The sequence below is a fragment of the Gymnoscopelus braueri genome (assembly GCF_963280865.1).
Source record: "Gymnoscopelus braueri genome assembly, chromosome: 11".
Classification (NCBI taxonomy): Eukaryota; Metazoa; Chordata; class Actinopteri; order Myctophiformes; family Myctophidae; genus Gymnoscopelus; species Gymnoscopelus braueri.
In genome coordinates this window covers 42803967-42948145 of record NC_137613.1, presented here as the reverse complement: position 1 = coordinate 42948145, position 144179 = coordinate 42803967, and the positions used below count along the sequence as shown (strand labels likewise).

At 40.2% G+C, this 144179-nt stretch overlaps 3 protein-coding genes across 3 annotated transcripts; 1 reads left to right on the top strand and 2 right to left on the bottom strand.

Annotated features, from left to right (window-relative positions):
• Positions 1–56299: 56299 nt before the first annotated feature.
• Positions 56300–61542, bottom strand: LOC308095655 (zinc finger protein 516-like; the record flags this gene model as incomplete). Its single annotated transcript, XM_080442702.1, has 4 exons — positions 60152–61542; positions 57508–58770; positions 57208–57272; positions 56300–56350 (listed from the first exon to the last, which is right to left on the bottom strand). The coding sequence occupies exons 1-4, from the start codon at positions 61503–61505 to the stop codon at positions 56300–56302; spliced, it is 2733 nt and encodes a 910-aa protein (XP_080298828.1). The 5' UTR covers positions 61506–61542.
• A 34071-nt stretch (positions 61543–95613) lies between these two features.
• Positions 95614–96729, top strand: LOC308095654 (relaxin-3 receptor 1-like; the record flags this gene model as incomplete). Its single annotated transcript, XM_080442701.1, has 1 exon — positions 95614–96729. One exon carries the CDS (start codon positions 95614–95616, stop codon positions 96727–96729), a length of 1116 nt encoding a protein of 371 aa, XP_080298827.1.
• Positions 96730–103317: 6588 nt separating this feature from the next.
• Positions 103318–136658, bottom strand: syngap1a (synaptic Ras GTPase activating protein 1a). The gene is made up of 19 exons (XM_080442101.1): positions 136596–136658; positions 135803–135924; positions 132768–132921; positions 128380–128478; positions 127985–128224; positions 126244–126579; positions 124882–125026; positions 123765–123909; positions 122332–122568; positions 120065–120266; positions 117457–117647; positions 116758–116962; positions 115861–116451; positions 113921–114331; positions 113224–113427; positions 111958–112119; positions 111338–111549; positions 108954–109015; positions 103318–103416 (listed from the first exon to the last, which is right to left on the bottom strand). Exons 1-18 carry the CDS (start codon positions 136638–136640, stop codon positions 108964–108966), a joined length of 3753 nt encoding a protein of 1250 aa, XP_080298227.1. The 5' UTR covers positions 136641–136658; the 3' UTR covers positions 103318–103416; positions 108954–108963.
• Between the last annotated feature and the right edge of the window lie 7521 nt (positions 136659–144179).

Below are 144179 nucleotides of genomic sequence, written 5' to 3'. Positions count from 1 at the left end.
CTTTTGGATTACAATACTCATTGGAGACATTTAAAAGAACTTTGCGTTTGCGGGACTAAAGAACTGAGTTTGATCGTTTTCATTTGTATTTTTGAAGTGTACTGATCGTTTACTTTAATTGAATTATTTTTTTTTATTAAGAGTGGGTCAGATAAAGTACTACATTTACTTTCAAAAGCAACAGCTTTGTGTTTTCCTTTTGGTCTGCAATACAGTTTGTTTACAGTAAAGAATTACTGCCGCAGGTACAGGACCTTTATGTCTTAAATATAACTCAGACATACAACTTTATGGTTCTTATATGTGTAACTTATTAAAGAGGTTAAGAAAATGTCCACAATAGATGAGATACATCCACTTCTGCGTCCAGGTGCAGGTGCAGGACAATCAGGAGATCAACATAAATAAACTAACAAGGTCTGTACACTGGTAATGTGCTTCACTTGCTTATTGCCGATTCAACGTTTTGATCAAAAGGATATTCTTCAGGAAACCGTAAGAATTTCCTTTTGATCGGCATACGTGTGTTTGTGAAGGCGCCTGCCGAGGCGCGCTCTTGTGTACAACCAAACCCTTGCGCTTTGCAGATAAGACGAGCTCCAATTGGGGTCGTCTTAAATGCAAGCAAAAAGTCTGTGGGGAAGATAGCTTTGTGCTCTGATTGTGCTACACCACGCCTCATGTTAAGATCAATCACACATCCACGCGTAAAGTCGGTACACGGCACTGAGGTATCTACAAAAGCTTGAGCGCAACACAGTTGTGCGTGGGGAAGACATGACAATGCGCGGCGCAAGACACAATTAGTTTTTCTTGTGCATTGTGCTATTCACGGACAATAGGGCCCTCTCAGAGTGAAATAAACACTCAGGATTTTGCTTTGCGCTCTAGCACTCTTTTGCGGTGCTTTGCATTGTTTCCTATACACGCACACACATGAACATGCAAACACACACGTGTGTGCACACACACACACACACACACACACACACACACACACACACACACACACACACACACACACACTATTAGTTCGCTCCCGGCACTTTATCAATCTCTTGGGGAAGCTTTGGGGATGATGTCAGTTGAAGGGTGTCCAGGACCTGGGTTTGAACTTTAGCAGAGGCAGCCATGTAGAAACTGTACAATTTTACTAAATGGGCCAAGAATGATCCGTACTTTATAAACCTGGGAAATTGGAGAGAGTCGACATGCGGAGCAGACCAGGGAGGGAGAAGACCAGGATCGGCTCACACAGCAAATGAAAGGCAAATGCAAATATTTCAGATGGTATTTCAGTGATGGCCGGAGGTGAACAGTGGCATGTTAGAACTGTTTGACTGCTTGTGGTTTGTACTGAGAAAAATAATGTGTAAACCCTACTGCAAATTGAATATGAAACATGAAGAGTAGAGAAGGGAAATGATGATTCTAAAGGACACTATAAGCACTCACGATCCAGTTAAGTCTTGTGGCTTTACGGAATGTTGCAAAGGCTTCCAACGTTCAATAGTTTGTGCGCGGTATCATACAGTACCTATTTGTACACCCGTGCCAGGCACAGCCGTGTATTGCAATCACGGGCATCTTTACGTTTGTTTGTTTTTCTATCACAGTGATAATGATAACTCAGGCCGTTTTAATCCAGTCATCAAATCAGCCAAAGGTCACAGAGCAAGGGTACGTCTTTAGATAGCATAGCATGGCGCGGGTGTAGCTTCTCTCTTGAGTGCCTTTCTAGTTGTTCTCTGAGCATAACTTGCACAACAAACACCGGCTGCCTCTCTGCTAGCCCTTCATTGTTGTTCTCTTTTGAGCTTATTTGCCTCCTACTTGAATATCACTCAGACACAGGTTATTGTGGTGTGTGTTCAGTCTGATGATCCTGTGCAAATGAAGAGCTTGCGATTGGTGCCCGGTCGTCTGAGTCAAGCTGTTTGCTGGTATCAAGTGATTGTTACACTTGGCCCTAATTAACAAGGTGAATTTCAAAAGCAATAAATGAATATGCAAATCATCACAGTTTGCGTCTAATATTCTGAAGCTGTGATAACAATGTGCCTCTAAGCTCTTCTCTTAACCCTAATTTCCCTGATCCGCCGTGACAAACAAACAGAAAGGATAATCCTGTTACATTTTTAATGGCACAGTTTTGTTTTCTCCAGGCATTTTGTGAGGGGTGTTTGTTTTACTTGGTGGTGTTTTCGTCACTGTCTGACAGAACTTGAAATCAATTTCCAGCCATTTCTCTTTCACCAATACTTAATGTTCCCGTCAAATGTGACTTGTTTTGTCTGCATTGTTGTGATGTCGAAATGTCATTTCAGTAGTCAGATACAAAAATCACTCTTTTAGTTTTGTTCATTTGTCCTTGTTTGTAGAATGTATTCCAAGTATAGCGTAGCATGAATCATGATACAGTATTAGTGTTTTAAGGCTGCAATTTTACATTACTGTGGAAAAATATACAAATACATGACCTAATGTAAAAGTTTCAGCCAAATTGTCACTCAAGATTATTTCTAAGAAATTAGATTTAACTTGTTTTCACTTGTTTAGTTGTATTGTCTGATTTGAATCAAAATAAGTGGCTTGGTTTTCATGATTTGTAAATGTGTGCGTCCAACCTGGATGAGAAATGTAATTTTAAAACTTAAAAGCTAGCAGTTATTTGAAAAGAAGCAAACTAACAAGTGTGTTTAAAGGCATCCTGTTTTAATTCATTTGATGCTCAGGCTGTTTTCCTATACTTGAGAGGCCACTGTGGTTGAATATAGCTTCCTTATTGTTTTTATTGTGCATTTATGTATGTTGCAAGTGTTGCATGTGATTTGTGTTGTTTTTATATGGCTGCTATCTTGGCCAGGTCTCTCTTTTAAAAGAGATGTCTGATCTCAAAAAGACTTCCTAGTCAAATAAAGGTAAAGAAATACAATTTGAAAAAACTCATACCCTGCTGGACAATCAATGTGAGTTGAAAATATTTAACATGAATATCAGGTGAGCTTCAATACGTGCAACGGGTTCTAACTGAGACGCAACCATTTATTTTCGGTCATACACTTTTAGTCTGCTTTTCACCAAAACAGAGTTTGATGACAGTCGATATGAAATCTGACCTAAATGTCTGACTATTTGGAGTACAGTATAATGTTGGCTTTACTAGAAATCTAAGAATATCCTCTTTCCTCCACTGCACATTACTCAAAATGTGTTTCCATTGGAAAGTGATTTATTTTAGTTTTTGGGGGCAATTATTGCTTTATTTAGATAGCAGAGTATATGTATTGAGACAAAGATGAGGGCAGAGAGAGGGTGAAAGACGTGCAACACATGGCTCTGGCTGGAATCGTGTTTCAACCCTATGGCCGCAGCACACCATGCATTCACCCGCTGGTGTGTCTCAATCCAACTGATTTCGGCTCAACGTGTCACAAGTTAACCCATTGACCCATTCAGTACATTCAGTCTTTGGCTATTCAAAAATAGCAGATATACAAACTCATAGCGTGGCACAGAGTGCCGCGCTATGAGCTTGCAGATCTGCTTTTTTTTTTATCGTGAAAATGCGTGCACATCTTTGAATATATCGTTTTTTTAAGCGAACATTTGTAATATTTTGTTCCAGGGACCGTTAAAAATGTTGTTTAAAAAAAATATGTATTCAAAGATTTGCAAATGTGTGTTCAAGATTAAAAAAAAAATGCAGATCTACAAGCTCGTAGCGCGTCACCGCACCATGAGCTTGTAGATCTGCTATTTTTTCAAGTATATATATATATCCATTATAGTCTTAATGGATTAAGACCTGAGGCCCATTCTTCATGTCAAGGACCAACAAAATGTTAAGTGTTTGGCCGCCGACCCACCTATCTCAACATATTTTGTTCCAGGGACCCCCAGAAGCAAAGACTTGAGTTAAAAACTGTTTGCTTTAAAACAAAGATTTGCTCACATTTTCACGATTGTTCTAAAATAGCAGATCTACAAGCTCATGAGCTTGTATTTCGGCTATTTTTGAATGGCCAAAGTATAAAATAATGGTTACAGTGGTTAAAACCCAAAACAACATGCTTTCCCGGTTTTAATGGGTTAAGAAGAAAGTAGGCAACACTCTTAAGTTCTGCTCATGCTGTTGCATGTTTAATAAAAAATGATGCATTCAAATGAAGTACAGAACTTTAAGCACTAAGTTATGCATTGCAGTCAGGTCTACTGTATTTATACTTTAGATAAGTTCAGCTTCACCGCCAACTTTATATGACATGGAATCAACCAACGTCCCACTGTTTGTCTTTGTGTATATACTGTAGTCTTATAAAGCACAGATGATGCATCAGTGAATATCTCTTTCCGAGAGGGAGTCAACTTACAGTCATTCTTGGAAAGATAAACCATCTATATATCAAGGAGCAGTGGTGGGAGGCTTAGAGATTTATATTGTCTGTTGGAACTGAACATTCTCTCCGACCATAAAAGCACTCTGCAGCATTACAATGCTTCTGCTCACCTTGAAGCAGATAGACCGGAGAAGAGTTGCAGTAGTAAGTCATTCCTTTTACCTGCAATCATGGAAAGTGATTTGATTTTGTTTTGTTTTTTGAAAGAGTGTGTGTGTGTGTGTGTGTGTGTGTGTGTGTGTGTGTGTGTTTTTATTACTATACTTGCGAGGACCAAGAATAGTATAATTTGAAGAAATATACATTGTGAGCACCGTTTTCCTGGTCCTCACAAGACAAAGTTAAATATGTAAATACAGTATGTTTACAATTAGAAAAACATTCAGGTCAGGATTAGACATTTAGAGGTTAGGTTTAGGGATTGGAATTAGAGTTAAACATGATTTATACTTAGTTGCGCGCCAGTTTCATGCACCGAAAAATAGCTGATCTATAAGCTTACAACGCGTCGCAGCGCGACACGTTGTGAGCTTGTAGATCTGCTGTTTTTCGGCTTTAGGCTTACGGTTAAAAATGGCAATATTTATTTTTAATGACATTCATAACATGGCTGTCCTAAAGTGTGGATGTCCTCACAAGTATAGTAATACAAACGTGTGTGTGTGTGTGTGTGTGTGTGTGATGGGACCAGCTGGAGAGAAGTAGGCTACTTTCAGTTCCTAACAAAATCCTAAAAAGAATCCAAGAGTGGTCCTGGCTAATGTTGGATAGGCTAATCCTGAACCTTGCCTTTAACACAGTAAACAATAGATCACATTTTTTTAAACCAATCCTTTATGTTTTCCTGACAGATTGGATACCCAAAGGACTATTCTACGTCTCCCTTGAAACCACCGCACCTCTTTCGACAGTCACCTCTCAGCCTGCCAAGTTCGTACAAATGGCCACTCATGTTTGCATTCAATATGGCTAGTCACAGCCGCGTGGAGTTTTGACAGCCTCGTCTGGGGTTCAGCCACCTTGTCTGTGTTGACAGCTACTGCTATTAAGGTCACCGGCTTCCCACTGTGAAACTGACTGGTTAAAAGGATACGTGTGGGGGTGTGTGTGGGTGTGTGGGTGTCGGTTTCCACACCCCAAATGTCCATCTTAAATTCCTTGGATGTAATACTTGGGTGTATGTACAGTACTATGCAGAACTAAAACAGTGATACCAAATTGGAGTGAGGGGACTGGGGAGTAAAAAAAAACATGTTAATGTACAGTAAGTGTGCAATTGGTTGTCAAGGTGAAGGATTGCAGTTTTCACGACTAAGAGCAACACAAAGCCTTCCAATGTAGCCGAGGATGTTTAAATAGGTTGAGTGGTACCATTTTACAGTACATTTTACATTACTGAACCTGACCATATGGCAGCCATTTTGGTAATACAGTAGGCCTACTGGAGTATTGTGAAAAATAACCAAATAACCTTGAATATGGTCAAGGGAGTTTTTAGGTCGCTATTTTCAATAGCGTCCTAACCTCACTCGCTGCATAGTGAAGTGTGTCGATGTTTTTCTTTTTTTTTACAGACACAGTATTCTTTGTGTCTTTGTTTGTATAGAATGTAGACGTTCGGTTTTAGTTACTGTCCCATCGCATCAGGACTACAATGTAAACAAGCCCTCAGAGCTTTTTTGTTATCCTTTTATAGCACCTGTACTTTTTTCCAAACTGTTAATAACATGTTCAATCAAAACCTGGTGCTGTTGGTAGGTGGAGTTATCATCATGGCCAGGTGAATCAAATGAGGAAGTGTGGGGCTGCCTGAATGGACCAATTATCTCACTGCAATCGTGGAGCATCGGTTCAGTTCCAGCAGAGTAGTAGAGCTGCAGCAGAACAGACCAATTGCGATGCAAAGTTAAGACGTTTAACCCTTTAAGACCTGGAAGGCATCTGTGTCGCATCGTTTTTGATTTGAGCTAAAAGAAAAGCATTATTTTACACTTTGGCTATTCAAAAATAGCAGATCTACAAGCTCGTAGCGCGGCACTGAGTGCCGCGCTACGAGCTTGTAGATCTGCTATTTTTGAAAAATCGTGAAAATGTGTGCAAATCTTTGAATATATATATATTCTTTTAAAGCAAACATTAACTCAAATCATTGCTTCTGGGGGTCCCTGGAACAAAATATTTTGAGATGGGGGTCCGCGGCCAAATTCATATCATTTTGAAAAAGTTTGAAAACCACTGATATAGAAACATCAGTCATCAATACGCTTGTTAACCATGCAATATTTTACACAGATGTGTCGCTGCTGCAAGTGGGATGCTGTAAAGATCACTGTGGCATGTTTCCTGAGCGAGGCACTCTAAGTAGAACAACTGGTGACACCATTTCCTCACTAAATCCTGGACTTATAAAAGTCCTGAATGTACTGTATGACTGTCATATTTCCCCCTGCCATGTGTCCTAATCTAGTGAAAAGTAAGGTGTTTTACTTTACTTTTTTTTTTCTCCTCAAAGCGAATAGACACTACCAAGTACTTAACCGAACAATGCAGGAGTTTCATTTTTAAAACGTTCCACCTTCACTGGGAGCTCGTATCGTCAACATGCAATTATTGTGGACAGTTTTTTGAATGCCATTCAATAAAGGTATTTAAGAGGCTGAGCCAAATCCATACGTGCAGTCTCCCTTGAACCCGACTGAAGACACTGAGACCCCTTTAATCTCAGCGGTAATGCACTGACAAGCTCCTCTGACACACCTTTCATTTGAACAGTTCTAACGTCTCTTTCCTGCTCTTGTCGTCCTTCTCTTTTTTTTAGCTTTCTCTCTTTTTTTTTGCTTTCTCCTTCGCCCCTGCTCTATGAAAAGGTACTGGTGGTGTTGTCAAAATGTTCTCAAAAAGGAGCTTGAACTAACTTTAAAAAAAAAATCATCAGTGCAACTTTAACTCTTTAAGACACAGATGCGGAACGCATCTGTGTGTAATTTTTTGATTTCGTTGGGCTATTTTTGAAAAGTTGTGCAAATATTTTTTTCTTTTTTTTGGCGGACATTTGTAACTCAAACCTTTGCTTCTGGGGGTTCCTGGAACTAAATATTTTACAAATGTTCGCTTTAATAAATATATAATCCAAGATTTTGCCACAAATTTTCAAGATAAAAAAAAAATAGCAGATCTACAAGCTCATAGCGCGGCACTCGCGCTATGAGCTTGTATATCTGCTATTTTTGAATAGCCCAAAAAAATCTAAAAATGACACACAGATGCGTTCCCGGTCTTAATGGGTTAATCAGAGCTCGACACGCACAATTTCAGGAGAGAGAGCTGGAGGGAGTTCAGGTGATCCTTTCTATGTCATTGTCAGTGCACCCCCCCTGACTCCATGATATGCCTTCTAATCCACAGAGACAATGCTTCCCTTTACAGTCTTCTAGTCGCAGTGGTTCTAAAACTTTTTCGTGCCAAGGACCCCCAAAATGTATTATATTTGTTCCAGGGACCCCCAGAAGCAAAGATTTGAGTTAAAAATGAACATATTCAAAGATTTGCACACATTTTCAAGATAAAAAAAAAATATGGAAGTGGTTAAAATGATTGTGACGCTATAGTAACTAATTTTACTGGGGACCCCCTGGTACCCCCCCCACGGACCCCTGGGGGTCCCCGGACCCCACTTTGAGAACCAATGTTCTAGTGCTACTGCTGCTATACAGTACTAGAGGTCATTGTCCCTTTTATGCCCATATATGGAGATCGCTGAGGTCATCAGTATATGCCCACTTATGGGCATGCCCCCTTTTGTGCCCATACATGGAGCTGACTGATTTGTTTCGCCCCCTACTGCTCACAGTTCAACCCCCCCACTGACGGGCATCCTACCAGTGGGGGGCTTTTGCACCAGCCGCAGTGGTGCAAAAAGTACTCAATGTTTTCACTTAAGTAAAAGTATCAATACTGCAATGTAGAAATGCTCCGTTACAAGTAAAAGTCCGGTAATCAAAATTGACTTGAGCAAAAGTCCAAAAGTATTGGTGTCAAAATATACTTAAAGTACAAAAGTAAAAGTACTTATTATGCTGAATGGCCCATTTCAAATGTATAGAATGGCTAAAAATCGTTTGAAAATAGCAGATCTTCAAGCTCACAATGCGTCGCGATGCGACGCATTGTGAGCTTGTAGATCGGCTATTTTCAAATGGCCATAATGTATATAGGGCTGAAGTGGGTAATGTATGTTTTGTAATGATAATCAAAATCTAAAAAGTAACTAGTAATTCAAGTTTTCAAATAATTGTAGTGGAGTAAAAGTACAATATTGGCCTTTGAGATGCAGCGGAGTAGAAGTAAAAGTACTGAAAATTTGAATAAAAGTAAAGTAAAAAAATACCTCAAAATTGTACTTAAGTACAGTACTTGAGTTACATAGTTACTTTACACCACTGCCAAGCCCGTAGGAGGTAGGAGTCGCTGGTGCGGCGACAAAGATCGGCCTCCTCGCCCCGCTCCCCTTGTGCGAACACGGCCAAATGATGCTCGTATACGCACGCCCAGCCGAGTCGGAGACACAGCAGAGGAAATCAAAGCCCTGGTCTCTGCCGTGGTGGACTGGAACTTCACCCTTTCACCGCCCGAGCGAGTGCTCAACGTCATTTTGATCCATCCACATAATAACGTTGTCTGAGTTCATTTAACTCTCTTACTAGACTTATTTCTGTCTGCGTGCAGCCACTGCCAGTGATTTTTTTTCAATTATCTTACCTTTTTCAAGTAGTCACAGAATATTTATCTCCAGTATGATCGATCCCCTGATGGTTGTTAATCACAGCGGGTTTCACTGTGCTTCCGTAAAAAAAAAGAAATGTCATCACGACCTCCCCGATCAATTTTATACGCCTTTGAAAATAGCATGTCTCGGCCAAAAATACATGGTAAAAAAAAAAGTACACAGGAGCCGAGATACAGCCTTTTAAAGTAATTAGTTAACCAAGAAGTGAATGGAGCACCAAATCCTCGGATCACGATATCTTGAGTTCGATATCTTTTTTTTTCTTTAAAAAAAAAAAGTCTCCATAAGTCGTTCTTGGCAGCCACGTCATAAGTCATTCTTGGCAGTAAGAGAGTTAATTCTGAGAGTAAAGGATTGGATGTTTAATTAGCACAAATTATTTTGCAGTGCAGTGATGTGGAGGTGCAAGGGTGTAATGTAAATCGTTGCTCATTAACTCAATAAATAGAATCGTTTTGATGCTTCCAAGTCAAAGATTTCACTTGGCGATCACTGCTGAAAAATATAGTAAATACAGGCATATCCTATTGGCCGTTGCTTTGTCTTGCAAACTCTGAAGTTGATAGCAAAGCATCTTTCTTATGCTTGTGCTAAATAGTAAATTAAGTACTATTTACTAGCTGTGCTACATAATGTACCTTTAACAATACTTATGATGATCGTTAATCTCGTTAATCTCGTGTGTCTGATGCTTTTAACACTTGAACTCCAGCATTCCTATTCTGGGTGGAACATTTGCCCAAAAATAGCAGATCTACAAACTCTTCTTGTAGTTGTAGATGGGCTATTTTTGGCGAAGAGATTTGGTGTAGACAGGAGAAAAAGTGGTCCAATACAGTTGCAACTCAGGTTTGTTTCACCGCGACTTTTAAGTGGTTAAATGTAAGACTTTTTATAAGACTGAATACATGGCTCACATTTGTTATAGCGAGTCAGATTGATCCAAACAGCAATGTAGACAGAATAAAGACTTTGAGTTCTCCTTAGGAATAACGTGAGGTGTGTGTGTGGGAAGCTACTGCCAACCTCCCACTGTGCCCACTGCAGGATGCCAACGCTTACCATATGGACAAGAATTCAGACATTAAGCATATGCCACTTGGTGATCAGTTTTATCCCAACCAACTCACAGTGGTATTCAATCCGAGAATGCATCTGTGTCATTTTAGATCTCTTTTGGCTATTCAAAAATAACAGATCTACAAGCTCATAGCACGGCACCGAGTGCCGCGCTATGAGCTTGTAGATCTGCTATTTTTTAAAGCGAACATTTGTAACTCAAATCTTTGCTTCTGGACGTCAACATATATATATTTTTTTACAAATGTTCGCTTAAAAAGTATTATATTCAAAGATTTGCAAAAATGCTCAAGATTTTTTTTAAAATTGCAGATCTACAAGCTCATAGCGCGGCACTCTGTGCCGCGCTATGAGCTTGTATATCTGCTATTTTTGAATCGCCAAATAAATCTAAAATGACAAACAGAGATGCGTTCCCGGCCTTAATGGATTCATATTGTTTGCATTGGGCGTTAACTTCTGCCGTTACAACTGATCAGGTGGTAACTTATAGCCTTGGAGTCAAAATGTTTCGCCTCATGCCTTCTTACTCTGTATAATAACACGATTATTTTTAAACTGCAAAATCCTAGCCTTTAGACGGTAAGCATGCTTATTTACAATGAACAATTTAGGCGTTTAGCAGACGCTCTTCGCCAGAGCGACTTACAATAAGCTAGGTAAACACATACGGTACATCAAATGCAGCGAGACCTGTACTAAAAATAGCAGATCTGCAAGCTTGCATTGCATTGCGTGCATTGCGTTTTGAGCTTGTAGGCCTACATCGGAACACCACTGTGCGACTAAATGTAAATCAGTCTTTATGAATATCTTTATCTTTAACCCTTTAAAGGTCACCCCAAGAAAAAAGCATTGGAAAAATTATTTCTTTGCATTTTTCATTTATTTGGGGCAATAGTAACAACTATCAATTATAATTTCTTTAACAGACCCAACAGTTTTCCAAATATAGGCCTCTACCAAACGGTTGAGATGTCACTTTATGGTAATGGTAAAAGTTTCATGCATATACATTGATTTATATGCATTCACTGAGAAATATGTCTCCCATTATGTTCCCAGTCTCTTCTGCTTGTGAGAGTTGATCAGCATCATCTGTTTGGTCATCTTCTTCATCACACAGATCATCAAAATAGTCAATTTTTTATTTCAGCACCACTAACCTTTACCATTAAATGACAATTCAACCATTTGGTTGAGCATGTTTTTTTAGATAGGAATAAAATCATACTAATACATAAATATAATGAAATAACATTATATGTATTATATTAACAACACTGAATTAGCAAAAGCCCTATTTATCCATAGCAAATAGTACATTTTAATTACTTTAGTTTAGCTTCACTACTTACCATAAAGTGACAAACAACCCGTTTGGTAGAGCATGTTTTCAGAAAATTATTAGACCATTATTAGATTTTTTTTTATTGTATCAAGCTACATAATCAGGTTCAGTAACACCTCTGAGATGATAATATGACAACAAAAAAATCTTACCTCTGAAATTTCAACCAAAAAAATCCCACCTTTCAGGAGTGGATTAATTGATTTTCACTTCCTAAAAAGTGGCTACCTGAGAATCCATGTGACTGGGAAACAGTGACATCTGGTGGACCTTTTTTTGCCATAACATACCTCAACCAAATGGTAGAAAGGGCTCAATCAGGTTGAGTTAAGTTCAGCAATGTTGTCAATGAGAAATAGTGACTTAAAATGTGCTCTACCAATTGGTTGAGCAGACTGTTAAAGGGTTAAACCCTTCGACCCCACTTTATGGCTATAACAAGAATCAGAAAATGAATGAATTGTTTTATATTATACCACCATATCAAACTTGTTCACAATGTCACAGTATTATGCCCTCTACCTACTGTACCACAAAAGATTCCATTCTGTATCCTGAAGACAAATAATGATCACAATGCTAATATAATTTGCCATTTCTTGGAGGCCACAACCACCTGCCCTCTCTCTCTCCGTCTCTCGATCTCTCGATCTCGATCTCTCGCACACACGCGCACACACACACACACACACACACACACACACACACACACACACACACACACACACACACACACACACACTCTCTTAGTCAAAACCATTACTGTATTTCACTTCAAAGTCTCGTGCAATTTCCTGATGACATTCACACTCCTCCGGGGTCAAACGACATCTCACTGCCTTTCATATCAATTATTAAATATTTTAAGCAGCATTCTGCCTCCCACCTCCATCACCCCACCTCACCCCCCCCCCCCACCACCACCACCACCCCCGGAGAACCCACAACGTTATCATTTTTGTCAGAGTCGCTTTCCATCTACATTTGTCATCCTTCGCGCACATTTACGAGTTATCAATAGCTGTGTCAGGATGCAAAATAACTGATGTTCTTCGGGGGCGGCGCTGGATGGGACTATCTGGGATTTTCAATCAATGCATATCCTTTTCCTCTCTCTCTCTCTCTCTCTCTCTCTCCCTCTTTCTGTCTCTCTCTCTCTACCACGCTCTCTGCCACCCCATTACTCCACCATAAATCTAAAAGCATTGTGAGACTGCGTAATGTATTGGGGGGGGGAGGTATTGGATGTTGGGGCGGGTTGAGGTGCAGGTTGGGAGGGTTGGGGCGGTGGGGTTGACGGGGTGTGTGTGTGTGTGTGTGTGGGGGGGGGTGGTGGTGGTCTGGTGACAGAAGCAGTAGTTATATTATCAAACATTATACCTTAGGGCAAACACGGTATCAAGGGCTTTCAGCCGGTGTAGGCCGAGGCGTCTATGGCAAAAAGGAGGAGGCACATCTACAGCGGTGTGTGTGTGTGTGTGCGCGCGCGCGCGGCGAGAAGCGATTGCTTTCTGTCGTCCATAAATCAAGTTCCCCGGCGAAGCTAATCTTTCCTCGCTGGATGGCAGGGTAAATACTTGGGGTATATAGGGATGTAATGCGGGGCTTGATGCACCTGGTTATGGCTGCTTGGCTCTGTGCACCGTATGTACGGCTGAGAGGGCTGACTGCCAGCCAGTTACAAGTTTGTTAATACCTATCTGCCTGCACGGCGATCCTTCTCTATCTTGTTGGGGGGGAGCTGATTTGGGTTGCGTTGGGCAACTGCACAGCTGCAACAGTTATGTGTGACTGTGTGTGTGTGTGTGTGTGTGTGTGTGTGTGTGTGTGTGTGTGTGTGTGTGTGTGTGTGTGTGTGTGTGTGTGTGTGTGTGTGTGTGTGTGTGTGTGTGTGCATGGTTGAAACCCATGTGTGTAAAACCATGGCAATGAATAATAATAGAGCGAGTGAACCCCCTGTCTGTGGATGGCGTGGTGGTTAAGGCCATTGTCATTGAAGCGGTAGTACTACAGTATGAGCTGACATGCACCGTAGCCCTTTGCATGGCCTTATAGGTCTAATCTCAGCAGACACTTCTGTCCTGTACCGTTATATACCTCTCTCCCACCGCTGTTTCTCTCTCAGCTTGTCTGACTCCGTACGAGCGCTGTGCACTGTTCCCCCTTAACCACTTAAACCCTCTATACTTAGGAGCCGAGTTGCAACTGTACTTGGTAGACTCTTTTTTTTCCCCCCACTCAGCAAATCTCTTTGCCGAAAATGTCTCTCTACCGATCATATCTGTTATTATTCTGCGAATGTTCCCCCCAGAATAGGGATGCTGGGACACAAGTGGTTAAACATATCAATAATATATTGTATATTAGTATAATATACTTTTTACTTTTTATATTCTTTTATTTTATTATTATTTGTTCAATTTGGATCTGGAGTCTGTACATTTCTGATTTAGTGTATCTTCTTTTATAATTGGAAATAATGACACAGGAAATGTAACCATATTTCTTTTATATATTTATGAATGTACATTCAAACATGCACATAATAAACATACAACTAAGATACTTTAAAAGTAATGTAATGTCATTTTAATGTATGTTTATTGATCATTATTAAATAATTGGTAATTTTTAAGTGTTAATATCTCCATGCCTAATTAATCGAGGTAAATTTTACCTCGATTACAATTGCAATTCTTAGTCAAGGACAGTCTTATACTTTTAAATGTATTCCACATGTGAAGTACAGGAATTAGCATCACACTGGTGTCCATTTTGAAATGCACCATACAAAATGTGCCTTTACTGTCTTTACTGAATTGTTAAGCAATAAAAATAAAAGATGAAGACAGGAGGAAAAAAAACATCAGAAAAGACAAATACATCTGCAATGTAACTCCTGCAATGTATGCTTTAAAGTTAATTGTAAAACATTAGCTTTAACAGTGTGAAAATGTATTTATCTTTTTCTGAATTTTTAAGCAAGCCATCCAAAATGATTTTATATCCCCATAAAGATTAACTGCAACTTGACATTTTTACTGGCCACCTATACGATTGGTCTCATTTTGTTACTAATACATGTTATGTCTGCATGTGAGACTCTAGTAGATGAATGACGTTTTGCTTTGAATATCTAGGGCAATATGTTAATTCCATATATACCGTATATAAAGAAAATTGGATGTCTCAATGTCATCTAGCGAATGCCAAAAGCTTTTAGATGACCAGGAACAGAATCCCTTTTTAAAACCCATCTGTAGGATGACATATGGGTAATATAGTAATAGTGGGCCATGATGAAGGTATTACCATTTGAGGATTCTCCAGGCTACAGTGCGGGAAGATTGTGAAGAGAAACGAGTCTTCACAGGGGCAATTTAAGTCCAAATAAGACTTAACCCAGTTAGACCGGGAACACATCTCTGTGTCATTTTAAGATTTCTTTGGGCTATTCAAAAATAGCAGATCTACAAGCTCATAGCGCGGCACCGAGTGCCGCGCTATGAGCTTGTAGATCTGCTATTTTTTTTTAATAAATCGTGAAAATGTGTGCAAATCTTTGAACATATACATTTTAAACTCAAATCTTTGCTTCTGGGGGGGGCCCTGGAATAAAATATTTTGAGAAGGGGGTCCGCGGACAAATACATATCGTTTTGGGAGGTCCTTGACATGAAATAAGTTTGAGAACCACTGATATTATAGCAACATACGTTTCCAAAAAACTGTTAAAAAATATATATATTCAAAGATTTGCACACATTTTTCACGATTTTTCAAGAATAGCAGATCTACAAGCTCGTAGCGCGGCATAGCCAACGAAATGACACGCAGATGCGTTCCCGGTCTTAATGGGTTAAGGGAAGCAAAAAAAAAGCCTTTGTGACATCCAGCCTGCTCAGAGTAAATCACCTCTTGCATTGTGCCTGGGGTTTTGCTGGCCTCACCTGACAACTCGCAGGGTTTTTACATTTCCCCGTTAAAGGGGTTTTGCCACTCACGTTTAGGACACCGTCGGATTGTGTTCACGGCTTAAACGACTTTTCGAAATCCCGGCTCGGACACAGTCCATGAAACGTTCAACTTTCTTATTGTAGCCTATACACGCTCACTGTGTGGAGAGGAAAAAAAACACACGCATACACACACACAACTTGAGCTTGCAGTGGCAATTTTGAAGATGTTACGGTATTGTCAGAGATCTGAATTCTGGACAGACATAGCTGCGTTCAATCTCACTACAAATTCATTCATTTTAGGAGAGAGAGAGAGAGAAATAGAAGGGAAATGTGTGTGAGCGTGTGTGTGAGCGTGTGTGTGTGAGCCACTTGTGTGCATTTCGAACAAGGAAGTCATAACTTCATATCCCTGACACCAAGGTCAAGTTTGACACATAGAAGAACCCTAATAGGATCTGTTGACCTTGTGTGAATGCCAGGGCGCATTCACCTTATATTTCAGTAGAGAAAGCACGCTTTGCTTGTATACAGTATGTCGGCATCTGTACGTCTATAAGCCACTGCCCAGGATCCAGCTGACCAGCTGCAACATTGCATTATTCATAAAAACACAAACGCACAAAATGGATTCCACTGGTCCACTCCCCACCAAAGTCAGAAGATTAATGAGTCACTCTTTAGGTTATAATTCAAAGTTCATCCTCACATACATCATATTTTGAAGCACATAGATTATGGGAGAGAGCACATTTATCATACGACAGGGCATACACAAGCTCTCTTTGCTCTCCGAGCACACATGGCGCGTGCGTGTGCGCGCACACACACACACAGACACATACACCTTGCACTTGGTCTGGGGTTACACACGTTTAACCCTTTAAGACCGGGAACGCATCTGTGTCATTTTTTAAGATTGATTTGGCTATTCAAAAATAGCAGATCTACAAGCTCATGAGTGCCGCGCTATGAGCTTGTAGATCTGCTATTTTTTTTTTAATCTTGATAATGTGTGCAAATCTTTGAATATATATGTATTTTTTAAAGCGAACATTTTAACTCAAATATTTGCTTCTAGGGGATTCTACAAATGTCTTCTAAATCCTAACAGTATTTTTTATTTTATTTTACTTATGTTGCTATGTCAGTGGTTCTCAAACTTTTTTCATGTCAAGGACCCCCAAAATGATATTTATTTGTCCGCAGACTCCCCCATCTGAAAATATTTTGTTCCAAGGACCCCCAGAAGCAAAGATTTGAGTAAAAAATGTATATACATTTTTCAAAGATTTGCAATTTTTTTCACGTTTTTTTTCCAAAAATAACAGATCTACGCAGCAGATCTATAGCAGACCTACATAGCTTGTAGATCTGCTATTTTTGAATAGCCCAAAAAATCTTAAAATGACACAGTATGCGTTCCCGGATTGAGTGGGTTAAGCACACACACACACACACACGCACGCACGCACACACACACACACACACACACACACACACACACACACACACACACACACACACACACACACACACACACACACACACACACACACACACACACACACACACACACACACACACACACACACACACACACACACACACACACACACACACACACACACACACACACTGTTTGTCGTATACCACTGAGTCCTAATATACCAGAGGAGTGAACCTCCCTTTTTCGAATCCAGTTATTCTAATGTTATTCTGACTCATCTCCTCTGAAGCATTAAAGTGCCGGATGCACAAACAGATGAGAGATTATAGTCTAAGAATCTGCTCGTTTCTTATATGCCCTGTAAGAGCCAGAGAGATGATAATCATTCATCACCATAATCAAAGCGTGCGACACGCGGCCGCTTTCGCGTGGGTTCCGTGCAGCATGTCCTAATGGCAAATCTGCTACGTTGAAGCGTCTGCAACGCCCCGTATTCATAGAATTACCCACCCTGATGCCACAGTACCAGTCGCACTGCATATAAAGGGTTTCAATTCAAATGCCGTATCCAGGGGGTGTGAAGTAACCAAGTACATTTACTCAAGCGCTGTACTTAAGTACAATTTTGAGGTGCTTTTTTTACTTTACTGGAGTGTTTCCAATTTTCAATACTTTTACTTTTACTCCATGACATCTCTGAGGAAAATATTGTGCTTTTAATCCACTACAATTATTTGAAAACTTTAGTTACTTTGCAGATATAAGATATTATATTATAAAACATACATTAACCACTTCAGCCCTATTTGATACATAGGCTGTTTGAAAATAGCCGATCTACAAGTTCACAACGCGTCGCATCGCAAACATTTTAGTACTTTTACTTTTGGTACTTTACGTATATTTTGATGCCAATACTTTCGTACTTTTACTCAAGTAACATTTTGAACACAGGCCTTTTACTTAAGTAAGACATTTGAGTACTTTTCCCACCACTGGCTGTATCTCGGTTCCAGAAAAAAGATAATTGCCTGCCTACCTGTTGTTTGTTGCTCGAAAATGAAAAGAACGCAGATGATTACATTTTAAAAAGAAGTGTAGTAATGGTCATAAGATAAGCCAATGAATAGTCAGCCAACGGTCATTTATTTTGCCTTTTTTCCCCTTCTTCAAAAGACACAGTTTGGAACTAACTCTTAAGTCTACATCTGCAACGGTTATAAACAACATGACGAACCTCTTTGCATGCCTCTCATCGGACATAAACAAAATGAGAGTAAATCCCAGAACGCAGCTCTTGTACATATAGGATTAGCGGGATAGTGGCTAATGTAATACACAGACTTTGTGAACTTTCTAGCAATGGGAACTGACAGCCGATAGCCACTCCAACATCCCGCTTAACATTAACTCTGCCTGTCAACGTCATAGGCCGTATTATGTCCTAATCTTCACCCCCAATACTTGATGGGAAAGGCTAATTTGAGGGCTGATGGAGTTGGAGAATACAGCCTATAACTCAGAAATAGATGCAGATATAATGTTCTAATCACACACACACGCGCACCAAAAAAAAAGTGACATTTAGAAATGACGCACACACATTTAGAAACAAATTGGTCTCTTTAGAAGTCAAATCAAAATCATGGCGGTTGATGCCAACAGATTGAATTCCGTCTAAATTGGCATGATAATGTCATACATGCCACTTCAAATGAGGTTTAACTCATTAAGACCTGAGGCCGATTCTACGAATGTCTTCTAAATCCTACCAGTTTTCTGAAACACTTACGTTGCTATATATCAATGGTTCTCAATCTTTGTCATGTCAAGGACCCCCAAAATTATATGTATTTGGCCGCGGACCCCCATCTCAAAATATTTAGTTCCAGGGAATCCCAGAAGCAAAGATTTTAGTTACAAATGTTCGCTTAAAAACATATATACTCAAAGATTTGCGCATATTTTCACGATTTTTGAATAGCCAAAAGCATAAAATAATGGATAAAGTGGTTCAAATCTAAAATGACCGATGCTTTCCCGGTCTTAATGGGTTAAACATACATTCATAGTGGAGCTCATTGGCTTATGATAATCCTTCCCATTTGCCACATGTCAGAGGCAAGTGTCATTTAGCATCGCCATCATTGTCCTCTGGATTTCACCATTTGACTGGCTCACACAAGACCTGTCCGTCGCTCAATCGGAGAAAGAGGTTTCGGTTCAGTTTGGACTTTAACTGGCTATTTGATTGAATAATTATGTTGGAAATGTATCGTATTAGCCAACATATTAAATCTGTAGGATGATGTATTGATGCGATGTTTCATGAATGTGGAGCCAGATTGAATAGTGATGAGAAGGCCCATTTCAAAAAGGTTTTAAGGAAAAAAGATCGCTCACATTTAAATTGAGTAGGCTGCATGTTGTGGGAAGGAATATCATTTACAATATCATTTTATGACTGCCAAGGAATCAAAGACACACAACCTTAACTCAGAGTCTTCAGGAAGAATGTATGACTACAGACGGGTTGAAACACTCAACTTTTGAATGCAAAGCGAGGAGCAAAAGAATGAGGTAATGTGAGGCTGTTTGCTTTGCCTATACTCACACAAGTCGCTATAGTAGACAATTTGAGTCACAACACTTTTTTGGTCACAAATATTCACATAATCAGTGTCCTACAAGCTCAAAATACTGTGAGTAAATCAACAGAATTTACAGCTTACAATCTGTAGCGAAATGTTTTATGTGAGGACCGTTTCTGACCATCCCGAGGCCCTAAACCATTGGTTCTCAAAGTGGGGTCCCCCCAGGGGTCCTTGGGGGGGGGGGGGGGGGGTTCCAGGGGCATCACAATAATTTTAACCACCTTAACCTTTTATACTTTGGCTATTCAAAAATAGCAGATCTACAAGCTCATAGCGCGACACCGAGTGCTGCGCTATGAGCTTGTAGATCTGATATTTTTGAAAAATCGTGAACATTTGTGCAAACCTTTTGAATATACATATTTTCAAAGCGAACATTTGCAACTCAAATCTTTGCTTCTGGGGGGTCCCTGGAACAAAATATTTTGAGATGGGGGTCTGCGCCCCAAATACATTCATATTGGGGGTCCTTTGACATGAAAAAGTTTGAGAACCACTGCCCTAAAACTACATGGGGCCCGGCCCAACTGCACCCCCCACCCCCACCCCATACACATTAAATACAATACCCTAAAACACCCTGCCCAATAACACTCCACATGCTCCCCGGCCCCCGACTCATCTCCCTCCTGGCCCCTATAAGCTATGTGGAATAAAAACTCCCCCTGGCAGTCAGGACTGCAGACTCACTCCCGCATTTTCCACCCCAGTCTGATGCTTGATAGATGCTATAGAGCTATATTATGCAGATATATGTTGGTTATACTCGCTCACATGTGTTATGCTATTTAGATTTTTTTACGACATGGCTCCTAGGGGGCGAGCTGTCTTAGAAGAGCGTTCTGTGTGTGTGTGTGTGTGTGTCCGCGGCTAATCTCACAAACCACTGGACCGATCACCGCCAAATTTCCTGTGCACGCAGCGTGCACAGTCCTAATGTCCTACTGGGGGGGGGGGGGGGGGAATATATATATAACTTTGACATATTGTGAATATATTTGTCAACATATTTTTCACATTTGGTCAATTCATTATCTTATCTTCTGGACCATCCCGCTGTCCCTCCATATTTGGCTAAGACTGGCTGAATTTTGACAGCAAACGCTGATTTAGTCTTAGTCTTTTGAATAAGACTTTATTCAAAAGACTAATTATTTAGTCCTATTTTAGTCCTCTTTTAGTCATCTGAAGTTGTTTAGTCTTAGTCTAGTCTTACTCAACTAAATGTAAACCTCTTAGTCTTTTAGTGTTAGTCTTAGTCAGCAAAATGAACACTGATTAATATGATATCATCATCATGACGTCAGAGAGATCCACATCCCCGTCTTGTTTGACCACAGATGATGGGAATGTTATTAAGTTAACATGTTTTTAGACAGATGCTGGGCTTACCTGGTATCCTAGTTACTTTGAAGCACTAAATTATTTTCTTTGCACTCTACTTTCCATGACCATTATGTGTTGGCTAGGCTTCATGTCATTAACTCTGATCTGGCACTTGTAGGACGCAGTTATATAGGCCTACTGCTGTCAAGATTATATACTGTTATGATACGAACTCTGGAGACAGTCCATGTTTCACCATTCTGTCCTATGAACAGCTCGCTACCAGTGTTGCTAGCTATATTATACTAGCTATATATTATATTATTATTAGCATCTAACGCGTCGCAATGCGACTCGTTATAAGCTTGTAGATCTGCTATTTTCAAAAAAATCTAGAAAAATGACATTTGTAATATTTTTGAAACATTTTAAATACACACATCTTTTATGGGAGTCCCTGGCACAAAATCTTTTCAGATGGGGGTCCGTGGACAAATACATATTAAATCTGGGGGTCCTTGCCGTGAAAATGTTTGAGAACCACTGTTTTAAATAACATTAGGAAGCCCAAATAAGCAACTACACTTTGGAAACAAGCCCCAAAAAAAACGCAACCGGCAACTAACCAATATTTACAAGCAACTTTACAGAAAAACAAGCCCAAAGTCGCTTACAATAAGCGGACATAACAACGCTGCTTGCTACCAGACACGGTTCCTCTCCTCCATGCTCCTGTGGAGCATATAGTGGTCAGTTCATGATGTCACGTCACAGTCCACCTCTCCTCCTTCCTTTGATGAGCTAACACAAAGCCCTTTGTGCGGTGTATTAAAGTAATTAACGCACGGCTGAATGGCAAACCACGGAGAGATGAAGCTAAATGAGAGAGAAAAAAAAAGAAAAGACACGATGCGCAATGGTGTTTCAAAGGGAGAGGAATAGCTGGAGTCAGTTAAGGGCCATGCAGGACTGAGGGAGAGGAATAGGTTTCAGGCTCCATCGCCTCCTTCGCAGGTGTCTGTGCCCGGTTGATTTCATCTGTGAACCGCAATCAGCATCCTTAATGAAATAAGTAATTAACATATTATAATTGTGCTATGGTTTGATTTGACAGAAATCATTTTCCATATCTAATACTATGCTAATTTAATCTGTTCCCTCACTCGCCAACATGACCTTTTGTGATTACGTTTTTGTGGCAGGTTTCTACGGTCTTTTTCTGTGTGTGCGCACGAGTGAGTGTGTGTGTGCGTGTGTGTGTGTGTGTGTGTGTGCGTGCGTGCGTGTGTGTGTGTGTGTGTGTGTGTGTGTGTGTGTGTTGCACATGGATTGATTAAGTCACTGTGTGAGCATGCAGATTTCTCCCACCTAGAATGCAACCAGTTGGTAAACTTTGTGGTAAAGATGTTTCATTAAAGGGATAGTTCACCCCCAAAATGACTTCTTTTCTATCGATTAGTCACCCCATGGAGACTTGAACTCATGGATTTTGCTTTAGTTTTTGTCGCATTCCTAAGCCAATCATTTGATGACCGGTAGGAGACACAAATGAGTCTCCTTTGTGTCTCCTACCGGAACCGCTGCCAAAGGGTCTGCTGGTCATCAAATTATTGTCTTAGGAATGCGACAAAAACAAAAACAAAATCCATGAATTCAATGCTTCATGGGGTGTGTAATTGATAGAAAATACGATTGTTTTGGGGTGAACTACTCCTTTAGCTTCATCTTTTTATATGGAAGCATACCCTGGGGTGGTTTGTGGCCTGATGTTCAGATCAGAAAGTCATAACAATGAGTGAGTAGGCCTACATTTCCACAGTCTTTCACATCAAGCTCCCTCAGATCACCACAACTCAGATCACCAGGCCAATCAAGACAACAAACCAGGGATCCATTGGGGATCCACTTAACCCCTATATAGTTCAATGACGCGTTATCCCAAAGCCTATACCACTTGTGCAAGAACGCGCTGTGATTGGCCAGCAGCCACTTTGAGTGGCAGTTGGGGCAAACGCTCGCCCCCAAAACATGATTTACGATTCTGTCCCTATCGGTACGTAACACGAACGGCGCTGAGTAGGCTCAAAGCGAACTTCGCAACGTTCGGCACGGCAACTCGCTCGCTTTAGCTCGCTCGGTGGTGCCTCTCGAGGCTCAAGCTCGCTTGAGTTCGCTTCAATGACAAGGTCCCCCAGAATTCCGTACTTGGTCCCCTCCTTCTTTCTCTAGCCTACACCAAATCGCTTTGTCGAAAATAAGCGATCTACAAGCTCACAATGGCGAACATTTTTGCAGGATGTTTGCCCCAAAATAGGGACGCTAGGGTTCATGCGTTTAAGGCCTATTTTCAAATATTGAGAAGATAGGGCTAATTTACTAGCTCGAGCTTGTAGACCTATTTTAGAAAAATGTCGACATATTCGCCTACACTTTGGCTATTCAAAAATAGCAGATATACAAGCTCGTAGCGCGGCACCGAGTGCCGCGCTACGAGCTTGTAGATCTGCTATTAATGAAAAATCATGAACATGTGTGCAAATCTTTGAATATACATTCTTTTAAAGCGAACATTTTAACTCAAATCTTTGCTTCTGGGGGTCCCTAGAACAACATATTTTGAGATGGGGTCCGCAGCCAAATACATATAATTCTGAGGGTCCTTGACATGAAAAGGTTTGAGCACCACTGATATAGAAACAGAAATATTTAACAGAAAACTGTTGGGATTTAGTAGACATTTTGCAGAATCGGAACCTCAGGCCTCAATGGGTTAAAAGTGCTTATTGCAGGAAATACCTGTAATCCCACCAGGAGGAAGTGTGCAGCGTGAGTGTCATGCTTTCCATTTACAAGTTCCCTGCCCTTCAGATGTCATCAGAATCTGTTTTATTATAGTGAAAGAGGGAGGGGGGGGGACAGAAATACTTATCGTTGCTGTTGGGCAGAAACCTCCTATCTCCATATTCTAACTTTTTGAGTTTCTTCCCCCCTGTACATTATTGCCCTTCTTTGTCACGCTACAACGTCACACAAAAGCATCAAGAGTAGCAGATCCGCAAGCTCGAAGCTTGTTATAAGTTTTGAGCTTGTAGATCTGCTACCTTTGCTATTTTTGAGTCTGAAAAGTAACAGTTTTTGGACATATGAGCTTTTCACCCCGACAGCGACGTTATGAAAGCGGCATGAAAGAAAACCATGAAACCATATGAAATGTAATTGTAGGCCTATGGAGAGTATATTTTCTGCACAGAGCAAATGTTCTCTGTCCCCGACTAATCCTCGGCCAGCTGGGGTCAGCCCATCAAAGGCTCCGGTTTCATCTATACTCTTATACCCTGGTTTCCTCCTAGTCGTAATTGTCCCACAAAAAAACAACAACAACACTGCCTTTAGCTACCAAGAGACTCTAGCTCAGTGGTTCTCAAACTATTTCTTGTCAAGGACCCCCAAAATGACATGTATTTGGCCGCGGACCCCCATCTCGAAATGGCAAAGCAAAGATTTGAGTAACAAATGTTCGCTTTAAATATATATGTTCAAAGATTTGCCAAAAAAGATAAAGATTTTTCAAAAATAGCAGATCTACAAGCTCATAGCGCGGCACTCGGTGCCGCGCTATGAGCTACTTTTGAATAGCCAAAGTATAAAAGGTTAAAGTGGTTAAAATGATGCTATAACCCATTTTGCTGGGGACCCCCTGGAATGCCCCCACGGACCCCTGGGGGTCCCCGGACCCCACTTTGAGAACCAATGCTCTAGCTATCATGATCGCAACACATGATGATCATGAAAGAACTGTATAGCCATCGTGTTTGCGAGATGTATTATGCTTCGATTTCACGAGGAGGGCAAAAATAATAGCTAATATATATATATATATCTTTTTTTAAGGAATAAAGGTCAAGCAGTGCACAGGGGACGCAGGAAGTGGAGAGGAAGTAATCAATGTAGCCGTCTCTCGCATCTGGAAGAACATATAATGAGTGACAGAATGTATGCCGGCTAGTAACGAGACAGCACGTTGCGGAGGTTTCCCCTGTTGTTTTTTTCCTGTGTGTGTGTGTGTGTGTGTGTGTGTGCGCGCGCGTGTGTGTGTGTGTGTGTGCCCCTGCGTGCGTGTGTGTGTGTCCCTGCGTGCGTGTGTGTGTGTGTGTGTGTGTGTGTGTGTGTGTGTGCACGTGCGAGAGACAGCTCCCTTGCCCCAGGTTGCGGTGACAACATTACCATACACTCCTCACCTCCGATACCCATAGTACACGTGTCATCCCCTCCCCTCACCCCCGTCCCCTTGCTGTGGCACAGCCCCCATTTGAGACATGACACCGTTGTTATTCCGGTATGTCACTTTTGGTTTCGGGCGTGAGCTTATTAGTTCATTGAGACTCTATGTTTGGGTATGTGGCGGATGCCAACTTGAATTCAAACCAAACCCTCATTGCCACTCCACTGCGTACCTTTTTCCCTGCAGTTTTCGGTATAATCTTGAATCATCGTCAGTCAGCGGATGGTTAGCGCTTAAGAATGGTAAAGTGTTAAATGAATGAAATGTAATTGCGGTCAGGGTACTATCAACACATAGCATAGTGCAATACGTTGTTAAATATATACAGTTACCTATTTGGTGTGATATCCTCTTTGTGTTTACATTACAGCACGCACAAAACCTTCCTAAACAAATCTGGTCTCGGATATAATATACCTGCAGCTGTGACACACACACACACACACACACACACACACACACACACACACACACACACACACACACACACACACACACACAGAATAATAATAGGAATTGAAAAAAGGTAACACATCCCAAATTTCAAATCGATGGAGAGCCCCTGATGAAGGCTCTTAGCCAAAACGCGTAAGCGTTCGTTTATTGGTGTGTGCCAATAAAAAAAGTGGAAATGTGAGTATTTTTACCTTTCCTATTATTCCTATTTTTTATATGTAAACTTGATTTTGGGTCTAGCACTCCACTGAGAAACCCCATTGTTGATCCGCAACCTCTTTTTCTTATTTGAAAAAAAAAAGAAGTATTTTGCTGAAGAGTTGAGTTGGACGCGTTCTAATGGTATAAAGAAACTGCATGCGTAGAGAGACTGACGTGTTGTTCTAAATAACCGAGACTGCTCATGTCTATCTGGAATTGTGTCTGTTATAGGACCATTTCCATTTCCTTTGTGTTTCCCCCACTGCCAGGACAGTTACTTTCATCTTATCTATCTAACTCTTCTCCTGCCATCCATGCACCACAATTGAGGTTTCTGTGCACAACAATCACCATCTGCTTATTGACACTGGCGAATGCCAGCAGCTCGCCAATCAACTGTACAACATCTGTGTTCTGAGAAGACATTTATCTTCAGAAGATTTGTTTTTCTTTCTTTCTCTCTTTTTCTAAGAAATTACTAAATGTGAGTGAATTCCCTATTGATATCTTTAGAGCGCCTTCACTCTGATGTTGGGGAGGGGGACATGTTTTTGACGATATATTTTGGAGACGAGACATCAGCAATAACTAGATTAATACCAGATATTTCAGACCACACTCCCTCCCCTTGATTCCATGGTATGTCATAGCTCTGGGCAAATGTTTATTCCCGTTGACAGTTATATGTATGAGAGTACATTTACAGATCCATTAAAAAAAAGAAAAAGGAAAACAGCAACTTTTCCCACTAGAATTAAAATTCAAACGAAGGTTCTGTCATCGTATGAACTTCGGTATTGCTTCATATCAAGGTCCTTGTAGCGTTAATGAATAGGTAATTAGGGAATTGTAAGTCCTTATTAACATTATTAAGTGTTATTAAGACTTCATAATAATAGCATCATAGACACATTCATTATAAGATATTTGTAATCATTTCTAAGAAACTTAACAGAATGTTTAAGACCATTAATAAAAGAGTTTCTTATAATCATTTATAATAGCATTACAAAACATATATTGAGTTTAACTAACAAACTAACTAATGCATAATTAACATATATTTTATTATGCATTTATTAGTTGAAAACTGGAAAACTAAGGTTTTTGGATCGAAACTGAGAACAACGCCTTCTCCTATGCTTAATATGCCTTTATTATGCACTTAACAGTTAACACACCTTTAATATAAAGCTTGCCCAACACTGGTAGAGACCATGTACAACGTGTGCTATTCTTTTAGTCTTAATGTCAACGCACATTCAACTCTGTTTTAAGTTAGACAAACAGATAAATTGAGAGTCATTAGGGCACTGCCTTCTGGCGGGGATTTGCGCTCTGCTGAGCGTACCTTTCTAGTTGAGATGCATTATCAAGTTATTGTTTAATGGATTTTCTTTAATCTTTTGTTAGAATATTGCTCAATTATTGCACTACTTTTTGTTGTGATTAATGATGTTTTGTATAATCTTTTCAGAATATATGTTATAATATAATTTACCTAAATGGATACAGTAATTGCACACCATTTTGCCCCCCAAAGGCCTGTTTGAGGCTGTGTTTTATATAGAATGCTCTCTTTGTGGCCACATGTGGCTACCATTTACATGAAAGTGAAAGATATTTTTCAAAGGAGCTGCCTTAAAGTATGTGTTTGGGCTTCACCACTAAAATATTGTATTTATATGTAATTTCTTATTCACATTTTATGAACCTTGACAGCATGTAGTGCTCATTCCAGATGGGAGAGCTACGAAAAGCATAGTTAATTGTTAATAAATTATTTATGGTTGATAAAACATTTATTGACCATAATTAGGTATTGTTCTCCCTTTAGTTCCGGTAAAATGCATAGTTAAGTGTCAATAAGTGCATAATGAATTATGTAGACCTTTAATAAGGCATTGTTCTGACTTTAGAGCTAGTCTTGATTATAGCCAGACATCTGGTGACATCTAAATTCAACTAAAAACTATACCTGGGTGGGAAAATTAAGAAGTGCATTGTTAACTGCTATAAAAAAAAAGATTATAATACATTATTTATTTACCTTAAAGAAGCAACAAAACTCTTTTAGTCAAATCTTACAAATAACATCAAGTGTTTATGAGTGCTTATAGATGTATTACCAGAAGAATAGGTAACCTGAGACTAGATCAAAAACATTACAAGCAGAATGTGAGTATTAGGTCAGGCTGAATTTCATAATGTTGTTCTTATTACAGATAGGTTGTGTTTTTCTCTCCATTAGTTATGATGAGAAACACTGCAAAATCCTGAGTGGGAATTGAATCTCCGAAGGATTTTACAGCACGTACAGAACGCGTCACATTTCATCTACAGTATGTAGGAAAAAGGAAAGCAAAAACATTGATTTCAGAAGCATCCATAATAAATATGACTTCACTGATACAGTGTGTGTGTACGTGCGTGGGTGGGTGTGCGCACGTACTGTTCGTGGGCATTGGTGTACGGTGGAGCAGGGGGAGAGGGAAACCTACAGTTTAGAGCCTAACATGCTCGCTGTATTACTGTATCTCCAACACTCCATCAAACAATGGCCCCGTGGAATGGAGAGGAATGCAGGAGAATCGTCCTCCTACGGGGCCTCCCTTCCTTCCTAAGCAACCTCTCTGTTCCCTCTCTCTCTCTTGTCCTCCCTCCCGCTGCTCCTCTTTTCCCCTGCAGCGTGTGTGAGTGGTATCCATCTGTCAGTTGTCAGTGCCAGGGAGTGATACAGAGAGCTGTCACTTCTCGTCAGCCCGCGTCGGTGAGGCCTTTTGCAGCTGCCGCTGCCTGACTCCAGGCCAGAGAGAGAGGGAGGGAGAGAGAGGTAGAGACGTAGAGGTAGCGCGAGAGAGAGAGAGAGAGAGAGAGAGAGAGAGAGAGAAAGAGAGGTAAAGGGGAGGATATGGGGAGATGGAGAGAAAAGACGAAAAGGCTTTTCAGAGGGGGAGGGCTGTTAATCCAGTAGGGAGAGAGAGGGAGAGAGAGAGAGAGAGAGGATGAAAGAGGAATTTGTGATCATGGGCAGAGGGCAGATCGAAAGGCTACACCACTTCTCCAACCTGGGAACTCATTTCGGTAAAAGAAAGAAAGAAAAGAGGTGGTGCCTCGCTTGCCAACAAGAAGTGATTTTCAAGCTAACGTCGTTAGCGTTCTTGTTGGCAAGCAATGCCATCGCGCCATGGAGTCAGCCGCTAAATTAGGCCTTCAGTTGCACACCACAACTGCATGATGGCTGCGGTTAGGTTTACACTGTGCCTGGTGTGCCACAACTCGTCAAGTGTCACCGTTATGTGTGTGTGTGTGTGTGTGTGTGTGTGTCCTTGCATGTTTGGAAAATCATGCTCGCTGACTAGCATGCTAGTCAGTTACTCAGTCAACTTTCCTAAACACATCAAACTCTCCCGACATAATGATTGTCACCGTTTGCACATCAGCAAGTGAGTTTGCTTTCATTGTTGGGTATTTTAAAACGTAGTAGAGTGACATAAGGTATAGTCTCTATACTGAAGTAGAAATGCTTGAAAGCTGGTTCCTCTTATGTTGATAGCCAGCTGGCTTATCATATCTAGATGCATCAACATTTTTAAATCTTACAATCTGCCCCATTTGCATCTGCTGTCGCAGAAGGGATTCTGGGATCTAAGGAACTGTGTGTATGTGTGTGTGTGTGTGTGTGTGTGTGTGTGTGTGTGTGTGTGTGTGTGTGTGTGTGTGTGTGTGTGTGTGTGTGTGTGTGTGTGTGTGTGTGTGTGTGTGTGTGTGTGTGTGTGTGTGTGTGTGTGTGTGCACCTGTGCTTGAAGAAGATTTCTCAAATCAAATACAGTTTTGAGACAAACAAATAGCGCATACCTTTTAAAAAAGAAAAGTCGGTCTCACTCTCCAACTCTCTTCAAAGCCTAAAAGCACCAAAGCTGAAGACGTCGTCATCCCGAGGCGTCCATCAAAACACAAACAACAAACACAACACTTATGCACCTCTTTAATTTTCTCAAATGCTGTGTTTCTGTTAAAAAAAAGGAGATGTGCTCCTGTGGCAGGTGGAAAACACCGGCAAAATATTTCAAAGCACAAATGCGCGCACACACACGCACGCACGGCGCACGCACACATGCGTGCACACAAGATTTTAGGACAGCAATTGTATAAAAGCAATTTTGTACCTTTTTTGTTTGTTTTTCTTCATCATTAAGACCTGAGGCCGATTCTACAAATGCCTTCTAAATCAGTTAGTTCTCACACTTTCAAGACTTTTCTTAAACTTTCAAAAATAGCAGATATAAGCTTGTATATCGCAAACATCTACAATGACACCTAACCCATTAACCAGAATCTTTTCCTAATTGTGAGCGTAAATCAAAATATATTTAGCCATAACACAACCATTTATCTTGTGAGGACCAGGAAACATATTAATATAACATATACTGTACACATATAATGTGCTTCAAAGACACAAGCTTATTTATTTCACGGAATCAAACAATTAGTAATAGATCATCCTTTGCTGTCATATTATCTATGCATTATTGTATGCATTCCTAATTCCCTACCGTTCTCAGCCCAGCAACCATATTGTAACAAATATGTATAGTACATGTTCATATGGTATATGACACTGTGTTTAATGCATAGATGATATTGTGTGTGTGTGTGTGTGTGTGTGTGTGTGTGTGGTGAGAGAGATTCAAAGAGAAAAGGAGATAGAGAGCACTTGCCCTAAATATAAATCCCTGTGGGAGGGGTTAAGAATCTTTAATTCTCTCTGAGTAGGCATTTTGTCATGTTTTATATCATTCAACTGGTAGAACTTATGTCCTTGACTAAAGACTTAGACTCCCTCTAGATTTCTGCTCTACCCACACAGCTATTGTTTGCCGAGACTGTATCTTGCCCTCCATCTACAGTATACTTTGCATGCTTTTTTTCCCTGGGTAAACTATGTTTACAAACCATCCAAAAGGCCTATTCATTGCTCGTTCAAATGATTATGAAACTTCACGTTCAAGTCAGATTCTCTTCCCTAATGGAACAGAGCCTTGTTTACATAAGCAGTGTACGTGCACAGTCTTTGACTCCTGTAGTATGGCTAATTATTCTTCCTAAACTAGAACAGTTTATTGTGCTGTGAGAGTAGATTTTTTGCAGAGAGCGATACTATAGTGCATCTGCAGGAGAGAAAACGCTTAAGAAAAAGAGAAACCGTTTGCAAAGTGTCACCCATACCCCAACAGGTAGGTGGGTGCAGCCATGCATCAGCCTCCCAACCACGGCTGTCTCCTGTCTCTCTATCACTAACACATTTAAAATGGAGGGTGGAACGAGAGGGGGGTGAGTTTTATTGCTAAGTGGGCCTGGATGCGGTAAAGAGCCAAGAGCTGGTGTTTAACAGGACTATTAACGGCGAGATGGGAGATCGATACAGCAAGGTAGAGAGGAGGTGTGTCTCTGTCACCGTGATGTGTTGTTAGTGCCTGATAGTGGAGAGAGAGAGAGAGAGAGAGAGAGAGAGCTGGCCCCTCTCCAGTTCCTGGTGCCTTGTAATGTACTCTGCTCCACAGCAATTAAACCCAATCCCCTCTTCCTGTGGCGGCGCTGGAGATTCAAAGCCTGTAAATAACCATTTTATGGATTACAGATACACGAAAAAATGCGAGTGTGTGTCGAGATCTGCGAAAGAACGGATGACAATGCTTTAGTGAGCTTGCGAGATTTACTTTGCCACTCTCAACCCCTTCCATATCTTAGCGTGTGAAGTGTATTTTGTGGTTTAACAACTACGGTATGGCTGCGATACGTCAAGTGACCTTTGCTGGTTGCGCCTGGATATGTACATAGTGTAATATAATTGGCATACATGCTATACGGGCCGTAATATAACAGGATACAGAGAAGACAACACTATTTGGTTTATGGTTGGATGTTTTCATTTTGGAACTGTCATTAGATCATGTTTCATCTTCATTAGAATATTATTTGCTACAATTTCCTCCATTTTAGCCCCAACTTATAGTCATCAATTCCCCATGAGTGTTGCATGCTGTCGTCACGCCCGGCTTAATGCACAGGCTTTAGGGGCACCAAGCTCGCGGGGGCACCACACGCCTGGCCAAAATGAATAAAAGACTCGACTATTGCAGGAAACGGCGCAGAAATACTGCCCGGGAGCTGCTGGAATAGTGCTAAATCTGTGCCAAAATGCGTGAGGCAGCACCCCTCACCCGCTGATGAAGCGAAAATTTTCACTAGCAGCATCCCAACCTGAATCTTTCCCTATAGCTTAACTCTAAAAAACTGTTTTTAACGATAAATAAAACAACCATTTTGCTTAGGAGGACCAGGAAAATTGTACTCACAATAATTGTACACACACACACACACACAACACACACACACACACACACACACACACACACACACACACACACACACACACACACACACACACACACGCACACACACATTATACACGTTATTCCACAGAAAGCTGTGCCCATGTGACATGAGTATAATGTGTAATATGTGTAAAAATTCACTGTGGTGTTGTGGAGCAGCAGGGAAGCAGTTCAGGGCACACACCTGTAATTATAAGCAATAAGCAGTCGTGGACGAAGTACTCAACCCCAGTACTTGAGTCAAAGTACAGATACTCCTTATCAAATATTACTCAACTACAAGTGAAAGTTGCTCAGTCAAATTTGTTCTTGAGTTAAAGTACTGGAGTACTTGCTTTTCAAAATACTTCAGTATTACCTTTTTTTTTTTTTACATCAGCACGTTACTGTATTAAAATGTAGACATTTTCCAAAAGAATAAAAAGATTTTCCATACATTTAAAAAATATATAGTCACTCTAAGGGAAAGGCCCACCTTGTGTATTTTTAAAACAAAACTAAAACAATGGTTAAAAAGGTCTCAAACATGTGACCATTGATACTTTATAAATTTGTAGGTATAGTAGTATGCTGTTTTTCCTCTATCTATTTGTCATGTTGTCACTGTTGTGTATTTGTATGTGGGACTACTGATGGAAATTAGCTTCTAGCTAAATCCGGCATATTTACATGCAATCATGTGTATTGAGTGTTCATTAATGTGCACTGTCCCGGATAGAAAGAAAGAAAGAAAGAAAGGACTGATGACTGATATTTTTTCAGGTGTGGCGATGATGACACACTGATTTAAGGTGCCCGTGTTTACACTTTTTGTAAAGGTCTGAGGAAGAGCTTGGGTGGCTCAAAACGTTACTAAATAAATTCTGCAAACAGGGTTTTATACTGTAGTGCAAATTTCTTCACGACAAACATGTTGAACTTTTGATCCAGCAGCACCCAACCTTGTAGGTCTGGGATGTGCGTGTCTTTTGTCTTTTTCTCATCTTAAGTAGTTCATTCATAATGTTCATTTTCACTTCCTAGAAATGCAGTGGAGTCAAAAGTACAATATTTTTTCTTAGAAATTTAGTGGAATGAAATTCATAATGATCAAAAAAATACTATCAGTCACAGTCTGTCAGTCAGTCAGTCAGTCTGTCCTATCTGTCTGTTCTCTATCATGCAGTGAGACTAGACCAGGGCCATGCCATGCAAATATGCCTACTAAACCTGAAAATAAACTAATGACTTTTTTTCTGCCCTTAGTTTTGTTAGCACCCTAAGTCCATTTTAGGCTTTTGCATTCTAAGAAAAAACGTGACTTTTCTGAACATCCACTCCTCCACATCGAACTGTGCTACAATGGGTAAGGTTATAAATGTGGTTTGATTATTCTTTAATTAACAATGTCAGTGTTCAATGTCCTATTTTGAATTCCAGCATGCAAAAACGGTGAAACCGGTGTCCGAGACTAATAATCACAACCACGTCACAATGTGCCCCGGGAACGAAAGTCATCTTCAATCCACCTGGTGCGTAGCTATTTACAATGTTCTTAAATGTTACTCCCGTCCGTGCATCCCCTCGTGTGTGCACGTCAAGCCCTCTTATAATTTCCCAGCACTCAAATAACGTAGTACATCATCTGAAGATCTGCTGTACGTGTCACTGTTAGGGGGGGGCCACAGAGCGCGAAGCATCTCGCTGCATTAATTTCTTCATAGGTAAGGACAGTAGTTCCTACTGTACCACCTAATTCCTGACAGACACAATTGGCTTCTGCATACATTTGCGTCAGGGTTCCCTGCTCCGCGGGTTGAACGGTTGAAGGGGTGAAGCGACGCTCCAGCTAGGGAGTCATTCCGCAGCGTGGCACCGTGGCCTGCAGAGTGACAAACACGATATACACGCAGTCAAATCAGGGGTGTTGAGTTGAGAACGCTAAAGAATGGTGGCTCCACCCCTCTCTGCTTTGCAGCCTGACAACCTGCCACACCCATATCGTCCGTGAATTGGACCTGTGGTGTTTTTTGTGTTAAAGTCTGAAATTAACGCTCTGTATTTTACTGTGTACAAGTGGCAGAGGAAGTCGGTTAATCTTAATGGATCGGTGGTTCTCAACCAGTGGTCCGGGGACCACCAGTGGTCCTCGAGGGGGTTCCAGGTGGTCCCCAGCTAAATGATGGAAAGTTGGTAACCAAATGGACCCTTATAGATCTTTAACTCTTGAGATTGTAAAATGAAACCAAATGGACCCTTACGGGTCCATTTGGTTTCATTTTACTCTCTCAAGAGTTAAATTATTGTTAAACATCTGCATGGACTACAGAAGTCTACACAATTAGAGAATGTAGAAGAATTGTTATTTTGATCAACGTTTGCCTGTTATCTCTCCTATGGTACCACAATCAATAAAGCATGGAGTTGTGGACAAAATCGTATCCAACGATAACAGTTTCTACGTTATGGTCTGAGAGGCAAAATCTCATCAAATGGTGGTCCTTGGCTCAAATGCCGAATAAATGATGGACCTTGATATGAAAAGGGCTGAAAAACCACTGTAATAGATAACCCATATCATCCGTGAATTAGACCTGTGCTTTTAACGCTCTCAAGAGTTGACTTTACACTCTGGGTTTTGTCGTGTGAGCTCGTAGATCGGCCATTTTCAAATAGCTGCTGTAGGCTACTCTATGTAGGTTTAAAGTGCTCATGTGGCCTAGTTGCTTCTTTTGGGCTTGTTTTCATAGACCCGGGTTGCTCATCTCTCTCTCGACGAATCCAGCAACACTGATCCAAGTGTGTCAGTTGCACCGTCCCATGACGCCTTTAGTGGTGGTAACCAACACCCCTGTGGTGGGTAGCTTAAGCAACAGCGAAAGTCGTCCTCCGAGAATACTAATTTTCTGCTCTCCTTATGTCAGTGCTCCAAATTGTGATGACCAGCTGTTCTCATTTCCTGGAATTCCTGTATGATACCAGGTTGGAAGAATGTCAACACATTCTTCCCCAAAAACCACAGTTGGAATCGGTATCTATACTGTAGATCACAACGCTCCAGACTATTTTTTTATTTTTATTTTGGCAGATAAACTGCACTGCCAATCAGACAATGAAGTCGTCTTTTATGTTTTTTTTATTTTTTTTATTTGGAACTAAAATAATCATGTCGGCATCCTTTCAAATGTTTACCTTGCGTCATGTCAGCGATATCAAGAGACACGTAGATCGTAGTGATGGAGCGAATAAACTCTTTTTGTTTTGCTCTTCTCGTACGGTACGACAGCAAACACTCTCAGTTGTAAGTGAAAAAGACGTGTGTGGGGGGGGGGGGGGGGGAGTTGATATGTAAACTTCAAAAACATTACCATAGGCCGGATAAGCATGCCCTCAATCAAAAGCGGGAAGAAAGGAAATGTTTTCACCGACACGATGCGCTGAAGAAACACCTCAAGCATTGCCTGGAGAAACAAGAGGGATCACGTTAAAGCTGAATGATCTTTACCCACTGTAGGGGCTGTGGTGATTGACGTGTACCCTGCAGACTGTTTTCAGCCCTCAATCTAATGTGATATATGTTGTAATACTGGAGAGATTGCCTTTTTAATGACACGTCCAAAGTAGAGACTAAAACTTGTCCTTGCGATGTCCTTCCAGAATGTCCCTCTTCTTTGTGACTACTGCCTCTGTCAACTCTCCCTGGCATACCGGCGTCACTAACCAACATCCCTCTTCATCTCCACTAACAATTTGGTAATGAAATATTGATTTTTAGTTAGATTCATATTGATGCCATTAACTTTTACGTTGATATATCGCTGGGACAGGGGGGCTTAGTCCAGGGTGACACCGCCACAAAAGTGTGTGCCATGGTGTTAATGTGATGGATAACGTCTTTATTTGGTCTCTCCTCTAGCTCACTCGCTCCATCTTGTGTGCCGAACGCAGTTTTATAACAACGGCTGCTGCTGTGCACGTTTTGTACTTCTGGTGAGGTTTCAAACACTTACTGTCAGTATGTGAGAAGTACTCAAATGTTTTACTTGCATAAAGGTATCAATACTACAATGCAGAAATGCACTGTTACAGGTACAAGTCTGGTATTCAGAAATTACTTTACAAAATATTGTCATCAAAATGTACTTAAAGTACCAAAAGAAAAGTATACTCATTATGCAGAAATGGTCCATTTCATGTTTTCAAAATGTATAAAATCATTTGAAAATAGCAGATCGACAAGCTCACAACGCGTCGCATGTGAGCTTGTAGCTCAGCTATTTTCAAATGGCCGAAGTCTATATAGGGCTGAAGTGGTTAATGTAATAATTTGAAATCTACAAAGTAACTAGTAACTAAAGTTGTCCAATAATTGTAGTGGAGTAAAAGTACAATATTTACCTCTGAGATGTAGAGGTAAAAGTATTGAAAATTGGAAATACTCCAGTAAAGTAAAAAAATAAACCTCAAAAGTACAGTACTTGAGTACATGTACTTACAGTAGTTACTTCACACCACTGCTGTAAAGTAAGGTACTGTTTTCTACTCTACCGCTGCTGTAGAGTCTCTATCTTACTGTACACAGTAAAATCCTCAGTGTCAGTTTAACTCCATGTTTTAAACCAAATGGACCCTTATTGTGGGTCCATTTGGTTTCATTTGTACAATGCTGAGTTACAACTGGGTAAGTTAACACTGAGGATTGTATTGTGTACATTGCATCTTTTTATTACTGTGTCAATCAAATTTAAATGCTAAGCATACAAGCACAATATTATTATTATTTAGTCACAAGCTCTTGTTCATACTTTACAATTGGTTAAATATTTATACATACATACAGATTAACCAGTTTAATTTTCACTTCATTTCTTTTTTCAAAAATAGCAAATATGACAAAAATATCTGCAAGCTCACAACGTGTCGCGATGCGACACATTGTGAGCTTGTAGATCAGCTATTTTTGTTACTTTTGTATTACATTGTAGTAAAGCGAAGTAAGGCATTGCTTTACAAAAAAGAAAAAACTGAAATAGTTGAATTGTGGAGATGTATAAGGTTTCTGCCCGGCAGCAACGATTTCTAAAGGTCCTTACACACCGGCGAATATGCGAATATACGCAAAATTCGGACTCGTTCCGAATAATTAAAAGACGCTTTTTCGCTTCGCGAAACTGATGTGGACGCTTGCATTGACTTTATAAGGTTTTTAAAAAAAACATATTTATTCGCATGAAGAATTCGCCCCGGTGTGTAAGGACCTTTAGTTGTGTTTTTCCATTGTGATAAACTAGTTCTCTCTCCTGGGTTTAGCTCAGACATGATTCACTGCTACAGAAGATCATTTGGACTTGTTCCACTAATTGCTGCTGCAAATAATAGTTCATGTTTACCATGTTTCTCCAACTTCAAATTATAACAGTTTAACTTTAATGTTTTGGAGATGATTAGCGTATCAATTTAATCCAAACTTTATTAAGACTATATTACTGTATTTGAGCAATCGGTTGTTGATTGAGACGACAATGCAGAATACATTCTAAATGTTTTCACTCAATTGAAATAATTGCACACACTGCTTATATATGAATGAAAGAACATGTTGATTTTCTTGAAATAATTAGTGTGTGTGTGTGTGTGTGTGTGTGTGTGTGTGTGTGTGCGCGCTATACTGTATATCTCAAATTAACTGCATAGAAAATACAGAGGTCATACATACTACGAAAATAGCAGATCTACCGGTGCGCACCACATCATAACACAACGGGTTGTGAGCTTGTAGATCGGCTATTTTTGGCTAAAAGGTTTGGTGTAGACGTAGAGGGACAAAAGGAGAAAACCCAGGCAATGAAGTAAAGTATAGACTATAGAGGGCCGTGGCACATTCAATCCTATACACTACACCAGGGGTCCTCAACAGGCGGACCCTCTGCGGACCCTGGGAAAATTATAATAAAAAAATAAAAAAAAGAATTCCCCAATAAATTATTTCTAGGCTATTAATCTGCGAATTGACCCTAAAACCTAAATAAAGTAACAAAAAACGGGGGGGAAAGTACCCGAATCCGCCGAAATCCGCGAAAAAACGAAGCGCGCGCGCGGGAGGGGGGGCACATGCACGCGCGCTGCGCGAGTGTGCATGTGCGGACCCTAGCCTTATTCAAAAACGTATTTGTGGACCTTCAAGATTTGTTGTTGAGTACCCCTGCACTATACTATGGTGCTGTCAGGCAGAAACCTTGTATCTCCATATTTATTTTCTTCTTCTTTGTTTCTTTTGTATATTAATACCCCATATTAATACCCTACTTCATCATACTATGGTGTCACACAAAAGTAGCAAAAATAGCCGATCTACAAGCTCACAACACGTCGCATGGCGAGCTTGAAGGTCTGCTATTTTTTTAAGATTTTAAATTAAACCGTTTTAATTCCAGAGTCATTTTCTTTTTAAAATCAATGCATTGCTGTATTGAAATTTTGCCATTTCCCCCAAAAATATCAATAATAAGGAAAATAGCAGATCTGTTATTTTCACTGCATTTGAAACAGAGCTTAAGTGGTTAATTCAGGTACTTTTAACCTTCCTAGAAATGTAGTCAAAAGTATAATATTTGTCTTTGAAATGTAGTGGAGCAAAAGTCACGAGTAGGCCTATTCAAAAACATAAATAACTAAAGTAAAGCACAGCTACTCAATTTTCTTTTTTTTACTTAAGTACTCAAGTAAATGTACTTCGTTTACTGTCCACTCGTACCCCCGCCGGTGTCAGTGTAATGCCCTAACCCACAGAGCTATAACAGACCACATTATGTAGGTGCTTGGAAATCTTCTTATCACCCGCGTCCACCTGTTTCACGACAGCGGTCGGTATTTTCGCCTGCTGTCTAATCATTACTGCCACAGTGGAGGCCTTAGCGGGTACGACTGATACACACTGTAAAAGATGATCATTTCCTCTACATCTGGATTGGTATTCATAAATCGTTAATGTAATCGCCGGTGTCGGGTGGAAACCTCTTACTTTTCAGAAAATGGAAAAGAAAGAAGCATGTGATCCAATGCAGTTAAATTATTTAGTCACAATTAAGCTCGTGTTAACACTTTTCATCGGTTAAATATTTATACAGCTACAGACACACTTAACCACTTTCACTTAAAAAAAAAGGGGGAAAATAGTGTATCTACAAGCTCACAACGAGTCGTGTTGTGTGTAGATCGGCTATTTTTGCTACTTTTAAGTGACACTGTAGTATAGATTATGGCAAAGTATGGCATGTGTCACTTAAATTTTCTTTGGCTATTCAAAAATAGCAGATATACAAGCTCATAGCGCGGCACCGAGTGCCGCGCTATGAGCTTGTAGATCTGCTATTTTTGAAAAATCTTGATTTTAGGATTTAGAAAACATTTTTAAGAATCGCCTCAGGCCTCAATGGGTTAATTTAAGGGGGGCATTAAAGGATGAAATTTGGAGATGCAAGGTTTCTCCCTGACGGCAACGATATGCAGTATCTGTGTTTCAACGTTTCCCTCATGTTGAATTCATCGAGGAAAACAGATTTTAAAGCTACATGTAGGTCACACAAGATATGGGAGAGCATCTGTACACAAGGGAAAGCCTTCCTAAACAAATCTGGTCTCGGATATAATATACCTGCAGCTGTGACACACGCACGCACGCATACACGCACGCATACACACACACACACACACACACGCACACGCACACGCAGACGCAGACGTTCTCTGACGGCTGTCACTCCAATCAGCCACCAGTCCATCACTCCTCTTTGCCTGTAAACGTGCTTGACTTCTCTGTCAAAGAACATATGCCGCCACATTTCTGCTGCTCCAGCCTGGTGACATTATCTAGTCTCAGAAACCATGGGCAGCAGAATGCTCAGCACTGATGGCACAGCATGGACTCTGACTGATGTCTCTCAGGCAGTTGACTGATGTTGTCACTGCACCAGGATGATACGGTAACACAGACTCTGACGGAGGGATAGTGACAAGGCAGCCGGTCGCTCTGATGCCTCGGACATATTGTACAAGGACAAGTGTGTACTGTGTCACATACAGACATTCAGGAATTATTTTATGTAAGGTAAATCCCATTAATCTCATCCCAAAACGGGCATATCACTCAAGCAAACCAGAGGTGTTCGCAAATACTATTCAATCCAGGTTGTAGGATCCTCTTTCTTTCTTTCTTTCTGTATAAATCAAGCAAGCGGACTCAGACATGTAAGCTTTGAGACCCATAGCAATGTCTTTGTGCTGGCAACAGCAGGTGCGAAATGGAGCTGAAAATATTGGAAGGTTCCAAGGTCCTTGAGCTGACAGAGGCCCTCAAAGATGCTATTGTTTATGGTTTTATATAAATATTGGCAGCCTGGCGTGAAACGGTAGAATGTTTTTTTTTTATGGTGTCCAGAATCCCAAGCAGCTCCCCTGTCGGGTGGTAAGAAGAGGCACAATACAAGGTTTGACATTCATAGGTTTGTGGAATAGACAGAAGAAATGTGCCATATTATGCAGCTATTCATTTGGGAGTGATTTAAATAACCAAGGGTCAGACTTGGCATGGAAACGACACTCGGCTTGCTTATTCTTTGCTGTTGTGCACCATCTACTGGTAGTTGTAGGCAACTGCATTAGGTAGCCAGGTAGGTCAAAGAGGTGCAGTTGTGACATGAAATGTCCCGCATTGTTTACTTGAATACCACCAAACATTTAAATGCATAGGAGGGGTGATTACAAAAGTAACAGTATGTGCTGTATTCTTATAAGGTGCAGTTTACTAGACCAGTGATTCTCAAACCCTTTCATTTCAAGGTCCCCCAGTTTACTATGCTGGTGTGACTTTGAAGCTCCTAAATGGATACTTTCTCCTGATTGGATGAAATTGGCAACCTACCTGAAAATGTTCTTGTACTTGCTCTGATGAAGACCAATTGCTAGCTGAAGCATGCTGGCTTTTAACACTTTCTGTAGACATGATTAAAGTATACCTTGATTACGCCCTCTCCTCCGGTATTTGTTTGAGCGCTCGGATCTCTCCTTTTCAACTAGGCCTACCTGAAAATGTGTTTACTTTAAACGGCTGGAGAGACAGGGATACCCCTGTTATGGAACAAACACTTTAGCAATGATTATTATTTTAACTCAAATCTTTGCTTCTGGGGGGTCCCTGGAACACAACATATTTTGAGATGGGGGTCCGTGGACAAATGCATATCATTTTGGGGGTCCTTGACATGAAAAAGTTTGAGAACCACTCATTATAGCAATACACTTTTTTTTTTTTACTCCCACTTCCTATGCCAGGAATGTCAACAGCTTGGTCCAGGCTTTCTTTTTTTTGAGCAACACGCGAAGGAAAATAAAAGCCTGGAGATCGAGGCTACCTTCATAATGCAATGACTTAATTTGTTTTTGTTTACAATGTTGGACAGAAGTAAGTTTAACATGCATACATACTTACAGCTGTTTTTGTCCAAAACATTTGCTATGTTCACAAACTTTCAAGTTTCGTATAAATTAGGTATAAATAGAGCTCAGGTGTGAGACAGACTCCAGGTGTAGGTTTGGTTCAGTTCAGATGGAACTCCAGCTCTCCACACTTGCAAGCAGGTAACTAAACATTATTAACCACCAACATTTAACAGCTTTGTTTAAAATAATTCAGTTTGGGGAACTAGTCTGTGAATTGATGACATTGAAATGGACAAAATGAGGCATATTTTATAACATAGTGAAGCGAAACTCTTTCAAACTACACTGTGTTTCAATGGCTCATAGTGTCATCTAAACCAATGGTTCTTAAACTTTAACATCAACATCAACTCTGACCGTACAACTGGAACCAAATGGACCTGGACCTGTTAGGGTCGGGTCCATATGGTTCCTTTTAGACCAGTGTACCAATCTATCTAGGGTCTATTTGAGACAGAGGTGGCGTTAGTCCGATAATTGCCGGTTTTGACCGATTTCGTTTTTAGGACAAAGACCGGCAAAAATAAATCTCTCCGGACATCCTGACCGGTTGACAATGACATGGCAGTTCATTAATTATCACAGCAAATCAGGCACATTTCAAATCCTCTGCTTTGCAAGCTCGCTCTCGCTCGCTCGCTTCTCTCTCAACAGCATGTGCGTGTTTCTGGGAGTGAGAGAGAGAGAGAGAGTGTGTGTCACACGCTGTTAAGTTACACCTATTTCCTGTTAATAATAACCAGTGTAAAATGTGCTGCATTGGGGGGTAAATGGGAGACACTTTATTGTGAAGGTACAACCGAAAGAAGAGAGTTATTGCTGCTGCGTAGTTGTCGCAATGTATTATAACTCCATGGTCTGCACTGCAGTCAGACAGAGACCGCGGTCCGGTTATATTATATAAAGTTGTGTTTAATAGTCACACACAAGTTGTATCATTACGAGGTAGAATATGTCACAGACACTAGGTTACTACAAGAACACTTGTGAGTAAAGTTGGCAAGTTGCAAGTAATTAGAAGTGTGGGTGGGGCTGACAAGGCTCAATATTCTGATAGTAATCATTGCTACAGAGCGTTTGTTCGATCACAGGGGTCTCTCCAGCTCTTTGGTAAACAGAATGTAGTACATTTTCAGGTAGGTGACACAATTTAAGCCAATCAGGAGAGAGCACTGAAAATGCATTTTCTGTTAAATAAAGAGCTGGAGAGACATGGGAGACTCCTTTTACTGAACAAACACTCTATAGCAATGAGTACTATCACAATATAGTGCTATTTAACACTTATTTTAACCAAAGTAAATCACTTACCCTACCTTAAGTACAACTTTGAGGTTTTTCATTCTTTACTTCAGTATTTCCAATTGTCAGTATTTTAACTTCTACTCCACTACATCTCAGATGCAAATTTTGTACTTTTGCTCCACTACAAATATTTGAAAACTTTAGTAACTTTGTAGATTTGTATTATTATTACAACACACACTAACCACTTCAGCCCTATATACATTTCGGCCATTTGAAAATAACCGATCTACAAGCGTAGATCGGCTATTTTCAAAAGATTTTTAGACATTTTACATATCTGAAAACTTGTGAAATGGGATATTTTGCATGGTGAGTACTTTCTGGGATGGTGAGTGGCGCGCTACGCGCATGTAGATCTGCTATTTTCTTTTTTGAAAAATCGTGACAATTTGTGCAAATCTTTGAATGTATATATACTTTTGACACACAAAGTGCGTATGAGCTTGTAGATCAGGGGCCTGTTCCTCGAAAGGTGAATTAAATAAGCCTGGATTTAAGTCAAATCCAGGCTTGACAAAGTCGGGTCCGTATAGCCTGGTTTATTCGGTTCCTGGAACGCCAAGCCAGGCTGAAAAGGAGCGACTTTGTCGAGCTAGGCCTTGTCAAGCCAGGCTGTGTCGAGCCAGGATAATGAAGCCAGGCTTCACTTATTTCTATAAAAGACCATGAAAGTCGATAGCAGAATCCTTGAACTTGACCAATCATGGAGCCCAAAACCAGAGCGGCGTTCTTCTCTGTGGCTGAACAGCAGCACTGCAGCAGCTCATGGAATCTTACAAGGAAGTAAAATTTATAATAATCAAGAAAGGAAACACGGCCGCAATAAATATAGATCCAGGGAGAAAGCGTGGCAAAGCATTGCCGACAAATTAAATGCACAAGTTGTCCAAAAATATGCAATTAATTTATATACAAATCCATAAATATATAATTCAGTTAGGTTTAAACATAAGGAGTTTAAGTGAATGTTGGAATTATAATTATAAACACTTAGAATAATTTTCTAATTTCTAATTTCTAAAATCGAAGATCTACAGGGGAAAAGCTTGCCTTTTGGCGGCCGGGGGTCCACGGTCCACGGGGGTCAACGGGGGTCCGGAGGTCCATGGGGGTCCGGAGGTCCATGGGGGTCCGGGGGTCCACGGGGGTCCGGAGGTCCATGGGGGTCCGGGGGTCCACGGGGGTCCGGGGGTCCACGGGGGCGGGGGTCCATGGGGGGGCGGGGGACCACGGGGGCGGGGGACCACGGGGGCGGGGGTCCATGGGGGGCCGGGGACCCCCGGCCGCCATAAGACAAAAACATTTCGGGCTTGTAGATCTTAGATTTTCGCATAAGAATTGAATAAGTGTAGAAAAACTCATTGGTTTATGATTGGAGTCATTGGACTAACAGCTATTTCACAAAACTTGAAGAACAAGGCACTGGATTAATAAAGCTTGGCTGTTAGCCTGCTCCTGACCAGGCTAACTTCACAGCTAAATTGCCATGGTAACTAAGCTAGGCTTGCTTCAATTCTCTTTTGAGGAATCGGATAAGGCTAAACTTAGCCAGGGTGAACTGGCTAAACTAATCTTCAAGATAATTCACCTTTTGAGGAACCGACTCAGCTCTAATCCTGGCTAAATTAAGCCAGGATAGGTGGTAAAGCCAGGCTTTAGCTCTAATTCACCTTTTGAGGAACAGGCCCCTGGACCTGTGTTGGGGGGGCACACAAAGTGTGTACTGTATGAGCTTGTAGATGTGCTATTTTTTGGAGAAAAAAAAAGGAAGCGAACATTTTTAACTCCGATCTGTGCTTCTGGGGGTCCGTGGAACAACATATTTTGAGATGGGGGTCCGTGACCAAATACATATACTTTACATGAAAAAAGGTCTTTGAGTAAATTCACAATGAACTTTTTCCCTGCCTAGAAATGTAGTGTTAGTCAAAAGTACAACATTTGTCTTTGAAATGTGTAGTGGAGTACTATAATACTCCACTACACTACACATAAAGTAAAGTACATAATACCGGTACTCCAAAAGTTACTTAAGTACAGTACGTACACCACTGACCTGTGCGGCCAGGGGCCTGTTCCTCAAAAGGTGAATTAAAAAAGCCTGGCCTTAAGCCAAATCCAGGCTTGACAAAGTCGGGTCCGAAAAGCCTCGTTTATTCCGTTCCTCAGACGCCAAGCCAGGCTGAAAAGGAGCAACTTTGTCGAGCTAGGCTATGTCAAGCCAGGCTGTGTCCAGCCAGGATAATGAAGCCAGGCTGAATGGGCGGCGATTCGCCGGCGACGTATTTCTATAAAAGACCATGAACTCGAGCGCAGATTCCTTGAACTTGACCAATCACGGAGTCCAAAACCAGAGCAGCGTTCTTCTCTGTGGCTGAATAGCAGCACTGCAGCAGCTCATGAAATCATACAAGGAAGTAAAATGTATTTAAGCAAGAAAGGAAACGCGACCGCAATAAATAGATCCAGGGAGAAAGCATGGCAAAGTATTGCAAGCACACACAGAGTGTGTGTGTGTGTGTGTGTGTGTGTGTGTGTGTTTGAGACGGACGGGACGAACGGGACGGGGGGGGGTGTACTGCAACGGGGGCCACAACGGGACAGGACGGGACGGGGGGGGGGGGGGGGTGTTTGACCGCGACAGGGGGCCGTGACGGGATGAGCGGGGGGGCCGTGACGGGACGAGACACGCAATAAATAACCCCACATTTGCAAGACCACTTTGGTAGAGGTTTGGGTTGTGTAACTAGTTACCTTGCCATCATGATGTAACTCCAAAGGTGGACAAGAAATACAAAATAATTTCTCCATTGACTAGAAATTGATCATTTAAAATATGCTCCTCATTGACTTACAAAGAGGCTCCTTTAAACCCATAACTAATAATTTATATATATATATATATATATATATATATATATATATATATATATATATATATATATATATATATAAATGATTAGTTACGGGTATATGTGTGTGTGTATGTATGTGTCAGACATTTTTTATAATTTTTTAAAAAAAATGTAATATATTATCAAACATCTAACAACAAGATGAACTATAGTGTTAACTATAACAGAGTGACAATTACATATCACATGAGTCATTGCGAAACAATTATGATTATGATTCATGGTCACACACTATTTCAGTAATTAATTATATCTTATTGTATTTATTTCATTTTATTTGAATGCAGGGTCATTAAAATGAGTCCATATACAAACACATGTTTTGAATTAACTGTGGAAAAACTTAAAGAACAAGGCACTAGATTAAGTAAGCTTGGCTGTTAGCCTGCTCCTGACCAGGCTAACTTCACAGCTAAATTGCCATGGTAACTAAGCTAGGCTTGCTTCAATTCTCTTTTGAGGAATCGGATAAGGCTAAACTTAGCCAGGGTGAACTGGCTAAACTAATCTTCAAGATAATTCACCTTTTGAGGAACCGACTCAGCTCTAATCCTGGCTAAATTAAGCCAGAATAGGTGGAAAAGCCAGGCTTTAGCTCTAATTCACCTTTTGAGGAACAGGCCCCAGGTGGATGTAGCATCCAAACAGGACCACCAGCAGCATGAGGCTCAGCTCCCCTCCAGACCAAACACAACCACCAGCAGCATGAGGCTCAGCTTCCCTCCAGGGATGTGGTTCAGGTAGGCCAGGCTGTCCTCCTTACTGTGCTGCAACGAGTACACCTGGTGGAGAGAACAGGTACTACGCCTTAGATAAGTGGTTCCAAAACCTTATAAAAAAAGATTCAATGGACCCCCCCCCCCCCCCATAACTCTGAGAGGTCACAAACTGTTGCATTTGTACACTCTCAGAGTTACAGAAAATAGCAGATCTACAAGCTCACAACACCTCGCGTTGTGAGCTTGTAGATATGCTATTTTCACATTTTGACAATTTGACCCGATGTTTGACCAGTTTGTATATATAGTTTGGTCACTTTACTGTCATTTGGGCCCCCCCCCCCAGCCAATTGTATAGGGCTTACTCAAGTAAAAGTATGAGAAACAGTGTAAGGATGTTATGGTTTCTGTGGTCAAGACACCGCCAAGATACATTTTAGTCAACCAAATCAACTGTAGATTTATTCGACTATAATCTTATATTTAGTCGACTAAAACTAGACAAAAACTCAAACATTTCAGATGGCTAAAATATGAAATTTTATTGAAAAGACTATGACTAAAACTAAATCAAAATTTGCTGTCAAAATCAACATTGATGTGAATACAGTTTGTACATAACAGATCAACAGAACATGAAGAAAGGATGAATAACGTGTGTTACAGCGGCTTGATAAAGAACCATCACAGCTCTCCTTCAGTGTTTACAGATTGACCTGTAATCAAAGTTTACAATAACACAGTATATGATTGATTGATTTTTCTTTGTTAAAGTGTCATGTTCCAAGGAAGCCCCGCCCATATGGACTTACAGGACACTTTTACATTTCATTTGACATGAACAATGAACCGACATGATAATTCACGAACTAAAACACTCAAGCTCAAGCTTCACAATGTATATATAATACCCACACATTGTATCAATTTGAGGGTCCTTGACATGAAAACGTTTTACAACCACTGCTGTAACACACATGATTAACAGATCTCTGTCTGTGTCTATCAGTCCAAAGCCTAAACTCTGTCTGTATATCTATATATTACACAAGTTGGCAGCATAATATGAACACATTATGCCCAATCATCAAGAACATGCCCTGAAGAAGGCCATTAAAGGCCCGAAACATGTTGGCTTTTAGTGCTCAAAGACGAACTAGCTTTTATATTAAAGCTTTTTAAACTTTGAAGGCTCCCCGCTTTTCTAACCAAAGAGCACCTTCCTACCATCTATCTTACAAAGACTTAAAGAACACTGCAGCCCTCCTCTTGTGCTTTTTTATTAGATTTCTGTCCTTCTCTATTGGTCCAAACTAAGCCTAAACTCTGTCTGTAGATATCAGTCGCCCAATCACGTACGCTAGACATAATGAAATATCTCAAATAAAGTAATGTGGTTAGAATCAACATATCTGCTATATTGTCTATTGTATAAAATGGCCAATTATTTCCCCTGCAGTAGCATTTAAGCCTGCATGTTACACTGAGCAGTTTTACACATCTTTCTGTCAAGTCCCCAACAACTCAAATGAAATAATGCAATAACATCAAACTTACCATAAGGTAGCAAACTGCCTATTAGACTAGTGACAGATTAATGGCCCCAAAAATGTGAGATCCCCTACCGGAGGTAGTAGAACCAAACACAAGGTTGTTTTTCATCATCGCTTACCCATACATGAAATAGATTCTTGTATAAAAATATTTACATGCAAAATCGGTGAAATTGGTGTATATTGTTATACACTCCCAAACTAAACAATGCTAAAATAAATACATAAAGCCAAACTCATGTAGATTCACAATGGACGCTCTGAGAGGTTTAGAAAAATTATCATCCCTCTCTATGTTAGAAAAAAACAAAGTAAATAATGTAAAGGAATTAGGAGTTATTAACACCCACCTACAATAGAATAAAATGTAAAATCAGAATATCTATTTTACACTTAATTTTCCGTCTATTGTAGGTACAGTATGTGTTGAAAGGACTATAGAGCACCGAAGTCTGACGTAATTTACACATCCTTTGTTTGTCTACCTGGTTCGCGGTTTTCCACCCCCATTCTGAATCCCATAGACGTATTTAATATCGCGTCAAATAAGAACTGTGTTCCAAAAATAAACAAATGACCCTGGCGGTTTGACTCTTATGGATATAAACTTTATAAAGCATCAACTGACGGTGAGAAAACGCTAATCTTACTTCCGCCGAATTAGTTAAATTTTTGCCAGAAACAGACTGTATCAAATATAAGTGAATGACTATCATAAACGATACAGAACCTCCTCCCTGACAATATCGCAGAGACAGTTTGTTTATTTTTGGACCACAATTCTTATATGAGACGATTCTATGATGACCTATTATTCTCCATAGCTAAATTACTTTACGAACGAGTGACGTCAGGACTTCGGTGGTCTATATCAGACCTATTTCCAATTTTTTCGAGTATTTAGAGCAGGGCTCTGCAACCAGTGTGCCACATCAACATTACATTAAATTACAAAAAAACATACATTAACCACTTCAGCTCTAAATCCACAAGTTTCCTAGGGCGTTGTGGGCATCACTTCCTGTCGATTTGATCAGGTGCCCTAGGAAACTCAAAATGTGTATACATTAGCCGATCTACAAGCTCACAGTGTCGCAAAGCTAACGCATTGTGAGCTTGTAGATCTGCTATTTTCAAAAGATTTTTTGAAATTTGATATATTTTAAAACATGTGAAATTGGACTTTCTGCATAATTGGTACTTTCTACTTTTTTGTACTTTTACTCAAGAAAATTCCGGACTTTTACTTACTTACAGAGTATACTTCTACATTGCAGTATTGATACTTTTAAGTAAAACATTTGAGTAATTTTTCCACCACTGGCTTCAAGCATGTCCTGTTTTAATCCTCTCGTTGAGTTGATGTGACTAAAACCCCGTACGGTCAGGCTTTATTTCTGTTGCATTAGCATTATTTTAGGGGTGTATAATAACAATACATCAATTTAAACACTTTTGCAGTAAAATATTTAGACATAAGAATCCATTTGATGTATGGAGTCATTGAAAGACCTTAGAGATGTTGTGTGGTTGTAGCTCCTCTCCAGTAAGGGGAGCTGTTTATCACTGCTGGCCAGTGCTGGGGAAAAACCTAACCCTGAAACATGACAGTCATACCATGACAGTCATGGAACCACTTGTTCCTGGTTTGCAAATGTTTTACATTTACAACTGCCACATCTACATAAACGTTCAGATTTCAAATATAAAGTGCTTACCCCCAAGGCACGGATGTTACAAGTTAAAGCGCACCAGTCTAAGTACCCGTATCTTCCGTATTGTTCAATAAAAAGCATTTTAATCCGATCGGCGGCCATTTTCTATTTTCTTTTTTATAACGTATCAGAGTGCAATACACCTTCCAACCGATATGGTCACGTAGTTGAAGGTATCAGAGAACATTCAGAGAAAATGGCCACCAATCGGATTAAAAGGCTTCTTATTGAAGAATACGGAAGATACAGGCACTTAGACCAGGGCGCTTTAACTTGTAACATCCGTGGCCGTAAGTTCAGCACTTTGTATTTGAAATCTGAACGTTTGTAGATGTACAAGTTGTAAATGTACAAACTTCGCAAACCAGGAACAAGTGGTTCCATGACGCTTGTGACAGACGAGCGTCATGTGAACCATGTCTACACTGGCTTCAAGCATGTCCTGTTTAAATCCTCTCATTGTGATTCACAAGATTAGCATTAGTTTAGGGGTGTATAATAACAATAAATCAATTTAAACACTTTTGCAGTAAAATATTTTTGAAATAAGAATCCATTTGATGTATGGAAGACCTTAGAGATGTTGTGTGGTTGTAGTTCCTCTTACAAATGTTAAAAATATCAATGTTTAACCATTTGTACCAAACCAACGTAAACAAAGCTGTGACAATAAAGCATGTTAAGGTAGGGTAAGTGATTTTCTTTGGTTAAAATAAGTGTTAAATAGCTCTATATTCTGATAGTACTACTCTACTGCTATAGAGTGTTTGTTCAGTAAAAGGAGTCTCCTTGTCTCTCCAGCTCTTTATGAAAGGAAAAATGCATTTTCGTTTCAGTTTCATTTCCAATTTGATCCAATCAGGATAGAGAACTCAATCAGGATATAGATTAAACAAGTGAAATTGGAAGTGATGACACTAAGAAATGAGCAGGCAAAATTGGAACTGGAACACTATAAAAATGAAGCTTAAAAATGGGTACTTTCTCCTGATTGGCTGAGATTTTGACACCTACCGGAAAATGTATTTTCTGTTTATTAAAGAGCTGAGAGACGGGGAGACTCAATTTACTGAACAAACACTCTATAGCAATGATTACTATCACAATATAGTGCTTTAAACTTTTAACAAAATACTTTTTGTTTTAACCAAAAAATATCACTTAGGACTACCCTACCTTTAACTGTGACTCACCGCTCAGTGTGTTTACAGATCTGATATCTAAAGGACAACACTGTCAACACTGTCAACACCAGTGTTGGAAAGTAACTAAAGTAATATGTAACTTAAAGTAATATTATTACTTTTTCCCAGTAACTAGTAACGTAACTAATTACTTTCACGTTTTGAGTAATATTATTACCTTTACTTTTTTTCAAAAAGTAATTTATTACTTTTTGAAAGTTTGAAAGAAGTTGTTCAAAGATTGTGTCTCATGATGAGTCATTATCTGTTTGAGCCCAGGTGTTTGAATTTGAATACTTTTTTAGGCAAAAAATACATGAAATACATTTAAAATACTTCCAAAAAAGTCCTTGCGGTCTTGTTTCCATTGAGGTTCTTAGTATTCAATTCATAGTCAAATGGTTTTCATTTAGTCTGTAAGTTATGAATTCATACACAGTAAAAGTCTTAGTGTTAATATAATTGAAATGAGTGTACAAATAGAACCAAATGGACCCGTCATGTGTACAGAACACTTTTCAGAGTTAAATCAACAATGAGGATTTTACAATGTAGGCTGCAGAAAAGAGAAAAAAAACAACTGCTAATGTTGAAAATGCAAAGTCAGACTTTTGGGGAGAAAGGATGCAATTACTGGGGGCGAGAAAAAAAAAAGTAACTAAGTAATAAGTAACTAGTTACTTTTGGCAGGGAGTAATAAGTAAAGTAACTACATTACTTTTTAAACAAGTAATATGTAATAAGTAACATATTACTATGTTGTAGTAACTATTCCAACACTGGTCAACACCTGGTCAACACAGGTCAACACTGACTGTTGACCTGGATGTGATGTCATACACAACACCCTGAACCCACAAACCCAAAAGACAGCGCACGAGCGCCATCTAGTGGACTGGCTGTATTCCATCACATGTGTGAATAAACAAGTTCAGTTTGACACAAAAACTAACACAACACAACACAACACCAAACAGTGATAGGATTGAGGAGTGCAGTTCAGGAAGTGACTTCAACTAGTTGACATTGTTACCGTGGTTACGTAAAAGGTCAGGTGGATGTTATTTGTGTTGCCATAACCCCTCGTTGTTACTGTGTGGAAACACCAGGGAGCTAAACCACTCCCCAGCCCCACTGTACCGAGGTACATCGATGAGTATTGGCTTCGGTGCCTGCCATGGCTGGACAACCCTGTGCGCCTTACTTGCCGAGATGGGAATAGAACCTGTGGCCCGGCAAGCCGTGTGGCTTTCGATGCCAAAGACCACAGAGGTGTCCACCAACTATCCGCTGCCCTACGGCACCTCCACACATTTATACACTTTTCTTCAGTGCTTTTCCTGTAGCGTCATGATCTCTTTAAAGTTCAATCAATCGCTCAACATTTGCACCAACACCAAAAAACATGAATCCAAAATATTAAAAAGTGTGTAAATAAACAAACAAACAAAAAATGTACACAACACTGATCTCAGTCCATGAAGCTATCTGTGAAATCTATGAAAAAGTTTAATCTGCAACACAATTTTATACAATATGTAGTGGGGGTCCCTGCTTCATCTCTCTCTCAGCTAAGAGGTCCTTAGCCTGAAAAACGTTGAAGACCCCTGTATGGTTACTACAGTTCTCTACACAGCCTGTAGAGAAGACCTTGCATAAAGTAAATCGGAAAAGTCCAAAGAGATCATTTTACAATGTTTTCAAATGATGACAAAAGTGCCAGTTAATATGAATATTTCCAAAGTTTTATTTGCATAGCTCTACAGTAGACAACACAGTCAGCGAAAATAGCAATTTAGTTAACAATTTTATTGCTCTGAACTATCACATTCACACAATTACAAAAATCAACCAGAGCACAAGCTCCCTGTTTCACTGTAGTGTAGACTGTACCAATATCCTAACAGGTGACAAGGGTGACCCAGTAATTAGAGAGAATTTCTCATAATTGGGTGGTCACAGGTTTGATACCTGTGTCAATCCCTGATTAATGTTCTTCGTTCCTAGCTAACCTTGCATTAAACCCTTGTGGTAAAATGGGTATATGCATGTAAGTATCGGAAAAGGTCACATTTTATGTACATTTCCTACAATATTCCTAGAAATGTCAAGTGCAGAGTTCCCACTCCTGGAGAAAAAAACAACAATAAAATAAAACTATGTTTTACAATACAAAAACATTGTTTTACACACAAACGGTTGAAAAACAATTGAAATCAATACTTAAATAATAAATAATGGAATTTACTGTATCTCCCATGTGACTTTCTGAATTGAATTGATGGCTTCTCTCTTGTACTCAGCTATAGTATTGTAACTGGTCATTTTCCATTGGGAGGCAAATGCATTAAATGAGTGGTAGTAAAACAGCAACATATTGAACATAAAACATTATATAACACATAAAACATAAAATACATTAAAAAAAATCTATCTACAAAAGGAATTTCAAAATGTTAACTACCTTTACAGTCTTTGCAAATGAAAGAGTTTCCCTGACATATCAGTGGATTGTGAATGTGTGACTGTGTTCTACATGTTCTAACCACTAAGGATAATGATGGAATTGGTATGTTGCTATTACTTTTTAAAAAATCGATGATTCGTGTCACACCATCGCAATAGCATTCCTTTTTTTTTATTATAATAATTGGATGTGCAAGGAGGAGTGCATTAAAATCTAAAAGAAAAACTTTTAAACCCCACATTCATTCTTCATATAGCGGGTTATTATGACACATGCCATGTATAATGTAATAGCCAAGAATGGAAGAAAAACATGTACCTGAACCAATTTGTTTCCACTGCTTTTTCTAGCGTTTTCCTTATCTTTTTTCATCAATTGCTTTTGCCTTTCCTAGTTTCATTAGTGATTATTGACTCCCACATTGGTGAACTTGTATACTTGGTATTTGCAATAATTGATCAATTCAATGGCCAGAATGCCACACTGCCACAGATCTGCTTCTTCCCTGGCAAGACCTCCTCAAACGTTCTAATTTCAAACCCCCATATAACTCTGAGAGTGTACAAATGGAACCAAATGGACCTGTAAGGGTAAAGGTCCATTCCTTGTGTACACCCTTTGGTCCATTTGGAACCCTCTGAAGGAACCCTGAGGGTCCCCGGCCCCAACTTTGAGAACCACTGCAGTAGAGTGTACAGTATTAGTGTGAACTAGCAATGAATGATGTTCAGGTGCACTTCAGTCAAGCAGTGAACTCTTACTGCACTGCAGGTGACCCACAGTGGGACCAATCTTATTAATGGTAATTTTTAACCCATTAAGACCGGGAAAGCATCGTTTGTAGCCACTTTAACCATTATTTTTATACTATGGCTATTCAAAAATAGCAGATCTACAAGCTTAGAACAAGCTTGTAGATTAAAACGTTTGACCACTGATTATAGCAACATAAGTCTTTTTCAGAAAACTGTTTTAGAAGACATTTGTAGAATCCCCAGAAGCAAAGATTTGAGTTACAAATGTTCGCTTAAAAATATATATATATATATATTCAAAGATTTGCATGATTTAAAAAAAAAAATAGCACATCTACAAGCTCATAGCGTGGCACTCGGTGCCACGCTATGAGCTTGCATATCTGCTATTTTTGAATAGCCCAAGTACAGTTTAAGATAATGGTTAAAGTCGTTAAAATCTAAAATGACGTATTGTAAAAATGTCCGTTTATAAATCTTTCAAGTTCTCCATCACCATCTCAAGATCTCCTTGCTTTGTAACTTTTGAGGGCAGAAAGGCAGTGAAACGGCAATCTTAAATAGTTGCAAAAAACAGAGGGGAATATTCCAAATATCATTAGTCATAACCTATTGCCTATCAGATTATCATCATTGTTTTAAATGTTTTAAATTTGTGGACTTCAGATAAATGTGGCCTTGGCACAATACATGATACTTTAAATATAGGCCTTGTTTATCAAAATGATCGCTGAGAGCCATGGACGAAGTCAACTTCACTGCTATCTCATTCTCCACAGCCCTTATCCATGAGGGCCCAGAAACGAAAATGCAAAAACATACCACAAGTCCTTTATATTCTACCCCTTCATCACAGATTCTGGATGCGTTAACCACCCTAAACCAAACAAATATTTCACAGCTATACAGGCTCAAATTAACTTTCGCAAAGATGAGGAAAAAAATGAAACGTACTGTAGCGAAAATGTGGTGATATGCAAACAAACAGCAAACATTCAAATAAAAGTGGAGTGAAAGGTAGACTACTAGAACAACTGACCACGTGTTGGAACTGATTTCGGATTATTTTCGATGGTATCCGACTTCGTTTGATTTGATTTTTCATATTGTACAAAAAATATATATATAATGTGACTTCTTCAGCTATAGCTTAGACAAAATAGGCTCGACTCTGCATGTCTCATGGACAACAAGTATGGACAACAAAACCATTTCTATGGTCAAATGAATGCTCACTGATTTACTGTGAAGTTCTCACATAGGCCAGTCCTGCTTCCAACTATCATAGTGAGGATGAAAAGCTCTGCCGATATTCCTTTAGACCAGTGGTTCCTAATTCTTTTAGCTCGAGACCCAAAAGTCTCTACAGGACCCAAACTAGTGAAAATAGCCGATCTACAAGCTCACGACGCGACGTGAACTTGTAGAACTGCTATCTTCACTACTTATTTTTCTAATTTATAGAATTAATTAAAAAATGTTTTAATTATTTTGGACATTTTTAAAAAATCCTTTGAAATAACAATTAAAAACGAAATGCCGGGAAAACAAAAAAATAAAGGGACATTTGCTCGCGACCCATCCAAATCGGTCCAGTTCAACCAGTGCTTCAGACAAACACCCACCAGTGTGTGTGTTGCAATATGCAACATGTAGCTCCACATTTAACAAACAATGGAACACTGCTTAGTGGAAACAGTAGCATAGTCTTAAGTCCAAGAACCCTCTCGGTTTCGTGGAATTACAAAATGTCCGGCTCATTGCTTTGCATAAGTCGTGCATCACCGAGTGCCTCTGTCCTCAAGTAGTTATGGCTGACTCCTTTGTACAACAGAAGCATGCATTACAGGACTGTGTCTTCACATTCCTTTCTGGAGAGACCCTGAGGATGAAGTGGAGTGGCTGTCCACCTGCACAAGACAATTATGAAGAATATGGGTTAGATAGGACACTGTGTGTGTGTGTGTGTCTGTGTCTGTGTGTGTGTGTGTGTGTGTGTGTGTGTGTGTGTGTGTGTGTGTGTGTGTGTGTGTGTGTGTGTGTGTGTGTGTTCTTTCTTTATGGTTTTATATTGACACATTATCATATGGTATCTATATTGGATTTGATTTGTCTGTGCCTTCCTGTTAACCTGCCTACCCGTCCAATATATTGGACACATGTTTTGGTGGCCACACTAAGAATATCCATGGCAATACAGTAGGGTACAGAAAGCCATAGCCGGGGCCTATCTTGAGTCTTTTCTGCCTTTATTGATAGTATTACAGTGAAAATAGGATAGGAAACAGGGAGAGAGAGATGGGGAGTGACACGCAGCAAAGGCCGTCGGTATCGAGATTCGAACCCGTGACGCGCTGTTAGAGCACCTGGACCGGTAGGCCAGCGGGCGCCCCCCCCAGCTGTGGCCCATATTGCGTGCATAACAGCATAATGCTACATGAATTAATACATTGGAAGGTGAGGACACTCCCCATTTATATGAACAGTTGGTAGTTGGAGGAGTTCCTTAATAAATAAATAAAATATATTTTGTTCTGTAAAGTATTGTATGATAAACAAAATGGCTCATTGTACTGCACAGTGATACACAAAAACACAGTACACTAAGGATAAAGACTTCTTAAAATGATTAAAAGGTATATATTTAGCATTTGTCTGTCAATGTGTGAACAAGGTATATGATAGATTTGATCCACATTCTCAATTAAACCCCAAACCTAGGAAAGCATGCTATCAAAAAAAATAAAACAAACAAAAAACTATTTACTTGTTTGGAAGCTTCAGAGGAGGAATGGACTTCACTTCCAAAATTTCCATTCAGCTGCAACATTGCTGTACAAATGAGGAGAAGCATTATATTGAAGTTTAAATGCACATTAATCAATAATTCTCTTTAGGTTTTCCTTGTTTTTATAAATGATCTACGGAAAATAAATTACTGTCAGCCGGCTTTTCCTGTTCAAGCATACGTATGCAGCAATAGCTGGAGATCAAAGCAGCATTCAGCAAATCATCGGATTACAATAAAATAAGAATAAAACACCAAACAAAATAAGTTCGACCTCACCTTGTGGATCAAACCTGGGATCGACGAACCCCCAGTGTTGGTACAGAGCAGCCAGGTCACGGGGACTGTAGTTTTTCAAGAGACTCAAAATATCAATGTCCATTGGCATTTCTCCAGCTGACTCACTCTTTCCCTGAGCAAAATGGACTGGATCTAAGTATGCTCGGCCCCCGTGCATCCCCCACATGTTCATTGCAGACCAGACATCATGACCCTTAGGTACTGCGGGAGAGTCACGCGTCTGGCCATGGGGGTGGCGATGGCTTCGATCCGCCGTCCCGTGAAACGGAGTCCTGCCGTAATTCCTGGCCAACATGAAGCCCAGGCCTTCCTGTGGAACCAGATTCCCTTCCACAGCAACTCTGTTGCCTCTGTGCTTGGGGCTGCTAGCGCTGCTTGCCGATTGGGTGTTTGGAGCGCTCTTGCCGTGCGCCCGACTGCTCGACGAAGTGACTTGCGCATTGGTGCCTTTGCTACCCGTCTCCGTCGGTCGATTTTGTTCCGCGTATTTCTTCTTTTGAGGTAGCGGTGCTGTTCTTCCACTGGACGAGGAGCTGTCCACGGACTGCGAGTCCTTTGATTGAGCGGTGAGCTTTGACTTATTCGTAGATGCACCCGAGTGAGTCTTAGTAGCAGAGCGCTTGCTGCTACTGCTGCTGCTGCTGCTGCTGTGAGATGTGGAACACGGAGGCTGCGTGCGCTGACTTTTGGGACCAGGCAGCGCCGGGCAATCCTTGCCCTCGAGGAAAGGCGGCGGCCCCGTGCGTCGCCAAAGGGCCCCGCTAGTCCTAGGGCCCTTGTAGCCGATAGGGCTCGGTGCCCACTTGGGTGCCAGGGAACTACCGCCATCCACTTTGTGCGATACCCGCTGATGAATCCAGAGCACCTCTGGGTAATTGGTAGTGTGAGAACAGTACGGGCACTGGTGTCTCACAAGACCCGCCGCTTTCGCCGAATGATCGCCGGTGCCGTCTCCCTGACCTTCGGATAACGCTGACAAGTTGAGTAGATTAGCGGACTCGACGGCGGCATCTCCCTGCCCCTTGACCTTGGTGCCCTTTGATTTTTCCGTTCTAGTGCTCGACGCCGCCCTCTCCTGGCCAGCAGGACCCGTGTATGGATTCCAGTGTGGCTGGCTGAGCAGGGCGCTCCTGTTCCTGAGGTAGTCCATGTATGAGGCTTTGGAATTGTTTTGGCTAAGGTTATCCAAAAGGGTGGTCTGTTTGCTGTGGGGGGGACCCATGACGTCCTGGTTCTTTCCATCTGTGGGATAGAGGAGAGTGAACAATGGAATTTGGTGCGAGGCAAAACTGTTATGAGAATAATGCAGCTGAAGATTGAAATAATGATAATCTCTTTATTTATGTTGCTGAAACTTTTCATTGTCTGTCTTTCACCCTGTTCACTGTTGTTAATTTGAAACTAAGTGTTTTTTTGTTTGTCAGTTTTTGTTTTAGTTTAACATACATTTTTTTACAGCATTCATCAAACCAAACAAATCTATCAAAAAATATCAAACTTTTTTCCTTTCACTAGTAATAATATAAATGTTTAGTATCATACTACTGTCATGAAAACACGCATTAACACGTGAGTTGAGCACTCTTGCTATGCAAGCTCGCTATGACTTGCGAGTATATGTGTAGCCAGGTTTTCCCAAAAACATACTGTAGTTATGTGTAGTAGTACCACTATCACAAACTATCCAGCATTATTTTTGTGTGCTAGTGATCATAAGCAAGCATTTGTAACTTAGAATATGTGTTCAAGCCTCATGAATGCATAGATCTTTTTGTGTTCTGTGGCAAACAAAACAAAAACAAAAGAGAATTGAGATTTGAAAATATTCACCTCTCACAAATATCAGCGAGGGTTCCTAAACAGATTGCAACAGGTCTAATTTCAGGTAAAAAAAATAAAAATACTTGAGATATTTTCTGATATTTATTCCAAAATACACGGTGTCTCTTGAAATTATGAGTCATTTAAGAGCTCTACTTATAAAACTAGTAATCCTTAAAAAAAAGAGGAAAAAAAGGTTACATTATTTGCATTCTTAAATATTAGGCTGCAACCTGATTAATTTCAAGTAAAAAACAACACAAAACAAAACAATGGATAAAGTTAAAGTCTTCATGTGTCTCTCCTAACATATGTATATCCAAACCTCAACTGCTGTCAAGATGTAATTTCACGCACAAACCACAAGAGGTCCCCCCCTCCCTTTGTGTTAGTTAATTCACACTAGAATTTGAATTTATTTACACACTATTCAATATGGAGCAAAAAGTGGTAGTTCTTCACCAGATTATTCTTACAAAACAAACATTAACCACTTCAGCCCTATTTAAACTTTGGCTATTTGAACATTTTGAAAACCGATCTACAAGCTCTACACGAGCAATCTACTCAAGCTTGTAGATCTGCTATTTTCAAAAGATTAAAAAAATGACATTTTGATGAAACCTGTGAAATGGGACATTCTGCACTTAGTAATTTCACTTTTGGTACTTTAAGTATATTTTGATGCCAATACTTTTGTACTTTTACTCAAGTACATTTAGAAATTTGGACTTTTACTTGTAACAGAGAATTTAAGTAAGAATTGTGAGTACTTTTACCACCACTGTTATGCGAGTCTCACCTTCCTTGGTGTTATTCCTGATACTGTTCACTGGTTTGGTAGCAGACGAACCGTCTTTAACCGTCTGCTTCTGCAGCGCCCCGTAAAAGGCATGTCCAAGGCCGTTAAACAGGATGCGGTCACTGTTGCGGTTGAGTATCCCTCTGTTGCCGCCAATGCTGTGAGCCAAGCTGTTTGACGCGCGGTCGTGGTTTGCGGTTACACCGCCCTTCTTCTTCTTGACGCTGCAACTAGAAGCATCGCTCTGCTTCCTCTTCTTCTCCTGCTTCAGTGGCACGTACTCGCCCTCGTCTTTGTCGTACGCCGCCTCGGCATCCGTAAGTCTCTCCTCCCACCCCAGGTATTTCTCTGTGACTTCCGCTACTCGGCCCCTGGTAACCAGCTGCCAGGCCTGGTAACTACAAACCGGGTCCAGCTGAGGTATACGTCCGCCCTGGCTCCTCCCCTCGGGGGTTTCCCCAGATGTGACGCGCGTGAGATTTAAGCCGTCTAAGAAATGCGTCTTAGCAATCTCCACGTCATCCGAATCTTCCTGTGGCTCGCTCTGAGGGCGGCCGTGGTTTTGTTTGTGCGACCGTTCGTGTGTCCGCAGGGCCTTGCGGTCGTGGAAAAAGTTCCCGCAGCCGGCGCACAGCTCGTAGATGCAGTCTTCGTTAGTCAGGGACGCCGGGTCCTGGGGAACCCCGTTGATGGTCGCCGGCAACCCGCCGTCCTTGCTGCTCCTGAGTTGGGCCTTGGCCTTGTGGATGCGCATATGGCTCTGCAGGAACCAGGCTTGGCGAAAGCGCCGACCGCAGATCCGGCAGCCGTGGTCCTGGGGTCCCCTGTGTCTCTTCATGTGTGCTTTCAGGAGCAGCGCCTTCGGGAAAACCTGGCTACATTGACTACAGGGAAAGGGCCCCGATTTAGCCTCCTCCTTCACCTGCTGCGATGTTTGATCCGTATTAGTCGATGTCTCCTCCTCCGCGGCGGCCTCTGCATCTCTGGACTTGGCTTTTTTCTTGGGCCCTTTCCTCGTCACCTTCCCGTTGACCTGGCGGCCCTTGTCCGACGTGCTCTCGACGCGTTCGGGAGAGCCGTCGAGGGTCTTGGCGTCGTCTTTCCGCCCGCGCTCCCCATCCCCCGCCTTGTCGGCCAAGCTCTGAGAGAGCAGGCCTAGCTTATGGCTTCGGATGTGAGCCTTCAAACTGCCCTTCTGGGCCGTCCTGTGTTCGCAGTACGGGCATTTGTACGGCTTCTCCCGCGTGTGCCTCCTCATGTGCTGGGACAGGGAGCTGAGGAGAGGGAAGCTGCGGCCGCATACTCGACACACATGGCCAGACGACGTGTCATCGTCCTCCGTTTCAGTCTTCATGACAGCTGTGCTTTTCTCCGACACGCCCTCCTTCTGGTCTCCCTCCATTGTTAGGGCCAGAGTGCGGGGTAGCTCAAATAGCACAGGTGTGTGCAATGAATCCTTAATTTTGCAACGAGTGCGTATTAAATGTCATCAAGTTCTCAAAACAGGAGTCAAGGGGGAGTTAGAAACGGCTTTAGCGTCCATCCTGGTGTCCGTGTATCATACTGTTGTTCGTGCTTGACCAGAAAATCTGGAAGAAACAGACAGAAAACCGGATCAGTAATCAAAATGACTTTAACAAGGCAAGGCAAGTTTGTTTGTATAGCACATTTCAACAACAAGGCAATTAAAAGTTTACATTAAACATTAAGACACCAAGACAACATCACAACTGGTTCAGTGAAACAATTCTGTGAAGGAGAAGGTTTAGAAGTTACAATGTTCAGTCTAGGGTTGCATCCATCCCATAGGAAACATTCACTATTGAAGAGAAACATAATGTGTTCCTAATTCAATCAACAAGGAATGCTGTTGAATGCCCTATCTCCAGTTGGAACCCCATCAAAATAAATAGCATGCAATGAAATCAGACCAGGTTTTCCTGGGATTTATGCAGTTAGTGGTGAAGTTGATTGAGAAACGTAAAAGGTACGTGTAAGATTTATTTTCAAAAAACTGTTAAGATTTAGAAAACATTTTTAAGAATCGCCTCAGGTCTTAATGGGTTAAGATACTAATTTCATCCAATCAGGAGAGAGAACTCATACAGGATACCAGGATAAACACGTGAAATTGGAAGTGATGAAACAAATAAATGAGCAGACAAAATTGCATTTGGAACAATATAAAACCGAAGCTGATAAATGGGTTCTCTTTCCTGATTGAATTAAATTGGTGACTTGGGGGCATACAGGGCTCTTAAGCCCTACATACTTTGTCGTGCGACAAATAGCAGAAATAACATAATCTATAAGCTCACTCACAACGCATTGCGGCGCAATACCGTGTAAGCTTGTAGATCTGATATTTTAGGTAGTTAAAAGCAGTATTCTAGGTAGTAAGTAAGGTAAGTGGTATTTAAAGTAGTTGTAGAGACGGGGATACCCCTGATACTGCACAGACGCTACAGTAATTATTAACTTTTTAACAAAAAAATAAAAACGTTTTGTTCTAACCCACAAATATCACTTAAAGCACCTTTAAATCTGAAAGTCAGGCTTTTCAACTGCTAAAGTGGTGAAATATTGGCAAATTTGGCACCCTGTTGTACTGACAGTGAGTCGTTTTCACGTTTTTATTAAGGTCATGACTGTTCAGAGTGCTGACTCCTCAAATTCCCCCCACCTCAACAGAGAGAGAGAGAAGGGGGGGGGGGGAAGAGAGAGAGAGAGAGAGAGAGAGAGAGAGAGAGAGAGAGAGAGAGAGAGAGAGAGAGAGAGAGAGAGAGAGAGAGAGAGAGAGAGAGAGAGAGAGAGAGAGAGAGAGAGAGAGAGAGAGAGAGAGAGAGAGAGAGAGAGAGAGAGAGAGAGAGAGAGAGAGAGAGAGAGAGAGAGAGAGAGAGAGAGAGATTTAAGCCTGTTCATGGGACCAGGAAAAACAAGTGCTGTTTCACAACATGTTCTGGACATTTCTCTTAAGTATTGAGTTCTCTTCTTTTCTCCCACTTTTGATGGGGACACCAACATGAATGCAACGTGAGCATTTAAGATCACTTGTAAAAGCTATCAAAGTATTACTATCTACAAGCAAATCAATGTATTTGTTGCTTTAAGCTTTAGTTGCCCATGATGTGCATATTTCCCGGTGATTCCAGCTCGTTTTCACAACAAAGCATGTGTCTAATATTGACTTCATATATTGCTTAGGCAATGTAATGTATTTGACGTTGTAAGAAACGAGAGAGAGAGAGAGAGAGAGTGAGAGATAGATTGTACAATTGTATTACAAAGAATCTAGAATAGCCATTGTCCTTTGCTGGATGAGCGATGACTGTCCGTACGCATTAGAGCGTGGGTGAGTGTGTCTCCACACGAGTGTCCTTGGTTCTCTCTCTATGCCTAAATTGAGTGTGTGAGGTGGAGCATGAAGAGATGTATTCATTCCTGCCCAATCAGGCTCAGCCCCCAGGGTCCGGGTCTACCCTAATTCAACGATCAATATTCCATTATCAACTAACTTCATCTTACAAATACACAAACACACACACACACACATACTAGTACCGATTCTGTCACTATGCATTTGCTAGACTTAATATGTAATAAGTGAAATGACTAGCCTTACTGTTGTATTGCAATAGACTGTAACATAATGTGGCTTTAAAATGTATGTCAGCCAGTAACAATTACAAGTTCTCATGGTTAGAAGAACCTAAAAGAAGGTTAGCAAAACGGTATAAAATGTATAAAACACGGCCATTTGTAAAGCTTCAATAGTGAGGGAGAGTGCACCATGCTCTATAGCCCAGGCAGGCAGCCACAGGAGGGAAAAAAATGGCTATTGTGTCGGCCGCACCAGAACTGTCACATCGCCTCATGTCTGGCCCTCCACCCCTCACTGGGGGGCCGAGATAGTTATTGTTGGAGTAAAGAGGCCCAGGCCTACGTGTCAGCGTCTTGGAATATATGTCTGGCCCAAGGTTGAGGACACAAAGGACAACTCTCGTCTGCAAATGAGAAGAGTTGGGTCTTTGAATGCGAAGGGGAAAACTCAATGTGCACACATCTGCAGAAATGATAGAGAGAGAGAGAGAGAGAGGTTGACTGACTTTGGAACAGTGGTGGAAAAAAGTACTTAATTGTTTTACTTAAGTAAAAGTATCAATGCTGCAATGTAGAAATACTGTTACAAGTAAAAGTCTGGAATTCAAAATGTACTTGAGTAAAAGTACAAAAGTATTGGTATCAAAATGTACTTAAAGTACCAAAAGTAAAAGTACTCATTATACAGAATGTCCCATTTCAAGTTTTCAAATGTATACAAATATTTTGAAAATAGCAGATCTACAAGCTCAGAATGCGACGCATTGTGAGCTTGTAGATTGGCTATTTTCAAATGGCCAAAATGTATATAGTGCTGAGGTGGTTACTCTATGTTTTGTAATAATAATCAAAATCTACAACTAGTAACTAAAGTTTTCAAATAATTGTAGTGGAGTAAAAGTATAATATTTGCCTCTGAGATGTAGCGGAGTAGAAGTAAAAGTACTGAAAATTCAAATTGCTCCAGTAAAGTAAACAAATCCTCAAGTTCGTACTCAAGCAAATGTACTTAGTTACTTTTCACCACTGACTTTGGAATGATTTCCTAGGAGTGGGGGGTGTGTCTGTGTCACTGCATCTATTATCTATATCCGTGTTTGCATGCGGTATGTACACATAGCAATACGTTTGTACTACGCGCAGTGCTGTATGTCATGCATGCCCCGCATGCACACATGCGTGTGCATGCTTCCACTAAGGCCCAGAATGGGTGCTAGGGGGAAAAAAATGGGAGGAGCGAGCAGAGTTTTTTTTCCAGAGATGGTGGCAGGTGTTTGGTAGGCAGACGCCATCAGATTAGTGCATGGGCTGTGTGGCAACGCCGTCTCGAATGGGGGGGAGGCTTGTACAGGAGAAACTGGAGGGTGGCAATTAAGGGGTTAAGGTTAAGGCGAACATAATGAGTTAACACAATGGGGATAAAGTCAGAGAGCCGAGGGCAACAGATGGGAATAAAGAGAGGGCCATCAGAATGGAGTTGCGGGCAACTTCCTACAGTATGTGCTTCGTCGGTGTTTAGTTAGTGCGAGCAGCCCTGGCTGTGATACAGCCTGTGTGAAGTGGTGTGAAGTAACTAAGTACATTTACTCAAGTACTGTACTTAACATTTTGAGGTGTTTTTTTTTACTTTACTTGAGTATTTCCAGTTTTCAGTGCTTTTACTTCTACTCCACTACATCTCAAGAGGCAAATATTGTACTTTTTTTTTTAGTTACTAGTTACTTTGTAGATTTGGATTATTATTACAAAACATACATTAACCACTTCAGCCATTTGAAAATAGCCGATCTACAAGCTCACGATGCCACACATTGTGAGCTTGTAGATCTGCTATTTTCAAAAGATTTGAATACATTTGAAACCTTGAAATGGGACATCTCTGCATATGAGTACTTTCTACTTTTGGTACTTAAAGCACATTTTGATACCAATACTTTTGTACTTTTACTCGAGTCAATTTTGAATTGCGGACTTTTACTTGTAACAGAGTATTTCCACACTGCAGTATTGATACTTTGACTTAAGTAAAACACGCGAGTACTTTTTCCACCACCGTCTTGTGTTACAGTGGTTTATAACCAACCAATCATAAAATACCACAACACACTTTGTGTAATGCTTGTGTTTGCTTGGTGCTGCGTTTGATAATAGTATTAATCTTATGTAAAAAATGCCCTAAGCATTCCATTTCCCCCCTCCTTTGTATGCTCCTATAATTTGCCGAACCACATCTTCCCCACCTTGTCAGCTCTCATCCCTACAAACACTGGAAAAGCCCTGCAGAGGGATCTGCAACGAGATGCAGATATCCAAACATGTTGCTCCGGGGGGGGCTCTCGCTCCGTTTTCTTTCAGAATCCCCTCTCACTCTCTCGCTCTCTTTCTACCTCTTTTCTTTGGCAGATGAATAGCCATGTCCAGTCAGCTGTCCTCACATTGATTCAGCCTGACGTCCCCAAACCAGCTCAGCACAAACTCCCTATGGTCAGGGCACTGGTGCTGAGAGCCTGTGAGCGTGCACGCGTGTGTGTGTGTGTGTGTGTGTGTGTGTGTGTGTGTGTGTGTGTGTGTGTGTGTGTGTGTGTGTGTGTCTGCGGCGCGCACAAACACACACACACACACACACACACATGTGTGCTTTGTTGATGCACCAAAACTATGGGTCTAATTCCCCGGCTGGGAACTGGAAATAGCAATTCCTCTTAATTCACTTTGCATGCTTTTGACTGAGGCACACAAATGTGTCATTTTTTTGTTGTTGCCAAATTGCCATTGTGAATTACTCCTTCAATACTGTTGAGACTGAACAGTAAGTCTTCTAATAGCTAATCTCGGCACTAAGAACCTGTACCATAATCACTGCACTGCAAGTTGCTTTGAATAGCGTCTGCCAGAGATGGAGCCTCACACAGAATATGTTATCTGGCATACTGTGTGTGTGTGTGTGTGTGTGTGTGTGTGTGTGTGTGTGTGTGTGTGTGTGTGTGTGTGTGTGTGTGTGTGTGTGTGTGTGTGTGTGTGTGTGTGTGTGTGTGTGTGTGTGTGTGTGTGTGTGTGTGTGTGTGTGTGTGTGTGTGTGTGTGTGTGTGTGTGTGTGTGTGTGTGAATGCGCGTGCCTCCATGCTTGAGTGCACCATGTGTTGTCTGTTTGTGTGCGCTGTGCACGCGTGCGTCCGTGCTGAAGTCATCCAAATGCAACCAGTAACAAGCATGTGCCAGCATACCCCTGAGTGGAGATAGCATGTGACCGTCCTTATGCCAGTGTTCCAAGCCATAGGCAGTAACTAAGCTTCACCTAGTAGGCTACCTTTCAATGGTGTCTGCACAGTTAGCCCTGCCTGTTTCTGCCAAAAACCAACAAGAAACACAAATACATTTTTAAAAAAAAGGTTTACAGTAAGATGAATAAAATTGCTCATCAGTTTAGTTCTTTACAATGAACCTACAGTAAGTGAAGAAAGACAGTCTTGAAAACGTGGCTAAACGTTAATTCTGGAAGTGTAAAAATGGACCTGTGTTTGCAGTCATTGGCTACATATTGTAGATGAAATCTCATCTAAAAACGGTCTTCTCAGTTGAATAGTAAAACCGTGTCAGTTCAAAATGTCTTCTAAATCCCAACAGATGTCTGAAAAACCTATGTTTCTATATCAGTGGTGCTCAAACTTTTTCATGTCAAGGACCCCCAAAATGATATGTATTTGGCCGCCGACCCCCATCTGAAAATATTTTGTTCCAGGGACCCCCAGAAGCAAAGATTTGAGTTAAAATATTCGCTTTAAAAGAATATATATACTGTATTCAAAGATTTGCACAATTTAAAAAAAAATGCAGATATACAAGCTCGTAGCGCAGCACCGAGTGCCGCGCTACAAGCTTGTATATCTGCTATTTTTTAATAGCCAAAGTGTAAAATAATGCTTTTTTAGCTCAAATCCAAAAATGACACAGATGCGTTTCAGGTCTTAATGGGTTAAAATAAAACTGATTTAGTTACTTAGTCAGAATATTCCGGTGAATAGTGGTTAGTGATGACATCAGTAACGTCACGTGGAATTAATTACAAGTATCTTACTCAACCCTTCAGGCGGTTACACACCGGCGAATATCCGAATATACGCAAAATTCGGACTCGTTCCGAATAATTAAAGGGGCCACACCATGAATCTTATTTTTTTAACATTCAGTCATTCATTCTCATTTCAGAGATTTTCAGAATGGGCGTGTCTGAACAGGCCATTTCAGAATGGCAATGCAAGTGACATCACTTGCATTGCCATTGCATTGATGCTGGCCAGACAGAATTGCTCAGTAGCCCCCCCCTGCCCAAGAGGACGTTTTGGTATTGCAGCTGAAAGTGCTTTATAAGCCAGAGACAATTGACTTGGGATGAGTATATCTGAGTGATGATTTAGGCTCAAACCTTTTGAAAAAGGTTTGAGGGACATACACCATATGATATTAAATATCAAATATTTTTTTTTAATTCATGGTGTAGATCCTTTAAAAGACGCTTTTTTCGCTCCGCGAAACTGGTGTGGAAGCTTGCATTGACTTTATTTAAGGTTTTTAAAAAAAACATATTATTCGCATGAAAAAAATCGCCCCGGTGTGTAAGGACCTTTCCTGTTCAGTTTCAGCCCAGAGACTCATTTATTGTTCTATGGAGGTGAGGATGAGGACGTCTGTCACACTCAGGCCACAGTTAGAAAGCGAATGCGCCCAAAATGTAGGGCAATGATGATCAATCAACTGTTTAACATACTTTTTGCTAGTCTGAGAAATCATATGATGGGCCATCATAGTATTTATTTACTAGTAAGTACATTTGGACATGGCTTATTTTGTCTGGCATCCATTGCAAAGACATAAGGTCTCTGTATCATAGTTATACAGATTTATATAGATTATAAAAGGCATTTCCATAACACTCTCATTCCTTAAATGTTTGTGAAATGTGTGTAATGTATGCACACACACCCTGACCCCATGCAGCGCACATGCAGTCGGCAGCCAATGGTTCCCAAACCTTTTAGCTCGGGGCCCCAAACATAATTTGATAATAAGTCTCCCCCGGGACCCAAACTAGTGAAAACAGCCGATCGACAACGACGTGTTGTGAGATCTGTTATTTTACACTAACATTGCATTTGTGGCATTTTGATTTTTTATGAATTTCTTTTGAACAATTAAAGAATTATTTAATTTTCCTTTGAGTGAAAATCTTTTGAATATACATATATATATATTTCATATTAAAACCGGGAAAGCATCCGTGTCATTTCAGATGTTAGCGTTGCCATTGGCTATTCAAAAATAGCAGATCTACAAGCTCACAGCACGTCACTTCGTGCTGTGCTGCGAGCTTGTACATCTGCTATTTTTGAACATTTTTGAAAAATCTTGAAAGTGTTGAATAATTTTTAATTACGAAAACGTTTGAGAACTGCTGTCTTAGAGGGTATTTGTAGAATCGGTCTCAGGTCTAAACGGTTAGGGATATTTACTCGCAACCCATAACAATTGGTACTGTCCATTTACCCACTGTTTGGAAAACGTGCAGTAGGTATACTCAGTTATCAGGTAGCTGTACAGTGGTTTTCAACCCTTTTCATATCAAGGTCCATTATTTAAAATCGCCATTTGAGCCACGGACCACCATTTGATGGAGATTTAGACTCTCAGACCAAAGATTTATGGCCAAAGAATATTTTGTTATCGTTGGATACGATCCACAATTCCATGCTGTATTGATGTGGTACCATAGGACTAGAGAGAGGACAGGCAAACGTTGATCAAAATAACAATTATTTAATTAAGTAATGCGGATGTTTAACAATAATTTAACTGTTGAGGGCATAAAATGAGACCAAATGGACCCGTAAGGGTCCATTTGGTTTCATTTTACGCTCTCAAGAGTTAAAGATTTCTAAAGGGTCCATTCGGTTACCAACTCTCCATGCTGGGGACCACCTGGAACCCCCTCAAGGACCACTGGTTGAGAACCACTGTTCTAGTACCAACATCTTGATTGCTCACATGGATGACAGTGATTGCGAACTGCAGGTAAAATGTTTGGATCACAGACGATAGAGGAATATTGTGTTACAGTATCTAATATTTTGGACCTGACCGTCCCAGACCATTGAGCTACACAAGCGGGTATTCTTTAGCGCTGAGCAGTTAATCGAAAATATTTTGAAACCGACATTTAGAATTAGAACCAATAACCGTAGCTTAATTGAGAAGGACGTTTATATATATTTATTTTGTAATATCTTATATGTCAATGAATCGACATGACACGGTCTGATTAACCACTTAACTAGTGTTGTGAGCTTGTAGATCTGCTACTTTCTGCTAAAAGTCTGGTATTCAAAATGTACTTGAGTAAAAGTACATTTGTACTTTAAGTACAAAAGTTTTCAAAATGTATAAAATCTTTTGAAAATAGCCGATCTACAACACGTTGCATTACGACGCATTGTGAGCTTGTTGATCAGCTATTTTCATACAGCCGAAGGAAGCATACATACTGTATGTCTGAAGTGGTTAATTTATATTTTCTAATAATCAAAATCTACAAAGTAACTAGAAACTCAAGATTTCAAATAAATGTTGTGGAGTAAAAGGACAATGTTTGCCTCTGAGATGTAGTGGAGTAGAGGTAAAAGTATTGAAAATTGGAAATACTCCAGTAAAGTAAAAATACCTCAAAACTATACAGTACAGTACTTGAGTACATGTACTTAGTTACTTTCCACCACTGGTTTAGGCTAAACATTTTAAAAAAGGTAGGGCAACAGATAACTTCAGATATGTATATACTAGTCCGTATGTAGACAACAACATCAGTGGCTATTCAAAATAAATAAATGATATGGAAATGACTTCAAATGAATAAAGTAATGACATCATGAGAGGAGGAAGTTGCTGTACACACTGTATTGAATGTACTTGGCATAGTATTGGCCTATAAATGCACATTGTAAATGTCTAGCATTCAAAACCAGATATATTACCAATATACTGTGAAATTAAATGCATATTCATGATATCTTTGTATTTATTTATACAGAGCTTTCTTGGCTGAGTTTACCAGGGAGAACTTCTTATTCTCCTGACATCACACAATATATTGGACGATTTCTTAATGTTGGGGCATGGAGGATTTAGCTGTTCACACATTATTTCCAAAATGTACCTATTTATTGTTTATGAGAAACCCAAATTATAACGCAGACAGTTTTTCACATTATTTGGATTTCCAGCATTTATCAGGGTAGGGTAAAAAAAAAAGAACTTTTAAATAACATTGCAACTTGGTGACACCTGTGGTGACATATTTTTACCCTTACTGATTTGTTATACTGTACTCATAAGGATTGGTTACTATAATTATTGTTCGGAGTGTTAACGTTATTCCTGTCTTATTCTCTTGTAACACGTGTCATTGCCGTTTCATCTTTTTTCCTGTTCATAAAATACAAAAAATAAGAAAGATTCTACAGATATTCCTCCAAATAGTGCATGAGTAGCATGCTCAACAGCTCTCGCAAAATATATGTAATATGCAGTATACGTTTAATTGAGAGTGTAATTATGCTTTGTGCAGAAAAAACTAAATAGATTTACTTTAATTTTGTATTGTTTTTAATTTATGTATTTTATGGGTCACAGCTCAACTGCCATTTTTTGAGAAGTTAAGCAGATTCGTAATGGTTGACAGTTGTACTCCCTAATGACTTAAATGTTGTGAAAAATAGTAAAATAGCACAGTATTAGGGCCAAATGCTCTAATGTACCTAAGAGATTAGATTGCCATGAGCTCAACAGCCACGCACGCGCACACAAACTTGTACACATCCCGGCCCATCCCCCGCCCTGTTCGACTGTCCCCTGGGTTACACAACATATACAGGGATTATTCTTCACTGCATGAGATGAGCGGCTCAGTGAGTGGCCTTTTATCAAAGATGTGCCTCACCCAACAGAAGGCAATAGACAGCTTAAGACCTACAAATGCCTTCTAAATCACTAGTTCTCAAACTTCAACATTTTTTCAAACACTTTCAAGATTTTTCTAAAATGTTCAAAAATAGCAGACGAACAAGCTCGCAGCACGCGCTGTGAGCTTGTACATGTGCTATTTTTGAATAGCCAACGCTAAAATCTAAAATGACACAGATACTATCCCAGTTTTAATGGGTTATGTTGTCCATATTTATACTTCAGGTAAACAATATTCCAAACATGAGTACACCCAGAGACACACACACACACACACACACACACATACACATTATGCAATCCAAAAAAGTGCCAATTTTGGATACCAAGCATGGTCATCACTCAAATGCAACAACACGCAGAGGGGCACATTCAAATCCTTTTTGAAATGTCACGTCACATAGGCTATAATAATACCATTGGTAATCAATGTTTCCTTGATCGACACAGCAGGGTTTTCCTTTTAGAGCACAGTATATGGACCCGCGCTCATTTCAGCGTGGATTGGCCAGTGTGGGAGACACTGGAGTATAATCTGCTGGCATTAACTTGCTCTCTAAAAAAAGCACTCTGGACAGGGATTAGATTATCATGGTGCAGTCGGCTCAGACTCCCTCCCTTGTCTCCCGTTGCGTTTCTCTACATCAAACTGTTCCGTGCCACTCAAGAGCATCTGAACAGCCTTGATTCTCTACCAATCTCTGCCCAGGTATAGGGCTGCATGGGCCATAAGGTACAAGAGTAGCCAAAACAACACATGAAGCAGAAATTATGAATTAAAGTATGTGCTTGGGTAACCACTAACCACTGAATTTGGAATATTTTCATGATGACAATTCATTCCATCTGTGTGCAACAAACTCTCACCCAAAGACAGAAACCAGGGGATTTTGAGAGATCAGAACAGTGGTTCTCAAAAGTAGCAGATCTACAAGCTCACAGCACGTCACTTCGTGCCGCACTGCCAGCTTGTACATCTGCTATTTTTGAACATTTTTGAAAAATCTTGAATAATTTTGATTAATAATAATTAATAATTTTCAGATGGGGGTCCGCGGCCAAATACATATCATTTTGGGGGTCCTTAGCACTAAAAAGTTAGATTTAAGACTTAATTTAGAATAAGGCATTTGTAGAATCTTAATGGGTGAATCCCAAATGTGATTAATCCTACAGTGGTGAGGGAGTAACCATGGTGTTTGTATACGTGCCACAAATGCACACACCTAATAGTGACATTCTGGATGTCGTTTGTCTTTCCCTCACTCCCCCCACAGTACGTGTGTCTCTTTGACCTGCATTATCTAGCCTAATAAGATCATCTTTAAGAACTCATGATGAAGCTCTGTTGTCGTCTATGACCAAGTACAGTAGATGTACCACTAATCGCTTATCCAGTCCGCCGTCACCATTGGGCCTCGTCTTACTTCCTTCACAGGTGTTACCAATGATCCTAATGAAGGCTCTGTTCCATTCTGGTCAAACAGAGTCAGGGTGCTGATGTTGTGCATTTTGGCTCACTGGAAACACTCTGCTACACCAGTGGGTCTCAAAGTGTGGTCCAGGGACCCTCATGGATCCTTGAGGGGGTTCCAAATGGCTCCTTAATGTGTATAACTCTGAGAGTGTACAAATGGAACCAAATGTTCCATTTGTACACTCTCAGAGTTATGGGGGTCCTTGAAATTAAAAGGTTTGAGAACCACTGTGCTACATGAAACGGAACAAAGCCTTCATTAGTATCATTGGCAAAACCTGTGAAGGAAGTAAGGAAGAGGCCCAATTTCTTTCCAATATGGCTGCTGTGCATAGAGCCTATTGATATAGACACTATTGCATTAGGCTAATCTTTAACTAATGCAATGGTTGAAAGAACTTGACACACCGGTGTCATATCTCGTTTCAATATCAATCCTGAAGACACATGTGTTGGCTTGTGTGTCAATTTGAATGGATCATCGACACATACAGTATGATGAGCAGTAGAGAAAGATGAGAAAAACAACCGGGTGCTCTACGGAGAGTAATAAAGTAGTACTATTAGAAGTATTGGTGGTGATCCTGGATCAGATGGGAAAATCTGTAGAAAAACAAAGGAATGATCCGGGCACTCAACGAAATGGGAGGGGGAAACGCATAGTCTTCATCAGGGCAAAGTGATGAAGACTGCATGTGGTCGTGTTGGCATACTAGCCATATATTAATGTTTTTAAGTTATTAGAGGTATTACCTTTTTTCTCCCATTTTTTTTTGAGTGCCCAGAGATCTTTCCTTTGTTTTCAACATGTACAACAGAACAAAATACATGTTCCCCTTGGGGGCAATTTTCCCATTTCCTGCTATGATTAAGGTAAGGATTGAGCAAGAGTAAAGTGATATGTGCTTAGCGATTTCACCCTGGAGCAAAAGAATGACAGCTGGCAGCAGGGTCTGGATTAGGTTTCCCATAGCGTACTGCATCTTTTACACCGTCGCCTCAGTGGAGTAGAATGGAGCTATAGTAACCTGACTCTCTGAGATCCATCCAATCTCGTCTTCCTCTGTCTCAAAGGGGCCAAACAGGAGGGATCTGTGGACGCCTTGCTCATCTCTCCCATCTCCCATCTGTACATTTCAACTGTGTTTCAACTCCTGTTATGCTCCGAGGACTTAAAGGGACAGTTGTTTTTTGTTGTTTGTTTGCTTTTATCATGCACTTAAAAGAGTAATTTAAGCTCTTCCCTCACAAAACAAAATGCCAACCATGCGCATGTCACCGCCACTGTTTGAACTTCTATCCACATCCAGAGATATCAAGGCATCACTTCAATATACAACTGATAATAATAAATAAACAGAGCAAACGTACTGGTTTCCTAGCCAAAGAAAGCGCTCAATTTGTTTTAAGGTCTAGGCTTGGCAGCAAGTAAACGCAAAAAAACAAACAACATCAGTCATTCATTTGTCAGTGGGAAATGGCTAGTTTCAGTGAATTATCAGAAGGAATAATTTGCTCATATTAACAGTATTCACATCTAATATGAAAGCATTAGCCGTCAGGAAGCAGTGCATAGAATAATAATGCTACATGGGACACAAGAATAATTGCATTTACCATCGGAAGCAGTTTGCCAGTTTCAGGTAGCTTCTATACATCACATTACATACCACAGAGAGAGACTACATAGCAGGGGTACTAGCTAGCATATGTTAGCATGTGACTGGACGCCATACTGTATGGTACTACTACTACAGCATCAGAACACCTCCCCCCCCCCCCCCTTAAGGATGCCACTTCCTCAGCTGTGTCACAGCGTGCCAAGCAGGACTATTTGTTATGTTAACTAAATATTAATATATCACATTAAGGATGTTATAAAAGGTTTTAAGTGTCTTCTACTTAAAGTGTCTGGAAGGGTTGTGTGTCTAGGGAGCAAGGACATTTAAAAGCATTGCTACTGAGATTATGTGACTGAGGTTTTTCCAACAATTTATTTTCTTTTTTACACAACAACAAACCTTCATTCACTGTGACTGAGGTTTTTCTTTTCTTTTTTTACACAACAAGAAACCTTCATTCACGTTTCTATTACACTCATTTATCTACACAGGAAACCATTTATGTTACACCTCAACAGCCAGGAGCTGATGCAACATGGAATAGCCTCCCTAGTCTTAACCTTCTATTGTATGTCTGACCTCCCTACTCCCCTCTCCCCCCACCCCAAACACACATGTCCTCCCCCAGACCCCTAGTCCTCCTGACCTAATCTGGATGATTAAATCATTTTTCTTTGGCACAAATTTTGTCCCCCTCCACTCTTGTCTGGCAGTTGACACACACACACACACACACACACACACACACACACACACACACACACACACACACACACACACACACACACACACACACACACACACACACACACACACACACACACACACACACACACACTCTTGATCGCCATGCTGAGGAGATTACTCTAATAGCTGGGATTACCTCCCCACATGTTGGCCACCCGGGGCATGGAGGGGTACGTGTGTTTGTGAAGGGATATGGTGGGGGTGAACACCCTATAAGTCTGTACTTATTTGAGTATTATTTGCGTTTGTCTGCACCCCCTGAAGTATATTAGGCTATGGTATAATCAAAAAAGACATGCCTGCTTTTGTATGATTCAAGTCATTCATATTTGTTTTAAATCTACAGCCTGTCAGTGTTGACAAGGCCTTAAATGCTAATCCACTGATGGTCAGCCTTATCATCAGACAATAGATAAACAACAGATATATCAGATATCAACAGATGAGATCTATATTATATCTTTGGGTTGTGGGTTAATACAAGTATAAAAGCCCAGTACAGTATATGAGCACAATAATTAAACAGCAAGTGACTGTAGGCTATGTATCCCCATACTATGGGCATTATTAATAACAACAACTGACACTTTTAGGTCTAATGTTATCCCCCCCCGATGGACATCTAACGTTGTCCTGGACCCGTAGCATCATGTCATGGGGCCCCTGGGCTGCCAACGAGCAGTTCTAGTATGTCTCCAACAAGAAGAGAGACAAATAAAGACGTTACCAACAGAGGCAGTCATCATGACACACACACACTGAGAGGCCATTCAGACAGTGGGACAGAAAAGGAATTCTAGTAATCCTGCTGCTGATCCTGTACAATGGCAGCCTTGTCTGTCCTGTTTGAGCCTCTCATTACTACCACAAGTTAGCCTTGACATTGTACACACCGATCAGCCTATGCCACTCATTGTGTCCCACGTCCCAATAATAAAAAGGTATGGGAGCAAAGGGACAACATCATGTCATGGCCAGGGTCATCGCCATGCTGGCTTGTGGTGGACATTTTTGTAAAAAATAATATTTTTGCCATGGACATACACATTATGTCCAGAAACAGGGCTATAGCCCTAAATGTATACTACTAGAGCTGCGGTCCTCAAAGTGGGTTGAGGGACCTTGAGCATTCCTTGAAGGTGGTCCAAATGCAGGTCTCTAACTCGGAGAGTGTACAAATGGAACCAAATGGAACCGTATTTGTACACTCTCAGAGTTATGGGGTCCATTTGGTTCTATTTGTACACGCTCAGAGTTATGGGGTTCTTGAAAATAAAACATTTGAGAACCCACTATACTGGTGGACTCCTAATGTGCCATAGTGTCATAGTAAATCAGTGTCATGTACATATTCTGAAGAAAACCTGGAGACTAGACATTCAGTAATTGGGTCTTATGATCAAAATAAGAACGTGTGTGTGTGTGTGTGTGTGTGTGTGTGTGTGTGTGTGTGAGAACAAAATCTACAATGTGCCACCCTAGTATAGGGAGCAAAGAGACAAACATGTCATGCCACTTGTGTTCATAATAAAGTGAATAGAGCATGATTGTTGCAGCCTTGCCCTCCACACACAGGACATTGTCCCAGTGTTATTTACTGAGGATCACTGGCTTGCTGGTTCACTGTTTGATGTGGGAGCACAACTTTCACCCTCATAAAACATTGGCCTGATCAGTGATCACCCCCGTCCCGAACTTACAATGCACTGCCTTGAACCAGTAGCCTAAGTACAAAACAATGATCTCGATCTGTATAAACTGCATGCATGGCACAGCACCGCCTGTTTGGGTTCACCTTAGCCCTAGAATGTCTGTGATCTTACATACATTTCAAGTATTCCAAATACACAGTCATAGATCTCTCTCGGTCCCCCACTGTGTAGTGCCTATCTGCGCGGCCATAAAAGTGCTCTAAACTCCGTCTGTACTCACCCAATAATTAATTCCTAAGACGTGTAGTCATATTTTGTCCTCTAGTTTCATATCCATGTGAAAGTTCTGCCAGAAAACGTGTGTTTAGTCAAATATCTCCACTTTTTCACGAGCTGCACACGGACGTGTTTCTGTACGACGCGAGGGGCCAGGAGTGATTGCAGCACTGAATATACGTAACTTCCTTTAGGACGCACAAATGTTTGGGGACACACAATTGACAGGTGCTTGTGATTGCTGTGGGGTAATGAATCATCACCTGCCAATTGTGTGTCCCAAACATTTGTGCGTCCTAAAGGAAGTTACGTATATTCAGTGCTGCAATCATTCCTGGCCCCTCGCGTCGTACAGAAACACGTCCGTGTGCAGCTCGTGAAAAAGTGGAGATATTTGACTAAACACACGTTTTCTGGCAGAACTTTCACATGGATATGAAACTAGAGGACAAAATATGACTACACGTCTTAGGAATTAATTATTGGGTGAGTACAGACGGAGTTTAGAGCACTTTTATGGCCGCGCAGATAGGCACTACACAGTGGGGGACCGAGAGAGATCTATGACTGTGTATTTGGAATACTTGAAATGTATGTAAGATCACAGACATTCTAGGGCTAGGTTCACCTGTACTTCACTGTAGCCTTGGATCAAGACCATCCATCGTAGATGTATTTTATCGAGCCTGACTTCTACTTTCGTATCTATGATAGATGTGCAAGTGTCAAAAATCGATCAAACACATCTACGATCGTCTTGATCCGAGCGGCTAACTTCACTGCATAGATCAGCCTATTGTACGCGGATTCCTTATCCTTACCTTGTGTTTAGACGATCAGCCCATGGGGGGAGAATTCGAGCAGATCGGGGAAGCGATCGAGGCTGTAAAAGTTGTCAACATTAGATGATCATCCTCCACCACTCCGATTCCGATTTCTTGAAGCTTTCCAGTGAGTTTTCCCTGTCTTGTTATTCGGTCCTAATCATCCATCCATCCGTCCGTCCATCTGTCCGTCCACAGTCTACGTTTAACGGTCGGGAGGTCAACAATTCTAAAGCCCTGTTCATACTTGACACCGATTGGTTTCAGCGCGGCGCGGAGCCACTGGCCAGCAGAGCGCACACTGCTGCTGAGCCGCTCACTTTACAGGGTTGCCAGGTTTTGCGAGAGACATAGGCAACCAGGTCTATGAAACAAGCCCAAAAGAAGCAAGCCCCTTTGCCCTTTAAACGGTAACCGGAAGACTCGCCTCCAAACACCCTGCCCCTCACCACCCCCAGCAGTTCTTGTATTCTTGTATTTGTTTTACTGACGTTAAGGTTAGAAATACATTTAGGGTTTAGGCATAGTTTTACTGAGGTTAAGTTTAGGAATAATATAAAGGTTAGGTTTTGGCACAGTTTTACTGAGGTTACATTTAGGTTGGGTTTAGCCTACTAGGCTAAATAGTTTTAGGCATAGTTTACTGAGACCGTTCCGAGGTCGCCGGATTTGCCCCGGGGCGACTGTGTTTTGGGGCGAGCGTTTTGACATAACACAATCGGCTATTTTCAAAAAGAATCTTGAAGAAAATGTGGAAAAAATTGAATATTTCTGAAACATTTAAAAAAATACAAATCTTGTACAGGGTTCCCTGGCATAAAACATTTTCAGATGAGGGGTCCACGGACAAATACATATTAATTTGGGGGTCCTGTTGTCCTTGACATGAAAATGTTTGAGAACCACTGGTTTAAACGACATTAGGAAACAAGCCCATATAAACAACTACACTTTAGAAACAAGCCCAAATAAAACACATCCCGCTACGCTACCGCAGCTGCCAATATTTACAAGCAAAACTTTACAGAAAAAGAAGCCCAAAGTCGCTTATAATAAGCGGACATGGCAACACCGGCTCTCTAGTCTGGACAAAAGCCAAGGGCAAATCGCGCGATGAGGACAGAGATTGAAAGAAAAAGTAGAGGATTGAAATACCTGACACGAGCGAGAGAGAGAGAGAGAGAGAGAGAGAGAGAGAGAGAGAGAGAGAGAGAGAGAGAGAGAGAGAGAGAGAGAGAGGAGAGAGAGAGAGAGAGAGAGAGAGAGAGAGAGAGAGAGAGAGAGAGAGAGAGAGAGAGAGAGAGAGAGAGAGAGAGAGAGAGAGAGAGAGAGAGAGAGAGAGAGATTGAAAGAAAAAGTAGAGGATTGAAATACCTGACACGAGAGAGAGAGAGAGAGAGAGAGAGAGAGAGAGAGAGAGAGAGAGAGAGAGAGAGAGAGAGAGAGAGAGAGAGAGAGAGAGAGAGAGAGAGAGAGAGAGAGAGAGAGAGAGAGAGAGAGAGAGAGAGACGAGAGAGAGAGAGAGAGAGAGAGAGAGAGAGAGAGAGAGAGAGAGAGAGAGAGAGAGAACCCTATAGGCGAGATCAACTCCCCCCCCAAATAAATATACAGGCTAAATCAGGGATCTAAATCAGGTCTGGGACCCGTATAGGCGTATGGGGTCCTCAGAGTTACTACAGGGGGGGCACCACATCTTTGTGTGATAGCATATCACACAAAGATTTGTAAAAAAAATAAACTATCCTATCACTGATAGGATAGTTTTTTTGTTTTTTACAGTAACCACTTGAACCCTAGCATCCCTATTCTGAGGACGTTTGGTGTAAAAGAGCAGACCAAGTACAGAGCCAAAGCTCAAGTTTACAAAGTATTGAGGGTTGGTTAAATGCATTAACATGAATCCAACATACACAAGTCTATGCAGCTGTCTATGAAATCTATAAAAAAAAGTTACATCTGCAACACAATTTTATACAATAGTGGGGATCCCTGCTTCATCTCGTCTCTCGTCTCAGCTAAGGGGTCCTTGGGCTGAAAAACGTTGAAGACCCCTGGGCTAAATAATAACTTTAATTGTGTTAGGTGTGAAACCCCTTTTTGCAGTTAGAAAATATGAACCATGAAAATTTCAAATTGCAGCTTTAACATCCTATACCAGGGGTCGGCAACCTTAAGGTGACTCTCCATCAAACAGACTCGTTCAGACTATTTCAGACTACTTCAGACTGCAACAGACTGGTATTTGGTTGGCAAAAGTTGGCATTTAGTCTGTCAGCCGACGTGGCACAGGTGCCAACATTGGCACAGGAGAGGGTAATCACTGGCACACTGGCATAAGTGTGTGAGAGAGGACTTTTCTTTTAAAATAAGATGTATAAAATAAATGTAGTTAAGTTCCCTCACATCTGTATGCAAATTACATCCTGCACATGATTCTACATTCATACAACTCTGAACTCTAATGTTCTAATAACTCCTAATGATCATTACAATGTCCTGATGTGAAAGACATATATTACATATTGTATATACATATACAACATATTCTAAAAGAAGAAAAATAAGACAGACAGACCGACAGACAGACAGGCAGACAGACAGACAGACAGACAGAAGGCACTTTTAGTGTGCCACTGTCATTTCTAGCTATCTCTATGTTTTCAATTATTTCAATGTAAATAGTAAATAAATGACAGCACAAGAGGTGGTGTGGTAAACCAAGCGCACAGCATCAACCAAGACACACCATGTGTCTTGGTAATTGTGTGTGGTGAGTTAATTTATACCCCCCATTGATTTTGATTAAATCACCTGTGGGCCTCAAAGTTGCTTCCCTGCCATTGTGGAACTCTTCAAGCACACCAAACTGGCAGAACATATCGACATCTAGTTTCTCTGTTGTTGTGGTAGTAGTACTCTAGTCTGGAACCACATTGGTGAAGTATATCAATACTATGATGTAGCGGCTCCATAACAGGAATAGGGCCCAGAATCTTGACCCCCACACATTCCAGGGGGCTCCCCACCTGTGGTAAGGAGGCAAGTTTATTTGTGTAGCACATTACAACCACAAGGCAAAGTGCTTTACATAAAACTTTAAGCATTAAGACATTAAGTCAGAGACAGAGCAAAATAAAAACATTTACTTTGTTTGGAAAAGCGCTATACAAACAAATACATCATTATTATAAAATGGCTTTTGAATACAATACAATAAAAATAAGTAACAGAAAAATAAGAGTAAGATGTGCAGCAGAATGATAAAAAAAACTCAATAAAAGGGCAGCGGCAAACAGAACAGTTTTCTTTTGCTTTAAATAAAAAAAACTGAGTTTTCTGGGAGTTTGTTCCCGATATGTTGGTGCACAACTGAACATTAGAGCTTCTCCACGTTTAGTTTAGATTGTGAGTGGGACAGAAAGCAACCCTGTCCCAGATGACTTGAGAGCTCTTTTTTGATGGTTCATGATACAAAACAAGTAAGAAAAAAAAGGCCCTAAAGTTTAAACCATTCAATGCTTTATAAATCAACAGTAGTATTTTGAAATCAATTCTTTGACATACAGGGAGGGAGCCAGTGTAATTGAAAAATCAGACAGACTGACTGACTGACTGACTGACTGACTGACTGACTGACGGACGGACGGACGGACGGACTGATATAGATGTTGTCTATTTAGTTCCACGTGACATGTCAATCTGAAATGGTGATGTGCGTAAGATTCTGTGTGCAGGATAAGTTACGGTACATTATGAAATAAGGCAGGATTCTCCATAAGCACATAGGAAAATAAAGTGTTGTGCATAAATTCCCTTTAAGGCAATAGCCTAAACTAGTCAGACTACTGAGTATTATTGCAGATTGAGACGTAGCTAGTAGACACATTAATTTTTATTTCCATGTGCACTAAAGCAGTGGCAGCAGTTTTGCCAATTATTTGGGGGCCCACCCACTTGCTATATCCTCACGGCCCACAGATTGAGAACCATTGCACTAGTCTTCAAAAATGTTCAGAGATATGAAGCAGGGATCCCCACTACATACTGTATAAAACTGTGTTGCAGATAAACCTTTTATTCATGCTAATGTGTATTTTCAGATCGTAGACCCTCAATATTTAGTCAACTTGACCGTTGGCTCTGTACTTGGTCTCTCCGAAAATAGCCGATTTACAAGCTACGATCTGCTATTCCCCATCACACAAAGATTTGGCGGACCCCATGTAGTAACTCTGAGGACCCCGGACCCCCTGTTGAAGACCCCTACACTAAAGTGTACAAGTGTGTAATAACTGAAAGTAGAGTGTGCTTTGTCAATTGTGTTGAAATATTCCATTATATTCGGTATTGTGTTTTAGGCTCTAAAGTACCACTGTTTTCTACAATCTGGCAAATGTGCCATGCTTTTAAGCATTCTGAATCTCTCTTTTTCTACACTAAAATACATTTTAAAATACATTTTCATTCTTGCTGGGCTTTGTTTTTGATATTTTTTTATTTGTGTTGCCTAGTGCTGTAAATGTGGGCTGTATGTAAAGGTGTCAGAATGTTCTCTTATTTCAACATATTGCACTTGAAAACCTGTCCAAAAAAAAACATGCATCAGCTCAAATATATCAGTGCATCAAATCTCTAGGAGTCAAAATCTGAATTCAGCTTCACCTCTCCTCGAAGGGGAAATTCCCAAGATACCTAGATGGAAAAATAACAGCCATGTTGTTATGAAAGTCTCCCAGTATCAGTCTCCCTGCAAGACAAGGATCAGGGAAGTAGAGTTGATTGACTGTCTTCTAAAGTGTGCGAGGCTATCAAGCCACAGGTGTTAATTGCTGCACAGGAGCGCCACCCTGTGGTTCTCTGCTTGCATTCGACAACCATTGCTCATCCCATTGCTACAGTAACAGTAACCTTGTTGACAGTGGTGGAAAAAGTACTCACATGTTTGCCATCTAGAAATACTCGGTTACAAGTAAAAGTCCGCTAATCAACATTTACTTGAGTAAAAGTCCAAGAGTATTGACATCAACATATACTTAAAGTACTAGTAAAAGTACTCATTATGCAGAATGTCCGTTTCACAAGTTATCATTATGTCAAAAATGTATTAAAATCTTTTGAAAATATCTGATCTACAAGCTCACGTGTTGTGAGCTTGTAGATCAGCTAGCAAATTTTTACTTGTAGATCGGCTATTTTCAAATAGACAAAGTTTAAATAGGGCGTAATGTATGTTTTGTAATAGGCCTAATAATCAAAATCCACAAAGTAACTAGTAACTACAGTTTTCGAATAATTGTAGTGGAGTAAAAGTACAATATTTGGCACAGTCGGTAGCGCTGTCGCCTCACAGCTAGAAGGTCCTGGGTTCGAATCCCGCAGGGGACGCTCTGGGCGCTGGAGGCGTGTTCTCTCCTCCGCGTCATCAGTGCCCATACCCTAGGTGGGGTTGGCGAAAGGGCCTCTCTGTGTGGAGTTTGCATGTTCTCCCCGTGTCTCCTAGCGATACCCTCACAAAAACATGCAGCAGTCCTGGTCACTATACTGACTCCCCCTGGCCAGCCGGGGCACCTGATGGAGGGGAAAGGAACTGGTTGGAATAACGTGTTCCTTCCACGCGCTACGTCCAACCAGGGAAACTCTCCCCTGTCAGGTGACAAGAAGGTCAGTTGGCTCTCATGCATTGAAGGAGGCATGAGCTCGGCCCTGGCCTCCCCTAGGTTGGCAGAGGGAAGGTAGTGCCCAGGATTACATAGACAATTGGCACTGGGTGTAAAAAATGGGGTTACAAAATCGTGGGATAAAAATAAAACAAAAACAATATACAATATTTGCCTCTGAGATGTAGTGGAGTAGAAGTAAAAGTATATTGAAATTTGGAAATACTCCAGTAAAGTAAAAATACCTCAAAATTGTACTTAAGTAGGCCTACAGTACTTGATTACATGTACTTAGTTAGCCTACTTTCCATCACTGCAGCCTATAACTCTACTATGGTCACAACAACTCAATTGTCATTTCAGTAGCCTACAAGGCAACTGCAGAAACAAAAATTTATAGGAACAAACAGAGAGAGCATGCACACTGTCCATAGTTGCATTTAGAACATCATATTTTAGACTGGTATTTTGTCTGATGAAGGTCTGAGGAACAACACTTTCTTTTTTTTCCTCTAACAAATGTTTTGATTATAAGTAGGCTATATTTTAGGCAGTGTGAGGAATTCTTAGTTGGTTTTCATTGTAGTTTGTTGTCTGCATGCCTTCAGGCCCTCTCCTATACATGCATTATCCTATCTTTTTTATGTGTGTGAAAATAAGATAGTGTCTTTGTTAAATGAATACACAACATTCTTGCAAATAAAGTCATATTCATTTACCATTGTTGTGGAGCATTTCTTCAATTCTTCAGGATTGGCCACTACCGTACATCTCCAAATAGAAGCCATTCCAGTTGACTATCCATTGTTTTGAACAAGGAACCTTGAAGTTGCACAGATTCAACAGGGTTGTGTTGCTCACTGACTCTCTCATGCAGGTATTGTACAAGCAGCAAAGTGTTGGTGATGTACAAAAGGGCAGTGATGGAACTAAGAAGAACTCACATGTTTTACTTAAAATAAAGTATCAATACTGCAATGTAGATTTACTCTGTTACAATTAAAAGTCCTGTATTAAGAATATACTTGAGTAAAAGTACAAAAGTATTGGCATCAAAATGTACCAAAAGTACTCATTGTGCAGAATGTCCCATTTCACAAGTTCAAAGTGTATACAAATCTTTTGAAAATAGCACATCTACACGTTCACAATGCCTTGTGATGAGCTTGTACAGTAGATCGGCTATTTTCGAATAGCCAAAATATAGGGCTGAAGTGGTTAATGTATGTTTTGAAATAATAATCAAAATCTAGAAAGTTTTCAAATAATTATAGTGGAGTAAAAGTACAATATTTAGTGGAGTAGAAGTAAAAGTATTGGAAATTTGAAATACTCCAGTAAAATAAAAAATACCTCCAAATTTTACTTAAGTAGCCTACAGTACAGTCCTCACCAGGGGGCTCACTTGAAGCAAGAGAATAAGGGTGGGAAAGGGCAATGTAATCCAGCCTAGCCTGGGCCAGGCTGTGAAGTGTTGTAGCTTCACTGTTTTACCAAAGGGGGCAACAAAGCAACATTGCTATCCACTCTTCCCACAGATAACCTTCTTCTCTACTTCACTTGAGCTGATACACAGATTATAGATTCTAGATTTTAGCAGTGGTGTAAAGTAACTAAGTACATTTAGGCTACTCAAGTACTGTACTTAAAGGGCAAGACCACTTTGGTAGAGGTTTGGGTTGTGTAGTTACCTTGCCATGATGTAACTCCAAAGGTGGGCAAGAAATAAAAAATAATTGCTCCATTGATTAGAAATTGATAATTCAAAATATGCTCCTCATTGACTTACATTGTACGGTAAAACAGCTCTCAAAGTCACTCTTTTAGCACATAAACGAACGCAAACAAAGTTGATTCAGACAATATAGAACATCACCAAACCCAGTACTGTTTTTTTTTTAAATAAAAATGTCAACTTCCTGTTGATTTTGCCATTTTTAATAAGTAGAAAACCTGGACTGGATCCGTGGATCCGGATCCAGATCTTCAAATAGTAAAATCAACAGGAAGTTGACATTTTTATTAAAAAAACAAACAGTACTGGGTTTGGTGATGCTCTATATTGTCTGAATCAGCTATGTTTGGGTTCATTTATGTGCTAAAAGAGTGACTTTGAGAGCTGTTTTACCGTACAATGTAAGTCAATGAGGAGCATATTTTGAATTATCAATTTCTAATCAATGGAGCAATTATTTTTTATTTCTTGCGCACCTTTGGAGTTACATCATGGCAAGGTAACTACACAGCCCAAACCTCTACCAAAGTGGTCTTACCCTTTAAGTAAAATTTTGAGGTACTTTTACTTTACTAGAGTATTTTCAAATGTCAGTACTTTTACTACTTCTACTCCACTACATCTCAGAGGCAAATACTTTTACTCCACCACAATTATTTGAATGCAACGCATTGTGAGCTTGTAGATCTACTATTTTCAAAAGATTGTTTTAATACATTTTAGACATACAATAACTTGTGAAATGGGACATTCTGCACAATGAGTACTTTCTACCTTTGGTACTTTAAGTACATTTTGATGCCAATACTTTTGTACTTTTACTAAAGTACATTTTGAATTCCAGACTTTTACTTGTAACTAGAGTATGTCTACATTGCAGTATTGATACTTTACTTTTACATAAGTAAAGAATTTGAGTACTTTTTCCACCACTGGATTTTATTAATCTGGTCGTTGGACTGCATTATTCTCAGTGAGTTCTCAGCTTGGACAATTAAAGGTCGGTATAAGTGATATTGTTAAAATAAGTGTGAAGTAGCTCTATATTCTCATAGTAGCCTATACTCATTGCTGTAGTGTTAGTTCCATAACAGTCTCCCCCTGTCTCTCCTTAATGAATTGAATACACAGGACCACAATGGAAAGAAGCCCCTATAGGCTTTTTGTGTTATCCTTTCAACAATATCAACTCTGTACAATCTGCAAACTGTTAATAAAGTATTCAATCAATCAAAAAAAACTCACACAGGATACAGATTAAAGAAGTTAAATTGGAAGTGATGAAACAAAGAAACTAGCAGACAGAATTGGAATTGGAACACAAAATTAAAGCTGATAAATGGGTAGTCTCTCCTCATTGGCTAAAATTGGCAACCCATCTGAACATTTATTTTCTGTTTATTAAAGAGCTGGAGAGGTGGGGAGACTCCTGTTACTGAAAAAACACTCTATAGCAGGGATTTGTGTTAAATGTGTGTTTGCAGACATTTAACCAACCTCAATACTTTGTAAACTTGACCTTTTGGCTCGGTACTTGGTCTGCTCTTTTTTCCCTTCGCTGAAAATAGCCGCAGACGTGTTGTGAGCTTGTAGATCTGCTATTTTCGGCTAATGTTCCCCCCAGAATAGGGACGCGAGGGTACAAGTGGTTAGTGTAAAAAAAAAGAAAAAAAATACTGCAGGCCCCCCCTGCAGTGTCTCCGAGGACCCCCTGCTCCATTGCAATGATTATAGAATATAGTGCTTTTAACCTTTTATCATATCACTTACCCTACCTTTAATGTTTATCTAAAGTGTTATTGTTAATAATGGAAAGGAGTCCCCAGGACTTTTTTGTGTTTTTGTGTTTTTACTTATCCTTTTAGCCTAAATTGTTTTACTATACCACGATTTTGACTAATAAAGTATTCAACCAATCAATATAAAGAGCTTTGTTTTAAATGATTAAAAGATTACAATTGTTCATGTGCTCATCAAGTATTGTGTTAAGACTCATGTGCTTCAGGTCTACATCAATAACAAAGATACAAACTGCATACAAATGCACATACATAAAAAGTAGCACAAAGGAAATGTTTTTTTTTCTCCACACAGAAATGTGATGTGATGCCATTGTATGCATGCAGTCGTCCTGTTTCAGTCATATAGTGTATTTTCTACTCTCAGTGGTGGAAAATGTAGGCTACTTTTTGTTCTACTGAAGATCACCTGTTGAGAAAGCCACTGAACCGTGCAGGCAGCTCTTCCTCCCTTTGTTTTTGAATGACCATGTAAAAAGTAATTTTCTCCTTAAGTAAAAGTCAATCAATACTGCAATGTAGAAATACTGAAGTGAAATTCTGTTATTCAAAAAAATTTACTTGAGTAAAAGTAAAAAGGTAACGGCATCAAAATATACTTAAAGGACCAAGAGTAAAGGTACTCAATATGCAGAATGTCCCATTTCACAAGTTTAAAATCTTTTGAAAATAGCAGATCTACAAGCTCACAACGCGTCGCAGCGACACGTTGTGAGCTTGTAGATCTGCTATTTTCAAATAGCTGAAGGGCTGAAGTGGTTAATTTTTGTTCTGTAATAATAATCAAAATCAACAAAGCAACTAACTAAAGTTTTCAAATAATTGTTGTGGAGTAAAAAAGTACAATATTTGCCTCAGATGTAATGGAGTAGAAGTACAAGTATTGCAAATTAGAAATACTCCAGTTAAGTAAAAGCACTTCAAAACTGTACTTAAGTACAGTACTTGAGTAAAACCACTGTGACTGCTCTTATCTTATCCTAGGATGCATCTCATGTTGAGGTACTGATGATGGATCATAGATGTCTAAAGAGTGTATTGCTACCTCTAGGGAATTCATGTTGATGTACAAAGCCAGTTGTTTCTCTGATACAGACAGGATACTGTAGACGCTCGTTCAAGAAATGCAATTATAAAATGGTACTTTTCTTTATCACACATCTAATATGGAACTTAGTTGTTGCTTTTTTTTTTATGCAAATGAACACAAACACATTTCAATGTTACTGCATCTTCCTCAGTATCATGACAGTCTGAGGTATATACTGTAGTTTACAACAGGTGCAGCCAATTATCATCAAAGGGTCACATGCTTTAGGGGATGGCAAACCATAAACCAAAAGGCAATCACAGTCGAATCATATGTAAGCAAATCATTTATTTTATACAGAGTTTCAAGCAACAGCAGAAACCAGATAGTCAGATGAAACCAGATAATATTTCTATATTATTAGATATTGAACAGAGAGCCAGCAAAGGTGGGAGAGAGAAGGGGCATGACATGCAGTAAAGCAGTGGTTGTCAGCCTTTTCAGGCCGCGACCCCCCCAAAATAATCATATTTGTACTGGGGACCCCTCAAAACAATCATAAATGAACTGGGAACCCCCCAAAATATTATCATATTTGAACTGGGAACACCCAAAATAATCATATTTGAACTGGGGACCACCCAAAATAATTATAATCATATTTGAACTGCATGGGGACCCCCCCAAAATAATCATATTTGAACTGGGGACCCCCCACCCTGACAAGCATTTGAAATTGTTGGAGTTGAGGCATTACATTTAGTCATGTGGGGACCCCCCTGGGGGTCCCGACCCACAGGTTGAGAACCACTGCAGTAAAGAGCCTCGGGTCGGATTCGATCCCTGGCCAGCTGCAGGAAGGACTATAGCCTGTTCATTCCGATGCGGACAGGCAAGCGCCTATATAGTCTCAAGGGCACCATGAAGAGACTCGGCAGGTTTTCCCCCCCTGAGGCTGTCTAAGTCCTGAACGAGGACGAGAAGAAACACAAAACAAAACAAACTGCCTTCAATCCGTAAACACCACTTGAAAAAGTGCTTTTACATAAATACTAAGTAACAACTGTATAAAAATAAGAACTGAAAAAGTTACAATATAACTCTATAAAATGCAACACCTTGCCTTCAGAGCATACTTCATTCTGGGAGACTATCTTTTACAGCCTACAAAGAATGTCTAGCAGAGCAGAGCTTTTTTGCTAAGTACACCATGCAACATCACCACCTCTAGGAAATTGCACTACTCTTACCCTTATTGTACATTTGTATGGCCTTTCTATGAAGTTTTACACTTATATAAAATGTCATTTATTATGTATTATAGGCTGAAATGTCTCTACATTTCCTAAATGATTCTGGTGGATATTGTGAGTAGCCTATTGTGTGTGTGAAGGTTAATTCCATAAAGCATGTGACAAAATGTGTTGATTATAGCATTGAATTTGTTTTATGTACCAATAAAAGGACTCCAAATTATGTTCAAGGTTCAAGGTTTCCCTTGTTACACCTTGTGTGCAAGTACATAAGAGTACAATTAGTTTGTTAATCTTTAGTTAAACAAAAGAACCATTAGAGCCCTTAGGTTCTCTTGGCCAGCTTACCACAATGAAAGACATTTTAACCTACATGCTAGATCAATTTTATGTAATTGCTGAGGTCAGCATGTTCCCTGTATTGAAAAAGCAAATGTTTCAAGGAAATGTGTTTTTTTCTTTTCCAGCTACAGTACTTGATGAACATGGCACAATTTAAGCAGACCAGCATTAATCAACTGCACCACCCTTCCGCCTATTCCAACCTAATCTAGTTTACTCATTCAATTGCTGATGAGCTTTCCGCTATTAACAGTTTACAATCAGAGGCATCCATGTTGCTCAATCTAATCTTGGAACAATGACCCAGACATAAATAGAAGAAAACTGATTATATATGTTCGTTTGGACTGTTTTTATTTATGTTCCTTGTTGTATGTAATTGTATGTTGTTCTATAGACCATGAGTCTGCAATAACGACATACATTCATTCATTCAGTTGATCTTTAAGGCCTGATCCTTTATTTTTTGCCTTTATTTTTTGTCTTCTATCATTATAATTTTTAGTTCAACATTGAATAATAAACGTACTGTATGGATGATATTGAATTGAGTGAAAAAAAACAGTCCATGCATATTGTGGAGGGCCAAGTATTGGTTCCAAATGACATAACATTTGATATAAAAGCACTCATCTACTGTTAAATGTATCAACTGGTATTTCCACAATGTTATATGAAAATGTAACAAGATATCTCCAGTGGACTCTCCAATTTCTTTTTTTCTCCAATGCAGTTTTAGCTCACCTTTTTTGCCTTCACACTGTAGTTTTTATTTTTACAATTAATGTTAAATGGCTGTATCTTTAAATAGCCTATATGCTGTAGTCATGTCTTTGTGCAGTAACAGTAAGGGTCAGTATGCAGTCAGAATGGGGAGGGAGTGTAGGGTAGGGTGGGGGAGGGGGGCTTAAGGATCTTAAGCCTTGGATATTGTTCCAAGATCCTGATCTTTTATTTATAATTTGTATTATTGTTTAATTTATTATTAATTTATTATTATTATTTTTTTCTTTTAAATCAGCTTAAATTTCCCCTTACCACATATTATTCAGGAAAGAATTAAACATGCTGATTATACCGGGATTATGGGTGATGTGGTAGGTCTGAAGATAAGAGTACAGACCTTGTTTACTTCCAATGTGTACACACATGTTTCCCAAACTTTTTAACTTGAGACCAGAAAGATACATTTGGGTATCTTACGTCTTCCCAGAACCCAAACGTACGTATTATGTTATGAATGAACCCCTTCAGCCCAGTTTAATAGTGAAAATAGCCGATCTACAAGCTGTGAGCTTGTATTTTCATTATTTCTTTACTTAAAAAAAAAAAAAAAATTGATTATTTTTTAATGTTTGAGTACACTGATCCACTGTCATCTGGGGAGTCACTGTATTTTATTTCTATTTTATACCTTCAAAAATGTTTCGAAAATATTGCAAATCACCCATTGCAAACTCACGTATGTTATTTTTCACTATTGTTGAATGTTTTGGAAACGTTTTGAACATTTCAGAAAGATTTCTTCTATTGCTATTATTTTGTTGTTTTATGCTTTTCTTTGCTTTACTGTTAATTTATTTGTACTTTTTCTGTAACTGTATTCTTGCCCTGTAAAGCACTTTGAGCTCATGAAAGGTGCTATACCAATACATTTTGTATAGGGGCAAGGGGAAGAGAGGGAGAGAGATGAACAACTAAAACAAATTATCTACGTATTTATACACCATATCTATCCGGTGCGGTGCTAGAAACGCCCCCATATAATTTCCAGACAGAATATGCAGAGAAAAGGATAGTGTAGCGGCCAAGTCCTATACTAAGTTAAGGTACTACTGGTTGCTGGAGAAGTTAAGACATGTGCTCCAAAAGTGTCCATTGAGTACATAACAAACAATTTATTATCTAGCCGATCTGTCACCCCCGAATTAGAAATGATCATTCACGCATTTGTCTCATCACGCTTGGACTACTGCAATTCACTTTTCACCTCCAAATAATTCAAAATGCTGCCGCCAGATTGCTAACCAGAACAAACAGTCTTACATCACACACATCACCCCAGTCTTAGCCACCTTACATTGGCTCCCTATCAATTTCAGAGTCTAGTTCAAAGTCCTGGTGCTCACTTATAGAGCTCTACATGGTCAGGCTCCAAGTTATTTGACCGATCTGGTCCCACGATTATGTCCCGGAAAGGGCCCTAAGGTCTGCTGAACAGGGTCTGTTAAAGACCCCAAACACAAATTTAAGAACCAAGGGTGACAAGGCCTTTCAAGCCCCCAAACTGTGGAATGCTCTCCCCCAAATCCTGAGAGACGCAGCCTCGGTTGACATTTTTAAAAACCAACTCAAAACGCTACTATTTGAACAGGCGTTTGTTGTCGTTACATGATTTTATTTTCCTGAGAGAAATTTGTACAGCCTTTTTTGTTTCGTGTGGTTGTTTGTATTGATGTATGTAAAGCACTTTGTGAGACTCATCTGTGAAATGTGAAATGTGCTATATAGATAAAATGTACTTACTTACTTACTTACTTCGGCATACAATAAATACATAAATAAACTAGAAAAAGTGCTCCTCGGAGCACAGGTCTCCGCCAGGTCAGGTACTTATTGTGGCCTCCTGGTGGCGCTATAATAGGCCAATGTGAAAAGAGTGGCATTTCTTCCTAGGCCTTTCACGGCAATCGGACACTGCATTCATGATTTGAGGCATTTAGTTCCAAAAATGAGTTTTTCTAAATTAGACCTGCTGGTGGCGCTATAACAGGCCAATGCGAAAAGGGTGGCATTTCTTCTTAGGCCTTTCACGGCAATCGGACACTGCATTCATGATTTGAGGCATTTTGTTCCAAAAATGTGTTTTTCTAAATTAGACCTGCTGGTGGCGCTATAACAGGCCAATGCGAAAAGGGTGGCATTTCTTCCTCGGCCTAGTGGGAATGCGCGTGTGAAATTTCACGGAAATCGCAAGCTGCGTTCATGATTTGAGGCATTTTGTTCAAAACGGACCAAACCTACAAACTTTGGAAGGCAACCTTAGCCAATCAGGATAGAATCTGGGAAATCGGACAGATCCGGGTTGATCACATGACTATAGAGATACTGTGTACCGATTTGCATGACGTTTGGATAAAATCTGTAGGAGTAATATTAAAAAATGGGTTTTGCAGAAATCAGCCTGCTGGTGGCGCTCTAACAGGCCCATGTGAAAAACGAAGTTCTGAATTGGCATCCAGGGAGTGTGTGTGCACAGTTTCGTAGCGGCCGGGCCAACGGTGCCGGAGATTAGCTGCTCACAGACAGATGGACGGACGGACGGACGGACGGACGGACGGACGGACGGACACACAGACACACGGACACACGGACGGACAGGGGGTAAAATATACTCTCTCGCCATGCCTTTCGGCCTGGCGGAGACAATAAACATTCAAACGCAGTGGATACAGACCGAGAGACCACCAGCTCTCATGAATCACAGTCAAAAACAGTTTGCCTCTGCCACTGGCAACACCTGCGCCTAATTAGGGACAGGGTTAAATACCTATCATGCAAACATGGCTGATAAACCAGACATGAAGGAGATTTCTGGATTTGACAAGGCCCAGTTGAAGAAGACAAGAAGATGAGATGCAAGAGAAAAACGTCTTGCCCAACAAAGAAGTCATTGAACAGGAGAAGGCAGCAGATTCATGAAGACCTCCTCTATGCACTGTACAGTCCATGATCATTGCCTTTTTGTTTGCCTGTAACCCTGGCAACCTTGGCCTTGACCATGCCCTGCAGTGACGTCATAAAATGAGAAACAACATGGCTCATATGGCTCTTACAGATGGGGTGGAGCATGAGAACAGGAGGGGTGACATCCACACTACTGTAACTTAGATGACCGTCGTGCTGTGGAATATAAGTTGTGGCTGAAAATAACTGTTGAATACTGAATATTGAGCAAGTGTATGAGAATGAGGTAAGAACCTTCCACATACTAGACCTGTCCTATCTGTAGTTATGTATACCTTTAAGTTAAATGTATTTTACATTTCATGATTTTTAAATGAAATACTTCCATACAGGTCAGTAACACGTCATTCCTTTCATGAATTAGTCCTTTCAGAGCTGGAGTTAGTCTAGTTGCTTTATCCCTCATTCTGCACAAGAAACAATTACAATTTCAATTTAGGCTTTAGCAGACGCTCATATCCAGAGTGACTTAAAATAAGCAAGGTAAATATTCAAATACATAGAATGCAGGGAGAGCGTATTGCCTCAAGAAACTATGGGATACCATGCATTTAGCATCTGTAAAAAAAAATAAAAAAAAGGTTCTTGTTGTTTGGTAAATTTCCCTTTTAAATATAACTGACTCAAATCTATCACATCTAAATCATGGAATATGTGGGTTCTTCCTTTGACATAGTCTTTGCATTTGCTATGATCTTTAAAGAATTGGGATTATGCCATTATTTGTTAATCTGAGTACTGTATTATGTGCTAGTAGGCCTATATGACTGACTAATGGCATTTTTTGTAGTATCACACAACTCCAGTTTCTACATCATTAACATTTTCTGATTTCTAATTGTAGGGGTTTGGGGTGTTCAAATTAGATTCTTTGCATTTGAACACAATTCTTTTCAGTTTCTCTTTAATCTATAAAACAACAAGATAAACCGTTTCTTCATATCAATACATATATAAGTGCAACACTTTTTATCGATCAAATCTAATCTACCATTCCGTTACCAAATTATTGGGGATACCGGATTGACTTTAAATTATATTTTTGCACACTGTTTAAAAAAAGTGAAAGTACATTATTGTGATCTTTTATTGGCACAGCCTCTTGCATAATTTAATTGGTAGTAATTTAGCTACACCTCTATAAACAGCAGAGAGAGACATTTGCTTATGTAAACTGTAACTGAGCCAGTGATTCAAAGGGTGCACCGACTATAATTATGTTTTGCATTTGCCACAGCAAAAGTGGCAATGTTACCTATGGGAATTGTAGTAGTTTGATGTTTTTCTTCTCCAAATGACTACAGAACATTTACGTTTTTGAGTTGTAACTGGCAGGTGCGAATTAGCACATGCAAGATGTTGTGGTTGTTGAATAAACATACTCATTACCTTGTTAATGTACCTGCTGCCACTCTAAGGTCTTGAAATTTGCATTCCCTTTTCTAAGCCTTATGTAATGTATTCATTTTCTCACAAGCTTGCACTGTCTCCAGTAATAATTTCCTTTCTCCTTGCAGGGACTAATGACTGCCAGAAAGTAACGAGCCAACCAAAACATTCATCAGAAAGTAACCAGACAACCAAAACATTAATCTGTATATTTGTGGCACAAGGGGGAACAAGTGGAAAACGAGAAACCACTTTAGTTTGGCAACTTTAATCATCAAGACGATTGCCTGAGGGGTACAGAAATGTCTGACTTCCTCGACAAACTCAACAGATGCCGTGAAGAGCCACCGTGCAACGATTCTCAATTCCTTTACAACACCAGCTTTTATGACCTGAGTTTTCCTGGCGATGGCTCCGCCTGGCTACGGACGGTCATCTCTGTGGTCTACTTTGTCGTGGCTATAGCCGGGATGCTGGGGAACCTTCTGGTGATGTACCTGTTGTATTCCACGCACACCATCACCAAGGGCACCATCAATCTCTTTGTGTTCAACTTGACTGTGGCTCAACTGCTTTTCTCCTTGGCCCTGCCGTTTTGGGCGGTTGATATTGCACTGGACTACAACTGGCCTTTTGGTTTGGTCACGTGCAAGGCCGTCTCTCTGCTCACAGCGCTTAACGTCTACGCCAGCTGCTTCTTCCTGACCGCCATGAGCTTGACTCGGTACTGCTCCGTGGTGACCGCCCTCCATCCTTCTGCTCCCATGTGCAGCGGCACGGTTAGCTGTTCCCAGTTGGCCGTGGTGATCATCTGGGCTGTTGCACTTGTAGCCGCCGCACCTAGAGCCATATTTGCCGAGCTGGGGATTATGGGCAACGACACAGCATGCCTGCTCCGCTTCCCAGATGGTACGGCTTGGCTCGGAATAAACCAGCTCCTGAGGGTGGTGCTGGGATTTCTGCTGCCCTACCTGATCATCATTCTCTCTTATTTGCTTCTGCTGCGTTTCCTCTGTCGGCATAAAATGAAGGGGATCAACACTCAGCGAAAGGCCCACGTTTCGAGGTCTGTGGCAATAGTGGTGCTGTCGTTCTGTGCCTGCTGGTTCCCATACAACGTCCTCACCTTTTGGAGTGTCCTGATCCAACTCGACATCGCAGACATCAGTCCCTCGTTTTTTTTTGTTCAAACGTACTTTTTCCCTCTGGCCAATTGCCTGGCCTTCACCAGCAGCTGCTTCAACCCTGTCATCTACTGCCTAGTTCGCAAAGAATATCGCGTGGCTCTTCGGAATCTGGTGGCTATTATCTGCCTGGGCAAAATGAATCTCAAGGGCCAGAGAGAGGCTCAACAACTGGCCATTCCTCTCAACACCATGGACAGTCAGACTGTCCAATCTGACATAAAGAGATATTAGTACAGTGTGTAGCACATTCCATCACTGAATATGCCATAAAGCCACTTGCCATAATTTATATAAAGCCACTTGTATTTTAGAATACAACTTATGCTGTATACCTCTACCTGTATTTTCTGTCTTTTTCTCAAAGGGTACAAGAAGAACTTATATCTGGTGTAAAGTGTATCTACTTTGAAACAATAAAGTTCTTATTAAAAAAGAAACATTTAATATCCTGCCAGTTCCTGCCAGTAGCATAATTATTTATGCTTGTCTTAAAGAACAAATGGCTTGTACAGTGAAACTGTTAGTTTTTGAGTTTTAGCTATCTTTAAAAGGAGAATAAGAAAATTACTGTACATAAAGTTTTGAGTCCCTGTTGTCGAGGACATAACTTCAGTTAGAGAGCAGGTATTCTCTAAAGAACTGTGGATTGGTCTGAGGTGTGTTCTACGTCACTCATCTGTGCTTTAAATGTTTTGTGTTCTCTATCGTGTGAATGTATTAGTTTATTTCCTAAACCATAAAACTGTATTTCATCCTTCATGCCATGCAATGTCAAGTACGGCCTTAAAAAAACTAAAATAAAAAGATAATGAGGTGTAAGGTGATGTTTATGACTATTATTTGGAGTACGGGTGCACAGTGCACCCGTACTCGATAAAGATAAGGATTGTATAAGGATTGTATAATTTATATTAAGTTACAGTACGTAAATAAAGAACATGTCTGGTTAATGAACTTGTGTACTGCACATCTCTCATACCACGGCAAAACTGTCTAAACATAATACCAAGGGAGAAATAAATTACTTTAGCCTCATTTAATAATGTATTAATTGTATTAATAAATATTGTTAATTGCGTATGATTATGTTATTCCTTAAATGCCATATAGAGTAAGAGAGTAAGTACATTTGTTGCTGTAATAATTTGTATTATTTTGGGGTTAACTGTATTCTTTTTCATCATCATTCACAAATCTGATTACAAGAAGATGGTCTCAGAATAATTGTTATTTGGAAGAATTGCTATATAGTAGCCATGAGCTGTTATAGAATACAAGATCTGCATACACGTAGCTAGTAGCAAGAACTCCAGAGCTAATACGAGTCATGTACTGTACATGTACTGTACATGTACTGTATACACCACTAGACACTATAGAGCACTTACAGAATAGATAGCATGTGATAGCAGCCACGCTGACGCCATCTAGTGTCCTTGACCCATGTACTGTATTTCTATGTATAGAAAGGCATACCCAATGTGTTATTCAACATTACTAGGATCAAATATTGGCAAGGTGTCTAGTAAATTATGCATATTGTTGTGTATTCAACAGTGGATTGAGCATTTGTCTACATAAGTTGTATTATATTATATTGTCTAAATCTACTATACAGCATTATGGTATTCTGCATGAGCTTTTGGAAGTATTTCTTTCTTTATTACTGTTATTGTGTTGTTCTGGAAAGCTGATGATGAGGTTACATCAACACTTCTTCTATGTAGTTAATTTTCATCTGCTTATCCTAGTACACATCTAAGACACATATCTGCCACAAGGTAGCATTGTTGGTCAACTTTTGTAATTCATGTAGCTATATAGGGTGTCCTCTTTTGGAATGGTTGAGTATGAATGAGCTTTTCACGTTGTTGGTGAGATTTGACTGAAAACTAATCAGATGTGGTGATCTAAAGAAAATAAGTTATGGATTTAGGGATTCATGAATTTATTGAAATCACTGGAGAGGAAAAAAAAACACCTGAGGAAAAAAATAATACATTCCGTGTTCAAACTAAACAAACCATATCGATCAAATATTAGTAACACTAATAATAATAATTACAAGAGTATGCATACCTAGAATAATTACCATTATGAATTAAACTACCAACATTTATATAACATCCACCATACAATATCAGAGTTTTGGAGTATATGGCTTATCCAAGGGGCATGGCTTATTTCAAAACAAATGTCAAATAAATTAACATATTACATCCAGGAGGCCCAACGTGGAAAAGAAAGAAAAAAGAAAAGTCACACTGGCTCAACTGTGACACAATAGATCAGTTGTGCAGAGTAGTAGCTGCCAAGAAAAATACTTTTAAGGGTTTCACTCCATAAATGCTTTGTATCCACTCGAAGAAAATGCATTGTATGTATTTATTAATTGATTATTATTCTAAATATACATACAAATCACATACATCTCATTTTGTAAGTAAAGGTGTTCACCTTATGTATTCATATGAATTATTTAATGCAGACCTTAATTTCTGTGATAGCTGTGACTCTTGATTTATACTTTGTCAGGTGTCCCGCACCAAAATGAGCGAGTCTAGAAACTCACAATGGATGCATTGCATCGCAACGCATTGTGAGCCATTTTTGGGGCGTGACACTGTCATTTGATGCGGTGTCGCTAAATTAGGCAAAATTGGTTAATGTGTTCAAATGATGGATATCCCACTTTGGAATGGAACTATTTATCACTTGTGTAAGGAAAAAAACAACAACATTTAAATGGATGACATTTAAATACTGACTGCACAATCCATCCAAATTATTCAATACACCCTCAAGGGGCACTATCCTGCTTCAACCATGGCCACTTGTCAAACACTAACTAATAAGGAATGTGCCTTAGTATTTGTGGGCATTCAACTTTCATAATTGGAACATTTTGCAAATATAACATTTTGACTTGGTAACACCTGAGAGTCTGACTAACACCAGGAACACAGTTACTCTCAGACAATAATAAACAAGTTCTTATTAAATAATATATCTAATCCAAAGTTTAGCTAGCTAGCATTATCCGTGTTACCATGAGGTAAACACAATTTAATGGAACTTCTACATCCATTCACAATCAAGTATTTTCCCAGGCTGTTGTATGAAATACAGTAAAACCCCAATCTTTCATTTTAACAGAGAAGGGAGATGACATGATTTGAGAGGTAGCATACTGTACTACTGCACCCTAATTCAGAATGTGTTTCGTTTAACTCTCGAGCAACCGATGCCTACTGAAAAGCTTCTCCAGATTATAGATTTCATCCCACTGTAGATTAAATGGAAACAGTAGTGCAGTATTACATTTCAAAATACTGTATTGCAATGTGCATCGATAAAAAGCATGTCAAAATAAAATGTCTTAAAACTGCAATCTAGTATCATGTCTGTTGCACATACTAGCTTGCAGTGTTGGTAAGTAACGAGAGTAAAGTAACGGAAAAAGTTATATTATTAGTAGTAATATAAGGAATTACTACAAAGTTTTGAGTAATAATATTAGTCACTTTTCCCCAAAAGTAACTTGTTACAATTTTCTTGTACCTTGGACAAGCACGTTACGTGCAACGCAATTTGCCGCGTGTTGGGAGGATTTACAGTACAGTTGGTGTTTCCAGCACACCTTGACTCTCCCTTCGAAGACATTCAAAACATAGGTTACACTGCACTGAAAACATGCCTGGGTGGGCAGTGGACTCAGCCCCGACCTAACAAACAACACGGTGCAGTAAGTTGAGGACTCAAGTCTAACTTTACCCGCAGTGAATAAAAAGTTACAGTGTCCCTCAACTATATTTGAAAGTCCAGAAAGTGAATGGATCCGTTCCGATCTCCTTGCCAAGTTGCCTATAACATTATCCCAGACTCCCTCGATCCAGTTTCACGCCATCCCATCATTCTTACGCTGCAACTCGCCTTGATCCCAGTCTGAGATAGTATTCATTTAACTCCGATGAAGGTACACATTTAACCAAAGTAACGGGAAAGTAATATAACAAGTTACTTTTGTCAGGTAGTAATAAGTAAAGTAATATTACCTTTGAAAAGAGTAACGAGTAATATATTCATTTTTTCCAGTAACAAGCCCAACACTGCTAGCTTGAGTAGAAAGCTTGTATGACGTGGGTTACTCAGCTTACACCAGCTTCCATCCCATAAGCAGCATAGTCACACGAATGACTCTGGATTGCAGGCTTAAGATTTTATAAAAGAAAAGGAACAAAAACAACATAAAACATCATGAAATTATAACTTTCTATTCATATTCAGTTAATAAATAGTCTTTTTAAAGGCAAGAGGTTAGGATTAGTAATATCAACCATGAAATCTGCAATATAAATTATTCCAGCCCACATAGAGTTAACCAACACACTGCTTATTAATTCACTAAACTATTAAAATACACTTAATATACAAATTGCCTTACAAGTTACAAATTTGTATTAGTATGTTGTATTGGGCCATGTGGCGCAGACTATAAGGCAGTCAATTCATATGTACATATATATAGTACATGTCCCTGCTCGGAGAAGAAAACCCATTATTGTGCTATTCTTGGTCTTTGTGTCACTCTCTCTTTTGGCTCCCTTTCTTTTTCACTACATCTTTTAATATAGTCTTGTATAATGAGCAACTTCTTCCAAAAAAAGGAAAAGTTGTCAGGTTCAGTAAACAAAATGGTCATTGTCAAATTTGAGCTGGTACAATCATACTATAGCTGAATACCACTTAAACATTCTGAAATTCTCCAGAATGTTCTGGAACTCCTTTGAATGTTTCCTCGCATAAAAAAGCACATGCAGAACTGTTGCACATCTACGCTGCAGAATTAACATTAAATATACAATGAGTAATTTGCTACTTGCTAAAGTAAATATGTGTTCGCTGTAGCATGTTTATTATTAGAATTAAGAGATTTAAATTATGTCACACTTTTCAAAGTAATGTTTTCCAAAAAAAAAGTGCTGTACAGGGCATCCGGATGGTGCAGGGGTAAAGTTCCTGCCCACCTCTGTGGAGAGCACTGGGGTTTGATTCCTCTGCGGTGCCTCCGGCTTAGCCGGGCACTCCAATGAACACAACTGGCTGTGTTCACAAGTGTGAAGCCGGCAGGGGAAGGCATTCTCTGTCACCGCACTAGTAAACTTCTACAGGTTGGTTCCGCAGGCAGTGGAGGGATAGCATGCTCCTCTGCATGTGTCACAACCTCTCGGTGAACAACTCATAGTCGGGTGAAAAGAAGCTGCTAGCGTGTGTATCGGAAGAGACGTGGTTGTTGTCTACACCCTACTCCAAGACCAAGTGACAGGGACTATAAACATGAAGGGAATGACTAAATTGAAAAAATAAATAAATGAAATAAACACTGACAGTTTATAATTTGCTGCACAATAAATTAGTGAAAACCAATAACACTTAAATACCAGACATGAAAAAGAGGATTATATTAAAAATAATATTGCCTAATATAACAAGCAAAAGTTAAATTATAATGACCCAGGGTCCTCCTAGTACAGACTCAAGACCAGTGGTACTGTAAGAAAAACATTTGTTGTCTGGGTGCCTTGACTTTGGTACATCTTGCACAAAGAGTTGAGGCTCACAAAATCATTTGTTAAAGACACACTGTTTTACAGTGTATTTCAGAAACAATTATTTTCATGAAAATCTAGAATTAAGTCCACGTTTCTTGTTAATAAAATATGGAAGAGGGGGAGGAGATGGATGCCAGCTTCAATTGCAGCTACAGTGCCATTCAGAAATATTGGGTCCCATGATAATACGCTAAAAATGTAGTATACAGTCTCAGAAATTTGTATTCAGTTGCAATTGGAGACTTGGAGACAGCTGAATTCAACACATTGCTTTGGGTCAGAATTAACAGCAGGGAAGAAATATAATATTGATAAGCAAGGTGGTTGAGATTTACTACATTTGAAGAACTTATTATATTTGAGTGAAATTGTATTCTTGTTCAAAATAGTCATCTTAAGAAATAAATGTATACAATATTTCATAGCAAGCAATTACTCAATGAAAGTAGCTTTTCTAAATGATTGCATTTGAATACAACACGTTTGATTGTGTGAGCACGGCTCCTTACTTGGGCCCTCTATTTGAGCATTGTAGACAGTAAATGATTTAACCCATTAAAACCATGAAAGCGCCTGTGTCATTTTATATTGTTGTGTTGGCTATATATAAAAAAAAATAGCAGATGTACAAGCATGTGACGTGCCGCACTATGAGCTTGTACATCTGTTTTTTTTTCCATTTTTGAAAAATCTTGAAAGTGTGAGCACTACTGATTTAGAAGGCATTTGTAGAATCGGTCTCGGGTCTTAATGGGTTAATAACATGCCGTTGCATGTTATTAGGCATCGCCATGGGGGACAGTAGTAAAAAAAAAAACGAAAGAGTATACATTCCTCCGACAGTCCCTTTACGTGAGAAGCCAGTTTCTCCTTGGAGCAGAGGAAATGGTGATTCCATCTTCATCCCCAGTGTCTCACACAAACTGTATTTGTCTGCTTAAATAAAGACAAATATCAGGTTCAATATTGCCATGGTTGTGGCATTGGCTTATATTTCAGTCAATACATGCAGACATCTACTGCATGTTTATTTCTTCTGTTTTTTTTTCTCTCTCCTCAAGCTGATTGTCAGGTTCTTGTGCAGGCAAAGTTTGAGTATGTGCAAAAGTGTTAGACAAACGCTCAAAGACTCCCGCTGGTCTCCGAGCAAGAACTAGGCAGGTATCACTGTGGTGGAGCATCTCTTAAAATCGTGTGTTTTGCGGTAGGATCGAAGCCTTCTTGAACTTGGGTCATAATCAGCTCTGCTTTGTATCTTATTTGGCAGTCAGGATCCTGGGTGGCCACCGTAGCCCTGGTTGAGAGGCTAAAGGGAGAGAAGAAGTATGGATCTTAGTTCTGTGCTTTCACTGCCTTTGAGACAGAGTTGTTGCCGTTCACACATATTAATTGGGCTCTCCCTGGGCGTATGGGAAGGACCAGCATGCGTGAAATCTTAGTTGGAGCAGTATTCCTCTTTAATGAGACAGTATTTAAAACTCTGCATCAAGGGAATTCAAAACTACCCCGGGGCTGAGGGACTGCTTTGGATAAGTCAAGGCTAGCTTACTAAATTAATTAATCGAATTTGCAAACATTAAGCTCCTTCATTGCACACTATATATTTTACATAAAACTAATTATTTAACTGTCTGGAGTCCCATCCTCACATCTCGCACTTATGTTTTGAAAGGCTAGTGAAACAAATATAATTTTAACAAATACAGTATGTTAGACAGGAAATGTTCATGCTTGCAAAAGTGAGAGATGTCCTTCAATCCCTCCCTCTAGCCCACATCTCACATTTGTATTGTTGTAGTTACAGGTTATGTCCCTATTCTAGAGCAAACATTCAGTGAAAATGGCAGATCTACAAGCTCACAACACACTGTGTTGCGACACATTGTGATATACTGTAGTAAATGATCAGAAGCATCTTTATTGTCACATCACACGTTTACAGGTGTAAAACAGGGCAAGAAAAAAAAAAGAAAAAAGGAATCTACTAATTTACACATAGCATATCCATCCAAACATTGTGTTGCGGCTGATAGCGATCTCCAATAAATCGATCCTGGGAGCCTGGGAGAAAGAGAACTTGTATGACGTGCACACTAAAAGGACTCACGTCCAAACGAAAGCTCAAGTTTAAAATGCTTTTCTTCAGTGACACCAATTACAATACAATTTCCAATAAACATGGATACATAAATATGTGCAAAGAAATAAATTAAACGGTGAGCAAAAAATATCTCTCCCAGCTCACCCTACCCCCATGGTCAAACCAGCGTTAAAGGGATAGTTCACCCCCAAAAAGACTTTTTTTTCAATTGATTAGTCACCCCATGGAGACTTGAATTCATGGATATTTTTTGGTTTTTGTTGCATTCCTAAGCCAATAATTTGATGACCGGCAGCGGTTCCGTTAGGAGACACAAAGAGTCTCCTTTGTATCTCCTACCGGAAACGCTGCCTACCGGTCCGCTGGTCATCCAATTATTGGCTTAGGAATGCGACAAAAAGTAGTGACTAATCGATAGAAACAAAAACAAATTGGGGTGAACTATCCCTTTAAGCTAGGTGAGCAGGTGAGGACCGTCATTTGTAACCTGCTGGAGGCCATCCACAGAGACACTCCCATTATCAAAGTGCCAATGCCGTGCCTACATCTATCACAAATCAATAAACCAATCCAGTGCACAAATACAAATATAAACCCCATTTAGCTCGTACACATGGTGTACATGAGGTTTAAAAACAAGGTGCATGAGCGTAGCAGCTGGTATGCTGTTCATGTCATAGACAACTAGAAAAAGTGCTCCTCGGAGCACAGGTCTCCGCCAGGTCAGGTAGGTTATTGTGGCCTCCTGGTGGTGCTATAATAGGCCATTGTGAAAAGGGTGCCCGTTTCTTCTTAGGCCTTTCACGACAATCGGACACTGTATTCATGATTTGAGGCATTTTGTTCCAAAAATGTGTTTTGCTAGATTAGACCTGCTGGTGGCACTATAACAGGCCAATGTTAAAAGGGTGGCATTTCTTCCTCAGCCTAGTGGGAATGTGTGTGTAAAATTTCACGGAAATCGCAAGCTGAGTGCATAATTTGAGGCATTTTGTTCAAAACGGACCAATCCTGCAAACTTTGGAAGCCAGCCTTAGCCAATGAGGATGGAATATGGGAAATCGGACAGATCCGTGTTCATCACATGGCTATAGAGATACTGTATACTGATTTGCATGACGTTTGAATAAAATCTGTAGGAGTAATATAAAGAAATTGGTTTTGCACAAATCGGCCTCCTGGTGGCGCTATAACAGGCCCATGTGAAAGATTTGGGGCAGAAGTTCTGAATTGGCATCCAGGGAGTGTGTGTGCACAGTTTCGGAGCGACCGGGCCAACGGTGCCGGAGATTAGCTGGTGACAGACGGACACACGGACACACACACGGACACACGGACGGACGGACAGGGGGTAAAACATACTCTCTCGCCATGCCTTTCGGCCTGGCGGAGACAATAATGCAAGAAGAGTATAAGTGCGGTGTACATGAGATTAAGGTGCAGAGTATCGGCAAGTGTCAAGTTCAACCACATAGTCCACAAAAGGTTGCTTTTGGTATAATCCTCAGGTAGGTCCATGAGGAAAGCAAATTCCGAGGCCAGCCTTATGACAGTCTGATGGTAGCCGGGTGGAAGTTGTTCATAAACCTGGTGGTCTTGCCCTTGATACTACGGTAGGCCTAGGCCTAGACAGTTTGTGGCTGGGGTGGTGCCTGTCCTTGTTGATGGGCTGAGCTTTGCCTATACGCATGTCTTCTTGTACAGTTCCTGGAACGGGAGGAGCTCGCCTCCTCATTATGTGGACCGCACCCCACTGTAGGTTTTTCTTTTCTCTGGCAGTGCAGTTTCTATTCCAGGCTGTAACACAGCCTGACAGGACACTTTTAATGGAGCTGTTGTAGTACAATCTGAGGATGTGGGGGCTAACTCCGTACTTCTTCAGGAGGAGAAACCAGTATAGTCGCTGCTGGCCCTTTTTCCTCTTGTGTGTCCCACTTTAGCTCCTCCTGGATGTCCACGATCAGCTCCTTGGTCTTGTCGACGTTGAGGGTGAGGCTGTTCTCCTGGCACCAGAGTGCCAGTAAACTGATCTCATCTCTGTAGGCTGACTCATCGTTGATGATCCGACCTATCACTGCCGTGTCATCAGCATACTTCATTATGTTGGAGTCGTGTGTGGCTGTGCAGTCATGCGTGTACAGGGAGTAGAGTAGAGTGTGTGTCCCCTTTTAGTTGTTCTTTGGCCTGTGCCCGGGGAGCAGTTGGGCTTCAGTGTCTAGCTCAAGGACCCTTCGACACTAAGGCAGGAGGAGCTGGGAATCGAATCGGGTACCTTCCGGTTCCCAAATAGCCACTCTACCTCCTGAGCCACTGCTGCCACAAGCTTGCAGTCATCGTTGATCTGTGACTACTCTTGATGTTAGTCAAGCTCAGGCAAAATGCTCACAGTAATGACTTGACAGGTTAATGGTCATTATCACCAGTCTAGGTTAGGCTACTGTAGGTCACTGCCATGGAGGTGAGTCAACATAACAAAGATGTCAATTAACTTGGGGAAACAAATGAGTGAAAACCAGGGGTGTGCATCTCTCCCTTATCCACAAGTTTCCTAGGGCATAGTGGGCATCACTTCCTGTCGATTTGATCAGGTATCAGGGATCAAATCGACAGGAAGTGATGTCCACCATGCCCTAGGAAACTTGCGGTTAAGACGAACAATTACATATCTTCTTTACGACGATGCAATTGAATACGGAACGATTCATTGTGACTTGCGATTCAATGGGATACACTGTGATATGAGGATGTTCTTAACATTTGATTAAAGTGGTCATTCATTTTCCATTATCAATTACAATTTGCCAATCCTAAACAAAAGTGGTTATCAACTTGATAACAAAGTAAAAAGCTGTATTAAAACCCATTAAGACCTGAAGAAGCATCTGTGTCACTTTTTCATTTGAGCTAAAAAGCATTATTTTACACTTTGGCTATTCAAAAATAGCAGATATACAAGCTCATAGCGCGGCACCGAGTGCCGCACTATGAGCTTGTAGATCTGCTATTTTAGAAAAATCGATAGAATGTGTGAAAATTCATATATTTATATTCTTTTAAAGCGAACATTTTTAAATGCATATCATTTTGGGGGTCCTTGACATGGAAAAGTTTGAGCACCTCTGATATAGAAACATAGGTTTTTCAGAAAAGTTGGGATTAAGAAGACATTTTGTAGAAATTGGCTTCAGGTCTTAATGGGTTAACTAGTAAACATTGTGCAGTATGCAGTGCATACTGTCAGTAGACATTAAACAACGTGCAGTGTGGTTAAAAGCAGTGTACTGCCAGTACAAAGTAAACAGTGTGCAGTAATTCAGTACAGTACATACTCATGGATTAAAGCAAAATAAAATATCACGGCTGAAAAATTTGTATATGGCCAAGTCCTAAATAATGTGCGATTTGGGAAACCGGGTGAAAGGAGCCGTTTCCTAAACCATTAACACAATATGTAAAATGATTATGTTTTTGTAACATTGTTCCTGCTGTTCTACAGTACATACTGCCAATCAGGTGAAGAAATAACAGATTGTGGCTTTGCTTTTACAAAGTCTTCCAAAGCATCTTAGTTTTTACTTGTTGAATTAGCAGAAAAGCTTTAGTCAACTGAACTTAAAGGGATAGTTCACCCCCAGAAATACTTTTTTCGATCGATTAGTCACCCCATGGAGACTTGAATTCATGGATATTTTTTTAGTTTTTGTCACATTCCTAAGCCAATAATTTGATGACCAGCTTACCCGTAAGCAGCGGTTCCGGTAGGAGACACAAAGGAGACTCTTTGTGTCTCCTACCAGAACCGCTGCCGGTCATCAAACTATTGGCTTAGGAATGCGACAGAAACTTCCATGGGGTGACTAATCGATAAAGTCATTTTAGGGGGTGAACTATCCCTTTGTCTGCCTAAAGTTGCATTGTTAAAGTAATACTAGGTAACGTTTTCAACAAAACTAAAGTTAAATTGTATATCTTTTGCGAGTGGCAAAAGTTTCACAACACCCACTCCGTGAATTTCACCCCCGGAAGCCTTTTATTTATATATTTTCTATTGAACGTGTACGGGGGGGACTTTCCCGGGAAAATGACGTTCCTGGCCAACGTCATGACGTCGTGGCCGACGTCCTCAGGAACTACCGCAACGGTTTCCTGTTTGGCCAGGAACTACCGCGCTATTAACAAAAAGGAACCTCACGCTGATTTTAAGATAATGTAGGATTGGGAGATCGAAAAAGAACAGAAAAAGAAAGCACAGCTCATGGTAACTAATGCTCCACTGGCTAAGAGAAACGATCCGTAGATAGTATAAAACAATTAAAAGATCGCTTTTTGAAACGCTTCCGGGTTCCGGTGAAAACGAATGGAATTCTGGGTAATCGAGGACTAGGGAAATTGTATGCAGTGACGGTAGTGACCAGCAGAGGTTGCTAAAAATCGTTATTTGTGATTTTGCATTGTACAACTTTAACGTTAAAACAGGTTTCTTATTCATATCAATTCATCTTTATACCCCTAGTGTAAACATAAGGTTAAGTGTTACTTTATTTAGCATAGAAGCACTGATAATATTTCCCTTGGTCCTGTAGCTGAATAATGAGGGTTTCAGCACAGAAGCCCCGGACATAACAAAGACAATGGAATCTGTTCTCGGATATGACCTCGTATAAAAGTTTGAATTTGAAGTACAGCAAGCATTATAAAGGTGTAGACACCAGAAGTCATGCAACACAAATAATACAACAGACCTGTCAGGATTCAAACCTTAATATCGGCACTCCCTCTGAGCTCGTCCTCCACTACCATGAGTCTGGAAACACAAAGATACAAAACAACACACATTGATTCACACATACCAATACGACTAATGTACTATATGCAGTGGTGGAAGAAGTACTCAGATATTTTACTTAAGTAAAAATAGCAATACCACAATATAAAAATACTCTGTTACAAGTAAAAGGCCTGTGTTCAAAATGTTACTTGAGTAAAAGTACAAAAGTATTGGCATCAAAATATACCTAAAGTACCAAAAGTAAAAGTACAAAAATGTTTGAAAATAGCAGATCTACAAGCTCACGCGATGCGACGCGTTGTGAGCTTGTAGATCGGCTATTTTCAAATAGCCTATGTATAAAATAGGACTTAAAATAAGTGGATGATGTATGTTTTATAATACAATAATGCAAAGTTTTCAAATAATTGTAGTGGAGTAAAAGTACAATATTTGCCTCTGAAATGTAGCAGAGTAGAAGTAGTAAAAGTATTGGAAATTGGAAATACTCAAGTAAGCACAAATACCTCAAAATCGGACTTAAGTACAGTACTTGAGTACATGTACTTAGTTACTTTCCACCACTGACTATATGGGACGAGTATCCATCATTGCTGAAGTTAATATCTTTGAGTTACAGTAGCACTATGTGGTGCTGAAATGAATATCTCTGAGTTAGCACTACATGGCCAATGGAGATACTGTAGCTATCTTTATGGCTTTACAGCCTCAAAATACTGAGTTAACCAAGCATAATTTCTAAAAACGGCATCACACACTGAAGTGTGAAAGCTGCTTCAATTGCTTGGAGGTTAGATACATAATAATTGAGCGTAAACGTTCTTTGGAACTTGGTTCCATCTTTGCTTGCAGCAAGTTTGGAATTAGACAAGTTGCTTTTGGCAAAGACAAGAAGGAACTCATGCAGCATCCCCTCTGCCTGTTTATAATGATCTTGAAACCTACAGCTTTTTTATTTATTTTTCACAGTGGGAGCCGCAAGGGGGGAAATTGGAGAAGGAGAGGAAAAGTGGAAAAAAGATGAATACAAATATACAGTATGTACAGTGTATGTTCAAAAATATCACACACATTTTCAAAGAGAGTGAATATACAAAATCTACAAGCTTACAACACATTTCATCGCAATGGCATGGAAAAGTTTGGGAGCATTTTTGAAAAATCTCTCTTTTATTCTGGGGGGTCCCTGGCAAAAAAACCAATTCAGATTGGGGGTCCGCGGCCAAGTACATATCATTTTGGGGGTCCTTGGCATGAAGAGAACTACTGGTTTAGATGGCATTTGTGGAATCGGCCTCAGGTCTTAATGGGTTAAAGGGAATACACCATGAATTTTAACTTTTTTTTCTTTTTTGTGTGTTTTTGGTCTCCCCTACCTCTCTTCTATCCTCAAAAATACCCCAGTTTGAACACTCAGGCTTTCATAGCAAATCTGGGGTTTTCTGTAAATTGGTCTCAAAACAGGCCAAACTGATTTGGTCCCTGACGTGACGTCACGTCAGGGAACAATTCCTCCCGTTTTTCAGTTTTTTTTTTTACTTTTTCCACACAGAACCAGGAGATAACATGCATACAAACTGGCTCAATAGCGCCCCGTGCCAAACAGGACAATGTGGTATGGCAGGTAAAAGTGCTTTATAAGCCAGAGAGAAGTTAGTTGGAATGAGTATATCTGAGGCTTGATTTAGGCTCAAACCTTTTGAAAAACGTTTGAGGGACATAAACAATATGATATTAAATATTATTATTCTTTTTTTAATTCATGGTGTAGTCCCTTTAAGATAACCTGATGAAGGTCTAATAAACCGAAACGTTGTTGTCAGGGGCGGACTGGCCATTTGGCATACCGGTCATATGCCCGGTGGGCCGCTGGGCCAGTCTTTATTTTATTTTTATTTTTTTTACATTTTTGCTCCCGTTTTAGGACTATTACGCTCATTTCCGGGTTGCGCGGCCCAATTATTAGTTACTGTAATGTTTGGGTTGGGATGCTTTTCAGTAAAAGTGGTGGTATTAACAACGTGCGTTTGTATGTGCCTCGACGGAGTGGGGCGGTAGAGTATCTGCTATCTGCGCGTCGGTTGTGGTGGGCCGGTCTGGGCCAAAATGCCAGGGCTGAATTTTGGTCCCAGTTGTTGTATTCCCATTAAATCTTTCTCTTGCATTTGAAGACAGCGTGCGGGAGTTTTTTCTTTCAGTACGTCGGGGGCCTCGTCTGTACTTCTCCTAAGCACCTGTCGCCTTTCTAGGTGTGCAAAAGACTTCCCTTTAATGCTGTCAATACCCTAAACATGTTTTCTCCATTTGTTCTTCTCAAAAAGCTGCTAAATATGTCACCTGTTGATGATGCCTTTAATCTGACTGTCTTTCTCCAGCTGCTGGTGTTTCAGCCGACGTTCACTGTCGTCCAGGCGATGCTGGTACTGCTGCAGGATCTTGGTGGTTTGCTGTTCCTGTGAAAACAGCCTATGCTCATATTCCTCCAGTTTGCGGTGAGACATCTTCAGCCTCTCCTTCAAGGAATAGATCTCTTCTTCATATTCTTTCGCCTGAAGGATAGAAAGAAAGAAAGAAAGAAAGAAAGAAAGAAAGAAAGAAAGAAAGAAAAATAAGAAAAAAAGAAAGAAAGAAAGAAAAAAAGAAAAATACACAGTATATACGTTATAAAAAATGCACAGTCATTGGATTGTTTTAAGATGTTGTTAAAAACTCACTTGTTCCTTAAGCACTTTGTTTGATATGTTTGTTTTGCCTTACGTGTAGTTCTTAATGCTTTTATACTGTAGGTTTTATTGTTTTGTTTTTTAATTCTATATTTATGCAATGCTTTTGCTCTAGTTTTGAATGGTGCTTTATAAATAAAGTTGACTTACTTACAATCTGTATAATATAATATATTATATTATGTACCATCATGATTTATACTAGTATGAATATTTCGTGGGGTGAGCACTGACCCTTTCAAGCCGCGATTCATCCATGCTCTTGGAGTACTCTTTCAGTTGCCCCTCGCGGTCAGGCCGCAAACTCTCAATGTCAGCTGAAAGATGTGGCATGTTGGAGACCCAAGCTACCGTCCGTTCGTTCATAGCCGGGGTACTTAAATTGGACTGAGAACCCTGAAATACAAAAACAGTGTCAATTTCATTTTCTTCTTGCAATTAACCAATGCCTGAGATTTAGCTTTTTTTTGTTGTATTTCCAGTAAAAAGGCAGCTTGTAACAATAATAATGTCTTTGCTTGTTGTTAGCACTTCCTAGCTACCCACTAGGGTAGACTTTATATATTGAGACATGCTAATGATTAGGACAAAGTTAGAAAGTTTTCCCTGTGATATCGCAATTTCCTAATGAAAATAATACAAAATTTAAAGTATTCAAATTGTCGTCATATTTCATTAGTCACTCCGCTACCACATTGCCTGTCTCACTATGAATCATTCAAACTTTGCAGCACTCCAGATAAAAATACATAATCATTATTTTGGGGTGATGTCGCAATTTCATGATGAAACTGCCCCCCAAAACGACTATTCAAAATGTCAACATCTTTCATTAGGCACTCCATAATGACAGTACCCGTCTCACTATAAATCATTCAAACTTTGCAGCACTCCAGATACATTTTATTTGGGAGTTACTGCCCTACATAAAATTTTCTCCACATTAACTATTTCCATTTAGAATGTTATTAAACGCAGTTCCTTACAGTGGAGGGACCTTCCCCTTTAAGGTCCTGTGTAAAGTCTACTCTAATTCATGTGTCAGTGAGAATAAACACAGTGGTTCCAAAACGTTTTGGCTCAAGACCCAAAAGAGATATTAGACGTTTGCCCAGGACCCAAACTAGTGAAAATAGCAGATATACAAGCTCACAATGTGTCGCTTTGCGCCCCGTTGTGAGCTTGTAGATCTGCTATTTTCACTACTTCTTAAACATGATTTTTTTATGGAAATTATTTAATCATTCTTTTTTATTGATGAAATACTTTAGAAAAATATTATAATTGTTTTTAATTGATGAAAAGTAAAAAAAAAATTGTTACATTTTTTTTAAATCTTTTGAAATAATATATATATTTTTGTAAACGTAGGAAATGGGGAAAAAAGGGATCCGAACATGGGTTGCGACCCACTGTTTGGGAAACGGTGCAACATGGGTTGCGACCCACTGTTTGGGAAACAGTGCGGCTGAGGCATAAATTAGGCTTCATCACATTCACCTGTTTGTTGACAACTGGTTTGAGCAGGTGAGGCTGTGGGGGCTGCAGCTGTGACTGCGGAGGCTTCTTGGTGCTTTTGGTGGGTGTGTCAGTGGACTCCTCTGCCGCCGCGGGCGGACCCTGGTTCTGGTTCTCCTTGGCAGAGCTTGTCTGGTAAGGAAGTCCAGGAGCCGGGCTCTCTGTCAGCGACAACGACTGTGGCTCCTGCAGGGTTATTAGAGTTAACTAAAACGAATACAATAATGAAAACTAAAATTGTTAAAAAAAAAAGTTTCAGTTAACTGAAATAAAAATTTAAATGAGACTATACAAAAATAAAGTTAACTGAAACCATATTGTGTGTTTACAAAGCTAACTACGAACATGGAGAAAATGTCCTTAGTTTTAGTCTTTGTCGCATCGCACACATTGTGAGGTTGGCTTTTTTCCGCAATGTTTCCAAATGTTTTTCCCACCTATGATCACTCCACAGTACAACTATGATTACTCCACATTACAATAAAAAACTAAAACTAACACAAAAAAAATACAAACTAAACTAGCAAACCCACTTCCATGAACCCGCAAACTTTGGAAGGCAGCCATAGCCAATCAGAATGTTGCTCACATGACCCCAGAGATAAATGTGTGCGAACCGTACGGCCTTTTGGGCCGTACCTCCTGGCAGAAACCATGACCAATGCAAAACTATACGAACCTTAGCCTCCTGCTGCTGATGCTGCTGATGCTGCTGCTGCTGCTGATGTTGTTGCTGTTGTTGCTGTTGTTGCAGTGATGGTTGTGGCTGCAGCGATGGCTGTTGTTGCAGTGACGGCTGTGGCTGCAGCGATGGCTGAGGCTGCAGTGGACGCGGCAGCGCCTGGCCGCCGCCGCCGCCAAAGCTCGCTTCCGAAGATTCCAGGAGGAGGTTCCTGCTCTGGGGGCGAGCCCTTGGGGGCGTGGCTGTGGGCGTGTTAAAGGACCGCTGTGACTTGAGGTGTTGCGGGACGACGGACGTGTGGCGGATGGGATGGACGGTCGTAGGCGGCGTGGCCAAGGAGGCGGGGGTGCCCGTGCCCGTGGGCGTCTGCGATGTCAGGCCCATAAGAAGCTGTTGCTGGAGAGACTCCTGGGGGAAGACAAGATGAGAAAGTGACAATGAACCAACAGAGAAATTATCAGCAAGTTACAGTAGACAGACTTGGCCCAAAAAGAATCCATCTGGTCACTGAATACATTTTCATTCAGGCAATGAGGAGGGGGGGGGGCAAGCCAGTAGCCGCTGGGTGCAAAAATGTAACGGGAACAAAAGGAACCAGGCTTGGACAGCTACAGTGATAATTAAATGAATGTTGTATCTTTTGAGAGCAAACAGCAAATGAAGTTGTCATTTCTCTCCCTGTAAAGCCAAACACATTGGTGATAACATTACAATCATCCTGCCTCATCTATAGCAAGTCAAATTCCACCACTTTGACATCAAACTGGCATCATGAAATCCCCTGTGATCATGTCTTCAAACCTGAATGCACTGTAGAGCATTTCGCATAAGATGCAATGCATGATAAACTGTGGGTACTACCGACATCCTCTGTCAGTCTGTATCCAGGCGGCTGTCAAAGTAATGGAAATTCCTGCACCAGTGGACGAATGCATCTTATTGGCATACATGAACTGTTATCAAACCTGTGACACCAAGTAGATTTATAGGATTTAGGTTTAGTCACATCACAGATTTACAGATGTAAAACGTTTTTGCAGTTTCCAGCAAGAGAAAGAAAAATAGTAGGGGGGGGGGGCAGCAAGGAGGAAGAAGAAAGAATCAAGAAACAAAAATGTATCTACATATTTACACATAGCATATCCATCTGTACAGTATGGGTTTAGACCTTAAGGTGAGCACCTTTAATAGGAAAATAATATACAGCCCTTTTCAGTCCTAGTGAAATAGGTCTTTTATCTGAGTGGATTCATGATTTTAATAGACCAATTATTTGTTTACCAACATTGAGACTGGACGCACAGGTGATTGTTTCATGCAATCAATTCCCAACATATTGTTTCGGGGTGCGCTGGTTTCAGTTCATTCAACCTCCTCTTGTGTGTTGGCTAGTGAGGCGCGTCCTAGCGAGACATGACAGAATGGGTTTCATTTGGTGCCGGCCTGCGCGCGCATACTGGTTCTTATCAGTGTGACGTCATCTGTTAAGGGGTCTATACTGCATGGCCACTGAAAATAAATGGATTCTGTATGGCAGGAGGGTGTGCATTATTTTCAGATAACTGCACACCTTTGATGTAGCTGCATCATCCCCTTTCTAATTTAGTGTGAATTAAGTTGTACTGTATTGCTAACGTTAGCTACAAGTTATCCTTAAAAACAACATTAAAGATTTTAGGGAACACAAAATGTATGTGTTGTGACATTATGAAAAGATGCGACTATTGTCACCCGACTCATATATATTATATTATCGGACCATAAGAGAGAAGATAACCTGTTAAACTGAAGAGGAAAGAAATTAAAATGTAATATCTGCTTTTGGAAAAAATCAGCATATTGCTGGGTTTAGTTCGACCGCACGGATGGTTGTCCATCACACAATGCTAATGAAGTGAAACGGCTAATTTATGCCGCGGGCACAAAAATACACCTACCTGCACTTGCAGTGACAGCTGGCGCCAGGCGTAATCGTTGCTCTGATTCTGCCGGGTGAAATCATCGCTGTAGCTGTGCGAGTGGACGATGCTGGGCTGCACCAGGCTGCTCTGCGAGCGCAGCGCCGACAGGTCCTCGCTGCGGGAGAAGGCGCTGTTGCCAAAGCCCTGCGTGTAGTCGTGGTGGCCGTTCTCAGGCTCCGGGGCGAGCAGGAGAGGAGGAGGATGAGGCGGGGGCTGAGCCTGAGCCGGGGAGTTCTGCGCGGCCAGATGGAACAGGGGGTTCTGGAAGGACAGAGGGTAGTGCATGGCCGCTGCCGCCTGCTGCTGCTGTTGGGAGAGGGATTCGGTGGGGCCTCCGATGTGTCCCATCTGGCTCAGCCGGTGAGCGGAGCCCCCCGTGCCCGCGGGCATATGCCCGCCCATACGAAGCGGACCCGGTCCCACCAGGTTCCCGAAGCTGTGGCCCAGGCCGGCGATGGAGGCCTGAGAGGAGGTGAGCATGTCTCCCACCGAGTTGAGGTTGGAGATGCTGTTCATCCGGGAGTCCTGGAGGTCCATCATGGAGACACTTTTGTTAACACTGTGGATCTTGGGGGGAAAGATGAAAGGTCATATTTATTGTAACAGTGCAGTCTTGAGTTTCTGTTTTGAAATTTAAAGAAGAAGAAACAAAAAATGGGTTAGATAACTTTAACATTAAAAAAAAAATAATAATAATAATGATAAAAATCATAATGCAAATAATAATTATGATAATTATAATAATAATAATAAACCATATAAAAACATTTACAGCTTTGTCTGGTGTTTGGCACCAAAACTGGGTCATGAGATGCTCAGACAGGGTCGCGGCGGGAACAATGATAAATTGCCTATTTAGACAAAGCACAGTACCTTTGGGTCAGGCTCAGTGATGTCTGAGCTGCTTGTGCAGTATGCAGGGCTGGATCGAGCCAAGGGCGGCCGGGTGACATAGAACACTTCCCTTGATGAGCGGAGGTCTCGCTCCGGCTGGCGCCTCATGTTGAGATGAGACGAAAGGGCTTCCACAGCAGATACCCCGGTTGTGGGGGAGGGCAGGCGGGAGATGTCTATAGAGCTGTGGGACCAGAACCGAAAGAATCACACACTAGAATCTTGCAAGGAATTCAATGGTTAATGGCTATTTATACTTATATGTACGGTAGTTGTTGCGCGCTGGTGTCGGGCACCAAAAATAGCCGATCCACAAGCTCACAATGTGTCACCGCGCGATGCGTTGTGAGCTTGTAGATCGGCTAATTTCAGTGCGCGACACTGGGGCACAACTAAATATAACTCAGGCTTCACGATGTTCTCTGTTGGGACCAAATGTAGCCTTTCTGGGCTTAGATAGAATCCTGTTATTAGCTTCTTCCTACGGCTCCCAAATACTCTCTGCACTCTTTTCTGCCGTCTATTCCAGAATAGAAATACTAAGGGGATATCACAACCAATAAAAATAAAAAAAAGATTTCATTTAATTTTCATTTTCATTTCAAGGGTGATATTTGTGCAACTCAATAAAAGAAGCTAAACAAACGAACACACCGCATTGAGCAGAAATCCCATCACCTGTTTAAGTCACGCATCATAAGGTTTTGGAAATCTGAAGACATCAGGCGATTGAAAGATGGCCGGGAGAAGAATCGATCCTTCTGTCTTTCTGGCTGGTGATTGGCTGGCGTGTGGAGCTGAGGGTTTCTTAGGGCTACGCTGATATCGTTCAGTAGCCGTGGCAGAGGTCCAAGTTTCAGAATTGCGTCCTGAAGGAGGTTTGACAAGATAATGAGCAAGTGAGTCCTTTATTAAAAATAATTATAATTATAATTATTCCAGCAGTAGTAGTGCTATTAACGGGATTTTTTTTTTTTTTTTTGACAATGCATTAGTGTACCAACTGCAAGATCAGATTTTATGATTAAAGCAGCACTATGGAACTTTCCTCTTCTACCCCAGATTTGATCTCAGTTTCCTGTGCTGACATTTTTACCATTGAGTTTTTACCAATAGAGCCTGCCTGCTTGCTCGGGGGATACATTGAATCTTGACCATCAGGTCAAAATTCGTGTCAGATCCTGTGTCCAGGTGAGACATGACCTTTGACACCATATAAATGTCTCAATAGAAGAGCAGTGAGACAAAATACAACCACCCCAATTGTACATTATACGTTATATATTGTATTAACATACTCTACCATACAAATAGGACTACATTGAAATGTATTCATTTAAAAAAAAGTCACATAGTGCTGCTTTATAATAATAATAATAATCTTATCTATGGTACATTTTCTTTTCATGGTATATTTGCGCATACTGTATGTGAACACACATAGGCCGGGCCGGGGGGTGAACCAGGGGCCTTCTGATTCCCAGATGGTTTCTCTACCCATTCAGCTAAGTCTGTCCCCATTTAAAATGACCACCATAGTCCACCATAAATGTTACAGTATATATATATGTATATGTTCTGAAATATTGTTTTGACTGAACTCAAACTGAACCGACTGAACTCAAACTTAAGCTTGAATTTTGGAGTTTGAATTTTTGAGGAGTGTCAAAAAAAAAGAAGTTGTTATTTTTTATCCGAGTAAGTGCAAATGTCATGAGTATGATTGTGATGTAGTATAGTTCAAGTTCTAATCCTGAGTTATTTAGCCTTTGTATCTTTCCATCATATCAAAAGCCCTCCTAGGGAGCTGGGACAAGTGTTGTAAATTAGCATGAGCTACAAATACTACGGTAAACATACAATATCGGATTGTTGTGAATTCTGTGTGTTAATGTGCATGTGTATCCGTCCCTATCAAACAAACCACAGTACTACAGTACATGCATACATTGGTCAAAAAGTGTGGCTGAGAGGGACTTTTATTCTCAGTGTATTTGGAGTTTGTATCCCTGTCTTTACCTTGTCATTTTAATAAAGTCACATTGAAGTACCCAGAAATTCTGGTTGTATGATCTTTCCTAAATAATATGCAGAATGTTTATATGATGTGTAGAGCCCTGTGTTGGGACTGGTTCTTCCCACTCCCGCCCGATCCAGTTTGATTTCTGACCATTCCTACCAGCGCCCACAATGGTATCATTTCTGACCACCTGCAATTAATTTCTGACCACCCGGCCCGCTCCTCCCTGCAGCAGAAGCACAGTTTAGACCTGTGCATAATCCTCCAATATTACCCTCTAGTCCTGCATAATCCTGCTATATTTCCACTGGGACCCAAAAACATTGCAAACGGAGAGAGAGAGACAGAGAGATGGTCATTACCGCACCACAGACAGCGACACGGTGGGCTGGGCTAAGCTTACTGCTTGAGAGTAGGTTATTAATAAATAATTGATAAATAACCTACTGTTCAAGCAGTAAGCCTCGGTTGAATTATTGAAGCACGTTTCAGAATGACGTTCGTCCATGCTGTAACTGTGCTCCACCCACACAGTTGCATGCTTCAGGTGCGCAACATCTGCTTTATTCCAGATGTAGTTGGTGCCCACAAGAAAAACCCTGCAGGGTTTCTTTTTTCTTTTTGCAGGGTTGTTTTTGACCACCCATTCCCGTCTGCAACTATTTATAAAAAAAAAATTAAACGCCGCTTCGGCGAGATTTACGTTGGGTCCCGTGCAGTGGTGTAAAGTAACTAAGTACATTTACTCAAGTACTGTACTTAAGTTCAATTTTGAGGTATTTTTACATTACTGGAGTATTTCCAATTTTCTATACTTTTACTTCTACTCCACTACATTTCAGAGGAAAAATATTGTACTTTTACAGTCCACTATAATTATTTGAAAACTTTAGTTACTAGTTACTTTGCAGATATAAATCACTATATTATAAAACACACATTAACCACTTTAGCCCTGTTTTATACCTAGGCTATTTGAAAATGGCAGATCTACAAGCTCACAACGCGCCGCGACGCGTTGTGAGCTTGTAGATCTGCTATTTTCAAACATTTCAGTACTTTTACTTTCGGTACTTTAAGTATATTTTGATGCCAATACTTTTGTACTTTTAATCAAGTAACATTTTGAACACCATATTGAAACTTTTACTTAAGTAGAAATGTGAGTACTTTTTCCACCGCTGGTCCCGTGTGACCCCATTTCCAATGCAAGGCTCTAAAACCATCTAACAAATAATCTGCCTTCTATTAGAGAATTTCACCTACCTTGCTGAGCTGGCCCATGACTTCCCAGAGCAAGCTGTGGAGCATGGACAACTCTCTGCCCAGATCAATGTAGCCCTCGAACCCGCCCGCGTTGCCCCCCGTCTCCATGTTGGAAATCTCATAGAGGAACTGCTGCATGGAGCCCCACTCCATCTCCAGGAACTCATTCATGAAATATAGGTATTCCTCCTTAGGTCCAAATCTACAGGTTTTAGAATATAAATGACACATAGACAGTGTTAAGTCATGGAAATAAGGAGAGGAAATAAATATTATTTTTAAAATTTCAGTGTGTGGGATTAGGAGTCGTTTAATTAAGACCTGAGGCGATTCTAAAAAACAAATCTAAATCCTAACAGTTTTTTGAGAAAAAAAAAAAAAAGAATCACGATTTTTCAAAAATAGCAGATCTACAAGCTCATATCTGCTATTTTTGAATAGCCAAATAAATCTAAAGTGACACAGATGCGTTCCAGGTCTTAATGGGTTAACATAACATGGGCAGCCGAGTTAAAGAGTCATAATCTTTTCATGATGCACAATAAATATGGTCGGCTTTCAACTGGAGATCGCTTGCCTTCTTTAAAAGGTCAAGTGAAACAAACTTTGAAAAATAGCACTGCCGAAGCACAATAGTTTTATTTTAACATGATGATGAGAATAGCCTCTAGGAGCAATAAACACAAAAAAAAAAACATATGCAGCTGATATTCAGGGGTGTTCACTGTTCATTTTATATATAAATTAACTTGTGTGATGAAGTGGTCTACTCTGTACTGTATGCAGCGATTATTATCGTGTTTGAAAATCTAGTCAAACAATAAATGTAGCTTATTTGAGGCTACAGTATTAATGCATATTGTTTATTTATACATTGGCATCCCTTCTCTCTTTTCATATAAATGAAATGTCAGCCATTTGTCATTCAAAACAAGCCATAATGTATGTAGAATACACGTATACAGTACACTCTATTAATAACTAATCCAATCTGCTCTCCGTCAATAGTTACTTAAGAACCGTCTTTCTGTAAATGTTTAAAAACAGAACGTATGCATTTCATATCTACTCAGTAAAGGCTTCCAGCTTATCATATCATACAAAAATACAAAATGAGTCATACCGGTCTATCATATCTCAGTTGGAAATGGTATCTTGACAACTGCATATTGTTGGAGGAGGTAAAATATGCACTGTATACTGAGTGCAGTCTCTCCAGTTCTACATTTGTTGTGGTGGTTGTGAACTCTATTAACATGCCTAGAAACATTACATTTACTATAATGGTTAATAGGACGGTGTCAGTACCTGTTGACTTACTGTACATTAAGTGCCATTTTTGCACCTTGTCTGTACTTCTCGGGGTGCCAAAAGCATTTAACCCATTAAGACCGGGACAGCATCTGTCATTATAGATGTTAACCACTTTAACCATTATCTTATACTTTGGCTATTCAAAAACAGCAGATATACAAGCTGATAGCGCGGCACCGAGTGCAGCGCTATGAGCGTGTAGATCTGCTATTTTTGAAAAATCATGAACATTTCATGGAAATCTTTGAATATATTATTTATTAAGCGAACCTTTGTAACTCAAATTCTACAATTTCTTTTTAGAAAAAACTTATGTTGCTATAATCAGTGGTTCTCAAACTGTTTCATGTCAAGGACCCCCAAAATTATATGTATTTGGCCGCGTAACCCATCTCAAAATATGTTGTTCCAGGGACCCCCCAGAAGCAAAGATTTTAGTAAAAAAATGTTCGCTTTAAAAGTAAATATTTGCACACATTTTCACAATTCTTCTAAAATAGCAGATCTACAAGCTCATAGCGCGGCACTCGGTGCCGCGCTATGAGCTTGTATATCTGCTATTTTTTAATAGCCAAAGTACACCTTGTCTGTACTTCTCGGGGTGCCAAAAGCATTTAAGTAAATACATATTTCATTATTTTAAGTTGTATTTCCATTCCAAATATTTGTTTGCAAACATTAGGCAACAAACTAGTAGTGCTATTCACTTTGGACCTGACAACATATTTATTTGTCATGGTAAAAGTTAAGCATTAGGCCATGGCAGTTGAAAAGAAAACCCTCCGTCTATGACGCAGTAGCAGTCTGTGAAATGTGAGTTTGCTGACATTGTAAGCTGTCACTGAATTCCAAGAATATTTCAGTCCAACATACCATAGGTAAAAAATGAACCCAGTAGAATATATTTAGAATGTTAGCTGCCATAACGGTGGGAAAAGAAGGTAGTGACTCACTTGCTGAAGCTCGCCAGGTTCTGAATCACCTTGGCTATAAGTGTGAGTGTGCGAGAGGTACGTTCAGCAGGGTACTCCTGGGTGAGGTTGAAGAGGGAAGGGGACATAATGGCGGGGCACATAAAGCGAAGAAAGAGGGAAGAGCTGATGAGGCTGTCGGCAAGGTCTTCCCTCCCCCGTTCAGCACATCTGGCTCTCCATGAGGCAAAAACTTCCTTTAACTCCCGAGGAAATATGCTGGAGAAAAAAAAAAGATTGCCTTTCATTTTATTTATCATCGTGGAAAAAATGTTCAGCACAAAATGGAGTCATTCTTAGCTCCGGGGTGAAGTTGCCTTTAGACATCAGCTTGGAGGCTGGTCAGCCCGCCAGGCTGCACAAGCTAGTGTACAATTTCTAAATAAATTGTAAATGATTCCCACCCTATCGGTATGCAACTCAGACGTGGGCTTAAGCGCTTCACAGTGCTCAAGCACGCATCTGTTGGCATGCCTGCCTTTTTTTTAAGTGATGTAAACTACTGTAAGTTTTCTCTCTCTCTCTCTCTCTCTCTCTCTCTCTCTCTCTCTCTCTCTCTCTCTCTCTCTCTCTCTCTCTCTCTCTCTCTCTCTCTCTCTCTCTCTCTCTCTCTCTCTCTCTCTCTCTCTCTCTCTCTCTCTCTCTCTCTCTCTCTCTCTCTCTCTCTCTCTCTCTCTCTCTCTCTCTCTCTCTCTCTCTCTCTCTCTCTCTCTCTCTCTCTCTCTCTCTCTCTCTCGGCAGAAAGCCGCCAGATTCTGTTCGAGTTTGCCTCCTGTTAAAGAGGAGTATTTTCTTGACCTTGGGGCCGTGGCCAAGTGTTTGCTCATGAGGGGGAGTGTTGGCTCTCTCTAAATACTTGTGAGCTTGACAAAGTGGTAGTAGAGCATTATTTTACATATTTACAATTTACAGTTGTCGCTGTATAAATAAATTGAGCTGAAATTGACTTGGGGTTGCTATCCGAGGCGGCACGATTCTTGGTGGCTAGTGATCTGGTTGGTTGGGCTGGAGGGTTGTGCTTGCCCAGCCTGGCAGGCTGACAATCCTCCAAGTCGTACCCTAAAGGCAACTTCACCCTACAACTAGTTCATACATGGCCCGCAGAAATGCAGTGACATGAGGACATTAAAATGTGTGACAGTTGATGTACTGAGTAGATACATATGCTAATATTGGCTTAACTTACATTGTTTACAAGATGAATCAACAAAATAAGCTTACATAAACCGATGTATTGCCAAATTACGTCTATAAAATCTGATGTTTTGAACAGGGAAGATTGCACTTGTATCCAATTGTGAAGAACTTTTCAAAGATTAGCCTGATTGTTTGAGACCACATCTATGGTGAATACCCCAGGTTTTACCACAAAACAAATGCACAGTTTGCTGTATGACTGTCATCATAATACTGACCACAGAGAGTTGATGACCTTGCAGAGTGCCAGCTCACAACACATGCGAAGATTGGCTTGATGATCCGCAAGGACTGAGGGGGGGACACGCATGGGGTCCACCTCACAATTCTCCTCAGACTCATATAAGGCTCGAATGAAATCCCCTATAAGATGAACACGTCATCATTATTGAGATTTGTACTGTTGCTTTCATGCAATTAAGATGCAAAACCGCTTCTGTAACTGCTACGGGTAATAATCCTACAGGGAAACCTTTCTCCCTGTAGGATAGTTTCCCTGTAGGATAGAAGACAGACAGACTACATGTGGTCTCTCTGAAACCCTTGCGGCAGTGGTTCTCAAAGTGAAAGGTCCATGGCCTAATTGCATATCAAATTGGGGGTTCTTGAAATAATTAACCCATTGAGACCTGAAGCCGATTCTACATGTCTCCTAAATCTCAACAGTTTTCTGAAAAACGTATGTTTCTATATCAGTGGTGCTGAATCTTGTTCATGTCAAGGACCCCCAAAATTATATGTATTTGGCCGCGGACCCCGATCAAAATATTTTGTTCCAGGGACCCCCAGAAGCAAAGATTTGAGTTAAAAACATTTGCTTTAAAAATATATATATTCAAAGATTTGGACACATTTTCACGATTTTTCAAAAATAGCAGATATACAAGCTCGTAGCGCGGCACTCGGTGCCGCGCTATGAGCTTGTATATCTGCTATTTTTGAATAGCCCAAAGTGTAAAATAATGATTTTTAGCTGAAATCTAAAAATGACACAGTTCCAGGTCTTAATGGGTTAAATAAATAAATGGTTGAGAATCACTGCAATAGCTTTAAAAAATCTTTTAAAAATCTTCTCGTATGGGGGCCCCTCGCATATCTTTTCAAATGGGGTTCTGTGGGCTAATATGTGTCAATTTGGGGGTCCTTGACATGAAAAGGTTTGAGAAGCACTGCCTTACAGGACTCTGTGACCTGAAGGCTGAACAACAGACAGTAGGTAAGCACCGCCCATTCCCCAATCTTCCACTCCTAGACTAGCTTGCTGCCGTTTTGTCCATGGTGACAGATTAGACATCTGCAGTGAATTACACTACAAAACACAGTGTTATGTTTTACCTACGGCATCCTTGAGGTATCTGTGACCTATCAGTTTGAGGTACTCTTCGACAGCCTTAGTTGCAAGGGTGTTCTCCCGAAAGATCATATGCTCCCGGTCCATGAATCGGTCAACCTCACTCATTGCCATATCAGACAGGAACTCCTGAAAAGATATCAGTCACAAAAAAGTCACACACACACACACACACACACACACAAAAAAACAGTCAAAATTAATGTAGAGAGTCACAAAGGTGAATGAGGGTCAGTGCAGGTCTTGGACAGATTCAGACTCATCATAATTTCATGGTATACAGCTTGACCCAAGTGAATGTCTTGGATAGAAATATCATAACCTGTGATTTATCAAGCTGTGTGGCAAATATATATTATATTATCCCAATGGCAATCGTTGTTTTATTGTGTTATTATTCGCTATGGGAATACATTGGGGGGAATTTATGAATTATTAATGTAATTTCGTTTTTTTATTTACCATTTATTTTGCATGCGTGTTTTTGGCTGACACTACGAGCGAGAGGGCCGTTTACAAGGAGCACTTGCAGCATAAAGAATTTAACGGTGTTCCTATAGAAAGTAATTATTTCTTCTTCAGATAAGAATCCCACCGATTATTACAATATGCTATAATGGGATATAGGACATTCACAACATGGACATTCAACCCATATTAAAGGTTAAACACTGATACTTGTTTTGTCCCATATCTCTCAATTTCACCATCACCATCACTTAGAACTGTGTATATAGGATAGTCTCTTAACATAGTATGATTTTCTCTTTCTCTTACTTTCTCTGACATGAAATAGAATTTTTGGTGCACTAATGTTGGATCAGAATAACACTTCATCTATTTCTTGAGACTGGTGCGTAGGAGAAGGACAAATGGATCACAGCTTGCAAACCAAACATCCTGCACAGTGATATGACAGTATGGTATATTGCAATGTTTCTGGGTTGATTTGCCTGACGAAGGTCCAGTACTGAAATGCGGCAATACATATATCATTGCAAGTTAGACAGCGTGCAGGATTAGTTGTTTGCAACAAGAATTATGGATAAAAAGCTTTCTCTTCTAAGCCACAGGTTTTCAAAGTGGAAGCTGGGGCGCCAGGTGCACCAATTGGAAAAGAGAGGAAAATTAATAAAATAAAGAAGGAAAAAAAAATCAAACGCAAAAAAGATTTAATTTCAATTCAAACTTTTCAACATGGCCTTCCTTTGTTGAAAAAAAATCACAACGTTCCAATATCACTTTCATGCTCTCACACCATGTTACGGTTGGCCAAATGTCCTCCCTCAGAACCAAAACCAACAATGCGGCCATCAGCAATGTTTTGACCCGTGCCACCCCCTTACCTTGGTCTTCCCCGTGCTTTGCAGGATGTGCACCAGGGCGAACGCTACCTCCTCTTTGCTTTTGACGCTGAGCAGTGGCTCCAGAACGGCACACAGTGTTCGGTAGTTGTTGGTGGTGTACTCCGCGAACTCCTTGTACAGCTCCATTGGGAGGATGTTCATTGTCTGATAGCGGGACTTGACACGGAGCGAGGCGTTGATTACTTTGCCACTTCCGACCCCGCCGCTTTTGGCCAAGACGCTGGACTGTATGACGGGATACCACTGCTCTACAAACTGTCTGCCGGTGATGCTGGAGATCGGTATGCTCACCAGGCCGAGGTATGTGCTCTTTTCCTTGATTGGGAAAATCACAATAAAATAGATGAATTAACTATTTACATTAGCAATTATGCTAATAATTGCTCTGATCATTATTTTTTCTCGCCGGTAGGGACATGTTATATCCCTGCTTCTGGACAGATTGAAATACATGAATAATTTTTTTTGGGAAAGGTACACTGTCTGATATATTTGATATTTCACAATTGAACTATTTGATTAAACATTTTTGTTTAACGCATAAACACCTGGCATCAATATTTTCGGTAAATGTATCTTGTAATTTAGTAACACAAAAAGCTAAAATAGCTGATCTACAAGCTCACAACATGTTGCTCGCGACGTGTTGTGAGCTTGTAGATCAGCTATTTTCCCTACCTACGAGAAGTATATAGGACTTAAGTGGTTAATAAAATGTACCCCACCAGTTTGTTTTTTTTCGTTTTTTTTATAAATCGAACCCTGGCAATAATAGACGATGAGGAGAGCTATAGTATACTGTAAGATAGTGGTTTTCAACGCTTTACATATCAAGGTCCATTATGTACGTATTTGGCATTTGAGCCACGAACCACCATTTGATGGTTATCGTTGGATAACATTTTGTCCACAATTCCATGCTGTATTGATGTTGGTATCATATGAGAGATAACAGGCAAACTTTGATCAAAATAACAATTATTGAATAAAGTAATGCAGATGTTTAACAATAATTTAACTCTTGAGAGTGTAAAATGAAACCAAATGGTTTCATTTTACACTCTCATAAAGATCTATTAGGGACCAGGGTTACCAACTCTCCATCATCTAGCTGGGGACCACCTGGAACCCCCTCAAGGACCACTGGCGGTCCCCGGACCACTGGTTGAGAACCACTGCTGTAAGATGTAGGCACTGGTGTGCTGTGGTCCAAAGCATGAGACCGAAGGCAGAGAGCCAGATACCGCACACCAGTGCCAATATCAAACGGTGTGTCACTGCTGCGAATAGTAAGGATGGGTAAAGCAGAGGACACATTTCACATAATGTGAGCAAATGTGCAGGGACAAAAAAAATACCCCAAAGGACTGGGGGACTAAATTACTCTCTAGTGTGTATTATTGCTATTAATTACACCACAATTTCATTATTAATATTCATGAGATGGAAACAAAAAAACTGCTTTGTAATGTAAATAAAGCGGATGTTGTCGCTGATTACAATGCCTCTCTGCCAACCACAATGCAAAGTTGCAAAGTTGAAATCTTACAAAAAAGAATGTTTTAAATGTGCCTGATGCAACAGTAAAACGTAGTTCACTACAGTGCAGTATAGTAAGCACACTTTTGCACAGATATTGTGCAATATGGCACAGTAAAAGAGCGTTTGGATAAAAGGAAACTAAGTGTGATACTTATATGAATGAATTGACTTCATTTACCTTGCGTCTTTTTTTGTCCGTTTCTTTGTAGAGGTGCAAACGAAGGCTACGGATTGTTGGCAAATTGTTGAACTCAAAGTGCTCTCCCCAGAACACTGTGTCTGTGCGGGGCTTACTGGTGGTGCGTGCATACAGCATGTCATCCAGACACAGCTCACAATAGTAACGTTTCTTCGTCGGAAGGTCCCGAGCTTCGATGATCCACAGTTTGAGCACATTCTCCACTCTTCTGCTGTTATCCTAAAAGAAAGTCATTAGAAATGGTTTTACTTCCCCACTAAATACTTAGTTTTTTGATAGGTTGCTCTCTTGAGATGAGAGAATGTTTGGCCTTAATTCGGATGTTTTTAGATCACCCGTATACTCTCTTTTCAACCACTTAAGGTTTACTGTACCTTGTTAGGTTTCACCGCTCGCTGCAAATTCTCAATCCATTTGTCCCTCTCTGAAGCTGAACGACACGCAAAGCATTTTGTCCCTGAATTAGTGGTCACCTGCAGACACAAAACAAACACTGCATATTATCGCTGTCAGGCAGAAACCTTGTACGTCCATATTATTATTATTTCTTTTAAACAAATTATTGTTATACTGTATACGTCGTCGTTGCTGCGCAAATGTTGCAAAAATAGCCGATAAGCTAAAAACGTATTCTGACACGTTGTGAGCCTGAAGATCAAACTTTTTTGAAAAGGTTGACAGTGGGTAAATCTGTCTGAGGGTTTTATAAATATTTAAGCGATGAAAAGTATTAAGAGCTTGTGACAAAATGATGACTACTTTCAAGGTTTCCGCCCAATAGCAACGATATACTGTATAACGTTACTCAAGTCACTTAAAGGAGCTACACCATGAATTTAAAAAAAATATTTGATATTTAATATCATATGGTGTATGTCCCTCAAACCTTTTTCAAAAGGTTTGAGCCTAAATCATCACTCAGATATACTCATCCCAAGTCAATTGTCTCTGGCTTATACAGCACTTTCAGCTGCAATACCAAAACGTCCTCTTGTGCAGGGGGGGGCTACTGAGCAATTCTGTCTGTTAATAAAAAGAAATATTTTAAAAAAACATTAAAAAAAAAAAAAAAAAAGGAAAAAATCTGCATAAAAAGAAGCATCTAAGAAAAATACAAAATCGAAAAAAAAACACTTTGAACATTTTTGAACAATTCCACCAAGTGTTTGAGGTGCCTGTTTCACCCACTTCCGGGGGGCGGAGCCAAAATCCGAGCCCGAAGTATTTGTTCGTAGACCCCCACTTAGGGGGGGTAGAAAAAGTTTCGGAGCAATTCGGGCACTTTTCATTTAACATTGGGTTTGCCATCATCAATGTTTATGACATCATAAACATTTCCATTCTGAGATCGCCTGTTCAGACACGCCCATTCTGGAAATCCATGAAATGAGAAGGAATGACTGAATTTAAAAAAAAACATTTTTTGGGGTGTAAGAGACACTGGGGACCCCAAAAAATACAAAAAACCAAGAAAAAAGTGATTTTCATGGTGTAGACCCTTTAAAAAAGTGCACAGAATTTGAGGAACATATATCCGTAAAGGTATTTATTTTTAATGCAAACAAAATGCAAGTGTGTGTGGAGGGGTATGATAAACACTCTAAAAACTCTGTGACTACTGCATAGATCCCCTTTGAGCAAGGCACTCAATTCCCAACTGCTACAGTGGAGCTGCGTAATTACCATGAGTCAAATGCTATGGTAATGCAAGGCAGCGCCCAGTGGTGGTTCTGAGATGATCTACAGCTAAATGATTGATCGTTAGGAGCTAATGGAGCCTTGCGGGTCTATAACTCCCAGAGTGTCCACTTGAGTACATTTACTCAAGTACTGTACTTAAGTACAATTTTGAGGTACTTTTACTGTACTGGAGAATTTCCAATTTGCAATACTTTTACTTCTACTCCACTACATCTCAGAGGCAAATATTGTACTTTTTACTCCACTACAATTATTCGAAAACTTGAGTTACTAGATTTGAATTATTATTACAAAACATACATTAACCCTTTCAGCCCTAATTAAACTTTGTCTGTTTGAAAATAGCCGATCTACAAGCTCATAGCGTTTTGCGACTCATTGTGAGATCTGCCATTTTCAAAAGATGTTAATACAGTTTATACAAATGATACCTCGTGAAACAGTCAGCATAATGAGTACTTTTACTTTTGGCACTTTAAGTATATTTTGATGTCAATACTTTTGTACTTATACTCAAGTAAATTTTGATTACCGGACTGTTACTACATTGCAGTATTGATACTTTTACTTAAGAAAAGATAATATTTTTTTCCACCACTGGCAGCTCCCGGGTGCATGTACAGTACACTGAAATCTGTGAAATCTGTGAAATCTGGTGAGTAAATTGAACTCAGTGTGTTACAATTGACCTGTAAGGGTCGGGTCTATTATATCACTCTCAGAGTTAAATTAACACTCAGGATGTGTATGTACCCTGCTCTTCCAGAAGGTACACCCTTCGGGGCAAAGCTGTAATTAAGAATGTGAATACAGATCCTATGCAGAATTTGTAATGAGAGGCAACTTCATATAATGATTCTGCTTTACCTTCTGGTCACAATAACAAGGACCCACACACTCACGCACACGCACACCTTACTACATATTCCACTGTGATTGCTTGCAAACCTAAATAAAAGTCAATAGGAAAAAGTACGATAGGCAATATGAATAACAGAGCTTGATAGGCTCTATGCACAGCAGCCATGTTGGAAAGAAATTGGGCCTCTTCCTTACTTCCTTCACAGGTTTTACCAATGATACTAATGAAAGCTCTGTTCCATTTCGTGTAGCACAGTGGTTCTCACACCTTTTAATTTCAAGGACCACTGGTGTAACAGAGGGTTTCCAGTGATCCAACACACACAATATCAGCACCCTGACTCTGTTTGACTAGAATGGAACAGCCTTAATTAGTATCATTGGTAACACCTGTGAAGGAAGTAAGAAGAGGTCCCATTTCTTTCCAATATGGCTGTTCCTAGAGCCTATGAAAGAGGGGGGCAGACTAAATGACTTGTGTTTGTAGGTGAGAGCGGAACGCTGGCGGAGGTGGTTGCATGGACTTGGAGCGCGGTTCACCTCTAACCCTTTGCATTGGACAGACAAGTCTGGAGATGATCCCTCAGGCTGGATTTGTTCAGTTTGTTATGGTGGTGTGTTTTATTATTCAAGTAGAAAGAAAACTCAAAAAAGGAGTTATACGGGCCTGCATCTCCAAGTGCTCTAGAGCACTGGCTCTCTCGTTTAGGAGCTAATTGGAGACTTACGGGTCTATAACTCCCCAGATGTCCCAAATGGACCCGTAAAGCATTTTAACCCATTAAGACCGGGAGCGCATCTGTGTCATTTTAAGATGTATTTGGGCTATCCAAAAATAGCAGCTCCTAGGCTATGAGCTTGTAGATCTGCTATTTTTGGAAAAAGAAATCGTGAAAATAATGTGCAAATCTTATATATATATAAATTTTTAACTCAAATCCTTGCTTCTGGTGGTCTCTGGAACAACATATTTTGTTTGCGGCCAAATACTTGGGTGGTCCTTGACATGAAAAAAGTTTGAGAACCACTGATATTATAGCAACATATGTTTTTTTTTTAAACTGTTAGGATTTAGAAGACATTTGCAGAATGCCCTAGAAGCAAAGATTTGAGTTAAAAATGTTCGCTTAAAAAAATTATAAATAAATATATATTCAAAGATTTGCACACATTGTTACGATTAAAAAAAAAATAGCAGATCTGCCGTGCTATGAGCTTGTATATCTGCTATTTTTGAATAGCCCAAAGAAATCAAAAAACGACACAAATGTGTTTCCCGTTCTTAATGGATTAAAGACTAGATTGGGGGTCCCAGGGATAAAACTGTATTAAACGGGAGTCGTGGCCTATATGCTTATCAGGGGTCCTTGAAATGATAAAGGTTGGAAAAATGCTGTTCTACAGGCGAGGCAGCACCTCTATAGGGAAAGGCAGCAGTTCACAGGCGCTGCCAATCTTACAGCCCTTTTCTCAACCCTGTTCCTCTCATCCACAGCTCTGACAGCCACGGCTCTGCGATTCCCAGCCAGAGCAAAATGCCCTCCACCAACCAGCCTTGAACAATATATGAGAGAAGTGTGTGTGTGTGTGTGCAACATAATGGATTGACAACTATTGGTGTTTGTATTATTCATGGCTATATATATATAACGTTGTCAGACACAGACAAAGAATAAAAGCAGTGGTGTAAAGTAACTAAGTGCAACTTTAGTGGAGTATTTCAAATGTTTTAACACTTTTACTTCTACTCCACTACATCTCAGAGGCAAATATTGTACTTTTACTCCACTACAATTATTATAAAAAACTTTAGTTACTAGTTACTTTGTAGATTTTGATCATTATTACAAAACATACATTACCCACTTCAGCCCTATTTACATTTCGGCTATTTGAAAATAGCTGATCTACAAGCGCCGCGATGCGACACATTGTGAGCTTGTAGATCTGCTATTTTCAAATGATTTTATACATTTGGAAACTTGTGAAATGGGACATTGTGCATAATGAGTACTTTTACTTTTAGTACTTAAGTATATTTTGATACCAATACTTTTGTACTTTTACTCAAGTACATTTTTAATACTGGCACTTTTACTTACATAACAGAGTATTTCTACATTCTTTACTAAAGTAAAACATTTGAGTACTTTTTCCACCACTGAATAAATGGCAGAAAGAAAATGTTTAAATATAAAACCTCAAAGCAGTATTCCTGTCCCAATATGCTGGAATGGACGGGCTTGATTATGGCATCTTCGTCCAGGACGAGGTCCAGAGCTTCTGCCGCACTGCTGGGGGAGAGCAGGGACTCATGGGAGTGAGATTCTTTGAAGCTCTGCATCAGGCGTGTCCTGGGAAGACACAGGGAGAGCTTTATATAAGATCAATTCTCTGCAATTGTTACATATACTCGAAATGCAAATGAGACCGGACTTTCCTCTTTTTTTTTGGTAAGAGGCCATGTACTGTATTAAGCCATTAAGACCGGGAACGCATCTCTGTCACTTTAAGATTTCTTTGGCTATTCAAAAATAGCCAAAGTGCCGCGCTACGAGCTTGTAGATCTGCTATTTTTGAAAAATCTTGAACATTTGGTGCACATCTTTGAATACATATATATTTTTTAAGAACATTTTTAACTCAAATCTTTGCTTCTGGAGGTCCCTGGAACAAAATATTTTACAAATGTTTGCTTAAAAAAATATTATATATTCAAAGATTTGCACACATTTTCACTATTTTTCAAAATTAGCCAAAGACATCTAAAATGACGGAGATGCGTTCCCGGATTGAATGGCTTAAACATAAATGTTACCATTTGATGTACTGCACCAAAGTTAGCTTATACCTATTTCCATCTGCAGTCACTTTGGCAGGAAACAATTAAAAAGCACAATAGCTGTGAGGAATAAATAACTGCACATAATACAAAGTTACACATTACACACACCCACACTGCCGGCTAAAATTACAAATGTAAAGGCGTGATTAAATGCATTATTTGCATACATGAGAAGAAGACCATGAGATCAAATGTAGTCAATGGTTACAGCGTTGAGTGGCTGACTTTTTAAGTTTCGTTTTAATTAGTACTGATGCTACCAAAAGTCTTCATGTTGTCAGGTAAGGCGTTCCACTGAGTTGGGGCTTTAACAGTGAAAGCTGACCGCCTGAATGCAGTGCTAATAAATGGTACCATACAATAGAGGATATTCTTGAGGATTTAATAGAATTCACTAAACAAGTGAGTCACATAATGGAGGAGGGGCCAATTCATTTATTTCTTTGGTATATCTTCAGTATCCTACAGATGATAATGTGTCATGAGGAGCTTTTTATCAATTCTTTAAGGCTTGTTTAATATAAAGACTCTAGTTTTTATCTGTCCCATATTGTATCTAATATTGCAATGCCCTGTAAGTCTGCGGTCACACTTTTCAGTTCAGTATAATTTTGATCATAGAAATCAGATCCCTTATTCATGAGACTGAGAATGAGAAATAAAAGTGCTACTGTAGCGCCCGGTCTGTAAGACTACAGCCACCCTCATTTCGATGTGATCATGAAAGTCAGATGTGTATTAAGATCACATCTCGTGGCGCACCCACACCCTGGCCTGAAAATGTCCGTTATGCATCTGCTAGGGTTGTGCTTTGTTTTGTTTTTTTTCCAAATCTGTGTCAGCGTTATTATTTTTTCCCACTCTGCCTTCTCACTTTGTCTCCCATGTGTGCAGTCACTGGACTGTATCCAAACTACATAGTAAAATCCTCGGTGTTCATATAACCAAAATGGACCCGTAACCATTTGGTCCTCTTGCAATCCTCTCACGGTTACAAATGGATGAATAAACACGGAACCTTTTACTCTGTTTGTGGAGCTCCAATCCCAATGTGACCTTGGGGGCTTCAGAATAAAAGGCCTCAATAATTTAGACATATAGGAGTATCAAGACCTACAGTATATCTCTGCTGTCGGGCAGAAACCAGCTAACTCCAAAATGTTCATTTTTCAAGAAACGAAAACAACAAAACTAAAAGTGGAGTTAGGAGGTTTTGTTCATCATTGATAATAACAGCTGAATGGACCTCCAAGCTCACAATGAGGTTGGAGGTCAAAAGGGGGTGGAGCCTGGAGTCAGCAAAACCAGCTTACTCCACCGCCTTTTGGTGGAGTAAGCTGGTTTAGCAGAAAGTTTGAGGATCCAATGGAGTTAGCTGGTTTTGTCAGAAGCGCTTTTTAATACTTTTCATTGGTTCAATATTTGTTTTACCAACACACGGACGTAAAGGGTGTTCAATAGCACTGATTTATGGGGGAAAAAATGCAAAAGCGTCAAAATGGAGTTAGCTGGTTTCTGCCCGACAGCAACGATATGTCAAGTGTATCCTAGCGTAGTCGGTTGATATAAATCCCATCCAAATGTGTGCAATAAGAGCCTATGTCTCCAATCCTATTGGACTGTCCAATATGGGTATTTCTGGATTTATAGATATTTTTGTAGAACCACTGATCCAACCGACTTTCACACTGGGTACCTCACTCCCTCGGGACAGCGATACACATGCCACGTTTCGGATTGTGCTGAAACCATGCCCACATTTGGAGTCATACGGCATATATACATGTATGTCGTAGACGACTGACGTCACAGGCTGGCCACAAGACATCCGAGATCCACGTGTGAGCCATGACATTAGACCCTGTCTTATGTCTTGAATTATATTTCTATCAAATTTGATTAAGCTAAGGAGAACAAGAATGTCGCTACCTGCAATGCTACGTAATTGTGTGTGCATGTGATCATCATTTTAGATTCCTTTGGCTATTCAAAAATAGCAGATCTACAAGCTCATAGCGTGGCACTCGGTGCCGCGCTATGAGCTTGTATATCTGCTATTTTTGAATAGCCAAAGGAATCTAAAATGACAGAGATGTGTTCCCGGATTGAATGGGTTAAAACCACCACAATGGCGTCACACTTTGATATACAAGTACATCCCCTAGTCTTGATGTACAAGTACACCCCCTGGACATGACGCTAAGTGTGTCGCAGGGATTTACCCCCCAATCCAACCCTTGATACTGAGTGCCACGCAGGGAGCCATTGGGCCATTTTTATAGTCTTTGGTATGACCGCGGCCCGGGGAAATGGCATCACAGGGGGCCCCATAATGGCTTTTAATCAGCGACTATGCACGCTAATTGGACAATTAACAAAAAGGAGCTCACCTCTCCTGGTCTGCACTTCGGAAACGAGGTAAAATCATTTGCCGGAAGCTGCTAGTCCGATCCAATTTTGGCTGACTTTTAGCCCTCTTGATGGAGCTCTTCAATCTCCGATTGAGAAAACTCTTGAAATTCAACAAAGAGAAAGGAACAGTCTGTAAGAGCACAATAGAGCACATTTTGCAGCCGTTACAACCACTGGAGGATGTATGTAAAGCAGTAGGCAAGTTTATTTATATTGCACGTTTGATACACAGCATACACAGCAATTTCAAAGTCATTAGCATAAGATAGACTTAATATCCATCTAAAGCCATTTAAAGGCATTGAACAAGCATTGTTAAGGGAAATAAAGAATAGAAAGAATAAAAGAGAATAAAGATCAAAATACTGTTGTACACTATCAGCAGTGTATCGTAATTAGTATTGTCAGAACAGAAGTAATTAAATAAACCAATAATTTACTCAAAAGCATAGCCAGAAACATAATTGTGTGACTTTATTCTAGAGAATACATTATAGATTAAAAACAAATGCATTTCAACCAATTCTCAAGAATTGGGGAGAACACTGATTGTTCATAATAAGGGAAGGAGATTTAAACGAGTTGCTGTGTTGGTGACATTGAGCGGCTCCACTGGGGGTGTTGGAGCAGTCCGTTGCTCAAGGACACCTTCCTGATGGGTGCTAACACAGAGAACATTACTCATTCATTGTTTCATGAAGCCTGACCGCACCCCGGGCTTGGCCCCTACGGGGTAACAAAAGGAACAGACTGTGGCGATGGTGAACTCACTGGCTGTCTGAAGGGTTGTGGCGTGGCGTTGGGAGGGGTTTCCATGCTTGACTCTCTGGCAGAGGCAAACTTGGCCTGCAAGTGTTGGTCTGAGGGAAAGAACAAAGAACGGATTAATATGGAACACACTCTTCCTCTATAGAGCTGCCTGTCCCTTCAACATGAATACTACTATTACTAGTACCTACTGTAAGGCCAAGTGGGGCAGAAAATGAAATATAAACAACCATGCAAGTGGCCAAACAGTGACAGAAAAAAAGAAAATAAAACTGGTTCCTACAGTTATAGCTGTTGTGTTTGAACCTACTCTGACCAGTGCCATCTTAGCGAGAAGCTCAACTGAGCTCCAACAGTGTTGACGGGGTCTCACGCGCTTCAGCCCCCTGTCCACCAGGAGGTCGGTGCTCTCAGAAGAACAAAGAAATAAAAGCTATATGGACCACTTCTGAATGAGAAACCCCACAGACAGTACTGGAGCGCCTATATTCAATATTTTGAAGTAAATCAAGTGCTCCAGTAGTCACCTGAGCTCCTTTAACTGAAGCATTTCTTGTGCGCTTGCACTGTTCTTGGCTTTAGTGCCACTTATGTTCAGAACATGTCATTCCCTCTCCCCGTCTTCCATGCCAGTCTCCACTATATACTGACCAAGCGAGTATAATTATCACATCTCAAGCCATGGACTATTTCATACTGAAGCCAATTTCCACCACATAGAAATAAAAGGTTATAATTAGAAACTCTCTCAAAATAATGACTTAGTAGGCTATTTCTAAATAGTGACTTAGTATTTGAAAATAATGTCTTAACATCTAAAAAAATAATGACAGTTTCTCAAAATAATGAGAAACCATCTAAAAATAATGACCATGTCTGTCAAAATAATGACCTCGTATCTGATACAAAATGACAGTCAGTATCAAAATGTTTGATTTTAAAAAGAAATGACAGTATCTCAAAATGAGAAACTTTCTCAAAATAACGGTATGCCGAAATAATGACTTGGTACTAATAACTTTATTAACTCAATATTTGATATACAGAGATACAGAGTCATTATTCTGTCAGTTTCTCGTATCTTTTAGATACAAAGTTATATTTCAAAATGTTCTCTCATTATTTTGAGATGAGATAATAACCTATAGTTTATTTGATTATTTTGAGATACTAACTCATTTTGAGAACCTTTGAGATACCATGTGCTTGAGATACCAAGTCATTATTTTGATTACGTTTTTCAAATGTCTGAGATACCACGTGATTATTGAGAGAAGGTTTCTCATTATGTGAGATACTAAGTCATTATTTTAATAAGGCTTCTCTTTATTTCAGACACTTCGTGTCGAGGTGTCCCCTGAGCAAGACACTGACCCCTAATTGCTCCCCATGCTCTCCCTTTGAGAAGCACACTGCTCCTAATCAGTGGTGGACAGTAACAAAGTACATTTACTTGAGTACTTAAGTCATTTTTTGTATCTGCATTTTACTTGAGTATTTCTTTTTTTTTATAAATATTTTTTTTTAATGATTATATTTCACTATACATTTCAAAGACAAATATTGTACTTTTGACTCCACTACATTTCTAGGAAGGGAAAAAGTACATTATTCTTTGAGGTTTTCTGGAAAATCTTCGTTTCTTTTCCCTTTCTTTTAATAAAGCATTGATATTGATAGAATAATGCATTGATATTAAAAATAAAATGTAATTTGTACTTTTGATACTATTATTATTATATGATATATATATACTTCTTTTTTAGCATAGTAGCACTTACTCCAGTACTTTAACTCAAGTACAAATTTGACAGAGCAACTTGTCGTTGAGTAATATTTGATCAGGAGTATCTATACTTAGACTCAAGCACTGGGGTTGAGTAACAGGATGGGTCCAATACAGACACAGTCAATTTCCCTTTGGGGATCACTACAAATAACTCTGATACCTTATATTGTTTCGAGATACGCAAATCATTATTTTGAGAAGATTTCTCATTATTTTCAGAACTAAGTCATTATTTTGAGAGACCAAGTCATTATTTTGAGATGATCCCTCATTATAATAACTTACATAATCTTTTTTTGTTCATCACGTTGGCGCGAATGGGCTTCCATAATAGTGTAAAGTAGTGAAGAACACAGGGAACCTTTTTTCCTAACCTTTGGTTGTGTGTTCAGACGTGATCGGAATCAGTCAAGTACCTCAAATGCATAATGTAGGAATTTGACATCGGGGCAAAGATATACAGTACAGACAACTCCAATGGTTAACGGGCGCATATTGATGCACATTAACATCACACATTAACCCATTTAGACCGGGAAAGAATCGGTGTCATTTTTAGATTTCTTTGACTATTCCAAAATAGCAGATATACAAGCTCATAGCGCGGAACCGAGTGCCGCGCTACGAGCTTGTATATCTGCTATTTTTTTTTAAATCGTGAAAGTTTGTGCAAACCTTTTGAATATACATTTTTAAAGCAAAATGTTTTAACTCAAATCTGGGGGTTCTACAAATGTCTACAAATGTCTTCTAAATCCTACATTTAAAAAAAAATAAACGTATGTTTCTATATCAGTGGTTCTCAAACTTTTTCATGTCAAGGAGCCCCAAAATTATATGTATTTGGACCCCCATCTCAAAATATTTTGTAATAGGGACACCAGAAGCAAAGATTTGAGTAAAAATGTTTCCCTTTAAAAAAATATATGTATTCAAATATTTGCAAAAAAAAAAATCACGATAAAAAAAAATAGCAGATCTACAAGCTCATAGCCAAATAAATCTTATGACACAGATGCTTTCCCGGTCTTAATGGATTAATTACACATCTTTCCACATCTTTCCATTTTCTTGTTGTTGTTTTGTTGTGACTCAAAGCAGTTGTTTTCTCCCTTGCTAAACAGAAAAAAAAGAACCCCCCCCCCCCCCCCCCACACTCAGAAATGTTCGACACTAATATCCTATGATTTCCTCGCTCCCAAAGCCTGTAAATAGGCGGCTCTCCAGGTTCTATTCTGAATCCCAGCTAATTGTTTGGTAACCATGGAAACAACTACAAGGGCTCCTACTTGAAAGAAAGTCACATTATGTATACCTCTTATTGCTTGTGTTCATATCTCTCACTGTGTCCCAAATTGTGCACACTGGCTATTTTTCCCGAAAGAGTGTAATGTACAGTATGAGCTGCCAAAAGAACATCTGGTGTATTTTGTGTTTTCTGCAAGCCAAACCTGCAATGGTTTTGCTCTGGAAAAGCTCTTAAAGACCAACCATCAGACAAAAGATAAAATGCGGTAATTCAGAGGCTCCCTAGCGAAAGGAAAGTTGAAACACTTTGAAGATACGTGGGGTCTACACATGGACTTAATAAAAGGACAATATGTCTCATTGCTTTGACGCTACAATGAACACGAAAAAAAACTAACTGTACCTTCTGGTTTATAAATGTTATTTTATTTGCTCTTGTTTGCTTGGGTTTGCTTGTGCCTCTGTTTTGTCACCTACAAAAAAAACATTTTTTGTAGGTTTTGTATGTTTTTTGTCAAAACATTAAATAGATATATTTGGATAAGAAACAGGCTACTCTCCGGGTCCTGAATCCAAGCTAATTGTTTGGTAGTCATAGAAACAACTATACCAGGGCTCCTATTGAACTGTAGAAGACATCGGTGCACACAAGTGCACAGAGAAGCTGATGGAAGAGAGTGACAGACATGACAACAACAAATGCTGCATTCGTCTCGAAAAGAAAAACACACGACACATGCAATTGACTGACCAGACCATTGCTGGTGAACGTGAATAAGTGTATAGAGGCTATTCTGACTGTAAATTGAAGTCAGGATGGAGTGTGTGTGGGCGGCAACAGCCTCTAGCGAACTGTGATACAGAGGGAGAGAGAAAGATAGGAAGGGAAAATAGGAAGACTATGAGTGGGTGACAGAGAAATATATGCAGCCTTTGGCATGTACACTCTCTCTATTAATATACATCTGGCATTTTTGATAGAATGCATATACATACATTTCCTTTTGACAGGGCGGATTTTCATAAACACTAAAGAGATAGAAAGGCTTTCGTGTGCAATCTGTGCATTTCCTGCAAGAAAACTACACTCTATGTCTATCAGAGACCATACAAGCAATACAATTGGTTACAAACGTTTATAAATCGCTTAAACACTTTCGAACCAACATCCCTATTTTGGGCATGTCATTATATGCGAATATTGTCAGAAATTGTCAAACTTAATTTAAAGAAATTGCAAAAATAGCAAATCTACAAGCTCACAAAATGCTGCGATGCGAGGCTTTGTGAGTTTGAAGATCGGTTACTTTCACTAATTATCGTGTGAAGATTAAGTATAATCACCATAGATCGTGCCATCATCAAAGAATGCAATACTGGATAATGACTGCAAAGACTCAAATATATCCCCAGAAGAAAATATTCAGTGCCTATCAGTTGGTAAATAGGTCTTCATTAAAAAATTATGAAGGCAACTTCATTCAAAAATTATGAACTGGGGCCCACCAGATAACCTAAGATGGTGCTAAAAATAGCAAGGCCCAAATTCTCTCCGAGAGGTACTATTGAGAGAGGTACTGAGTTTCGTGTTACATAGTACAGCGAATAGGATTATAGTACAGTAGTTAGTCCTATTCCCCTATACAATCACTGACAATGGCACCCCTGAATGTATATATCTCTACTTTTCTGTCAGCTGTCACCCCACAAATAGCATGGTGTATCTACACAGCCGGCATTGACAATACAGTATGTCAATTTAACTAGACGATACCATGGCAGCTGTCACTTGCACCATTATACATAATTCTTACACAGCGTTGTCCGAAGTTTAAATCCGTCATTATATGCATCCTTAAATAAAATGAGCTGAATTGTTAGAGGGAGGGATCGGATGCTAAAAATGACTGCTGCAAAGTCACTGCAGGGGGAGGTGTTGTGGCACAGAGTGAAAACAAATCCCTTGTGAATTGACCGGATTAAAAATAATTAAACTGAGTAAAGTTTATGAAATATGTCCACTGTAGGCCTTTCACATACCTTCTCCACAGAGAGAGAGAGAGAGAGAGAGAGAGAGAGAGACAGACTCTTTCTGTGTGGACAGACAGACAGAAACACCTTTCATTTACTTCTCTCCAGGTGTACACACTCCACTGTCTCCATGCTAACTCTGAAATGTCTGTCGTTTTGTCTTGTTTGCTACATGGGGCGGCCATGGCTGAGTGGGTATAGAGACTGAGGCTGTCTGAGAATCGAAAGGTCTCAGTTTTGACCCTTGGCCCGCCCAGTGCACGTGTCAACGTTTCCCTGAGCAAGACACTTTCAGCCCCTAACTGCTTCCTGGGCACCGTATTAAATGGTAGCCACTGCTCCTGATAGTTAGGATTAGTAAATGGAAAACAAAGAATTTAAGATAAGTGCAAATGTACTTGACAAATACCCCAACAACTAAGCTACCCCAATTGACAGAATGGACAGGCACCGTTTTTTTATTCTACATAATATTAAAGCTGCAATCCATAACTTATTTAGTGACTAAAACATGGTAGAGTATGTTAACATAACTAACAACTGTGGTGGTTGTACTTGGTCTACCTGCTCTTCCGTTGAGAAAATGTATATCCTCTGGTCAGGTAGGAACACTAGTGGTTGACAAGTGGTATTGCATGAAGCACAAAACGCAATTTATCCTCTGCCCAAATAGGATTTCTGTAATAGCTCAGCAATAATTCCAGCACTTGTGCAGGGGACCCCAGTTCAAATCCTGGGTAGGACATGAAAGTTATGGATTACAGATGTAAGACATGTTTTTTTTATTGGAATATTTCTTTATGACCCAGGGAGAGTGGTTTTGTCTCAGTCTTCTGTCGGTACTCTATTTGGTCTGCACGGTATGAAAACTTCCAAATTCAAGACAATTCTCAACAGGCAACACAATCTGATTGGCAGTTTGACCAATGATGGAACAGCACAGCTATATACGGTATTTGACTAATAATCAGCTTCAAGTGAGCCATGCAATGTGCTGCTTCTTCGCTTGTTCACCCATTTCCAACAGGCCAGCAGGAGCTTAACAGCAAAAGAACGTGTTGTTTGTAGCGTGTGGACGAGACAATGTGCTCCACAGTTGAATTATATGACAGGCTGTCATATATATATTTTTTTCTTAAAGCAAATCTTAGAGCTCCCACAGAGAGCGAAGTCAAGTCTGATTGATCGGCAAATGATGTATGAAGGTACAATTCACTAATTAGGGCCCTCAGAACTCCATCTTGGAGGAGGCATGGGGAGAGGTTGTTTTCTGGCAACGGGCGCACAGCTTCCATTCAGATGAAAACAAGCTCCAGGAAACGGGAAATGCATGGTGGGGTCATAAAGAGAGATTTGTTGATTCCTGAAAAGTCAGGGTGAGACTCGCATTAAGTGCGTTAGGAGTTTTGGATTTCTGCCTGATGGTGTAATTCAGTTCAGGCCTCGCATCAGTGTAATGGTCGGTGCTTAACAGAGTAACACATTAGAGATGATAATAAAGGGAGTTTTGTCGTTTTCATTTTCTCCCCAATTTCGTCATTGCCAATCCCCCCTCATGTGTACTGCAGTCCCCGTCTCTGCCAACCCCCACTGTTGGCCTGGAGAGCGAGTGGAGTCTAAGACTACCACATGCCTCCTCTGATGCACATGGAGTCGCCAGCCGCTTCGTTTTTCATCGGACAGCCTAGGTGTTTCATGCAGGAGAGAGTAACGTGTGTAGAGGCTCGCCCTATCTTTCCCAGTTTCACTCCCCATGATGAACAGATACCCAACAACTGACAACCATGTTCGTTTTAACGCCCAGCCAAACCGGAGGCACAGCTGCTGGAAAGATTCATATTTTCATTCCCTGGAAAAGTGCATTCATTTTCATCTTATCAATATTGTTCACAAGTTATTATGTATAATTAGCCTTTTAGTTACATGTACAGTATAACTAGAAAGTGAGGAAACAGCCAGCACAGAATAAATGTCCTTTTCACAAGGCTGAGGAAGACCTGTTAGGTTGAAACGCGTCCGTTGCTCTGTCTGTGGAGAGGTAAATAAAACTCTGTGAAAAGGACGTGTGCTGGCTGTTTTCTCACTTTCATGACATTGTTGAGCCGTGCACCTTGAGACTTTTATTTAATCTGGAGTGTTGAAGGCATTCTGCTTTGCCGTGCTTTCTCACACGCATAACTTGCCCAGACTAGTATTTTGGTTAAGAACAGGAAAGAGGAAACTGAGGCTACAATTCACACAAGCTCACCAAAATTGGACAAAGGAGGATTGGAAAAGTGCTGCCTGGTCAGACGAGTCTCAATTTCTGCTGCAACCTTCGGATGGTAGGGTCAGAATTTGGCATGAAAGAAAGGATCTATCCTGCCTTGTATCAACAGTTCAGGCCATGTTCAAAGCCACTTATTCATCCTTCTTCCCCATTCGGATGCTCGGTTTGAACTGCAGCAAATCATCCTGACCATGTGTGCATGCTTAAATGCATTGAGTTGAAATCAAATGCTGAAAATGGAACTGGATCA

Excerpts from the sequence above, each read along its gene's own strand:
- syngap1a (XM_080442101.1), bottom strand. The coding sequence starts at position 136,640 with ATGGAAACCCCTCCCAACGCCACGCCACAACCCTTCAGACAGCCA. Across the intron at positions 123,910-124,881 it reads ATACCTCAAGGATGCCGTAG|GGGATTTCATTCGAGCCTTA; the intron begins GTAAAACATAAC and ends TTCATCTTATAG. Across the intron at positions 111,550-111,957 it reads ATGAATCGCGGCTTGAAAGG|GCGAAAGAATATGAAGAAGA; the intron begins GTCAGTGCTCAC and ends TCTATCCTTCAG.